This window comes from Nicotiana tomentosiformis, chromosome 7 (genome assembly GCF_000390325.3).
Source record: "Nicotiana tomentosiformis chromosome 7, ASM39032v3, whole genome shotgun sequence".
NCBI classification, from domain to species: domain Eukaryota; kingdom Viridiplantae; phylum Streptophyta; class Magnoliopsida; order Solanales; family Solanaceae; genus Nicotiana; species Nicotiana tomentosiformis.
This window is the reverse complement of record NC_090818.1, coordinates 20,809,076-20,953,254: the sequence shown is the minus strand read 5'-3', so window position 1 is coordinate 20,953,254 and position 144,179 is coordinate 20,809,076. Positions and strand designations below refer to the sequence as shown.

Sequence of the window (144,179 nt, the reverse complement as noted above, 5' to 3'; positions counted from 1 at the left end):
CGGAATCCGGCGAAAGTTACGAAATATGAACGTCCATTCAACCACGAGTTTAACCATACCAAAATGACTAAATTCCAATAAGAGTTCGACCCTCAAATCCTCAAATCTATCCAAGAGGGTTTTCAAATATTTCCAACTTAAATCATCAATTAAAGGTTAAAAACAGTGATAGATCCAGGTAATCTAACAAAGATTGAGTTAAAAACACTTACCCCAACGTTTCTCTGAAAATCTCTCAAAAATCTCCTCAATCCGAGCTCCAATTCGTTAAAAATGGAAAATGGGACAAAGTCCCATTTTCAGAACTTAAACATTCTGCCCATGCTTTTACTCATGGCGAACATCCACAGGCGATCGGGAAGAAAAAATTACCACTGCCCTAAGTAACTCTACGCGATCGCATATATCCTCACGCGGTCACAGAGCACAGAATTCCCAACTCTACGCAATCGCAGTCCTCTTCACCTGTTCGCGAGTCACAAGGTCTCAAAGCTACGCGATCGCATCCCGCTTCACGCGATCGCGAAGCACAAAACATAGCAGTCCTCAATTAACCTTACGCAATCGCAAACAATGCCACGCGATCGTGATGCACAGCTTGCCAAACCTATGCGATCGCGGTTGACCTCACGCGATCGCAAAGAACAAAATTAACACTGCCTCAACTAAGCCTACGCGATCGCGTCCCAATCTTCGCGATCGCGAAGAAGGTTTAAAATACCAGAAATCAGCAGCTACCAGCAATGCCAAAATGAAGGAAAATACTCTGAATACCATCCGAAACACGCCCGAGTCTCTCGGGACCTCAACCAAATATACCAACAAGTCCTAAAATACCATACGGACTTAGTCGAGTCTTCAAATCTCATACAACAACACTTAAAACACGAATCACTCATAGATTCAAGCCTAATGAACTTTGAAATTTCTAATTTTTATAAATGACTCCAGAACCTATCAAATCACCTCCGATTTACCTCGAATTTTGTGCACAAGTCATAAATGACATAACAGAGGTACTCAAATTTTCAGAATCGCATTTTGACCCCGATATCAAAAAGTCAACCCCTCGGTCAAACTTCCCAAAAAATTCAACTTTCGGCATTTCAAGCCTAATTCCACTACGAACTTCCAAATAAAATTCCGATCACCCTCCTAAGTCCAAAATCACCATATGGAGCTATTGGAATCATCGAAATTCTATTTCGGGGTTGTTTGCACATAATTTGACATCCGGTCACTATTTGAACTTAAAGTTTTATGTTTGCATCAAAATTCCATATCTCAGGCTAGGGACCTCAGAATTTGATTCTGGGCATATGCCCAAGTCCCAATTCACGATACGGACCTACCGGAACTTTCAAAACACTGATCCGAGTCCGTTTGCTCAAAATATTGACCAAAGTCAACTCAGTTGAGTTTTAAAGCTCTAATTCATATTTTAATCCATTTTTCACATAAATACTTTCTAGAAAATTTTACGGATTGCGCACGCAAGTAGAGGAATGATAAATAGTGCTTTTCGAGTTCTTACAACACAGAATTAATTATTAAACTTAAAGATGATATTTTAGGTCATCACATTCTCCACCTCTAAAACAAACGTTTGTCCTCGAACGGAGTTAGAAAAAGTAGCTGAGCTGGTGAATAAGTGTGGATAACAGCTGCGCATATCATGCTCGGCCTCCCAAGTCGCCTCCTCGACCGGATGACCCCTCCACTGAACCTTCACTGAAGCAATATTCTTTGACCTCAACTTTCGAACCTGCCTATCTAAAATAGCCACTGGTTTCTCAACATAAGATAGATCCTTGTCCAACTTAACCGAACTGAAGTCCAACACATGAGACGGATCGCCGTGATATTTCCGAAGCATAAAAACATGGAATACTGGATGAACTGCAGAGAGACTAGGTGGTAGCGCAAGTCTGTAAGCCACCTCTCCAACTCTTTCAGAATTTCAAAAGGCGCAATATACTTAGGGTTCAACTTGCCCTTCTTCCCGAACCTCATCACACCCTACATAGGCGAAACCCGAAGCAATACCCGCTCACCAACCATGAATGCAACATCACGAACCTTCTGATCTGCATAACTCTTCTGTCTAGATTGGGCTGTACAAAGTCGATCCTGAATCAACTTAACCTTTTCCAAGGCATCCTGAACCAAGTCTGTACCCAATAGTCTAGCCACGCCTGGTTCGAACCAACCCACTGGAGACCGGCACCGTCTACCATACAAAGCCTCATACGGAACCATCTGAATGCTTGACTGGTAATTGTTGTTGTAAACAAACTCCGCAAGTGGTATGAACTGATCCCAAGCACCCCTAAAATCTATCACACACGCACGAAGCATATCCTCCAGTATCTGAATAGTGAGTTCGGACTGCCCGTTCGTCTGAGGGTGAAATGTTATATACAACTCTACCCGAGTACCCAACTCACGCTGTACTGCCCTCAAAAGCTGTGAGGTAAACTCTGTACCCCGGTCAGAGATGATAGATACCGGTACACCGTGAAGTCTGACAATCTCGCGAATATATACTTGAGCCAGCTGCTCTAAAGAGTAAGTAGTAATCACATGAATGAAATGAGCCGATTTGGTCAGCCTATCCATAATCACCCAAACTACATCAAACTTCCGCTGAGTCCGTGGGAGCCCAACAACGAAATCTATAGTGATCCGCTCTCATTTCCATTCTTGAATCTCTAACTTCTGAAGTAATCCACCCGGTCACTGATGCTCATATTTCACCTGTTGACAATTTAGACACCGAGATACATACCCCGCTATGCCTTTCTTCATCTGCCTCCACCAATAATGCTGTCTCAAGTCCTGATACATCTTTGCAGCACCCAGATGAATGGAGTATCGCGAACTGTGAGCTTCCTGGAGAATCAACTCACGCAAACCGTCCACATTAGGCACACATGGCCTGCCCTACATCCATAATACATCGTCATCTCCAATAGTGACTTCCTTGGCATCACCGTGCTGAACTATATCCTTAAGGTCAAGCAGATGTGGGTCATCATACTGACGTTCCCTGATACGATCATAAAGAGAAGACTAAGAAACCACGCAAGCCAAAACTCGACTTGGCTCGGAAACATCCAGTCTAACAAACTGGTTGGCCAAGGCCTGAACATCCAAGGCTAAAGTCCTCTCTGCTACCGGTAAATATGTTAAGCTGCCCAAACTCTCTACCTTACGACTCAAGGTATCAGCCACCACATTGGCCTTCCCAGGATGATAGAGAATGGTGATATCATAATCCTTAAGCAACTCCAACCATCTCCGCTGCCGCAAATTAAGATCCTTCTATTTAAACAGATGTTGTAGACTCCGATGATCAGTGTAGATCTCACAATGGACACCGTACAAGTAATGCCGCCAAATTTTTAAGGCATGAACAATAGCTGCTAACTCCAGGTCATGTACAGGATAATTCTTCTCATGCACCTTTAACTGTCTGGGCGCATAGGCAATCACCCTACCGTCTTGCATCAACACTACGCCGAGACCAATACGCGATGCGTCACAATACACAGTATAAGATCCTGTACCTGTAGGTAATACCAATACTGGGGCTGTAGTCAAAGTTGTCTTGAGCTTTTGGAAGCTCTCCTCACATTCCTCGTTCCACCTGAACTGAGCACCCTTCTGGGTCAATTTGGTCATAGATGCAGCAATAGAAGAGAAACCCTTTACAAATTGGCGATAATACCCAGCCAAACGAAGGAAACTCCAGATTTTCGTAACTGAGGATGGTCTGGAACAACTCTGCACTGCTTCAATATTCTTTGGATCTACCTTGATCCCTTTGCACGAAACTATATGACCCAAAAATCCCACTGAATCAAGTCAGAATTCACACTTTGAAAATTTTGCATATAACTTCCTTTCTCTCAAAATCTGAAGCATAGTCCTCAGGTGTTGTTCATGATCTTCCCGACTCCGGTAATACACCAGAATGTCGTCAATAAACACAATGACAAAGGAATCAAGATAGGGCTGAAATACACTATTCATTAAGTGCATAAATGTGGCTGGGGTGTTGGTCAACCCAAAAGATATCACAAGGAACTCGTAATGACCGTACCGAGTCCTGAAAGCAGTCTTCGGGATATCTGGCTCCCGAATCTTCAATTGATGATAGCCTGAACGTAAGTCGATCTTAGAGAATACTCCGGCACCCTAAAGCTAATCAAATAGGTCATCAATACATAGTAATGGATACTTGTTCAACATAGTAACCTTGTTCAGCTGGCAGTAATCATAACACATCCGCATAGAACCATCCTCCTTCTTTACAAATAAGACAGGAGCACCCCAAGGCGATACACTGGGCCGAATGAAACCCTTATCAAGAAACTCCAGTAACTAATGTTTTAATTCTTTCAACTTTGTTGGGGCCATACGGTATGGTGGAATAGAAATGGGCTGAGTGCCTGGTAACAAATCAATGCCAAAGTCAACATCCCTGTCGGGTGGCATACCCGAAAGATCCGCTGGAAATACATCAGGAAAATCCCTTACTACAGGAACTGACTCTATAGTAGGAGTATCAATACTAACATCTCTCACATAGGCCAGATACGCATCCCACCCCTTCTCAACCATTCATTGAGCTTAAGAAATGAAACAACCCTGCTAGGAACATGATCTAAGGTACCTTTGCTCTTTAGCCACGGTAGACCTAGCATAGCTAACGTCACCTTCTTGGAGTAACAATCAAGAATAGCGTGATAGGGCGACAACCGGTCCATGCCTAAAATAATATCGAAATCCACCATACTGAGCAATAATAAATCTGCTCTGGTCTCAAAACCACTGATAACAATTAAACATGACTGATACACACGGTCCACAATAATAGATTCACCCACGACTGTAGATACATAAACAGAAGAACTCAAGGAATCACGTGATACGCCCAAATACGGGGCAAAATAAGATGACACATAAGAATAAGTGAAGCCTTATCACGACCCAAAATCCCACCACAGGCGTCGTGATGGCACCTAGTCTCTAAGACTAGGTAAGTCGATTTCAACTACATTTTGAAGCCATTTTTTTGAATTAAATAAATATTCAAAACTGACAACGGAACTAATATGGATAAACATCCTCCCAAGACTAGTAGTACTAAGTCACGAACACTAACTGAATACATAGAATGATCACGAGGACCGAATATACAATACTGTTTGATTACAAGTTAAAAATACAATGAAATGAAAAGACTCCAAGGGACTGCGACGACCACGCAGCTCTACCTTGAATCCTTACGATCCCGCTTTAACTCTGCTCAAGTCCATTATCTTAAATACCTGGCTCTGCACAAAATATGCAGAAGTGTAGAGTGAGCACACCACAACAGTGCCCAATAAGTATCAAGACTAACCTCAATGGAGTAGAGACGAGGTAAAGTCAAGACACTCACTAGTCTAATAACCTATGCAATATGATATACAAAATAATAGGATACAAATAATAATAAAGGCATGATTTAAAAAACCAGTGATATGCACAACAAACAACAAGAATACCATTAATATCATGCAACAATTAATAAACATAATTAAACCCAATTAAATCAAGCCCTTCAAATAAATGTCTTTCACAAAGTTCTTCCAGGTAACTCTCTTTCAAATATAATTTTCTCAAATAATTATTTTTCAAATATAATTCTTTTAATAAATCTTTTCAAATACAATTTCCTCAAATAAATATCTTTAATATAATTCTTTCAATTAAAAAGTCACCATGTGACACCTCATTTCATAATCATCAAAATACGGGTCTATGCCCATTTTATATTTTTCGTAAACACGGGTCTCAGCCCATTTTCATATTTCCACGGCACCTCGTGCCCATAATTAAATCATCATATTTCCCCGGCACCTCGTGCCCTCATTTCATATCATAACTGCACGGACAATTTACGTGCCAAATATCATTATCATTTGATCACAACACCTCGTGCCCACATTTTATATCACAACTGCACGGACAATTCACGTGCCAATATCCCCATTTCATATCACAATTCATGGTACCTCGTGCCCACATTTCATTTTATAAACTGCCTGGAAATAGCCACAGGCTCCCAATTTCAACATAAATCAGATTATTATCAATTTACTAATAACACGACAAGTTGCACAAGGTATAAAAATAACACAAGAAAATCACAACATCACATAAAAATAGTCAACACCACAACCCCACATCATCACATATCGTCCCTGACAATAGCCACCCTTATCGCTCATATTGCCACCCTTATCGTTCCTATAACCACCCTTATCGATCCACCCAGACAATATCAATAGCCACCCTTATCGCTCCTATTGCCACCCTTATCGCTCCTTTAGCCACCCTTATCGCTCCGCCCAGACAATATCAATAGCCAACAAATACAACAGTGAAATGCCACCCTTATAACCACATAATATCAATGGTGAAATGCCACCCTTATTTCCCCAAAATAATAACTCACACAACACAACATTTTACACGGGAAATTATCACAACAACATAACAAAAATCAATTCATATCACAATTTGCCCAATGGCCCCAACCAAATTTCAAAGCTACAACCAAGTCAATTAATTTCACAACAAATAGCCAAAAACTCCACACAATGTGTACAACACCCAAAAACAATCAATAGAGATAGAAATTGCTCAACATAAAGCAAATACTTCATTTAAATTCAATTTTTCAATAATTATATAAACACTTCTTCTTAAGCTCATTTAATTAATTATTTGCAGAAGAAAAATCCAAAATGAAATTAAATTACAATAATTATCAAACCAGCAAATTCACAAAATTTCATAAATAATTAAACAACAGTCACATCACATTGTCACATAACAACAAAGTCGACAACAGGGATTTAGGCACGACAAGTAGATGATTAAATATATGCCAACAATTATCCAATTTACTACACAATATGCTCAAGACTTTAACTCAATAAAATTTGCACATATAAACTAAGTACGTACTCGTCACCTTGCGTACATGGTTTTCAATTACACAAATGGCATATAAGACTCGATGCCTAAGGAAAAATTCCCCCACTCGAGGTTAAGCAAGACACTTACCTCTTTGAAGTTATGCCGATATTCCAAAATCGCCTTCTTGCTTGAATTGACCTATTGACAGCTCAAATCTATCCAAATTAATTGTATAACTTCATTAAAATTCATCGAAAACAATTCCGGATAATAATATGTCGACTTAAAAATTTATTCCAAAAAGTCAACGCGGGACCCGCCCCTCGGAACCCGACATAATTTTTATGAAATCCGAACACCCATTCCGATACGAGTTCTACCATACCAATTTTATCGAATTCCAATAACAACTCGACTCCAAATCTTATATTTTCGTTTTTGGAAGATTTTACAAAAATCTTGATTTTTCCTCCATTAAATCCGAATTAAATGATGGATTCAAAGACATAATAATGGAAATTAATCAAAACTGGATAAGAATCACTTACCCCAAATACCCACGTAAGAATCTCTCCAAAATTGCCTTCTACCGAGCTCCAAATTAGATTTTGAGTTATGAACTCAAACCACCATTTTTGGGACTTTTAATTCTGCCCAGATAAGCCTTCTTCGTGTTCGCGACCTCTACTTCACATTCGCGAAGTCCAAAACCCGACTGCCTCAAATCCTTCATCGCGTTCGCGACCTTGTCGTCGTGTTCGCGAAGGCCAACTGTTTCTGCCCCATCATTTCCTCTTCGCATTCGCGAACTCCTTGTCGCATTCGCGATGACCAGCTGATCAACTCCTTCGCGTTCGCGAAGGCTAAACGACCCCAGGCCCCAATCTTCCTTTCTTCTTCGCGTTCGCATTGCCTGGGCCGCGTTCGCGTAGGCTTGCCCTGCTCCTTCTTCGTGTTTGCGTCCACAGCTTTGCGTTCGTGAAGGCCAAACCATCAGTCCCTCAAATTCTTCTTCGCGAATGCGGGACTCCCTTTGCGTTCGCGAAGAAGGAAACCAGACTTCAGCAACAACAGTCCAAACAGCTCCAATTTGGTCTGAAATCACCCCGAAACACACCCGAGCCCCTCGGGACTTTAACCAAATATACCATCAAGTCCCAAAACATCATACGAACTTAGTCGAATTCTCAAATCACCTCAAACAACATCAAAATGATGAATCGCACCCCAAATCAAAATCTATGAACTTTGAACTTTTAATTTCTATAACTTGTGCCAAAACACATCAAATCAATCTGGAATGACTTCAAATTTTGAACACAAGTCATAATTGACATTATGGACGTACTCCAACTTGCGGAATTAGATTCCGACCCCGATATCAAAAAGTCCACTTCCGGTCCAATTCTCCAAAAATTCGACTTTCGCCATTTTCAAGCTTAAATTGGCTACATACCTCAGATTCACAGTCCGGACACGCTCCTAAGTCCAAAATCACTCAACGGAGCTAACGGAACTGATGGAACTCTATTCCGGAGTCGTCTTCACATAGTTTTGACTACGGTCAAAATCCTAAGACTTAAGCTTCCGTCTTAGGGACTAAGTGTCCCAAATCTCTCCGAATCATCCGTAAATCAAACTCGACCACACACGCGGGTCATAATACATATTTCGAGGCTTTTAGAGACCTTAAGTCACTGAACGGGGTGTTAATTCTTAAAATGACAAGTCGAGTCGTTACAAGCCTGAATCAAATAAGACTGACGCATCTCTATGACAGACCGGAATAATACCTATGATAACAGAATCAGATGTAACAGCATCTGTCCTAGCTGGAAGGGCATAATATCTGGCCTGGCCTCCCCCTCTAGGGTGACCTCTACCTGCCCGACCTCCACCTCTAGCTGGATGTGCAGGTGGAGTGGCAACTGGTGCAGTAAACATGGCCTGAGAAGCCTGAGGACCCTGTGGAATAGGTGGGGCCTGATAAATCCGTAGAGGTGCACCCCTCCTAAGTATGGGGCAATCCCCCATGATATAAAGAGTGTCACCACACTCAAAACAAGCCCTCGGAGGATGTGTCTGTTGGGACTGGCTCGGGCATGATCGACTAGACAGTCCGCTAAAAGCACCCCGTATAGGAGGTACAGAAGACACTGGTGGTGCATAATATGGAACCTGAGGTCTGGGAGTAGTCAGAATACCATTGGAAGCTAGAAGTGCTAAATGAATAGGACGGCTCACATAACCTCTACCATGAAGGGATGCAACTGGGGCACGAGAATTATTATATGTGCCAGAATCTCGGGGTCTCTTAGCTTCCCTATCTTCCCTCTCCCAAGTCTGCATACCTTCCAATCTCCTAGTAATTGACATCACATGTTGGTATGTGATGTCCATCTCTAGCCCTCGATCCATACTGTATCTGATACTAGGATGAAGACCCTCCATAAATCTGCGAACCCGCTCGCGAACAGTAGCAACTAAGGCTGGTGCATGCCTAGCCAAATCACTAAATCATACTGCATACTCTGACACGGTCATAGAACACTGGTGCAACTGCTCAAACTCTGCACGCCATGCATCCCTAAGACTCTAAGGAACATACTCCCTTAAGAACATATTCAAAAATTGAGTCCAAGTGAGTGAAGATGCCTCAGCGGGACTATCCAACTCATATGCCTGCCACCACTAGTAGGCTGCCCCTCTAAACTGGAATGTCATGAAAGAAACCCCACTGGAATCCACAATACCCATAGTACAAAGGATACGGTGACATTTCTCCAAAAAACCTTGAGCATCCTCTGAAGCTAAACCGTTGAAAGGTGGAGGGTGGTAATTCTTATACCTCTCGAGCCTGAGCTGCTCCCCCTCTGAAACTATTGTCCTAATCTCAGGCCGAACTGGGACAACTGGCTGCACTGGTATAACTACTGGGGCATGGTTAACTTGGGCCCGTGGCTCTGGAGTATGGGCGGCGGGAGTCTGTGCTCCTTCCCCAACCTGAGATGTGGCAGAAGCAAGTGGAATTAACCCTGCCTAAGATAGAGTGCCAAACATGCTCAAAACTGGGCAAGAGTCTCCTGAAGTGCAGGAGTAGTAACAGGCATCTCAGGTGCCTGCTCTCTAACTGGAGCTACTTGTGGCTCTGGTGCAGTAGCTCGTACAGGTGCTTTGGCTGCACCACGTGGTCTTCCTCGGCCTCTGCCCCGACCCCGGCCTCTTGCGGCTCCAACAGGGGGTGCGGGTGTCTGATCATCGGATCCAGTTGTGCGTGTCCTCACTATTTGTGAGAGAATAGAAATACAATGGTTTTAAATTTTGAAGTCTATAAATGCGCACGATAAGGAATCAAAGAAATAAATATTTTCCTAACAGTTTCATAGCCTCCCGAAGATAAGTACAGACGTCTATGTACCGATCTGCAAGACTCTACTAAACCTACTTGTGACTCATAGCACCTATGAACCTAGAGCTCTGATACCAACTTGTCACGACCCCAAATTCACTCCATAGGAGGTCGTGATGGTACCTAGTCTCTAAGACTAGGTAAGCCTATCAATACGAAATAATAATAAATATCTGAAATAAATATACCACAATTCAAATAATTACAACTCACAAAACCCGATAGAAATAAGTCACAAACTTCTAAAAAATTTATTCTCAATGTCTCTATGTATCAAGGTCTAAAGAAAAATAAGGAAACAACATAAAAATAATAGAAGGGGACTCCGGAGACTGCGGACACTGGCAGATATAACTCGAAGTCTCCGTGTGTAACGACCCGGCCGGTTGTTTTGAGAATTTAAGTCCCGTCCGGTGGCATAAGGCCCTGAGCAGCTTCATATTATGTGTACTGACTTGCGTGCATGGTTAAATTCAGTTACCAGATGTTTTAGAGTGATTTCGGACACTTAGTCCCAAAAATAAAAGCTTAAGCCTTAGGATTTAGACCGTAGTCGGAACTATGTGAAGACGACTCCAGAATGGAGTTCCATCGGTTCCATTAGCTCCGTTGGATGATTTTGGACTTAGGAGCGTGTCCGGACTGTAAATCCGAGGCCTGTTGCTGATTTAGGCTTGAAATGGCGAAAGTCGAATTTTTGGAGATTTGAACCGAAAGTAGACTTTTTGATATCGGGGTCGGAATGCGATTTTGAGAGTTGGAACAGCTCCGTTATGTTATTTGGGACTTGCCTGCAAAATTTGACGTCATTCCGGGTTGATTTGATAGGTTTCGGCATGGGTTTTAGAAGTTGAAAGATTTGAAAATTTATAAGTTCGATTCATGGTGCGATTCGTAGTTTCAACGTTGTTTGATGTGATTAGAGACCTCGAGCGAGTCCGTGTTAGGGTATAGAACTTGTTGGTATGTTTGGACGGGGTCCCGAGGGCCCCGGGTGTTTTTTGAACGAGTTGCGGATGTTTTCTATGGTTTTGGGGAGGTCTGAGTTCTAGTTTAATCACACATGTGGACCTTGGGCGCAAGTGCAATGGTCGCAGGTGCGAAGGTGAAGGCGCAGGTGCGAGAAGAGATGGACTTGGCAGCCTCCGCAGATGCGAAGAATTTGTGCGCATCAGCGGCTCCACAGAAGCGGATTTTGGCGCGCAGAAGCGAGAGGAAGCGCAGGTGTGGTTTGGACGTGTGCACCTACGGTCGCGCAGATGCGACTAATTATGTCGCAAGTGCGGTCACGCCTGGGCAGAAAAGAGAAATTCGAGGGTTTGATTTCATTCTTCGTTTTTGGACTTGAGAGCTCGGAATTTGGCGATTTTTCGAGGGATTTTTAGAGGAAGCTTTGGGGTAATGATTTCTAACTCGTTTTTGGTTGTATTCCATTAATCTATAGTTGTTTTCTCTATTTAGTTTTGGAATTTTTTGGGTTGAAATTGGGAAAAATTGGAAGAACTTCTTCAATAAAGATTTCGAGTTTTGAAAGGGGATTTGTGGTCGGATTTGAGTAATTCTTATATGGTTGGACTCTTGAGTGAATGGGTGTTCATATTTTGTGATTTTACTCAATTCCGAGACGTGGGCCCGGGTCGACCTTTTAGGGCAAATTTCTGAATTTTTGTTAAAATATTGATTTCATTGATTAGATGAGTCTATTATTGTTGTATTCATGTTATGCAATTTTGTTTGGCTAGATTTGGGCCATTCGGAGCCGGATATTCATGGAAAAGGCATTGTGACCGATTGTTTGAGCTTGATTCGAGGTAAGTATCTTGCCTAACCTTGTGTGGGAAACTTTCCCTTAGGATTTGAGTCTTCTCTGTGGATTGTAGTCCGCGTACACGAGGTGACGAGTGCGTGCATGGACTTATTTGTGGGAAGTTGGCCTTTTAGGGTTCTTAGGTCCTTATATTCATTGAAAATGCAGTTGTTCTTATTATGATTATATATCTTAATTACTAGATTCACATATACCTGCTTAATTAGAATCAATTGCTTCATGATCCACTGTTATTGTTACTTGATTCATATGTGCCTTAACTGAAATTATTAACTCTTTTATAGCCATGCTATCTTTTCATAACTGCTTATCCTTATTTGGAATTTATATTATTTCATCCTATAATTGTTCAGTCTTAATTTTGGTTATGATTATTTTTCCGCTGCTTATCCTTAATTGAATTGTTGAATATCCTTCGTAATTTCCTCAACCTTAAAAGAAGTTTAGATATCATATATCTTAGTCGACTTGTTTTAATTGGCATTATTTGATTCGTGTTAGCTTCCCTGTTGTTGAAGTGTATATTGTGGGATCGTTGCTACAATTTAGTTTTCCCTTTGTTGAGTTGTTCTCTTTACGCCTAGCATTCTTTATTGTGGTTATTCCTTGTTAATTGGTTCTACCTTTTCTTTGTGAATTAAAGTTCTTGAGTTGATTTACTTGTCGTACTTTGTATTATTGTCATTGTTGTTGTTGTACTTGTTGTGGTGATGTACGAGGTTTCTACCGTGAGGTTATTATTATTGTGATGCACGTGGTTTCTGTCGTGTGGTTGTTATTATGGGGTTACATGAGGTTTCTGTCGTGCTATTGTTACCATTGATATTTGCACATGCGGCGTGACAAGGCGGGATATGTGTGTGTGTGTGTGTGTGTGTGTGTATATATATATATATATATATATATATATATATATATATATATATATATATATATATATATATATATGGGGGGGTTGCGCATGTGGCGAGACAAGGCGGGCATTTATGTTACTATTGCACATGCGGCGAGACAAGGTGGGCTGTGTCAGGGATTGATTTGTGATGATTTATGGCCTGGGGGCATTTTGTTGTTGATATTTGTGAAGTGGTATACATACCTGTGTGAGCTTTATCTTGTGAAAGCTGTGAGAAAATATTCTACGTGTTGTCTGTTCTTTTTCCTTATGCTTATTTGCTGATATGAACTATGGTAGGACACTTGCACAACCATACACGTAGTTAAGCACTCTCATCGGATAAGAGGTGTTCTTGATATTGTTGAGTATAGATGATCACCCTTGTTTACTTGCCTTCTATGTGAGAATGGCTCTATAGGCACGTAAGTCGTTAGTGCGGTTATGAGGTGTTCTGAGGGCACATGATGCCAAGTGTTAGGGTTCAGGTATTGAGACCCGTGAGTTGTGAATTGTACGGGGTTTGGTACCTCGTGGAGTTATTGTCTAAAACCTGATGTAAAAGCGGTTGTAGTTGCTGAGTTATTACTTGTCCTTGGTATATTTGTGATTCCAAATTTAGGTTGGGTTCCATTCACCTTTCTGTGTCATTTTTATGATATTCCGCTGATACTTGTTGTTTCCTTCCTTATTACCATTACTGTACCGTGAGCCATATTGCATAGTCTTTATGTAGACATCATACTTCTGTTATTCATGTACTTATATATGTTCAGCTTATTAGACCAGTGGGTGTCTTGACTGTTCCTCGTCACTACTCCACTGAGCTTAGTCTTGATACTTACTGGGCACCGCTGTGGTGTGCTCATGCTACTCTTCTGCACATTTTTGTGCAGATCTAGATACTTGTTCATTAGCTATCTGTGTGGACTGTTGCTGTGGAGACTAAAGATAAACCTGTTGCTGCGTTCGCAGGCTTCGGAGTCACCTTCCAGTTTTCGTTTTGCACTATTTATTCTTATTTCTGGACAGTTGTATTTAGAAGTTTTCTAGCAAACACTCTGTAGAGCTTATGACTTGTACTACCGGTTTTGGGAATTGTAAGAGATTCTATTTAAATAATGTTTTTGTTTTAATTATTGTTAGGCTTACCTAGTCCCTAAGACTATGTGCCATCACGATACACAAACGGAGGGAAAATTGGGTCGTGACAAGTTGGTATCAAAGCCAGGTTCATAGGTGCTACGAGTCATAAGCGAGTTTAGTAGAGTCTTGCGGATCGGTATGGAATCGTCTGTACTTATCTTCGAGAGGCTACGGAAATATTAGGATAATCTCACTTCTTTCATTTCTATCGTGCGAGTTCATTGATCTCAAAGTTTGAACTTTTATCATTCCATTCTCTCACAAATGGTGAGGACACGAGCTGCAGTTGCTGATAACGTTACCCCCGTAGTAGATGTCGTTAGGGGCAGAGGCAGAGGCCGACGAGGAGTTCGTGTCGCAGCTAGAGCACCAACCAAAGCAGCAGTTGAGGAGCCGCCAGTAGTTCCAGTTGGGGGGCAGGTACCGGAGGTGCCTGCTGCTACCCCCAGACTTCAGGAGACCTTAGCACAGTTCTTGAGCATGTTTGGTACATTGGCTCAGGCGGGGTTGATTCCGGTTGCACCAACTACTTCACAGACCGGGGGAGGAACCTAGACTCTTGCCGCCCACACCCCAAAGCAGCGAGTTCATGTTGGTCGGGTTCCAGGTGTCATGGCGACACAGTCTGTGGTTCCAGTTCAGCCCGTGGTCAGGGCAGCAGCATCTGAAGAAGAGCAGCTTAGACTTGCAAGGTTTAAGAAATATGACCCTCCTACATTCAGTGGTTTGGCTTCAGAGAGTGCACAGGGTTTTCTGGAGGAGTGTCACCGCATTCTCCATACTATGGGTATTGTGGAGATGAGCGGGGTTGCTTTTACGATGTCCCAGCTTAAGGGAGCGGCTTACCAGTGGTGGCGGGCATATGAGTTGGGTAGCCCAGCCGAGTTAGCTTCACTTACGTGGGTTTAGTTTTCAGAGATATTCCTGGGAGAGTTTGTATCTCAGTCCCTTCGAGATGCATGGCACGCGGAGTTTGAGCAGCTGTGCCAAGGCACTATGTCAGTGTCAGAGTATGCCGTGAGATTCAGTGATTTGGCCATGCATGCGCCTACTTTGGTCGCCACAGTTAGAGAGTGTGTCCGCAGATTCATTGAGGGACTGAGGCATGATATTCGGTTCAGCATGGCTCGGGAGTTAGAGTCAGATGTTTCATTTCAGCAGGTGGTAGGGATCTCTCGCCGTGTAGAGGGCATGTGAGATCAGGAAGAAGAGGACAGGCGGGGCTATGAGAGAGAATACAAGTGAGATCAGGAGAGAGAGGACAGGGAGATGAGGAGGCCTTGTAGACCGGAGAGATCTACTGGTCCTTATATTGGAGGCAGGGTATGACATGGTAGAGGTTTTCTGGGTTAGCCAGTTCAGTTTGCACTTCAGGCTTCGCACAGTGTTTCAGGTGCTCCTCGGTCTCAAAAGTACCCGTACCGCACAGTTCCCACAACCACGTCAGCAGAGAGGTTGCTTCGAGTGTGGAGATACCAGCCACAGGGTGAGAGATTGTCCTAGACTCCTGATAGGTGTGTCACAGCGGAGTATTCAGGCGAGTAGAGGGCGCCCAAGAGGGGAAGGCCCGACCCGTTGATGTGTTTCATATAGTAGGCTTGAGGCCACTGAGCCAGATGATGTCATACAGGTATGCTTTTTATTTGTTACAGAGGGGCACCATTCGTATTTTGATTCGGTCCTGCTTATCGGGGCGAGTTCCCCTACTTGTTATCCCACCTATGGGTGAGTTTATGACTTAGTATTATGTTTAGATGTTTACCCCGTCGGGAGATTATATGAGCGGTAGCCGTGTCTATCATTTGTTTTTATTAATTATTGAAAGTTACGAGACTATAAGTGAATTCATGTTGTCCATTATGGTAGGTTTGATGTGATTCCTGAGTAAATTGGTTATAATTTATGATTTGATACTCTACCGGGGTGAGAGTTTAGCAAGTGTTGAGATTTTATTGGAAGAATTGAGTTAGTGGAATATTTCCATTGGTATGATGTGTATTCGACTTGTGATTCATAGTTGAGGGCGAGACCCTCGCGACTCCATGTGATTTGATATGTTTGAGTCGGGCTGAGTGCCACGATGGAGGGTGATACCAGGATGAGATCCTTATGATTTTCTCATGTACTTTGATTTTTCATTTTGAATTGATTCGTAGTAGGGTATTGTTAGAAAGTTGTGCATATCGGGCTTGTTTGATATTTATCTTATGTATTTCTCTTTACATATTTAGTCAATTTCGTTATGTGCTTCTTGAGTTTTGGCTTGCGGTGTGTGTGCCTGGTGGTGTTAGTTGTGACTTGTTGATTCGGGTGTATAGTTAAGAGGTCTTCGTGATTCTTGCATCATTGTCAGTGTTGTGGAGGTTTGAACAAGGTTCTAACGGATATGAGGCTAATTCCCGGTGATGGTTTTGATTTCGGGCAGCTATTGTGATCAAAAATGTTATTATGGGCCGATGTGTGGTGTGTCTTTTTGTGTGGTCGTACCTTATGGGTATAGGCATGAGTTGTTACAGCTAGTTGAGACTGATACCGGTTATGGATTTAGAATTGAGTCTTTTGAAGATAAATGGAAGGTGAAAATTTTGACTCTAAGGCTTATCAGTGTTGGCAGAAAGGATGAATTATAGTTGGGATGGTGTCGTCAGGATTATGTGGATTGGGGTGACATGGAGTCGCCCGCGGGTGTATGTTGGATATGTACTTCAGTGAATCGAAGACTTCGAGATGATTCTTAGCACATTCGAGGACGAACGTTTATTTAAGAGGGGAAGGATGTAACGACCCGGCCGGTCGTTTTGAGAATTTAAGTCTCGTCCGACGGCATAAGGCCCTAAGCAGCTTCATATTATGTGTATTGACTTGCGTGCGTGGTTGAATTCAGTTACCGGATATTTCAGAGTGATTTGGTACACTTAGTCCCTAAAACGGAAGCTTAAGTCTTAGGATTTAGATCGTAGTTGAAACTATGTGAAGACGACTCCGGAATGGAGTTTCGTCGGTTCCATTAGCTCCGTTGGGTGATTTTGGACTTAGGAGCATGTCCGGACTGTAAATCCGAGGTCTGTAGCTGATTTAGGCTTGAAATGGCAAAAGTCAGATTTTTGGAGATTTGGACCGGAAGTGGACTTTTTGATATCGGGGTCAGAATGCGATTTTGAGAGTTAGAATAGCTCCGTTATATTATTTGGGACTTGCCTGCAAAATTTGACGTCATTCCGAGTTGATTTGATAGGTTTCGGCACGGGTTTTAGAAGTTGAAAGATTTAAAAATTTATAAGTTCGATTCATGGTGAGATTCGTAGTTTCAACGTTGTTTGATGTAATTTGAGACCTCGAGCGGGTCCGTGTTAGGGTATATAACTTGTTGGTATGTTTGGGCGGGGTCCCGAGGGCGCCGGGTGTTTTTCGAACGAATTGTGGATATTTTCCATGGTTTTGGGGAGGTCTGAGTTCTGGTGTAATCGCACCTGTGGACCTTGGGCGCAGGTGCGAAGGTGAAGGTGCAAGTGCGAGAAGAGCTGGACTTGGCAGCCTCCGCAGATGCGGAGAATTTGTGCGCATCAGCGGCTCCGCAGAACCGAATTTTGGCGCGCAGGTGCGGTTTGGACGTGCGCAGATGCGGCTAATTATGTCGCAAGTGCGGTCACGCCTGGGAAGAAAAGAGAAATTTGAGGGTTTGATTTCATTCTTCATTTTTTGACTTGAGAGCTCGGAATTTGGCAATTTTTTGAGGGATTTTTAGAGGAAGCTTTGGGGTAATGATTCCTAACTCGTTTTTGGTTGTATTCCATTAATCTATAGTTGTTTTCTCTATTTAGTTTCGGATTTTTGGGGTTGAAATTGGGAAAAATTGGAAGAACTTCTTCAATAAATATTTCAAGTTTTGAAAGGGGATTTGTGGTCGAATTTGTGTAATTCTTATATGGTTGGACTCTTGAGTGAATTGGTGTTCATATTTTGTGATTTTTACTCGATTCCGAGATGTGGGCCTGGGTCGACTTTTTAGGGCAAATTTTGGAATGTTTTTTAAAATATTGAATTCATTGATTAGATAAGTCTATTATTGGTTGTATTCATGTTATGCAATTGTGTTTGGCTAGATTTGGGCCATTCGGAGCCGGATATTCGTGGAAAAGATATTGTGACCGATTGTTTGAGCTTGATTCGAGGTAAGTATCTTGCCTAACCTTCTGTAGGGAACTTCCCCTTAGGATTTGAGTCATCTATGTTGATTTTAGTCCGTGTACACGAGGTGATGAGTGCGTGCACGTTCTTATTAGTGGGAAGTTGGCCTTTTAGTGTTCTTAGGTCCTTGTATTCATTGAATATGCAGTTGTTCTTGTTATAATTATATAACTTAATTAGTAGATTCACATATACCTGCTCAATTAGAATCAATTGCTTCATGATCCACTGTTATTGTTACTTGATTCATACGTACCTTAACTGAAATTGGTAAATCTTTTATAGCCATGCTATCTTTTCATAACTGCTTATCCTTATTTGGAATTTATATTATTTCATCCTATAATTGTTCAGTATTAATTGAGGTTATGATTATTTTTCCGCTGCTTATCCTTAATTGAATTGTTGAATATCCTTCGTAATTTCCTCAACCTTAAAAGAAGTTTAGATATCCTATATCTTAGTCGACTTATTTTTTTTTGGCATTATTTGATTCGTGTTAGCTTCCCTGTTGTTGAAGTGTATATTGTGGGATCGTTGCTACACATTAGTTTTCCCTTTGTTGAGCTGTTCTCTTTACGCCTAGCATTCTTTACTATGGTTATTTCTTGTGAATTGGTTCTACCATTTCTTTGTGAATTAAAGTTCTTGAGTTGATTTACTTGTCGTACTTTGTATTATTGTCATTGTTGGTGTTGTACTTGTTGTGGTGATGCACGAGGTTTCTACCATGCGGTTGTTATTATTGTAATGCACGAGGTTTCTGCCGTGCGCTTGTTATTATGGAGTTGCATGGCGTTTCTGCCGTGCTATTGTTACCATTGATATTTGCACATGCGGCGTGACAAGGCGGGATATGTATGTATATATATATATATATATATATATATATATATATATATATATATATATATATATATATATATATGTGTGTGTGTGTGTGAGAGTGTGTATGTGGGTTGCGCATGTGGTGAGACAAGGTGGGAACAATATTATGCACGTGTGGCGAGACAAGGCGGGCATTTATGTTACTATTGCACACGTGGCGAGACAAGGTGGGCTGTGTCAGGTGATTTGTGGCCTGGGGGGGTATTTTGTTGTTGATATTTGTGAAGTGGTATACATACCTATGTGAGCTTTATCTTGTGAAAGTTGTGAGAAAATATTCTACGTGTTGTCCGTTCTTTTTTCTTATGCTTATTTGCTGATATGGACTATGGTAGGACACTTGCACAAGCATACACGTAGCTTAGCACTCTCATCGGATAAGAGGTGTTCTTGATATTGTTGAGCATAGATGCTCACCCTTGTTTACTTGCCTTCTATGTGAGAATGGCTCTATAGGCACGTGAGTCGTTAGTGCATTTATGAGGTGTTCTGAGGGTACAGGATGCCAAGTGTTAGGGTTCAGGTATTGAGACTCGTGAGTTGTGAATTGTACGAGGTTTGGTACCTCGTGGAGTTATTGGCTAAAACCTGATATAAAAGCGGTTGTAGTTGCTGAGTTATTACTTGTCCTTGATGTATTTGTGATTCCAAATTTAGGTTGGGTTCCATTCACCTTTTTGTGTCATTTTTATGACATTCCGCTGATACTTGTTGCTTCCTTCCTTATTACCATTACTGTATCGTGAGCCATATTGCATAGTCTTTATGTAGACATCATACTTCTGTTATTCATGTACTTATATTTGTTCAGCTTATTAGACCAGTGGGTGTCTTGACTGTTCCTCATCACTACTCCACCGAGCTTAGTCTTGATACTTACTGGGCACCGCTGTGGTGTGCTCATGCTACTCTTCTGCACATTTTTGTGCAGATCTAGGTACTCGTTCGTTAGCTATCTGTGTGGACTGTTGCTGTGGAGACTAAAGGTAAACCTGCTGCTGCGTTTGCAGGCTTCGGAGTCACCTTCCAGTTTTCGTTTTGCACTATTTATTCTTATTTCTGGACAGTTGTATTTAGAAGTTTTCTAGCAAACACTCTGTAGAGCTTATTACTTGTACTACCGGTTTTGGGAATTGTAAGAGATTCTATTTAAATAATGTTGTTATTTTAATTATTGTTAGGCTTACCTAGTCCCTAAGACTAGGTGCCATCACGATACCCAACGGAAGAAAAATTGGGTCGTGACAACTCCCATTAAATTTTGTTGATCTTACACTTACTGAAGGTTTCTAGAAATTTTAAAATTACTAGAAATTTCCCCAACGTTATGATAAATTACATAAGAGGTTATCGTGTGGCATTGAAAGAATTATTACCTTTGATTGAACAAACAATGCATGAGAGAGAGAGAGAGAGAATTTACATGTAGCAAATTTAAATGTTGAGAATAATCCAAATACCATTTTCTACCTATGTGGATCATATAAGATAAGATAGTTACGTCTAGTTAATTGATATATTTGATTCAACACATGACAGGAAAACATTTTTCTTGAGAACTCCTTATTCTGTACATTCACATAAGGTAATTCTAGCTTTTGAAGATCTTGAGCTACTCCACGCTAAAGTTTCAAGTAAATGTTATTTAAAGCATTGTGCATCCTCACTTCAGAGGGCTTGTGGTGGAGAATTTAACCATTACTCACTTCGTGTACCCATCTTTCTGACACGCTCCTAGGGTATCGTAGCATAATCCCTCTTTTCATCGAAGAACTTATATACATACAAGAGGGATGATTATATTGATTGTGTTAGTTCAAATCTATCTTTCCTTTGGAACCTTGGCAAAGGTTGTTTGCCTTGCCAAGAATGATACATTCTCTAGCACTATCACTCAAGTCTTGGACTTGATTCTGGTAATCTAACAAAGATTGAGTTAAGAACACTTATCCCAACGTTTTCTCTGAAAATCTCTCAAAAATCGCCTTAATCCGAGCTCCAATTCATTAAAAATGGTTTTCAGAACTTAAACATTCTTCTCAAGCTTTTACTCATTGCAATCGGGAACATCCACACGCGATCGCGAAGCAAAACTTACCACGGCCCAAATTAACTCTACGCGATCGCGTATATCCTCATGCGGTCGCAGAGCACAGAATTCCCAGCTCTACGCGATCACAATCCTCTTCACGCGTTTGCGAGTCACAAGGTCTCAAAGCTACGCGATCGCATCCCGCTTCACGCGATCGCGAAGCACAAAACTTAGCAGCCCTCAATTAACCTTACACGATCGCAAACAATCCCACGCGATCGTGATGCACAGCTTGCCAAACCTATGCGAATGCGGTTGACCTCACGCGATCGCGAAGAACAAAATTAACACTGTCTCAACTAAGCCTACGCGATCGCGTCCCAATCTTCATGATCGCGAAGAAGGTTTAAAATACCAGAAATCAGCAGCTACCAGCAGTGCCAAAATGAAGGAAAATACTCTAAATACCAGCCGAAATACGCCCGAGCCCCTCGGGACCTCAACCAAATATACAAACAAGTCCTAAAACACCATACGGACTTAGTCGAGTCTTCAAATCACATCCAACAACACTAAAAACACGAATCACTCATAGATTCAAGCCTAATGAACTGTGAAATTTCTAATTTCTACAAATGTCTCCGGAACCTATCAAATCACGTCCGATTTACCTCGAATTTTGCGCACAAGTCATAAATGACATAACGGAGGTACTCAAATTTTCAGAATCAGATTTCGACCCCGATATCAAAAAGTCAACCCCTCGGTCAAACATTCCAAAAAATTAACTTTCGGCATTTCAAGCCTAATTCCACTACGGACTTCCAAATAAAATTTCGATCACGCTCCTAAGTCTAAAATCACCATATGGAGCTGTTGGAATCATCAAAATTCTATTCCGGGGTCATTTGCACATAATTCGACATCCGGTCACTATTTGAACTTAAACTTTTAATTTTTAATCAAAATTCCATATCTCGGGCTAGGGACCTCGGAATTTGATTCCGGGCATACGCCCAAGTCCCAATTCATAATATGGACCTACCGGAACTGTCAAAACACTGATCTGAGTCCGTTTGCTAAAAATATTGACCAAAGCCAACTCAATCGAGTTTTAAAGCTCTAATTCATATTTTAATCCATTTTTCACATAAAAACTTTTCAAAAAATTTTATGGATTATGCACGCAAGTCGAGGAATGATAAATAGTTCTTTTCAAGGTTTTAGAATACAGAATTAATTATTAAATTTAAAGATGACATTTTGGGTCATCACAATATAAGCTATATTCGATATAATATTAGCTATATTAAGATATATATATATATATATATATATATATATATATATATATATATATATATATATATATATATATATATCAAATAATATTAAATACATTTTATTTAAAACTATTTTATTATTTACACATATAAATATTATTAAATTTATATTTTAATTTGTATAAAAGCGTTTTTCCGACCGAACTCGGTCGGAAATATTGAATTATAAGCTATTTCGGTTGGTTAATTAAATATATATAATTTTTGTCTTGGGCGGGAAATTAAAATTTCAAACTTTCCGACCAAAATCGATCGAAAATTTGGCAACATTTTAATAAAAAATTATTTTTTACATTATATACAAGTATGACCAGGTGTTTGTCAAATATTGACCTATTTCCGACCGAAATCGGTCGGAATTTTTATTTGAAAAATTTTTGTTGACTTTTGCGACCAAATACACTTATTTCCGACCGATTTCAGTCGGTTTTTGTTTCCGACCGATTTCGGTCGGTATGGCTTGGACAAAAAAAGCTTGTTTTCTAGATTGAAAGAGAAAAGCAAATAAAATAAGAATAATTGAAGAAAAAACAAGCATGAACTTCAGATTCTACACACCGGGTTCAAGAATAATTGAAAATTCTCGATAACACTAGTATAAAGCTTGAGAAAAGAATGTTAGTCTTTTGCTATCAGTATTTCTTGATGTCTCACAATATAATGAAAGCCTCTATTTATGCTAGAACTATAAGGTATATGGTTACAACTTATCCCCCCTTAATTACCACAATTAATGTTATAATAAAAGGTCATAAAGCATAATAAAAGCTAATAAAGGCCGGTTGAATCTCGGGGTCTTCTGTAACGTTTCTATAACGGCCTTATCTTGAATTGCTTCTTATTCGGCCACAGGTTTGCATTTGGTTTCACCATGGTTGACTAGTCATTATTGACATGTGTCGCTTCATCATTCATCCAACTCTTGAGACCGGTTTTTTACCGTATGCAAATAGTCCCCACCACTTTCCGGTTACTCATTGTGCCCTCGCCACTGCCTCATTAAAAGTCTTATATGAAAAACCCAATCGGGATAAAAGCCGGGGGAAGGAATAAAGAGGGCAGAACTTAGGAATTCAGATAACAATTCCGCCACGTATTATTCTTTCTTCAATGACCAGTTGGAGCTGAAGAAATGTCGTTATCACAGAAAACTTGATCTCGGGTTTTTAGTGTCCACCCGCAACTTTTCTTTGAGTTTTAACTCTTCGATTTTTAGTTATACCTCTTTGATTGTTGACTCTTGGGTTTTTATTTGTACCCAAAAAAATTTCTTTGAGTTTTGACTCTTCGATTTTTAGTTGTACCCGAAAACTTTTGTAATCTCTCAGCCTTCGAGACCGGGAATGTTAATGACCAGAAATTTTATACTTCTGATTTTGATAAAGTCCGGGAATATGATGCATCGGGTTAACATTACGATGGGGAAACAAGGCATCCGACCTTTAGCCATTTAATTTGATACCTTTATAAGAGAGGGCCCTTATGTTTACGGTGCTTATGAATAGGGCGTCTCATGTTCATCCGGGAACAATTGTTCGATTTGTAATCCTTTTTTACTTCTAAGTGTGAGAAAATATTAAGAATGATTTTATTCATTCAAAGATATACAAGAATATTTTTAGAAAATATAAGTTTTTCTTCATTCCATTCCTTGAACATACACAAGTGTTTATAACTTTGCATATACTACAGTTTACATGAGATGAAAAACAATACCTTTCAAGAGATTGGTGATGGGGCTAACATTTATTGGGTCTAGTAGTTCTTGATTGTAATTCCTTATATTTCTTTTCATGCTGTAATGATAGTTTTAGGAATACCAAAACAATAAATAATGCTGGAATGCACGAAGTCCACCACTGCTTTCTTGGTGACGGCTTTGAAAGTGACTGCTTCGTCCCACTTTGTGAAATAATCAATGGCAACCAAAATGAATATGTGCCCATTTGAAGCTTTCGGCTTGATTGGACCAATAACATCCATGCCCCAAGCAACGAACGGCCAAGGCGCTGACATAGGATGTAGCTCTGAAGGTGGTAAATGAATCAGGTCACCGTGTATTTGGCATTGATGTCATTTCCAGACAAAACTGAAACATTCTCTTTCCATGGTCATCCAGTAATAACCCGCCCGGAGGATTTTCTTTGCAAGGACATACCCGTTTATGTGAGGCCTACATACTTCCGAATGCACTTCATTCATGATCTTTTCAGCTTCTCAGGAATCTACACACCTCAGAAGATTCAGATCTGGAGTTCTTTTGTATAGGACCTCTCCACTCATAAAGAAACTGCTTGCAAGCCTTCTGATAGTTCTTTTTTTATCTCCACTGGCCTGCCCGGGATATTCTTTTGTTTTCAAAAACCTTTTGATATTATAATACCATGGCTGAACATCTGGCTCCATTTCAATTGTGTTACAATAACCATGCCTTTCTCTAACTTGGATTTCTAGCGGGTCAATATGAACATTACCCGGGTACGGCAGCATTGAGGCCAAAGTAGCTAGTGCATCAGCTAGCTCATTGTGGAATCGAGGAATACGGACTTGAACCGTTTGCTAATATCTTCCACATGTTGCTTGTACGAGATTAGTTTGATGTCTCGAGTTTCCCACTCACCTTGGGCTTGACGAATGATCAAATTAGAATCCCCCATGATTAATAATTCCTCTACATCCAGATCAACTGCCATATTCATGCCCATGATGCATGATTCATACTCGACGGTGTTGTTTGTCCAGAAGAACCGAAACCGGGCTGTGGCCGGATAGTGTTAACCTGTGGGCATAATAAAAATTGCTCAGATCCCGATGCCTTTTGCATTTACAGCCCCATCAAAGAACATTTTCCAGGCACTGGTGTTCTCTGGAATTACTTCAATCGAGCTTACTTCCGCGTCAGGAAAATAAGTGCCTAATGGTTGGTATTCATCATCGACCGAATTCTCAGCTAGATGATCCGCCAAAGCTTGGGCTTTCATCGTCGTGCGAGTGATATAGACAATGTCAAACTCGGTGAGCAGGATCTGCCATTTTGCTAACCTTCCTGTAGGCATCGGCTGTTGGAATATATATTTAAAAGGATCTATCCTGGTTATGAGATATGTGGTGTAAGCCAGTAGATAATGTCTGAGCTTCTGGACGACCCAAGTTAGGGCGCAACAAGTTCTTTCCAACAAAATGTATTTGGCTTCATAACTGGTGAACTTCTTGCTCATATAATATATGGTTGTCTCTCTCTTCCCAGTGACATTGTGTTGCCCCAGGACACAACCAAAAGAATTCTCCAGGACTGTCAGATATAAGAACAAAGGTCTTCCCGGCTCGGGTGGCACCAACTGTCACGACCCATTTTCACCTATAGGTCGTGATGGCGCCCAACACTACGGCTAGGCAAGCCAACTTAATAAATTAAGCATTCATTGACAAATTTTAAAACCAAGAGAAATAATAAAACCCAAACTTAACCAACGTGTGTGCCAAGACCTAGTGTCACAAGTGTACGAGCATCTAGTAGATTATACAAAACCTCAGATATTGTCTGAAATAAAAATAGGCAGAATGAAAATATAAGGAGAGACACTAGTAGCTGCAGAACGGATCAGAAAAGCAGCTCACCACTATGCCCCTGGATAACTTGGGTGTAAGACGATGGGTCCCCCACTAGTACTTGCCTCAGTTCCTGCACAAAAAGTGCAGCAAGTGTAGTATGAGTACGTAAACAACGTGTACCCAGTAAGTATCAAGCCTAATCTCGAAGTGGTAGAGACGAGATGGCTGACTTCGACACTCACTATGGGTCAATAATAATTAAAATACAACTAGGATATTTAAATCAGCATGATTTACAGAATTTAAAATAATTTATTTAATCAACGGAAATAATCAAATTCCTTCAAATGCAACAATTCTCGATATAATAATTAAATTCCTTCAATTCAAATAATTTCTAATTTATCAATTAAATATCATTTACAGGAATAACAATTAATTCTTTAACTAGCAAGAATAATAATTCATTAAATTTCAAGAATTTTCTAATTTATCAATTAGCTTCGCAAGCTGAAATAAGCTATTAAAATATCGTGTAATTATTATTATTATTAAGCATGATTTCTGCCGAGGACGTACGGCCCGATCCAGAGTGTCGTGTACACTGCCGAGGGACGTGCGGCGCGTTCCATAGATGCATCTATCCTACCGAGGCGTTCGGCCCGCTCCACAAGAAAGGAGGATATTTTCTTATGTACCTCCGGAAGGAGAGTTATTTATTATAAGATAAATTCGGGAGGAAGAATAATTTTTTTTAACAATTAATTAATTTAAAAAGAAAATCAAGCATATGAGATTTCCATTCTTTAATATCTTTATCTAATAATTCACAATATATTCATATATATCAATTAATATTAATTAAACAAAGAATATAATTTACACAAGTAATTCATGCTTTGAGTCCTAAACTACCCGGACTTTAGTATTAATAGTAGCTACGCACGGATTCTCGTCACCTTGTACGTACGTAGCCCCCGCAATTAGCAATAATTATTTAATTTTTAATCACCTATGAGGTAATTTCCCCCTCACAAGATTAGACAAGAGACTTACCTCGTCTTGCTCCAATTTAATCCACTAGAAGGCCTTTTCCACGATTATCCAACTTTGTCTGGCTCGAATCTAGCCAAAAATAATTCGATAAAATCACTAAAAATTATAGGAATCAATTCTATAAGAAAATACTACATTTTCAATAAAAATTTTGAAATTAATTAAAATTTTGTTCGTGGGACCCATGTCTCGGATTCCGGCAAAAGTTACTAAATATGAACACCCACTCAACCACGAGTCTACCCATACCAAAATCACTAAATTCCGATAACAATTCGGCCCTCAAATCCTCAAATCTATCCAAGAGGGTTTTCAAACTTTTCCAACTCAATTCACCAATTAAATGATAAAAATAGTGATGGATTTGGGTAATTTAACCAATAATGAGTTAAGAACACTTACCCCGTTAGTTTCTCTGAAAATCTCCCAAATACCGCCTAAATCCGAGCTACAAATCGTTAAAAATGGAAAATCGGACGAAGTCCCATTTTCAGAACTTAAACTCTCTGCCCAGTGATTTCTTCTACGTGATCGCGAAATTCCTCACGTGATCGCGTAGCACAAATTTTACTGCCCAAACATTAACCCTACGCGATCGCGAAAAGTCCCACGCGATCGCGAAGCACAGTCTCCGCAAGCCTACGTGATTGCGAGCCTCCTCACGCGATCGCGAAGCATTAGGCGCGTGGCCCAGCTCCTCCCCAGTTTCCCCTACGCGATCGCATAGAACGAATTTCCAGCTGCCCAAAATAAGCCTACGCGATCGCAACCCCATTCACGCGATCGCGTAGAACAAATCCACCTCTGTCCAAATTACTCTATGCGATCGCAGACCAACTTACGCGATCGCGTATAAGGAAGGCAAAAGAAAATACCAGCAGTTATCAGCAGTGTTCCAAAGGCCAAAAGTGATCTGTTAGTCGTCCGAAACTCACCCGAGCCCCTCGGGACCTCAACCAATTATACCAACAAGTCCTAAAACATCATACGAACTTAGTCGAACCCTAAAATCACACCAAACAACCCTAAAACCACGAATCATCCCCCAATTCAAACTTAACGAAACTTAAGATTTCCAACTTCTACATTAGGTATCGAAACCTATCAAATCAAGTCCGATTGACCTCAAATTTTGCACACAAGTCATAAATGACATAACGGAGCTATGAAAAGTTTTAGAACTGGATTCTGACTCCGATATCAAAAAGTCAACTCCCCGGTCAAACTTCCAAACTTAAATTCCTATTTTAGCCATTTCAAGCCTAATTTAACTACGGACTTCCAAATAAAATTCCAAATACGATCCTAAGTCCACAATCACCATACGGAGCTATTGGAATCGTCAAAATTCTATTCCGGGGTCATTTTCTTAAAATGTTGACCGAAGTCAAACTTATCACTTTAAGGCCAACTTAAGGAACCAAGTGTTCCGGTTTCAACCCAAACACTTCCAAATCCCGAACCAACTATCCTCACAAGTCATAAATCATTAAAAGCACATACGGGAAGTTTTATTTTAGGGAACGGGATTTTAAAAGTTAAAATGATCGGTTGGGTCATTACACCAACACTAGCGGATTTGATAGGTACTCTTTGATTTTATATCAAAAGCTTCTTGGCACTCCCCTGTCCATTTGATTGCCACATCTTTCTTCAATAACTTGAATATGGGTTCACAAGTGATAGTAAGTTGAGCGATGAATCTGCTGATGTAATTCAGCCTCCCTAGCAGACTCATGACCTCTTTCTTGCTCTTTGGAGGTGGCAAATCCCGAATAGACTTTATCTTTGTTGGATCTAATTCAATACCCCTCCGGCTGACTATAAACCCCAGGAGCTTCACAGACGGAACTCCAAATGCACATTTAGTTGGGTTCAATTTCAAGTCATACATGTGCAGACGCTAAAAGAATTTACTCAGATCTCGCACATGGTCTTCTTGCGTTCTGGATTTAATGATCACATCATCAACATATACCTCAATTTCCTTGTGCATCAAGACATGGAAAATAGCGGTTATAGCTCTCATGTAGGTTGCCCCGGCATTTTGTAGACCAAATGGCATGACCTTGTAACAGTAAGTGCCCCAAGGTGTGGTGAAAGCAGTCTTTTCTGCATCCTCTTCATCTATCAGAACTTGATGATACCCAGCATAACAATCCACGGAAGACTGTATCTCATGTTTAGCAAAGTTGTCAACAAGAATGTGGATGTTTGGCAATGGAAAGTTATCCTTAGGACTCGCTTTGTTCAAATCCCGGTAATCAACACACACTCGGGTTTTTCCATCCTACTCCAACACTGGAACCACATTAGCCAGCCACGTGGTGTATCGGACCACTAGGATCATACCATCATTCAGTTGTTTGGTGACTTCTTCCTTGATCATATCACTAATGTCGGTTTTGAACTTTCTTTGTTTCTGTTGGACGGGTAGATAACCGGGATATGTAGTCAATTTATGTACCACCAAATCAATGCTCAACCCTGGCATATCATCATAGGACCATGCAAACACGTCTTTGAATTCAACAAACAGTTGGATCAAGGCATCGCTAGTTCTTTTGTCAGCGTGAATGCTTATCATTATCACACCTTTTTTTCCGAGGGAATAGGGGATAAGGGAGTTTTTCCAATTAAAGTGACTTTAATCGAAATGAGATTATTTATTTAATTCAGAGTCACCACTTGGAATAATTTATGGTGTCCCAAGTCACCGGTTTATTTTAGAATCCCAAATCGAGGAAATTTGACTCTTATTTTTGGTCTGCGAACACAGAAGACCGGGTAAGAAATTCTGTTAACCTGGGAGAAGGTGTGAGGCACTCCCGAGTTCCGTGGTTTTAGCATGGTTGCTTAATAATTAATACTTGGCGTAATTATCTAATTTATTACATGTTTTAAACCTATTGTGCATTTTTGTCTTTTATCGCCTTTTAAGATTTATGGAATTTATTTGAACAAGTCGCGATGTCGCACACTTGTCGTTTTGGTACACATTGCAAGCCGCGCCACGTGAAACGCACCCGCGATTTACAACATGTTTATTTTTATTATTATTTGAAGTTATGGTCAAGTCGCGTGAAACGCGCACTTGAATTGGGGTTTACGCATCATGACTATGCCACAGGAACCGTACCCATAGTCACGATGATTTATTATTAATCGCGCCTAAATCAAGCTACGGTGTTCGAATATTATTCAATTACTAATTTTGACATTATTGTAAGGTCATGAGGTATGTACATTGTTATGGAGGAAATGAAGTAAATTAATTATGGAAAAAGTTGGCTAGCTTGTGAATGTTTATTTGTTTTTGGTCATGTGCAACAATTAGCTCATAAATACGGTAGGGAAGTCCAATTAAAGTCTTACACCAATCATGGCCCAACCTAATCGCTTATAATTTTACTGCTAACTAATATTTGAAACTAGACTAAATTTATGGCAGGAATAGATAGATACAGGCAGGACCAATTTAATAACTAAGATAGGAGATCAAAATGAAACTAAAGCATGCTAAAATGGAAAGTCATTACTTCATTGAATAAACAAGAAAAGTAACGAATTAATACATATTCATCAATAAAATTAACCATATGAACTACTAAAAAGGACAATAAATTAATCTTAACAAATACTCAACATGAAAATAAATTAATCTTAGCACACACAGATGCGAACTCGATCATATCATACTCAAAGTTAAATTAAAACTGAGTAATCCAAAACATTAATGAGAAACAAAAAATAGAAAGAGAAGTGAACCTTTGTATTGATGATTGTGGATTTAAATTACAACCACTCAATGATCGGATAGCTCTCAACTGGATCCTTCGGACCACGAAAAACTCGAGCGGCAAATATCAACTTGCAACCTCAATCGACCTTGCAAAACTGACGATTTTGTGGCTATTTTTTTTTTTGGGTTAATGATGGCTCAAAAGTGGTCAAGGGCTGGTGGTTTTGGGGTGGTGAAGCTACTGAATTTTTCGAAATAAAGCGGAAGAAAGAATGATACGAGTAGAAATTTCCTTATCCTAGAAGAAGAAAATAATTTTTTCTCAATTCCTTCCTCCCTATTTTTTCCTTTATCTCTCCCTCTTTTTTCCATCACATTTCTCTTCTATTTATAGAAAAAAATTTCGAAATTTTCAGATTTTTATTTTTTATTGTTTATTTATATTTTTATTTTTAATTAAAAAGAATTTTTACTTCCCATTTTTCTTATTATTTTTTAAAAAAAAATAATTCCCCACTTTCCTTTACTTTTATTTTTGAATTTCTCACTTTTTTACTTTTAATATATTTAAAATCCCACTTTTTTTACTTTTTTTTTTATTTTCCACTTACTTTTACTTTTTTTAAAAAAAAAAATCAGAAACCCTTACTTTTATTTTTTAATTCCAACTTTATTTTACTTTTAGTTTTTTTAATTTCCACATTCTTTTACTTTTATTTTTTAAATTTTTCACTTTCTTTTACTTTTTTTATTAAACAATTTCTACCTACTTTTACTTTTACTTTTTAATTTTATATTTCTACTTTTTCTATTTTTTAATTCCCATCCGAAATTTGTTATAAAAAAATTAATAATAATAATAATTAATTTTTATTTATTTTCGATTTTTAATTCATTTTATTTAAAAATAAAGATAAAAATAATAATAAAAATAATACTAATAGTAATAATTGACATTTTAAATTTTTAAGTGTAACAAAGCTAAAAAATATATATTAAATTCTGAAAATATTTACATAGTAGAAGGTGATAAAAATTCAAATATAGTCAAAAATTAGGTGCTCACAGCTGCCCCTCTTAACTTAGAAACATGAAGAGTTTTCAGGCAATGACTAGGTGAGCCACGTGACTAATTTTTGACCAAACCATTATTCAAAAGGAAAAGAAATAAAAGATAGGGTGCAACCGAGTCCTGGTTTTGGACAGCCTACATATCCCAGGTTATAGGAGAATCAGGTCGCGTGTAGTTCAAGGAGAATGGTGAAATGATGAGTTGAGGAGTTGAGTGAGGTTCCGTCGAGGCTCCGGTCCGCGGCCCTGCTATTATATCAAAATAAAAAAGAAACTAAACAAGCCTATCAATTATGAGTTACAAGATTCCTATCTATGAGTCTTCAGAAACTTGATCTTGAGTCTTGACTGATTCTTCATGCAAACTCTGATCTAAGCCTTGATGCTCGCTAGTTGTAGGTTCTAGTTCATTGTTCTATAGCTTCTTCTAATCAAAACGGGACTCCAATGCTCGTGGCTTCAGTCATGTCTTAGTATTCCACATCTTTTCAATTGCTTTTGCATTTTGGAATCACTTATATTTTTTTTTCTTTTATTCTGAATTGAGACTTCTTCTTTTGGTCATCTCGAACCCTGTGCCTCGAGGTAAAACCTACTCAGATACCAAAACAAACAATCAAACGAAATTTTTCTGCCCTAGTTTGCACTAGGAAAATTTCGTGAGTTATTGTAAGAAAATTCTAAACTACTTATTTATTGAAAGCAATAAAAGGCCGGGAGTGGTGTACCCTGAAAATGTCATTTTTTTTTTTGGATTGTATTCTTTTATTGTCAAAAGGATGTCTCAACTAAGGATTGGTGTACCTTATGTTGGGAAAATGTGGCCAGGGAATGGGATACCCTAAATTGGCAAAGATATCGGGGAATGGTGTACCTTGCATTTAAGATCAAATCAACTAGGGAGTGGAGACCCTATGTTGGAAAAAGCGACTAGGTAGTGGAGACCCTATGTCGAAAATAAAATCAACTAGGGAGTGGAGACCCTATGTTGGAAAAGACGACTAGGGAGTGGAGACCCTATGTCTACAATAACATCAACTAGGGAGTGGAGACCCTATGTTGCAAAAGCGACTAGGGAGTGGAGTCCCTATGTCTAAAAACATCAACTAGGGAGTGGAGACACTATGTTGGAAAAGAAATTAGGGAGTGGAGACCCTATGTCTAAAAATCATCAACTAGGGAGTGGGGACCCTATGTTGGAAAATCATCAACTAGTGAGTGGAGACCCTATGTTTGAAAAGAGACTAGGGAGTGGAGACCCTATGTCTAAAATATCATCAACTAGGGAGTGGATACCCTATGTTGGAAAATCATCAACTAGGGAGTGGAGACCCTATGTTGGAAAAGAGAGACCCTATGTCTAAAATATCAATCAACTAGGGAGTGGATACCCTATGTTGGAAAAGAAACTAGGGAGTGGAGACCCTATGTCTAAAATAAAATCAACTAGGGAGTGGAGACTCTATGTCTAAAAATAAAATCAACTAGGGAGTGGAGACCCCTATGTTGGAAAAGCGACTAGGGAGTGGAGACCCTATGTCTAAAAATCATCAACTAGGGAGTAGAGACCCTATGTTGGAAAAGCATCAACTAGGGAGTGGAGACCCTATGTTGGAAAAGAGACTAGGGAATGGAGACCCTATGTCTAAAATATCAATCAACTAGGGAGTGGATACCCTATGTTGGAAAAGCGACTAGAGAGTAGAGACCCTATGTCTAAAATAAAATCAACTAGGGAGTGGAGACCCTATGTCTAAAAATAAAATCAACTAGGGAGTGGAGACCCTATGTTGGAAAAGCGACTAGGGAGTGGAGACCCTATGTCTAAAAATCATCAACTAAGGAGTGGAGACCCTATGTTGGAAAATCGACTAGGGAGTGGAGACCCTATGTCCAAAATAACTTCAACTAGGGAGTGGAGACCCTATGTTAGAAAAGTGACTAGGAAGTGAAGACCCTATGTCTAAAAACATCAACTAGGGAGTGGACACCCTATGTTGGAAAAGCAGACTAGGGAATGGAGACCCTATGTCTGAAAATAACAACTAGGGAGTGGAGACCCTATGTTGGAAAAGAGACTAGGGAGTGGAGACCCTATGTCTAAAAATCATCAACTAGGGAGTGGAGACCCTATGTTGGAAAATCATCAACTAGGGAGTGGAGACCATATGTTGGAAAAGAGACTAAGGAGTGGAGACCCTATATCTAAAAATATCAATTAGGGAGTGGAGACCCTATGTTAGAAAAGAGACTAGGGAGTGGAGACCCTATGTCTAAAATAAAATCAACTAGGGAGTGGAGACCCTATGTTGGAAAAGAGACTAGGGAGTGGAGACCCTATGTCTAAAAATCATCAACCAGGGAGTGGAGACCCTATGTTGGAAAACGCAGCTAGGGATTAGAGACCCTATACTACCATGTTTTTTTTTTCTTTCTTTTTAATTTCATATATTTTTTTTAAGATAATGAGTAAAATGCGGGAAAGAGTTTGGAGAAGACTTCCCTTTTGTAGTAGTTGCTGCAAAACTGTTTCTAGCCTTTGCGTAATTTCGTTTTGGTTGCACCTGCTTCTTGCAAGGTTGCTTTTGGATTGCACCTGTTTTCCTTTTTTTTTTCCAAACAAAGAACAATTTGTCAGTTTGAAACGGTGGTTGGTTTTGTGGCCTTGATTGTTTCAGTCACTTGATCTCGGTCCTTTCAGTTGCAACTGGTTGTTTCCTGAATATCGATTGCATTTCTAACCTCGGAGAACCTCTGGCTTTTCCGGACTTTTCCATGATGGTTAGTCACGTGGGACTTAACCTTTTCAACTATTATTTTGCCCTTGTGGGCATTTGACTTTGAATTTCCTCTTTCAACAGTTTTTGATTTCGAAAACATCGGCCAACATGGCCAGTTGGAGTCAATTTGATGCCCTTGCCGAGATTAGGTGCCTTTTCTTTTACATATTGGCTTGTATCAAGTGAGAACCCTGTAAATCAGTCCTGCCTTCCCTTCTTTGTCTTAGTTTTAGAACAGAGTTAAACCGAAAAGGATTCAAAGAAAAGCAAACAATGGAATGGACAAATGAATTTAGACAAGAGGCATCCCTTTCGGGGAAAAGAAAGAAGGACTTATCTGGAGTGTATACAGACTTCAATGAACATGACATGCCTCTTGGACTAGATGTCTGATCTTTGTAAACCGTCCAACTCTCAGAAATTCATCACAACTCTTGCTTTGAGACTGAGAAACTTTGCCCAGGACTGTGTCGATGCCAGTGACTGTGAGAATCCTCTTTTCGATCAGTGGCGCCCTTTGCGGGTTTTCACCAGCTGGCCTCTCTCATTTCTCTTCTCACCATCGCCTTATAGTTCTCTTTATGAGTTTTTACTAACAAGACACTCTCATTTTCGAATTTCTCTGCTTACCATCGTCTTATGGTGCCCGTGAGGTTTTCACCAATAAGACTCTCTTATTTTATTTCTCTCATTTTGTTGTATCAGATCCGAGTAACTGTATCCTCCCATTTTGAATCTCTTTGCTAATTGATCGGAAGGACTTGAAAAGGATTTGGGTAAAAAGGATTTGGATTGAATTACAACTTTGGAACCTTTCAAACAAAACCATCGTCAAACCATTATAACATCTGCCCCAGTTTCACTTTTGAGGGAATTTGGGTTTTTGTTTTGGTGTGACTGAACCACAGAGAGAGGCTGCCTACGTATCCTTTCGGAATCAAGTCAAACATAGTTCAAGGAACATGAAATTGTTTGGATTTTTGTTTTGTTTTCTTTTTCTTCTTCTTTCTCTTTTTTTTTTCTCTTTTTTTTTTCTTTTTTTTTTAATCTTTGTTTTGTTTTTCTTCTCTTTTTTCTTTCTTGTTTTTTTAAATAACATTTTCTGGTTCCAAAGAGGGTAATCAAAGAAAGGTAACCAGCTCAAAATGGTTAGCAAAAGGGTTAATGATGTTTGGATAGCGAAAATGAAAGCCTTCGTCATCCCAGTCAGAGAACATTAATGCCACATAGAGGGTCAAACATAGTACCTTTTGACTACATCCGCATTGACAGTTGTTTTAGGGACATTTCCTTTGTTGCTTCCCAGGTACAACACTCTCTTTTGTAGTACTCGCATTACAATGTATGAACATTTCCAATTTGGAGCCAATTTTCCTTTAGCTTCTTCATGAGGTGGGAGGATACGTCTTACAATGAGTTATTCTATTTCAAATTTCATGGGCCGCACTTTCTTGTTATAGACACGGGCTATTCTTTGTTGGTACAACTGCCTGTGGCAAATTGTGGCCAATCATTTTTTATCAATTAGTGTCAATTTTTCCAATCGGTTTGTGACCCAATCATTATCCTCAATCTCGGCTTCGACAATGACCTGGAGAGAGGGAATTTCAACTTCTGCAGGTTTCAATCGGGCTTGGTATAGGCTTATTCTCATACTGTTCCGATTTTTTATTTTATTTCCTTAACCTCATTTTCATTGCATTCTGCTTCTTGATTCATTATTTTGAAGTCTGACAGAGTTTTAGGATCTAGTCATGAAGTCCGCAAGCATGTCATGTTATTAAAATCTGCAAGAATCATAACTGAAAAGAGAATAAGGAAAGTGACAAGATTAAAAAAAATAGACATTCCTAGACAATGAAATATTAATTTCATTTGACTTTTTTATTCTTTTTTTTTTTTGCTTTTTTTTTTTTGAATTTTGAAGTTAGAAGGGTTTACATCGAACAGTAAGACAATAAAGTAAAACATCCGGATCACACCTAAGATAATCCAGACGCAGAAGGATAGCAAGACTGGCTATCGAGACTCCCGTCTGATGGGGAACTTTCAGGCTTGGCGACCGTTTTTTTAGCTTTTCTTCTGTCTCGGCAATGGATGCAATGGCCTTCCGTGCAAGATCAAATTCTTCATCTTCACAAATCATTTCGACTAATGGCACATTGGTGTGAGCAGGCAGATGATTGTTCATCATATTAGGGTCATTTTCTTCCACTGCTCTTTTGAGGGTCCAACAATCTTCAGTATCCTATCCCACTGCTCCGGAGTGGTATTTACATCTAGCATCAGCTCGGTGCAAGGGGGACTCGGGGTTTGGCCTGTTCGGGGATAATGGATGTATTAGACCAAGCCTGACAAGCTTTTAGAATAAGCTCGAGAATGATTCACCAACAGGGGTGACCTGTTTCCATCTCGTGAGACTCTTTTTTTTTTGAATTTTTTTTTCATATCTTGATTTCTTTTTCTTTCTCTTTTTTTTTTGTTATTTTTTTGTCACTCTATTTTTTTTTCTCTCAATTTTTTTTTCGGTTTATTTCTTCACTCAATTTGTTTATGGCTATGATCGAATCCGATGGGGATTGCCTACGTATCATGACGCCGCATGAATCAGATTTATTGTAGTTTGGGAAGATTAGGAATAAAGTAAATAAACTAACTTTTTTTTCTGGATTTTGAATTATTTTTTTAAGACTTATAAAGAAGAAAGAATTTTTTTTTTTATTTCAATTTCTTTGTTTTTGTTTTTTGAGAATTTTTGAAAAGAAAGAAAATATTATTTTGGATTTTTTTTAAAAATATATTTCGGGAGAAAGACTTCTATAAAAAAGGTAGAGAATATTTTTGGATTTTGAATTGATTTGTTTCTTTTTTCAAATGAAAGACTTATATAAAGATTTTTTTTTTGGTTTTAAATTTTTATTTATTTGGGATTTTCTAAGAAAAAACTTCTAAAGAATGAATTAAAGAAAAATATTTTTGGATTTTGACTTCTTTTTTAAAAAAAATTCCAAAAGAAAAACTTCTATAAAAGAAGGAATTTTTTTGTATTTTATGTGTCAAAGAAAAACTTATAAAGAAAGAATTAAAGGAAAATATTTTTTAATTTTTAAAAATTGGGGCCGGAACCGATGAGGTTTGCCTACGTATCTCACATCCGGTGAGAATCAGACCCGCGTAGTTCGATAAGTTTTGACGGAACATGGGAAGAAGCATGACTTTTGAAAACATTGGCTTATTTTCTTTCTTTTTTTTTTCAAACTTTCGAAAGAGTTTTGGGATTTTCAAATACCTGAATTTTCAGAAATCGGGTAAATTTCTCTCTCTTGCCTCACTCTTAGTTTTTCTTGATTTTCTTTTCCTATTATAGAAGTCGGTCAACATGCAAGCCGAAACAAATAAATGTACAAGTAGCACGTAACAATACATCATGATGGTCTTTTGATTTGGGTACACCTATCCTAGACGGACCCAACACGTGTGTTGAGTCCCAAAAGTCAAATGCACATGATGCAAACAAACGTACCTACAAGGGATACGGCATGAGGTTATGTCATTCTAAGTTTAAATCCTAGATGTATTGTTCTAGACCTGGCTTACCCGAGCGAACAACTCGAGCCGAGAGGGACAGCGTACCGGGAATACAGAAGCTTCACCGGCTTTGCAACTTGTCCGTACCTCGTTCTAAAATTAGGATATGACACTAACAGAAAAGAAGCCACGTGAAGCGCACGCTTCCCAGAAGATTCAGAAGACTCAGAGAGAAGAGGGTTTCGTAACAGTTTATATACAGTTCAATCAATATCAAAGCGGTAAAAACGGCATTTAGCACATTAGGCCCAAAAATGTAATATCAGACAATCACAAGAAAGCTAAGCATAACAGTTATTCTAAGCTCGAATTATGAACCCTGAACCAGAGATTCTTGGTTCGTTCCCCAGCAGAGTCGCTAGAGCAGTCACACCTCCTTTTTCCCGGGGGGATAGAGGATATGGGAGTTTTTTCAATTTAAGTGACTTTAATCGAAATGAGATTATTTATTTATTCATAGTCGCCACTTGGAATAATTTGTGGTGTCCCAAGTCACCGGTTTATTTTAGAATCCCAAATCGAGGAAATTTGACTCTTATTTTTGGTCGGCGAACACAGAAGACCGGGTAAGGAATTCTGTTAACCTGGGAGAAGGTGTGAGGCACTCCCGAATTCCGTGATTTTAGCACGGTCGCTTAACAATGAATACTTGGCGTAATTATCTAATTTATTACATGTTTTAAACCTATTGTGCATTTTTGTCTTTTACCGCCTTTTAATATTTATGGAATTTATTTGAACAAGTCGCGATGTCGCACACTTGTCGTTTTGGTACATATTGCAAGCCGCGCCACGTGAAACGCACCCGCGATTTACAACATGTTTATTTTTATTATTATTTGAAGTTATGGTCAAGTCGCGTGAAACACGCACTTGAATTGGGGTTTACGTATCATGACTATGCCACAGGAACCGTACCCATAGTCACGATGATTTATTATTAATCGCGCCTAAATCAAGCTACGGTGTTCGAATATTATTCAATTACTAATTTTGACATTATTGTAAGGTCATGAGGTATGTATATTGTTATGGAGGAAATAAAGTAAATTAATTATGAAAAAAGTTGGCTAGCTTGTGAATGTTTATTTGTTTTTGGTCATGTGCAACAATTAGCCCATAAATACGCTAGGGAAGTCCAATTAAAGTCTTACACCAATCATGGTCCAACCTAATCTCTTATAATTTTATTGCTAACTAATATTTGAAACTAGACTAAATTTATGACAGGAATAGATAGATACAGGCAGGACCAATTTAATAACTAAGATAGGAGATTAAAATGAAACTAAAGCATGCTAAAATGGAAAGCCATTACTTCATTGAATAAACAAGAAAAGTAACGAATTAATACATATTCATCAATAAAATTAACCATATGAACTACTAAAAAGGACAATAAATTAATCTTAACAAATACTCAACATGAGAACAAATTAATCTTAGCACACTCAGATGCGAACTCGATCATATCATACTCAAAGTTAAATTAAAACTGAGTGACCCAAAACATTAATGAGGAAAAAAAATAGAAAGAGAAGTGAACCTTTGTATTGATGATTGTGGATTTAAATTACAACCACTCAATGATCGGATAGCTCTCAACTGGACCCTTCGGACCACAGAAAACTCGACCGGCAAATCTCAACTTGCAACCTCAATCGACCTTGCAAAACTGATGATTTAGTGGCTAATTTTTTTTTGGGGTTAATGATGGCTCAAAAGTGGTCAAGGGCTGGAGGTTTTGGGGTGGTGAAGCTACTGAATTTTTCGAAATAAAGCGGAAGAAAGAATGACACGAGTAGAAATTTCCTTATCCTAGAAGAAGAAAATATTTTTTTCTCAATTCCTTCCTCCCTATTTTTTCCTTTATCTCTCCCTCTTTTTTCCATCACATTTCTCTTCTATTTATAGAAAAAAATTTCGAAATTTTCAGATTTTTATTTTTTATTGTTTATTTATTTTTTTATTTTTAATTAAAAAGAATTTCCACTTCCCATTTTTCTTATTATTTTTTTAAAAAAAATAATTCCCCACTTTCCTTTACTTTTATTTTTTAATTTCTCACTTTTTTACTTTTAATATATTTAAAATCCCACTTTTTTTACTTTTTTTTTTATTTTCCACTTACTTTTACTTTTTTTTAAAAACAATCAGATACCCTTACTTTTATTTTATAATTCCAACTTTATTTTACTTTTTATTTTTTAAATTTCCACATTCTTTTACTTTTATTTTTTAAATTTTTCACTTTCTTTTACTTTTTTTATTAAACAATTTCTACCTACTTTTACTTTTAATTTTTAATTTTATATTTCTACTTTTCCTATTTTTTAATTCCCATCCGAAATTTGTTATAAAAAAAATAAAAATAATAATTAATTTTTATTTATTTTTGGTTTTTAATTCATTTTATTTAAAAATAAAGATAAAAATAATAATAAATATATATTATTTAAAAATAAAGATATATATTAAATTCTGAAAATATTTACATAGTAGAAAGTGATAAAAATTCAAATATAGTCAAAAATTAGGTGCTCACAATCATAGTTTCTCGATTCTCTTCTGGACTGCCCAAATTAACTGGCTTGGTTTTATTTAAGTTTGGCTTAGGCTTATTCTCAAATTGTTCCAATTCTTGATTTATTTACCTAAAAGCCTCATCTTCATCACATTCTAGTTCTTGATTCATTATTTCAAGGTTAGACAACATTTTAGGATCTAGGCATGAACTCTGCAAGCATGTCATGTTATTTAAGTCCGCATTATTAGAAATGAAAAGAAAAAGATAAGAAAAATAGCAAAATCAGAATAAAGAAAAGAGACATCTATAGACAATGAAATATTGATTCCATTTCATTGAATTGAAGATATGAGGGTTTACATCAAAATATAAAGACAATAAAGTAAAAACATTCGAGTTACACCCTGAAATAATTCGTAATGTAGAAGAGATGGCAATATTAGACTACCGGGACTCCCGTCTGACAGGGAATGGGGTAGATTTCCAATTTTGAAGCTTGAAATCCGAACCAATATACTGCACTTCGGCATTGCTCGTGCTTTCGTCTGGCTGGACCATGTGGGACTCATATTGCATTTGTTTCAAGGCTTCACAAGTATCATCGATTTCTTCGGCTGTGAAGGTCTCTTCTTCTTCCACATATTTTGGTTTGACAAATGATTGGGCGAGATGTGGAATGGGCTGGGACAGGACCCACCCTTTTTCTTTGTGCTTATCATCCTATTTTCTGTCTGCCTCTGTAGCTCGGAACCCACACTGAATAACTTCTCACTGGCGGAAGTAATAGGCTCTGTGATGCCCTGCAGAGATACCCCAAGCCCCTTGCCGGGCTTGTACCCATGTCTAATCATTTGAGTGGCGACCATGACCGAAGCATTAGACAAGCAAGGTTGAGGTAGTGGGGGCCCTTCTTCACATTGAATGGCTACCACAATTTTGAAGGCTTGGTATACAATATGCTTGTTGCCTTCCCTAGCTTCAAGACACGGGACTGAAGGGTCCCGGTAGATAGATTGCTCGTCCTCTCTATGGACAACAATTTCTTGATTTTTCATATTCAAACTTAACCATTTGGTGAAGAGTGGAGGTAATAGCTCTAGCAGCATGAATCCATGGCCTACCCAGGAGGAAATTGTATGAGGTTTCCATGTCCAAAACCTGAAAGGTCACCTCAAAATCCATAGGGCCAATAGTTATAATCAGATCAATTTCCCCTATTGTGTCTCGCTTGACCCCATCAAAAGCTATCACGTAGATGTTGTTAGCCCGAATTCTTTCTGTTCCAATCTCCATTCTCCGGAGTGTTAGAAAGGGCAAATATCGACCCCGGAACCACCATCTAACATCACTCTCTTCACATAATAGCCCTCGTATTTGACAGTCAAATGGACGGCTTTGTTGTGGGTGGCTCCCTCTAGGGACAAATCATCGCGGTTGAAGGACATCCTATTGATCTCAAAGAATCTTTCTACCATTCTATCCAATTGTTCAACAGAAGTATCAACGGGGACATATGCTTCATTCAGTATTTTCAGGAGCACTTTCTGATGTTCATCCAAACTCAATATCATAGATAAGAGTGATACCTGGGAAGGGGTCTTCCGGAGTTGGTCAACTATTGCACATTCTGAAGTTTTCATCTTTCTGAAGAAATCTTCTGTTTCTTCATTGCTTACAGGCTTCTTGGATGGCAACCGTTTATCCCTGTTCAGTTTGGACTTCTTGAGATCTTCTGGGCTATGGTACTTCCCAGACTGATTCATTTGATTCACTTCTCCCATGACCTTTTTCCCCTTGTATATAACCACGGCTCAATTGCAGTTCCAAGGGACTGCGGTGGGATATTTCATAAGACTCGGTGGTGCGCGGCTAATAACCACGGGCACAATCAGCCTTGGTGAAATTATCGGCCCCCGCACTACATAGGTCCCTTTTGGCACATACAATCTTGGCATATTCAACGTAGCCTTCCTTTCCTCGAATTTCTTGGGAGTATTGAGGATGAGCTGTTCTTTTCTCGGGACCTTAGGAACATAGAGAACCACGTTCTTAGCAGGTGTTACCCCAGTCTTTGTTTCAACAGCTTGAGGAAATGGAGTGACTTTCTTCTCAGTTTTGGCCTGTTTCACCGCTGCTTTGGGTCTTGCCTCTGAATCTACGATAGCAATGATGGCCTTCAATGCTGGATCAAACTCCTCATCAACACAAATCATTCCAATGACCGGCCCATTATTTTGAGCTGGTAATGGATTGTTAGTCACATTAGGGATCTCTTCGTCCCTTAGCACAATTCGTTTTTCTTCTATCAAGCTTTCATCCGCCCTTTTGAGGGTCCAACAGTCTTCTGTATCATGGCCTTCTACTCCTGAATGGTAAGCACATCTGGTTCTGGCCCTGTATGATGGGGACTCATGATTCTGGCGGTTGGGAGGCACATGTTGCAATAGACCCAGTTGGATTAACTTTTGAAGCAAACTCGAATAAGATTCACCAATATGGGTAAAATTAGTTCTCCTGGGAGGCTCATGGGGGCGTGGATTATGTTGATGTGTGTTGTGTGGTAGACGGGGGTTATACGAGGCTTGGTAGGGATGGTTATTTCTGGGAAGTGGAGCTCGGGCTTGGTTGTAATGTTGTTGTGGTTGTGCATAACTTTGGGCATTCATTACCGCATAGTGAGGCGGTGCCACGACATCGGCTGCAACTTGGTATGGATAATAGTGTTGTGGGATTCTTGGCGACATATAAGAGTGATCAAATGATCGGCGGGGCCCTCTTAAACCTGAATCCATCATGGCACCCTCCTCCCTCTTTTTACGATTAGCCAAACCCCCTGAACCATTCTGGATGGCATGGGAGGTAGCTTTCAAGGCAGCTTGACTCAATATCTGTCTAGTTTTCAGACTGTTCTCTACCATTTCCCCGATTTTGTTTGCCTCAGGAAACGGTTTGTCCATAGCGGACATCATATTCTGAAAATAATCAGCCTCTTGGGCCTGCAAGAAGACTGTAACCATTTCGGTCTCGTCCATAGACGGTTTTACTCAGGCGGCCTGCTCGCGCCATTTGATAGCATACTCGCGGAAACTTTCGGCTGTGTGGAGCTATATCGACGTTGTACTGGAATTGTCTGACAAAATCTCGGGCTAAATCATCTCATATGTGCCAATGGGAGATTTCCTGATCCATATACCATTCCGAGACAATTCCTGTCAGGCTTTCTCTGAAATAGGTCATCAGCAACTCTTCTTCCCCACCAGCCCCACGTAGCTGATTGCAATATCTTTTTAGATGAGCAATTGGATCTCCGTGCCCATTATACTTCTCGAACTTTGGCATTTTGAAGCCGACGGGTAGATGAACATTTGGGAACATGCACAAATCTGAATAGGAAATACTTTTTTGGCCACTCAGGCCTTGCATGTTCTTCAAGCTTTGTTCTAAGCATCACATCTTCCGAGCCATTGCTTCCTGCTCGGAGTTCCTAACTGCTCTTTCTTGTTCAATTGGGGACTCATATTGTGCCTGTTGAGCATATGAGTCTAAAGTAACATGAGTTATGTCCGGTTGAAATTGCGGGCCTTGGAAGGTGAATGTTGAAGGCTCAAAGTATGGCCTGGGCACGCTTGGTTGTGCCATGACAATATAGTAAGATAGAAGGGGACTTCGGAGTCTGCGGACGCTGGCAGATATACCTCGAAGTCTCCTCGTACAGCTAGTTTACTGATGCGTGGCCTGATAAGATGTACTTAGATCTGCACAAAAAGATGTGCATAAGCGTAGTATGAGTACACCACAGCGGTACCCAGTAAGTGCCAAGCCTAACCTCGGTAGAGTAGTGACGAGGTTAGGTCAGGCCCTACTGGAGAATAAATAATGGCATGGTAAAATGTTTAAACAATATTATAAGATAAAATGACAATGGAAATAAATCAAGTAGTATGTCACATTTAATTACATCAAATAATGGCAAATAAATACCTCGTGGAAACAAAACAGAATTCTTTCCAACTTTAAGAAAATCACAACAATAATCAAAGGCAAATACGGCCATAAAATCAATATCAACAAGGGCACTCCCGAGGTACCGCCTCATCGTCCCAAATCATAAACAAATTCACAATATCTCATTTCCTTATCTCACCGCAGGAGCCTTCACAATTTATTTTAAAGAAAATATTTTTTTTCCGAAATAGCATCCCGCGTTTTAGCCATCCTTATCACATCGCATGACTTCTAGTAGTTTCCCCTACTAGCCACGCATATCAAGCCACCCTTATCTCACCGCATGCGTTTCAATACCCAGACCTTATACCACCGCATGCGTATCAATATCACTATATATCACAATTTGTACCTTAAGTGCTCAAATAAATTAACTTGCCAAAATAATTCACCAACAATATTTTTCCACAATAAAAAGCTCACTGCTCCATCACAATGAGTACGAAAACCTTACAAAAATATTCAGGAGTAAATAATTCAGGAAAATAATATTTCAAAATCTTTAATACGTTGCTTCAATATCAAGTTTACAAATGTCAAATACTTTAATTTAAAGAAAATCAACTTTCAAATAATGCACAGAATAAAAGAAACCAAGTTCCAACTAAACAGATAAAACAATTAGCAGAAAAAGGTCAAACAAATTTAAAATATAAACATTAAATCAATAATGAAGAATATAACAAAATGAAATAATTTAATTAATGCGCAATAATTATCTACACAATTTAAAACATAATCTTTCACATTTAGCCCGTGTACACACTTGTCACCTCGTGTACACGACTTTTAACACATTACAATTATCAATCCTATGGGGAATTTCCCCCACACAAGGTTAGACAAGTCACTTACCTCGACTTGCTCTAATTTAACCAAATATTATGCTTTTTCCTCGATTTTTCAACTCCGATCGACTCGTATCTAGTCATAATTAATTCGATACAGTCAACAAAAATTATAGTAATCAATTTCATAAGAAAATATTATATTTTTCAATAAAATCCGAAATTAGCTCAAAATATGCCTATGGGGCCCACATCTCGGAATCCGACGAAACTTACAAAATACGATAACCCATTCAATTACGAGTTCACCCATACCAATTTTACCAAATTCCGATAACAACTCGACCTCCAAATCTTAAATTTTTGTTTTTGGAAGATTTTGAAAAATCTTGATTTTTCTTCCATAAATTCACGGATTCATGATGTAAATGAGTATGGAATCATGAAATATAATCAATATAGAATAGGGAACACTTACCCCAATATTTTCCCCTGAAAATCGCCCAAAAATCGCCCAAGAACCGCGCTCCAAAAATCCAAAACGAAATGAAGGAAATGACCATTTTTGGTCCTTAAGTTTCTGCTCATCCGTCACTAAAAGTCCATTTTCCGTCATTAAAAGTCCACCAGAACTTGCTTGTACCAGTCTTCCTTTAATCGATCATAACTTTATGTATAAATGTCCAAATGATGAATGGTTTAACTTTCTCGAAACTAGAATCAAACAACTACAACTTTCATGTTTTGAAAGTTTTCTGATTCCTTATGAATTGCGAGATATAAACTTCCAAACTCGACTCCACGTATCAGAAATTTCTGGCGAAAATGCTCTACTAGCCTTCATCCAATCCATCATAACGTTTTGTATAAATGTCCAAATAATGAATGGTTTAACTTTCTGGTAACTTTTACGAACTGTGCATGCAAGTCGATGAATGATAAATAGTGCTTTTCGAGGTCTTAGAACACAAAATTAATTATTAAATTTAAAGATGACATTTTGGGTCATCACATTTTCTTTCTTTTTCTTTCTTTTCTCTTTTCTCGCTCAGTTTATTTAATGGCAATGATCGAATCCGATGGGGATTGCCTACTTATCATGATGCCGCACGAATCAGACTATTACGTAGTTCAGGGAAATAAATGCAATAATGAAAGAAAAGAAAATTTTTGGGGTTTATTAATAAAACTCTTTCTGGTTTTTTCTATTACATAGACTCAAAGACACTGATAACTGAAAAGGAAAATATATAGACTCAAAACAAAATAACAAACAAACTTGACATGGATGACAGGACAAACAGACTCGATAAGGGTAAAATACAAACTCAAAAACTGAAAAATCAAGAACAAAGATGAGGCTTAAATGTTATTCCGGGAGCCCGAGTGGCTTTAGCTGGTCTCGGCGCAGGCTTTCTTGTAAGCTCTTCCTGAAGAAGCTCGAGGTTGGCCATGATCTAGCGAGCGAAAGATAGTACCGAGTGGAAGAACATAGTTCGAGTCATATTTTCACATTCATGGCATTTCATTGCCACATAGTCGGCTATTTCCTTGATTCTAAGCTTGATGGCGCCTTTCTCCTGGAGCAATCGCCCAATCTGTTGCTCCTGAACTTCTACTATTTGCATGGCCTCGTTGTTTTGGTTTTGAAATTGCACCGTGCTTTCTTCCAATTGGTTAATCAGTGGATATCAATATTCTCTCTCAGCCCTGAAGTCTTTTATTTGTTGACCCATCTAGTTTTCAACAACGACCAACTCTTTCCTTAAGATCGTGACTTCTCTATCATAGCTTTGCTTCACCTGGTGGGCTAGCCTTATTTGTTCTTCTGCATCTTTTGCCAACTTTGCTCGAGCTTTTGCCAAATCTTTCTCGGCCTTTGTCAGATCGACCACATAATCATGCACCTTTTGCCTCAAGTTGCTTATGATTTTTTCGTCCCTCTCACTTCTTACCGGCGTCTCAGCGCCTATCTTCATTTCCTGAAGCTGAGCTCGGATGAATTTATTTATGACAAAATGATAATATTTCATATTTTTGGTTATTTTTACAAAAACGGGGCTGAACGTGAGGTTCACAACAAGAAAGAACTAATTTACAATTAATGATGCTATTACTTGAGAATATTTTGGTTCGGGCAGTTGTGACAAACTTGTATGTAATATCAATTTTTGGTACTATGTACATGTCTATAGGTAAGGAGATTGCCTCCATTCTCTGTCCAAATTATTTTTTTGCAGTTGTACAATAGATTGGCCTTAGTCAACCTACACTATGTAATAGAGGCTGAGGTTTATGTCCTCCTCCGTATAATTATTATTTTTGGAATACACAGGTTGGAGTCATGCCTAGCTCCTCCGTCTTAATTATGGACTTTTGAAGAAAAATAAAATATTTTGGAAGTACTAAGTACACAACTAAAAAAAAAAAAAGAAAACACATATATGTTGGAGTGACGTGCTTTCCAATGTCACACGGTTGAACATAATGTAATTGTACTCCCCTTCTATCATTTTATTTATCTGTTAGAATTTAAATACGTTTATGTAAAAAATTACTCTATCTTGTTCACTTTAATTTTTTGGTTGTTTTCATATATATTAAGAAATCCACTTTTAAGTAATTGTTTAATATTTTTTTCTAGTCCACAATATTTGATTTTCTTTTCCAAAATTGCCCTTGGAGTAAAAAAAAAGTTAGGAGTATTTTGTTGTATTTTCAATGAACAAATTAAGGTTAATATGGTCAATTATATTATTAATTAATATTAAAAGGTGAATTATTTAATTTGTGTGAAAACAGCAAAAAAGAGTCACTTAAAGTGGAGCGAAAGGAGTATTAATTAATAATAAAATTGACGATATTAACCTTAATTTGTTCATTAAAAATATAAAAAATACTCCTAGGTTCTTTACTCCAAGAACAACTTTGAAAAAGAGAAGTTCATTCCTTCTTGATATCTGAAAAAATCAAACAGTATGGACCACAAAAAAAGAGACCAAAAAATTAAATAAAGCCAACCAGGGGGAAAATTTAATTACATTGTTATATTAATTATAGAAGTTATTTGACTAAATTATTATTTAAGTTTTCCTCGTATTTTAAAAAAAGAATGTGTATAGATCTATTGAAACAAGCATGGATTTTGATAAAAATTAAAGTCTTCTTCATTTTCTAATGCGACACTTGCTTTGAATTAAATTGATTTGTTACCCATTTGGACAAGGAAGTATATACAGATCTTATCTTATTTCTATAACTCTTAAAATGAAAGTTTTTATATTAGCACATGGCATGTTTATTGGAGAAGAACGAAGCTCATTGTGCCATTACTCATTAGTGGGAAACTAAGAGGCATTTACATAATTGAAACAGTAAATATTTATACAAGGTAAGTAATTTTCTTCATAAGAAGGCAAGGTGATATTGCATTACACAATGATTGAAGTTTAAAAACAATACTTTTGGACTATTGTAATCAAACTTAGCTGTATTTGTCAATTTCTCTATTTGATTTACTAGATCTTTTACTATGTTCTGCAGTATTTGTAATGACCCGGCCGGTCTTTTAGAGTATTATAATCCCGTTTCTCTATTTACTGCTCAAATTTTGAATTTCAGTTGTTATTTGGCTTGCCGAATTAATTGGTTTGGGTCCGGTGAGGGTTTGAAATAATTTGGAGCACTTAGTTCCAAGGTTTAGAATTTAAGTTGAAAAGGTTGACCGGATGTTGACTTATGTGTAACGACCCCGGAGAAATTTTGCTAAGGAAATTAAGGTTTGGTGGTGCCGAGGTAGATCAATTAGTACAAAGATTATAGAAATTTCTCGCGGCGAGCTTGCGAGCCACGGCTCGAACCTTTTAGGTTAAACAATGCATCTATGTGTAAAGAAAAATTTTATCGGAAAAAGGTCATTTATGCGGCCACTATGCGGTCGCAGAATCACTCTGCGGACCGCATAATGGTCGCAAAGTGGATCAGGAAAGGGGCAAGATTTGAGAAAAATCGGCGGTGCACTATGCGACCGCAGACCTGTTTTGCGGTGCATTATGCGACCGCAGAACAAGTATGCGAACCGCATAATGACCGCAAACCGGGTCAGTAACGCCTAGCTTTGGAGGCCAAATTATGCGGCCGGTATGCGAACCGCATATCTGTTATGCGATCGCATAACTGCGTTGGAGCTTCCATTCTTTCTAATTTTTTACCCGACCCAACTTCGATTTATAGCCCTTGAAGTTCATTTTTGAGCCAAAATATGATATTTTAGAGAGAGGTGAGAGCATTTTAGAGAGAGAAAGTGAAGACTTAGTCATTTATCTATAAATTCTTGTTCAAGGTTTGAAGATTTTACAAGGATCTTGCTAGGGCTTCAAAGAGGTAAGAATTTCTTTCGTCAATCCTTCAATTTCGGGTTTGGAGTAAAAATGGGTGATTTATAGTATAATTTTTGGGTGTAAGAGTATTATGTATACATACCAATAAGGTTCTGGAAAGATTGTTAAGTTCAAATGGGTAAGGATTGGGTTGAAAATGGTAGAAATCTTCATAGACTTTAATTGATGATTTGAGGGTTGAGTTGATGTCGGATTTTGGTGAAATTTATATGGTTGGACTCGTGGTTGGATGGGCATTCATATTCTATAATTTTTGTCGGGTTCCGAGACGTGGGCCCTACAGGCGATTTTTGAGTTAATTTCGGATTTTATTGGAAACAATTAGTATCTCCTTATGGAATTAATTACAATAATTGGTATTGACTGAATTGAATTAATTGTGGCTAGATACGAGGCTTTTGGAGATCAATTCTCGTGGAAAGGGCATAGCGGAATAAAGAATTACAAGGGTTGAGGTAATTAACGATTACAAATCTGGTCCTGAGGGTATGAAACCCCGAATTTTGGTATTATGTGACTATTGTGGAGGTGGTACACATTCTAGGTGACGGGCATGTGGGAGTGCACCGAGGGGATTGTGACTTGGTCTATCCCGGAAAACTGTAAAGTTGAATAATTTATTGTTAGCTATATGATCTCTATGTATTGAAGAAATTTGACTATAAATCATGTTAGAAATCATGTTTAGGCTATGTTATAGTACTGTTGAGACCCGTAGATGTCGCGTACTTGTTGAATTATTTTCTAATTGATGCCTTGTACTCAGTAATGATTTTTCTTGCGTATTATATCTTAGTCTTTCTGGATATTTGTTGATATACTATGTTATCTTTGTTTGGGCTGATCTTTGTGATTCATGAGAGCCCGGGAGACTTGAGAGGTTGAGGACTGAGTAAGGCCGAGGGCCTGTCGGTGAGGTAAAGATATTATGGCATGTGAGTTGTCCGTGCAGGATATTATAGCACGTGAGTTGTTCATGCATCACGTGAGTTGTCCGTGCAGATTATGGCGCTTGGGCTGTAGGAGCCCCTCCGGAGTCTGTACATACCCCCCAGTGAGCGCGGGTACCCATTGAGTGTGAGTGCTGAGGGCTGAGTGTCGAGTGGTTGAGTTGTTGTGATGAGCTGAGCGACTGTTGCCTGAGAGGCTTTACTTGCTTTGCATTTGTTGTTGCACTTGGTTGCTATCTGTCATTGTTGTGAAATCTCTAAAAGAATTTATATCCGGATTACTTGAAATTGAACTGTATAAAATTGATTTGACTTAAACTGCCGGATTTGAAAGCATGTCTATTCTTTATTGGAACTACTGAAAGTGAACTATGACTGTGTAGCCCGTCATTATCTTCAGTTCCTTAGTTATTATTGTTACTTGCTGAGTTGGTTGTACTCATACTACACCCTGCACTTCGTGTGCAGATCCAGGTGTTCCTGAACATAGCGGGTGTTATCATTTCGCGCAGTTAATTTTCAGGAGATTTTGAGCTAGTTGCCGTGTTTCGTAGACCTTGTCTCTCCTTCTCTATCTCCTTATTTACTGTATTTGGTCTCAGACTATTATAGACCGTATTTTCTAGACTTGTACTCATATTAGATGCTCATGTACTCAGTGACACCAGGTTTTGGGAGTGTTGTATTGGAAATTGCTAAATTTTTAGTATTGTATTAAACGTTATGTTTTTAAATTTAAAGGAAATCGTGGGTTATTGATGTTGTCGGCTTGCTTAGTACTGAGATAGGCGCCATCACGACATGTTAGAATTTTGGGTCGTGACAGTATTGATCTCACATCAAGAACATATACTATCATCAGAGACGACTTCTCCATTTCAGAATTCAGATCATAAAAATAACATTCAATATTATTTGCAAGCATGTTTAAGTGAAGCAATATACTAAGTAAATGATTTGTCAAACCATCAGTTTATCAACATATCAACAGCATTCCATAGTTTTACTTATAATTCCTCCAAAGATTTCGAAATACACGCTTCTCTTGAGGTCGAATGCCATAAAATTATATTCTATCTACAATCATAGCCCTACATTCTTTTCTCTTTCTAATAACAACTATATATATGTTTCTTGGAAAAAATGATCAGTTGGGACCCCAACAGCTCAAGTACATAACTTTCCTCAAAGATTCTTCAGATTGTTTTGCCTTGTCGCTCCTTGCAATCAGTGAGGAAGAAGAAGTAGAAAGCTTCTTAGCTTGAGAGTAAGATCTCATGTTATTCTTTGCGTGCTGAGCAAAGGACCTCAAAGGGTAATTCCATCTACAGAAACCTTGATCTTTTAAAGCTTCCACTGCTCCAACACTGGCTGCTACTATCCATGCTTTCCTGTTTGAACTCATGATTTCTAAATATATCGTACCTTTCTTAATTTTCTGTTTTGTTTTTGATAGATGAATATTGCTTTTGTTTCTCTGGTATTCTGATACAAGTTGATTTGATGATTTTGAAGATGATGCTAAGAGTTTGAAGCTAAGGCTGAATTTATAGGCACTGAAAAGAAGTGGTGGTATTAATAGAAAAGGACATTTTGGAGTTTCCAAAGACGATAAACCAGTGGCTGTTTGACGAACTGTGTGCTCTTTACAGCTGCAGCAAGTGGTTTTCTAGTTATTTTATGGGAAATCATTTACGTACTGATTTTTTCTTTGTTTATCAGAGGAAGTAGTTAGACGGTTGGACTCTAACGTACAGGGGTGGTTATGCTGAGAAAACGGTAATTAGTAATGCAGTGATTGTAAAAATTTAGTAATGTAAGGATGACACAATATAGAAATTATTTTTGTTAAATAATTAGTGATATATTTTATATTAGCATACTATCTATAAGTTTACAGAAGTTTAGGAGCTTGGAACCTCTATGGTTTACAAATTCATTTTACTTGTACGGAGACCCTACAACATTCAAATAAATTATACACCAGCCTTCCAATTTGACATATTTTAGCTCAAAGTGAGTACTCATATTTGATGCTTATGTTAACTTACATTAATTATTATATATGATTAAATAATAAACTGAGTTAGGAGTATGTATTATGTGTAATAAATAAGTAATAGTAAACGGTATTCCAAGGAGGAAATTGGACACGTTTTGTTGTTTACCAGAAAAACGGTACAATTCAATTTATATCGTGGTTTATAGACACGTGGGTTAGATTAATCCGATAAAATAAAGTAATAAAGAGCAAAGCAAATAAAATAAGAATAATTGAAGAAAAGACAAGCATGAACTTCAGATTGTACACACCGGGTTCAAGAATAATTGAAAAACCTCGATAACACTAGTATAAAGCTTGAGAAAAGAATGTTAGTCTTTTGCTATCAATATTTCTTGATGTCTCACAATTGAATGAAAGCCTCTATTTATGCTAGAACTATAAGGTATATGGTTACAACTTATGCCCCCTTAATTACCACAATTAATGTTATAATAAGAGGTAATTAAAGGTAATAAAGCATAATAAAAGCTAATAAAGGCCGGTGGAATCTCGGGGTCTTCTGTAATATTTCTATAACGGTCATATCTTGAATTGCTTCTTATTCGGCCACAGGTTTGCATCTGGTTTCACCATGGTTGACTAGTCATTATTGACATGTGTCGCTTCATCATTCATCCAACTCATGAGACCGATTTTTATCGTATACAGATAGTCCCCACCACTTTTCGGTTACTCATTGTGCCCTCGTCATTGCCTCATTAAAAGTCTTATCGGAAAAATCCAATCGGGATAAAAGCCGGAGGAAGGAATAAAGAGTGCAGAACTTAGGGATTCAGATGATAATTTTGCCACTTATTATTCTTTCTTCAATGACCGGTTGGAGCTGAAGAAGTGTCGTTATCACAGACAACTTGATCTCGGATTTTTAGTGTCCACCCACAAGTTTTCTTTGAGTTTTATCTCTTCGATTTTTAGTTGTACCTCTTTGATTGTTGACTCTTGGGTTTTTATTTGTACCCAAAAACTTTTCTTTGAGTTTTTGACTCTGCGATATTTAGTAGTACCCGAAAACTTTTGTAATCTCTCAGCCATCGAGACCGGTGATGTTAATGACCAGGAATTTTATACTTTTGATTTTGATAAAGTCCGGGAATTGAATGCATCGGGTTAACTTTACGATGGGGAAACAAGGCATCCGACCTTTTGCCATTTAATTTGATACCGTTATAAGAGAGGGCCCTTATATTTACGGTGCTTATGAAGAGGACGTCTCATGTTCATCAGGGAACAATTGTTCGGATTGGTAATCCTTTTTTACTTCTAAGTATGAGAAAATATTAAGAATGATTTTGTTCATTCAAAGATATACAAGAATGTTTTTAGAAAGTGTAAGTTTTGCTTCATTCCATTCCTTGAACGTACACAGATGTTTATAACTTTGCATATAGGATAGTTTACAGGATATAAAAAAAAATACCTTTCAAGAGAATGGTGACGAGGCTAACATTTATTGGGTCTAGTAGTTCTTGATTCTAATTCCTTCTATTTCTTTCCAGACTAATCTAGCAGTGCTCAGTCCTTTATCTGGCAGTCCCCAGTCCTTTTCTTTATTCCGGAGCCAGTTCGGGCTATCTCCGGCATCTTGTACAGATTTTTCTGGAGCCATCTTCAGATGCTTCCGGTACTTATTATTGCGGTTTGTGCTGTTCTAATGCAACAGTCCCAAGCATTCATAGAAATTATTGTCTTTCATCGAAGTTATTTTTCGGCGACTCGCCTAGGGTACGCCCCTGCCTCATGTCAGTCATTAAAATCCTGATGGGTATGGTTCAAACTGGTATCTGGAATGCCTCCAATCAAAGTTCAATTGACTTTGATTCCGGGCTGTAGAAGATGTTGATTTACTTATTTGATTGTCTTCTTCACGAATCTTTGACTCGTATCAGTTATGAACATCTTCCCATGTGCTTGAAATTCCAACAAACTCCCATTCAGCTTCCTTGAGGCATCGGAACTTTTGGGATTAAGACCATTGGTAAATGTTTCCGCTGCCTATTCATCCGGTACAGCCGTTAACAACATTCTCTCTTTTTGGAATTGGATCACGAACTCTCGTAGAATCCCCGAGTATCATTGAGCGATTCTAGAGCATTTTAGGATCTAGGCATGAAGTCTGCAAGCATGTCATGTTATTTAAGTCCGCATTATTAGAATTGAAAAGAAAAAAGATAACAAAAATAGCAAAATTAGAATAAAGAAAAGAGACATCTAGAGACGATGAAATATTGATTTCATTTCATTGAATTGAATATATGAGGGTTTACATCAAAATCAAAAGACAATAAAGTAAAAACATTCGAGTTACACCTTAAAATAACTCGTAATGTAGAACAAATGGCAAGACTGAACTACCGGGACTCCTGTCTGACAGGGAATGGGGTAGCTTTCCAACTCTGAAACTTGAAATCCAGCCCCATATAATGCACTTCGGCGTTGCTCGTGCCTTTGCCTGGCTGGACCATGTGGGACTCATATAGCATTTGTTTCAAGGCTTCACAAGTATCATCGATTTCTTCAGCCGTGAAGACCTCTTCTTCTTCCACATATTTTGGTTTGACAAACAATTGGGCGAGATGTGGAATGGGCTGGGACAGGACCCACCCTTTTCCTTTGCGCTTATCATCCCATTTTCTATCGGCCTCTGTAGCTCAGAAAGCCATACCGAAAAACTTCTCGCTGGCGATTAAAGTAATAGGCTCTGTGATGCCCTGCATAGATATCCCAAGCCCCTTTCTGGGCTTGTACCCATGTCTAATCATTTGAGTGGCGACCATGACCGAAGCATTAGACAAGCAAGGTTGAGTTAGTGGGGCCCCTTTTTCACATTGATTGGCGACCATAATTTCGAAGGCTTGGTATATAATATGCCCGCTGCCTTCCCTACCTTCAAGACACGGGACTGAAAGGTCCCGGTAGATGGATTTCTCATCCTCTCCATAGACAATAATTTCTTGATTTTCATATTCAAACTTAACCATTTGGTGAAGAGTGGAGGGAACAGCTCCAGCAGCATGAATCCATGGTCTACCCAGAAAGAAATTGTATGAGGTTTTCATGTCCAAAACCTGGAAAGTCACCTCAAAATCCACAGGGCCAATAGTCAGAATCATATCAATTTCCTCTATTTTGTCTCGCTTGACCCCATTTAAAGCTCTCACACAGACGTTGTTAGCCCGGACTCTTTCTGTTCTAATCTCTATTCGCTAGAGTGTTGAGAGAGGGCAAATATCAACCCCGAAACCACCATCTAACATCACTCTCTTCACATAATAGCCCTCGCATTTGACAGTCAAATGGAGGGCTTTGTTGTGGGCGGCTCTCTCTGGGGCAAATCATCGCGGCTGAAGGAAATCCTATTGACCTCAAAGAATCTTTCTACCATTCTCTCCAATTGTTCAACAGAAGTATCAATCGGGACATATGCTTCATTCAGTGTTTTCAGGAGCATTTTCTGGTGTTCATCCGAACTCAACAATAGAGACAAGAGTGAGACCTGGGAAGGAGTCTTCCGGAGTGGTCAACTATTGCACATTATGAAGTTTTCATCTTTCTAAAGAAATCTTCTACTTCCCTATTGCTTACAGGCTTCTTGGATGGCAACCGTTTATCCCTATTCAGTTTGGACTTCTTTAGCCTTTCTGGGTTATGGTACTTCCCAGACTGATTCATTTCATTCACTTCTCCCATGACCTTTTTCCCTTTGTATGTAATCACAGCTCTGTTGTAGTCCAGGGGACTGCGGTGGGATCTTTCATAGGACTCTGTGGTGCGCGACTGATAACCACGGGCTTAGTCAGTCTTGGTTAAATTATCGGCCCCCGCGCTACATAGGTCCCTTTTTTCACATACAATCTTGGTACATTCAGCGTAGTCTTCCTTTCCTCGAATTTCTTGGGAGTGTTGAGGATGAGCTGTTCTTTTCTCGGAACCTTGGGAACATAGAGAACCACGTTCTTAGCAGGTTCTTCCCCGGTCTTTGTTTCAATAGCTTGAGGAACCGGGATGACTTTCTTCTCGGTTTTGGCCTGTTTCACCGCTATTTTGGGTCTTGCCTCTGAATCGGCGATAGCAATGATCGCCTTCAATGCTGGATCAAACTCTTCATCATCACAAATCATTCCAATGAATGGACCATTATTGTGAGCTGGTAATGGATTGTTAGTCACATTAGGGATCTCTTCGTCCCTTAGCATAATTTGTTTTTCTTCTATCAAGCTTTCAACCGCCCTTTTGAGGGTCCAACAGTCTTATGTATTATGGCCTTCTACTCCCGAATGGTAAGCACATCTGGTTCTGGCCCTGTATGATGGGGACTCGTGATTCTGGCGGTTGGGAGGCACATGTTGCAATAGACCCAGTTGGATTAACTTTTGAAGCAAACTGGAATAAAATTTACCAATATGGGTGAAATTGGTTCTCCTGGGAGGCTCACGAGGGCGTGGATAATGTTGATGTATGTTGTGTGGTAGACGGGGGTTATACGGGGCTTGGTAGGGATGGTTATTTCTAGGAAGTAGAGCTCGGACTTTGTTGTTATGGTCGTACGTAAGGTTGGGCATTTATCACCGCATAGTGAGGCGGTGCCACAGCATAGGCTACATCTTGGTGTGGATAATAGTGTTGTGGGGCTCTTGGCGGAATGTAAGAGTGATCACATGATCGGCGGGGCCCTCTTGAATCTGAAGCCATCATGGCTCCCTCTTCCCTCTTTTTACGATCAACCAAACCCCCTGAACCGTTCTGGATGGCTTGGTAGGTAGTTTCAAGGCAGCTTGACTCAATATCAGGCTAGTTTTCAGGCGTTCTCTATCATTTCCCCGATTTTGATTGCCTCAGAAAATGGTTTTCCCATAGCGGACATCATATTCTAAAAATAATCAGCCTCTTGGGCCTGCAAGAAGACTGTAACCATTTTCGTCTCGTCCATAGGCGGTTTTACTCGGGCGGCCTGCTTGCGCCATTTGATAGCATACTCGCGAAACCTTTCCGCGGTTTTCTTCTTCAAGTTAGACATGGAGTTTCTGTCTTGAGCTATGTTGACGTTGTACTGGAATTGTCTGACAAAATCTCGGGCTAAATCATCCCATATGTGCCAGTGGGAGATTTCCTTATCCATATACCATTTCGAGATGATTTCTGTCAGGCTTTCTCCGAAATAGGCCATCAACAACTCTTCTTTCCCACCAGCCCCACGTAGCTGATTGCAGTATATTTTTAGATGAGCAATTGGATCTCCGTGCCCATCATACTTCTCGAACTTTGGCATTTTGAAGCCGGCAGGTAGATGAACATTTGGGAACATGCACAAATATGAATAGGAAATACTTTTTTGGCCACTCAAGCCTTGCATGTTCTTCAAGCTTTGTTCTAAGCATCACATCTTCCGAGCCATTGCTTCCTGCTCGTAGCTCCTAACTGCTCTTTCTTGTTCAATTGGGGACTCATATTGTGCTTGTTGAGCGTATGAGTCTGGAGTAACATGAATTATGTCCGGCTGAAATTGCGGGCCTTGGAAGGTGAATGTTGAAGGCTCAAAGTATGGCCTGGGCACGCTTGGTTGTGCCATGATAAAGACCGGTGGTGCAGAGAATAATGTTGACAGTGCTCCATAGAACGGTTCTTGGGGGCGGACCACAGAAGGCATACCTGTAGCTCTTTTCTTTCATTCATTTTTCATATCTTAATTTTTCTTTTCTTTCTCTTTTGTTGTTTTTCGCTCTTTGTTTTTCTTGGTTGTTTTTGTCACTCTTTTCTTTCTTTTTCTTTCTTATTTATTTTTCTTTCTTCTCTTTTTTTCGCTCAGTTTATTTAATGGCAATGATCGAATCCGATGGGGATTGCCTACTTATCATGACGCCACACGAATCAAGTCATTACGTAGTTCAGGTAAATAAATGCAATAATGAAAGAAAAGAAAAATTTTGGGGTTTTTCAATATGAATAAAAATCTTTCTGGTTTTTTCTATTACATAAACTCGAAGACACTGATAACTGAAAAGGAAAATATACAGACTCAAAACAAAATAACAAACAGACTTGACATGGATGACATGACAAACAGAATCGATAAGGGTAAAATATAGACTCAAAATTGAAAAATCAAGAACAAAGATGAGGCTTAAATGTTATTCCGAGAGCCCGAGTGGCTTCAGCTGGTCTTGGCGCAGGCTTTCTTGTAAGCTCTTCCTGAAAGAGCTCGAGGTCGGCCATGATTTGGCGAGCGAAAGATAGTACCGAGTGGAAGAACATAGCTCGAGTCATATTTTTACATTCATGGCATTTTATTGCCACGTAGTCGGCTATTTCCTTGATTCTAATCTTGATAGTGCCTTTCTCCTGGAGTAATCACATAATCTGTTGCTCCCGAACTTCTACTATTTACATGGCCTCGTTGTTTTGGTTTTGCAATTGCACAGCGCTTTCTTCTAATTGGTTAATCAGTGCATAACAATGTTCTCTCTCGGCCCTAAAGTCTTTCATTTGTTGACCCATCTTGTTTTCAACAACGGCCAACTCTTTCCTTAAGATCGCCACTTCTCTGTCATAGCTTTGCTTCACCTGGTGGACTAGCCTTGTTTGTTCTTCTACATCTTTTGCCAACTTTGCTCGAGCTTTGCCAAATCTTTCTCGGCCTTTGTCAGATCAGCTGCATAATCATGCAATTTTTGCCTCAAGTTGCTTATGATTTTTTCGTCCCTCTCACTTCTTACCGGCGTCTCGGCGCCTATCTTCATTTCCCGAAGCTGAGCTCGGAGGGCTTCATTTTCCTGGGCCAACCTTTTATTTACCCCCTCATCTTCAACGGTTTGCAACCCACTTTCGAATTTGATGGTTCTGACTTGATGTTCTAGCTTGCTGATGGTGGTCCGGTACTCCTTCTCTTTGGCCAACCAAGCCCACTGTTCTTGTGCTGTATCAATAAATTCCTAGACATGGGGCCTTTTAGTCGGCCTTTCAGATTCGTCATTTGTTGTGATTCTCTTTCCGTACCAAGAGATGTACCCAGGTAGAACCTCGCTTTGGACAAATCTTATACTCGGGTATTTTCCCCCAAATACTGGCACTCGCTCCAATTTTGACAGACCACGTCTTCGGGGAATTGAGCATCAAAGCGAATTTCAACCACATAAGTACTGAGGTCCACATCCTTGGGAACTTTCTGACATCTTCTAAGTTGTCTCAAAACCCGGTATGGGGAATATGGCTGGATGTTACGGAGACCCATCAGAAGGAAGTAAGGACATGTGGCAGGCATATGAATAATCTCATTGACAAGGAGCCAACCTAATGTCCATTCTATCTTATCTGCGGTCAAACCCTGAAGGCGAGTGATCCAATTTCTGACTCCCTCCGGCATTACGAATCATATCACCCGCGTACCAAATTCTTCAATGCAGTTTTTCCAGGTAGAACCATAATTCATATATCGGGGATGGTGACAAAGGTGTTCGATCATCCATATTTGTAATAACATATTGCACCCCTCGAAAAACCTGACTCCGGCCTTACAGGATGTGAGGGCTCGGAATATATCTGATACGATCATGGGTGCGAGGGTACTCTTCGCCTAAGTAGTCAAAACATGGAAAATTCCGGCTACACGCAAGTCAATGTGTCCGTCCTCCCTCGGAAACACCAAAAGGCCTAAAATGCCACCATGAAGGCGAAGAATTTATGCATCTCCCACTTTGACCTGTTGCCTTTACTACAGAGCCCATTTTTTGGGTTTTCGAATCCTCCTAAATGCCCGTACCACTGGTATATGAAGTGAAACGTGGAAGCTCCACGTGCCAAACTTTTCTGTTTTGATCTGTCTACTTATTTACACTAAGTCTAGAAACTTGTGGGGAATGACGGTCCTTGGAGACACCAGGTACTTGTGTCTCAATCCTTCCATACTCCCGGCATAGCCTGACATTTCTTCCAGAGTGGGTGTAAGCTCGAAGTCTGAGAAGTGAAAAACATTGTGGGCTGGGTCCCAAAATGACACTAGTGCCTCTATCAGATCACTTCTGGGTTGAATCTTTAATAGTCCGGTGAGCGCCCCATGTATTGATTGACCCTGTCTCGTCCTTGTTTTCCCAAATCTTCCCACCACATGTGGACAGTAGAATCTGATCCATAGGGCTCATTCTGCACATTTTTAAATTAGGGTGACTGGGTTAAAACATGTGAATTTTGTTTAAGAACTGACCATGAAGAGATTAATTTTGCAAAATCCAACTTAAAACAATTCACGGCTACTTTTGCAAATACGGCCCTTCAGCACTTCGGAAGGGAAGATTTTAGGGCTGTGCTTGCTAAGTGGCCTAAAAATTGGAAAAAAGAACATAGGCGGCTATTCTTCCAAATACGGCATTTCGGCGCCCCGTCGGGACATTTATGGCTATTTGGACAAAAACGACATCACCTGATTTTATTTATTACAAAATGACAATATTTTATATTTTTGGTTATTTTTGCAAAAACGGGGCTGAACCTGAGGTTCACAACAAGAAAGAACTAATTTACAATTAATGATGCTATTACTTGAGAATATTTTGGTTTGGGCAGGCAGATGTGATAAACTTGTATGTAATATCAGTTTTTGGTGTTATGTTCATGTCTATGGGTAAGGAGATTGCCTCCATTCTCTGTCCAAATTATTTTTTGCAGTTGTACAATAGATTGGCCTTAGTCAAGCTACACTATGTAATCGAGGCTGAGGTTTATGTCCTCCTCCGTATAATTATTATTTTTGGAATACACACGTTGGAGTCATGCCTAACTCCTCCATCTTAATGATGAACTTTTGAAGGGAAAAAAAATATTTTGGAAGTACTAAGTACACAACTAAAAACAAAAAAAGAAAAAGAAACCACATATATGTTGGAGTGACGTGCTTTCCAACGTCACACGGTTGAACATAATGTAATTGTACTCTCTTTCTATCATTTTATTTATCGGTTAGAATTTTAGTACGTTTATTTAAAAAATTACTCTAACTTGTTCACTTTAATTTTTTTGATTGTATTCATATATATATTAAGAAATTCACTTTAAGTAATTTTTTAATATTTTTTTTGGTCCACAATATTTGATTATTTTTTCTAAAGTTACCCTTGGAATAAAGAACTAGGAGTATTTATTGTAATTCCAATGAACAAATTAAGGTTAATATGGTCAATTATATTGTTTATTAATGTTAAAAGGTGAATTCCTTAATTTGTGTGAAAACAGCAATAAAAAGAGTCACTTAAAGTGGACTGAAGAGAGTATTAATTAATAATAAAATTGACTATATTAACCTTAATTTGTTCATTAAAAATATAACAAATACCCCTAGGTTATTTACTCCAATAGTAACTTTGAAAAAGAGAAGTTCATTCCTTCTTGATATTTAAAAAAATCAAATAGTATGGATCACAAAAAAAGAGACCAAAAAATCAAATAAAGTCAATCCGGGGGAATATTTAATAACATTGTTATATTAATTATAGAAGTTATTTGACTAAATTATTATTTAAATTTTCCTCGTATTTTTTTAAAAAATGTATATAGATCTATTGAAACAAGCATGGATTTTGATAAAAATTGAAGTCTTCTTCATTTTCTAATGCGACGCTTTGAATTAAATTGATTTGTTGCCCATTTCGAAATACACGCTACTCTTGAGGTCGAATGCCAAAAAATTCTATTTACAATCATAGCCCTACATTCTTTTCTCTTTCTAATAACAACTATATATGTTTCTTGGAAAAAATGATCAGTTGGGACCCCAACAGCTCAAGTACATAACTTTCCTCAAAGATTCTTCAGATTGTTTTGCCTTGTCGCTCCTTGCAATCAGTGAGGAAGAAGAAGTAGAAAGCTTCTTAGCTTGAGAGTAAGATCTCATGTTATTCTTTGTGTGCTGAACAACGGACTCAAAGGGTAATTCCACCTACAGAAACCTTGATCTTTTAAAGCTTCCACTGCTCCAACACTGGCTGCTACTATCCACGCTTTCCTGTTTGAACTCATGATTTCTAAATATATCGTACCTTTCTTAATTTTCTGTTTTGTTTTTGATAGATGAATATTGCTTTTGTTTCTCTGGTATTCTGATACAAGTTGATTTGATGATTTTGAAGATGATGCTAAGAGTTTGAAGCTAAGGCTGAATTTATAGGCACTGAAAAGAAGTGGTGGTATTGATAGAAAAGGACTTTTTGGAGTTTTAAAAGCGATAAACCAGTGGCTGTTTGACGAACTGTGTACTCGATCTTTACAGTTGCAGCAAGTGGTTTCCTAGTTATTTTATGGGAAATCATTTATGTACTGATTTTTTCTTTGTTTATCAGAGGGTACGTAGTTGGACGGTTGGACTCTAACGTACAGGGGTGGTTTGGTTGAGAAAACGGTAATTAGTAATGTAGTGATTGTAAAAATTTAGTAATGTAAGGATTACACAATATAGATATTATTTTTGTTAAATAATTAGTGTGATATATTTTATATTTGCATACTATCTATAATTTAAAATATTTGTTTCCTTTTAAATAAAATAAAATAAATTCTTACTATATGGGATAGTTTTATTATTTTAGTATTTCTGACCCATATATCACTAATATTTACATTCTTATTTTACATTTTAGCCAAAATCAAATTATTATTTATGAAGAAAATAAGGAGCAATCAAACATTATATTAATTAATGCTGGATTTTTATGTGAAGAAAACCGAACGACACCTAAGTTTATAGAAGTTTAGGAGCTTGGAACCTCTATGGTTTTACAAATTCATTTTACTTGTACGGAGACCCTACAACATTCAAATAAATTATACACCAGCATCCCAATTTTAAATATATTTTAGCTCAAAGTGAGTACTCATATTTGATGCTTATGTTAACTTACATTAATTATTATATATGATTAAATAATAAACTGAGTTAGGAGTATGTATTATGTGTAATAAATAAGTAATAGTAAACAGTTTAAAGGAGGAAATTGGACACATTTTGTTGTTTACCGAAAAAACGATACAGTTGAATTTATATCGTGATTTATAGACACGTGAGTTAGATTGATCCGATAAAATAAAGTAATAAAGAGCAAAGCAAATAAAATAAGAATAATTGAAGAAAAGACAAGCCGGAACTTCAGATTGTACACACCGGAATCAAGAATAAGTGAAAAATCACGATAACACTAGTATAAAGCTTGAGAAAAAGAATGTTAGCCTTTTGCTATCAGTATTTCTTGATGTCTCATAATTGAATGAAAGCCTCTATTTATGCTAGAGCTATAAGGTATATGGTTACAACTTATGCCCCCCTTAATTACCATAATTAATACTATAATAAAAGGTAATTAAAGGTAATAAAGCATAATAATAGCTAATAAAGGCCGGTGGAATCTTGGGGTCTTTTGTAATGTTTCTATAACGGTCATATCTTGAATTGCTTCTTATTCGGTCACAAGTTTGCATCTGGTTTCACCATGGTTGACTAGTCATTATTGACATGTGTCGCTTCCTCATTCATCCAACTCACGAGAGCGATTTTTACCGTATACAGATAGTTCCCACCACTTTCCGGTTACTCACTGTGCCCTCGTCACTGCCTCATTAAAAGTCTTATCGGAAAAATCCAATCGGGATAAAAACCGGGGGAAGAAAAAAAGAGTGCAGAACTTAAGAATTCAGATGACAATTCTGCCACTTATTATTCTTTCTTCAATGACTGGTTGGAGCTGAAGAAGTGTCGTTATCACAGAAAACTTGATCTTAGATTTTTAGTGTCCACCCGCAACTTTTCTTTGAGTTTTAACTCTTCGATTTTTAGTTGTAACTCTTTGATTGTTGACTCTTGGGTTTTTATTTGTACCCAAAAACTTTTTTTTGAGTTTTGACTCTTCGGTTTTTAGTTGTACCCGAAAATTTTTGTAATCTCACAGCCTTCGAGAGCGGAGATGGTAATGACCAGGAATTATATACTTCTGATTTTGATAAAGTCCAGGAATTTGACGCATCCGGTTAACTTTACGATCGAGAAACAAGGCATCCGACCTTTAGTCATTTAATTTGATACCTTTATAAGAGAGGGCCCTTATGTTTAAGGTGCTTATAAAGAGGACGTCTTATGTTCATCCGGGCACAATTGTTCGGAGTTGTAATCCTTTTTTACTTCTAAGTGTGAGCAAATATTAAGAATGATTTTCTTAATTCAAAGATATGCAAGAATATTTTTAGAAAATATAAGTTTTACTTCATTCCATTCCTTGAACGTACACAAGTGTTTATAACTTTGTATATAGGACGGTTTACAGGAGATGAACAAAATTACTTTGCAAGAGAATGGTGACCGAGCTAACATTTATTGGGTCTAGTAGTTCTGGATTCTAATTCCTTCTATTTCTTTTTTTTTCAGGCTGATCTAGCAGTCCTCAGTAATTTATCTGGCAGTCCCCAGTCCTTTTTTTTATTTCGGAGCAAATTCGGGCTATCTCCGATATCTTGTACAAATTGTTCCGGAGCCATAGATGCTTCCGGTACTTATTGTTGCATATTCTGCTATACTGATGCAATAGTCCCCAACATTCATAGACACTATTGTTTTTCATCAAAGTTATTTTCTGGCAACTCGCTTCGGGTACGCCCCTGCCTCATGTCAGTCTATGATCCTGATGGATATGGTTCAAACTGGTATCTAGAATGCCTCCAATAAAAGTTCAATTGACTTTGATTCCGGGCCATAGAAGATGCTGATTTACTTATCTGATCATCTTCTACATGAATCATTGACTCGTATCAGTTATGAACATCTTTCCACGTGCTTGAAATTCCAACAAACTCTCATTTAACTTCCTTGACGCATCAAAACTTTTGGGATTAAGACCCTTGGTAAATGCTTCCGCTGCCATTCATTCGGTACTGCCGGTAACAATATTTTTTCTTTTTGGAATTGGATCACGAACCCTCGTAGAAACTCCGAGTTTCATTGAGCGATTCTGAATATATCGGCTTTCTAGCTTGTACTTTTCTTGATCCAGTGTGAGCTTTAATGAAAGAATCTGCAAGCATTTCAAAAGAATCAATTGAATATTCAAGTAAAATATAATACCATGTTAAAGCCCCTTTTGTTAGAGTTTTGCCAAATTTCTTTAGTAAAACAAATTCGATTTGATGCGGAGCCAAATCATTTCCCTTCACAACTGTGGTGTAAGTTGTGATGTGTTCCAGTGGATCCGATGTTCCATTATATTTTGAAATATCCGGAATTTTGAATCTCTTTGGAATCATCTCCAGAGCCACCCTGGGTTTTAAACGGCAATTGTATTATGTATATACTTTTTCGAATCCTAGCCCTTTTGGATCAGAGGTGCTCCCGGGATTCGATTTATTCGAGAGAAATTCTTTAGCATTTTGATCCATTCGAGCATTTATTTCCCTCGTAAACCTCATGAGTTCGGCTTTGAAAGAATCGTTTACATTATTTTTATTTTCAAATCCACTACCGACACCACCTGCTTGATTGCTGTTTCTTCCAAACTTTCCCCCGGTAATAGTGTCACCGGTTCTTTGTGTTGTTTGATTTATAGGGACGTCGGGAGGGACTCGAACTCTACTATTTGAATTATTTGAAGTCCCCAATATTTTTTGTTGAAGCTCTATCATTATCCGGTCTTGTCTTGAGAGATGGTCCATAATTTTTCGCTGTTGTGCTCCCAACATTTTAGCGGTAACAGCCACCGACTCACCATCCATATCATCAGGGGTAGGACTCCTCTCATATCAAATTTTTCTTTCTACCCAGTTAGGAGTTGACTCATTCCCAACGAGACGGGTTTCGCTAGTTGAACCATCTTGTTAATTTTTATTATGGAGATTTTCCACAGGCTCATCGTTGTAGTTTGTTCCAACATTGAATGAGTTGTTGATATCATTGTATGCCATAACTGTAGTATGCTTAAAATAGAAACCCCTTTAAAGCACGTTAGTATAAGATGTACAAATCAAAATAACACCACAATTATCTATGCCCCACGGTAGCGCCAAACTGTTTATTGGAAAAATGGTATAATTATATTTTATCATAATTTATAGACACGTGAATTAAATTGATCCGATAAAATAAAGTTATGAAGAGCAAATCAAGTAAAAAGTGTATTAAAAGTGAGTAGTATTTTAAGTAATTTGAGGTGTATAGTTACAAATAATGCCCCTTTAATTACCACAAATAATGTTATAATAAAAGGTAATTAAAGGTAATAAAGCTTAATAAAAGCTAATAGAGGTCGGTGGAATCTTGGGGTCTTCTGTAACATTTCTATAACAGTCATATCTTGAATTGCTTCTTATCTGGCCACAAGTTTGCATTTGGTTTCACCATGGTTGACTGATCATTATTGACATGTGTCGCTTCCTCATTTACCTAATTTTACCGTATATAGATAGTCCCCTGACAAATGGCCAAAAGTGTATGATTTTGAGTGTATTTTCATCTCATTTCTCATGTGAGTTGTGGGAGATTACATTATATTTGAAGTGAATTATACTCATTACGTATTTCTTATTTGTAGGAGTGATCTTGAATGATAATGGAGCAAAAGATATCAAATTATTGCAAAAAGGAGAAAAATGGAAGGATTGGGAGCTCGTCTATTCTCGTGCATGGCACGAAAACGCACGCAAAAAAGGTGAAAAGTGAAGGCACAAAACAGTGAAGCGAAGAAAAGGCACGGATCACTTCGCGAAATGGAAGAATTTCAAAAGCTGAATCCGCATAAATGGGAGCGCGACGCGCGAAGGCAGACGCGAATTCCAACTTTTCCCATCCGAAGTGGAATTGAAAAGTTCCGCCCCTTAGCAACCCTAAGTGATATAAATACATCAAAGAACGACTTTTTAAGGGTTACACAATATCTTTGAAGGCAAGAACAAGCAAGGAGCAAGACAGAAGATTCAAAAATGAGTTTTTATCTTCCTTCTTCCCTTTTCTATTATTGGTGATGAATTCTTATATTGTAATTATGAAAACATTTATGTATAGCTAAACTCTTTATTCTAGGGTTTGATGGAACCTCTTGGAGGATGAATTTTTGTGGCGTTTAATATAAGTTTGCCATTGGATTTTCTCTACTTGTTTCTACGTGATTATTGTGGTTGATTGAAGGGCCCTCAATTGACTATGCCTATTTAGTGTGTATTATTTGGAAAAGGGTACATATTTAGGTAGTTGTTGAACAACATCACTCATAACGTATATTAGGGATAAATACTGAGGGTTTAAAGGTAGGATTAGGAATAACAAAACCTTGGTGCGACCTTAGTGAGTGGTAAACTAGTGTCAGCAACACCCATGTTTTCGTACGTGAAAGTACGCCATAAGTAAATTGAGATAAGCTCATAAATGAAATGTTATATCCCGCATTTTCGTATGTTAAAGTTTCATCGTAAGTTAATCGACGTAAGTTCGGAAATGAGATTTATTTTGAGATTATAAGCATTAGGCTATTTCAAACAAGTTATAAGTAAATTCGTGAAGGTGAGAGGGTAAGAAAATCGAAGAAAATAAATTTCGTTGAAGTTTGACATTTTGAGATAAAATACAGTCCAAACTACAATACCCCATATTTATGAACTAGTGACATACAAGATATCACATGACCATGATAGTAAGGTGTATAAAGTGTGTTAAAAATGAGTAGTATTTTAAGTAATATGAGATTATTGGTTAATTATTAATTTAAGTGGATAAGTGTAAGAAGTGTCTTATCCACGTGGGACCATGACAACTAAAGTGATGTATGACTAATATGTATGCTAAGTTGGTATCACACTTTGGGATAAGAAAGCTTGCTAAGCATTAAAGTTATAAGTGGGGCCTACCAACCAACACTTTTAAAGAATTCATTTGAAACTCTAAGTCTTTGAATAAAGTTTAAGGAACTTTAACGTGGCAACAATATATGTTCTATTTGATGACTCTTAAGTCACTTTGAAAGGTGTCACATTTATATATATTAAGTGACAAAAGTCTTGAAAGGTGGGGCCTACACCACCAAGACATTAAAATCTATTCTCTAATTCACTTAAAGAGACGTGGATATCTCTTTAACCTCTCTAATTCACTTCAGCAAATTCAAAACAAGAATTTGCATATTAGCATCCTCAGTAACGTGACATTTAGCTTAAGCAAGAATTCAAGAATTCAAGCCAAATAAGGATACGGCTATATTCATTTTCCATTCTTGTAGAGAACATCATCCCATTCTTTATTAGTAACATTGTTCATAAATTTTAAAGAGGGATGCCAAGATTTGCAAAGTGACGATGGAGCTTAATAAATTCACTTAAAACTTCGAAACGTGAGATTTGCGATTCTAAGGGAGTACAGTGCAATCTTTCTCAAAGAATATCATACGAATTTTTCCTTACTTCGATCCGCCGTTACTGTTGTCGCAATTGACGTGTGTTAGAGGAATTGTCAAGAGAATCGGCTCAGGTATGTTAACGATATCCCTTATTTCTTTTGGCATGGTCCAAATGATACAAACGAAACAAGCAAAATACGCAACTTTCATAAATGACTCTATTCATAGAAATACTAGGGGTGTCTATATTCTTGATTCCCCATGTGAATTATTATTATATCCTATGTTTATGGGTCTCAGAAAAATACGTATTTGATAAAGTTTATCCGAAAGACATATTGATTTTATGATATTTTGAGAAATCTTATTAATGTATTTCTTATGCATTTCATGCATTTATACATGTATATTAACCCATGACCAGATGGCATTATATACGCGTATATTATATGTATATGGGATATGGGAAAAGGTTATGGCGTTATATACCCACCACCACCTGATCAGCTGGTATACGTTGATGATATGCCCACAGTGGCTGAGATGATATGATGGGATGCCCTCAGAGGCTTGATGATATTATGAATGCATATACCTAAACATGGTATGATATTTATACACATATGCATGACATTATAAATATTAATGATTCATAAAGTTATTCAGACATACATATCAAGTCTTTTACTCCATATTTTTCTCATGTCTACAGTTTACTGATTTTCATTCCTTACATACTCGGTACATTATTTGTACTGACATCTCTTTTGCCTGGGGACGCTGCGTTTCATGCCCGCAGGTCCCGATAGACAGGTCGAGAGTCCTCCAAGTAGGCTATCAGCTTAGCGAAAGGTGTTGGTGCTTTCCATTTGCTCCGGAGTTGCTTGTTTGGTCAGTATGATTTAGGCATGTATTGTTTGGTATGGCAGGGCCTTGTCTCGACCTTTATGACAATTATATATTCTAAGAGGCTTGTAGATAGACGTCATGTACGTAAAATATTGTATGGCATTGTCGGCCTATGTTTAGTGTATGAGTGGTTATTTTGTTCTTATAAGCCGTATGTCTTATGTATAAGTTGGTATTTCATGTTGTATTCTACTTATCTCACGTCTGCCTCTTCGGCTTAGTTATCTATGAAAGTATGATACGAAAAGATACGTTATGTTGGTACTCGATTGAGTAAGGTACCGGGTGCCCGTCGTGGCCCATCGGTTTGGGTCGTGACAAAAGTGGTATCAGAGCAGTTCTGTCCTAGGGAGTCTATAAGTCGTGTCTAGTAGAGTTTTGTTTATGTGTATATTGTGCACCACACTTATAAGCAGAAGGCTACAGGGTATTTAGGACTGTCACTCTTTCTTCTGTCTCTAGATCGTGTAGTAGAACTCAGCTGTAAGAACTTAATTTCCTAAACTCTATCTTATTTATAATATGACGATGCCTACATCCACGAAGACGGTTGGTAAGAGATAGTTGTGGAAGAGTTGAGTCAGAGGAACTCAATTTTTGCATCATGCTTATGGTGGATAAATATGAGGTATTCAACAGATCATGTGTTTACTAAGACGTGTAAGCTTCTTGATAAGGATCCCTAAGGCAAGAATGTCTATCCACTCTTATGGTAAAAAGGAATAAGAGAATCGGAAGGTAGACGCAAGTTTTAGCAAGTAAAAGAAGCAAGGTGAAGAAGGGTATGAGGTACCCAGTTAATGAAAATTAACAGTAATTACAATTCAAGAAGAGAAATATAAGCATTTTTGAGTTACCTTCAATTGTAACCGAGGTATATATAATAGGCCACACCCATCTCAGTTATACCCTATGGAAACTAACAGATATCAGGATCCGGCTGGGGTTAGAGTAACCCAAAAGGATGGATGGATTGTTTGCGTCAGTTGACATTTCAGAAGAATATTGCAAATGTGCTAATAGATCTCCTTGTGAGACACCCAAATGGTGCACTCTAAAATAGTACAGCTAGATATAAGTAGTACAAAGATAGACACTGGAATTCTGGAAGGGATAAATATTACATTAGTATGGTCCCGTCCCTAGTAAAGCGAGGATGTTAGGCAACCCGAAGAGCTAGGGGATGGATAAAGGAGAGCTAAAAGCAAAATAATGTCTTGTTGAAGTTTCAGAATAAAGTGATAAACAGAAATGTTACCAGGAAAATAAGAAGAGAATTAATGAAGCATTATGAGTAAGATGTGATACACGGATGACAATGGTAGATTAAAAAGATGACAGTATTACATAGTCTATAGTCAAGTGAAGGAAAATACGAGAGGTGACAGGCCTGGAGACAACAAAAGAGTATAGGCCATAAAGTCATATCCTTATTTCGAGAAATAACTTTGTGACTCCAACGTGACTACCAGAAGGAAAAGTTAGACCCCGGAGTAATATGAATAAGTATGGGTTGGTGAACAAGATAAACTAAACATGAATTAGGGACTGAGTGATTTGATAATAGTAGGCATCATGAGAATTTCAAAGATTGTGTTCCGGAGATAATAGAATGGACAATAGAAGAAGATTCATGAGAAATTCAGAGAATGGTCATTCAGGAAGACGCTTCCCTAAAGCAAGCAATGTGAGCAAAGTTCATCTTAAGGGACTGTATGTACCAGTTATACTAAGTGTCACCCTCGCGAGTAAGGAAATTTATTATCCTTGGTACCGAAGGATTACCGCGAGGCGAGTAAGGGTCATCGATGATGTGAAAAGACGCCAAAGATGAAAAGGTAAAACATCTATATGTAGATCATCGTAGCACTAAATCTTAGTACTCCCCTAAAGGGGGGAGTATGAAGTGATATGGAGTTAAGTCAGAATTAAGTGGTTTTAGTAACTACGGAATGGTAAAGGGAGAATGCGATAAAAATGAGAAAGGGATGAGATTGCACTCATTCAAATCCTACAGACATGCAACGATTCCAGGACATTATGCAAACACGACGTCAAGGAGAGGAAGTAAGGGTTTCTACCCGAGATGTTATTAATAGATAAGGAGTCAGTGCGATACGTAAGTTAAGACAAAAGAAATAACCCAAGAAAGATTACGTGAAATATTGATATGAGAATGGGCTAACGAATAGTTAGCAGTTGATTCAGGAAGAGCCTAGTTATGGCTAGACAAGAGGATATAGACAAATCAATAGATCGTGCAAAATAAATATAGTGAACCCCAACATGGGGAATTCAATCTCGCAGGTATGATATTGTGATCCTTGAGAAATATTTAGATAGGAGTTGGGATAGTAAAGGTACCGTATGAGTGTTACGAAAATAAAAGAGAGTGCCACTGGGAAGACATACAAAATATTAGTTCAGAAGCAACCCTACAAGTATAAGGGCTTGAAGGTAAGTAACTACGGATAATTATAGCCAAGAAAGGACATCACAAAAAAAAAAAAAAATCGTCGAGTATACTATGTAATAAGCTCGCAGCTTTACAAGAGTCAGAGGGTCCTCCCTAAGTACTACAATGAAAGACTAGCTGAGAAAATAAGGAAGAAGGCTTCAACCTAAGCACAGTGACCTAAAGAGAAAATGGTCATGTAAAAAAACATGTCTCACTACAACATTATATGAACTCTATGAGGAAGTGACACCTACCGTGGCTAAGGAACGGGAAGAAAAATTAAAAGTAATATTCGAGACCATATGAGTTGTACAAACATTTCGGCATGCGTGGGAACTAAGATAAGCTAAGTATGTATGCAACAAGTGGAAAAAACAACCAGGAAAAGTAATTGCTTACATTTAAAAAAAGTTGAGAAGGAATGAAAGGAATTATTTGATTAGTGATCCATAGTGAGTTACGTTATGAATGCACTTTAGATTTTGGAGTATTATCCATCCAGCATATATGTTGACAATCATACAGCTGTAGAAGACTCTGGTATAAGTTAAAAGAAAGAATTAAGTCCAGGTCATAGACGAGGGATTGAATTGTTAGATGATGGTATCACGGATATTTCATAGCAGCTATGAAAGACTAAAGTAATAACTAATACCAGGAGCCACATATCGGAAGATAGCTTAAGCCTACAGAAAGGTTGATCAGAAGGAAGAGGAAACTAAAGAGTTACATCAACGAAGCAAATCAGGAGTCTGATTATTGGACCCAGAAAATTTTAGACATCATGATTGAGAATATTGCAGAATCACTCTTAATATCAGAGGTACAAGAGAGATAGTACAACAACCATATTCTATAACGACTCTACGACAAAGCCAGTTATAAGAGTATCAGCCTCATAAGAAGTCAGTATGAAGCTCTCACCAGATTGTATATGCACCAGAGGTGCAAGTATTATAATAGAGCTTCAAGCTGTAGATGTGAATTATACCTGTATGGAAGGGAGGTCATGAAAGAGATAGAAGATGTGATGCGATATTTTAAGGTAAGTAAGGTAAAGGTGAACAACATACGAGATACTCAAATGCAGAAGGTTGTGAATAGTCCATACTTCAGATAGAAGGCTAGAAACACTGAGACTTAGTATCCAGGAATGATAACGACATCGTCAGTCCCATATTTTCCGGCCTATGGTTTCTATGTATCAAGAGGTCTAGTTAAAAGAATAAAGAAGAGTTAGAAACGATGTGATGTCTCGCTTGATGTTCCAGAATGACATAAGGAAATCTATGATGCAAGCAAGTTGAAAGAAGGTTGGGAGTAGTATAAATAGATATGTGTAAGTCGCAAGCTAAAGTATGGTAAAGCGGCAAGGTTTTTGGAAGACATGAGTAAGGATAAGAAAGGGCGAGTGAGAAGGTGACGACAATGGATAAGTCCTCGGGGATTAAGCCCGTGAAAACAAGAGAGCTAATGATTTCTCTAAGTTATAAAAAACTCAGTATAGATAGAATGCTACCCTGGTAGTAGAATAAGGGTATAATTTTGATAGATAAAGGATGATGTTTGGGCCTTCGATTGAGTAATGATTTGAAAAAAAGGATTTCATGGATGACACGAGATTAGAGTACCCCCCATAAGATGAATAATGTTGGAATATTATTAAAACAATGGTTATTGAAGTATAGTATCGCCCCTAGGTGGAATAGGCAAGTTACTTCAGATATCCCTCGATGAGACGTAATCCCTAGTGGCAATGTATTACGTAAGAAGTTTCAAGTTATTAGTGGTAAATTGTAGATCAACATTGAGGCGAATCAACAATGGATCGATAAAAGTTACAAAATATGAAATGGAATTAGGTCATCATTCTTAAGATGAACAGTAATGAGAAAGCATTAAAGGACTTAGATTTATACATATAGGATAAGCAACGAGAGTAACCTGGAGTTTGGTAGCAAACCTCAGTAACGGTAAATCGAAGTAAGAGTTATGGTATAGTATGATCTACATAGATGTAGTAAAGCCATAGACACCCATAGGGACAGCTTGTCAAAATTCTATATATATTCACAAAGTGAGGCCTAGAGATTGGCTAAAAGCTGGAGGAAGAATCGAATAGGCGCACATACAAGGAAGAAGTCATACATGCTACATGACAAAAATTAGCAAGAGTTACGAGATTGGAAGAATACCGACCACAAGCCATGGTGTGAGAAAGAGGCCTAAAGGTGGGAATGCCCTGGACTTTAAATTTATTAACAGAACAGTTTCCTAAATGGCAAGGACAATATTAAAACTATTCGTATAAGCTATCCGGTTATGAGACCGATAAGTGCATTACTCAACATTCGAGGACGAATGTTCCAAAGGGAGAATGATATTACACCCCATATTTTCGTACGTGAAAGTACCCCATAAGTAAATTTAGATAAGCTCAAAAATGAGATGTTATATCCCGCATTTTCGTATGTTAAAGTTTCTTCGTAAGTTAATCGACGTAAGTTTGAAAATGAGATTTATTTTGAGATTATAAGCATTATGCTATTTCAAACAAGTGATAAGTAAATTCGTGAAAGTGAGAGGGTAAACAAATCGAAGAAAATGAATTTCGTCGGAGTTTGACATTTTGAGATAAAATACGGTCCAAGCTACAATATCCCATATTTATGGACTAGTGCCATACAAGATACCACTTGACCATGATAGTAGGGTGTATAAAGTATGTTAAAGTTGAGTAGTATTTTAAGTAATTTGAGATTATTGGTTAATTATTAATTTAAGTGGATAAGTATAAGAATTGTCTTATCCACGTGGGACCATGACAACTAAAGTGATGTATGACTAATATGTATGCTAAGTTGGTATCACACTTTGGGATAAGAAAGCTTGCTAAGCATTAAAGTGATAAGTGGGGCCTACCAACCAACACTTTTAAAGAATTCATTTGAAACTCTAAGTCTTTGAATAAAGTTTAAGGAACTTTAACGTGGCAACAATTATATTCATTTTCCATTCTTGTAGAGAACAACATCCCATTCTTTATTAGTAACATTGTTCATAAATTTTAAAGAGGGATGCCAAGATTTGCAAAGTGACGATGGAGCTTAATCAATTCACTTAAAACTTCGAAACGTGAGATTTACGATTCTAAGGGAGTACGTTGTAATCTTTCTCAAAGAATATCATACGGATTTTTCCCTACTTCGATCTGCCATTACTGTTGTTGCAATTGACGTCTGTTAGAGGAATTGTCAAGAGAATCAGCTCAGGTATATTAACGATATCCCTTATTTCTTTTGGCATGATACAAATGATACAAACGAAACGAGCAAAAAATGCAACTTTCATAAATTACTCTATTCATAGAAATACTAGGGGTGTCTATATTCTTGATTCCCATGTGAATTATTATTATATCCTATGTTTATGGGTCTCAGAAAAATACATATTTGATAAAGTTTATCCGAAAGACATATTGATTTTATGATATTCCGAGAAATCTTATTAATGTATTTCTTATGCATTTCATGCATTTATACATATATATTGACCCATGACCAGATGGCATTATATACGCGTATATTATATGTATATGGGATATGTAAAAAGGTTATGGCATTATATACGCACCACCACCTGATCAGCTGGTATACATTGATGATTTGCCCACAGTGGCCGAGATGATATAATGGGATGCCCTCAGAGATTTGATGATGTTATGAACACATATACCTAAACATGGTATGATATTTATACGCATATGCATGACATTGTAAATATTAATGATTCACATAGTTATTAAGACATACATGTCGAGTCTTTTACTCCATGTTTTTCTCATATCTATTGTTTACTGATTTCATTCCTTACATACTTGGTACGTTATTTGTACTGACGTCCCTTTTTCCTTGGATCGCTGCGTTTCATGCCCGCAGGTCCTGATAGATAGGTCGAGAGTCCTCCAAGTAGGCTATCAGCTTAGCGGAAGGTGTTGTGCGCTCCATTTGCTCCGTAGTTTCTTGTTTGGTCAGTATGATTTAGGCATGTATTGTTTGGTATGGTGGGGGCTCTGTCTGAACCTTTATGACAATTATGTATTCTTAGAGGCTTGTAGACAGACGTCATGTACGTAAAAGATTGTATGGCCTTGTCGGCCTATGTTCAGTGTACGAGTGGTTATTTTGGTCTTATATGTCGTATGTCTTATGTATAAGTTGGTATTTCATGTTGTATTCTACTTATCTCACATCTGCCTCTTCGGCTCAGTTATCTATGATAGTATGATACGAAAAGATACGTTATGTTGGTACTCGGTTAAGTAAGGTACCGGGTGCCCGTTGTGGCCCATCGATTTGGGTCGTGACATAGCTAGCGTAGTTCGGAAGAATACGACTAGTAAATTATTGTATTTGCTCGGAAGAGAATTACGACACCTAAAGTGCTCATGATCGGTAGAGTGTATCTAGGCGAATTTATAGGAGACGTAGCAGGGAGGATTCCGATAAGAGGGAAAAACGTAACCCTAGACCTTTCCAATCTTGTCTACAATATTTGCTTTGTTAATAATAAAATTACAGATTTTAATTACCTTGCTTTTAGTTAGTAAACACTCAACGCATTATTCAATATTTCTGAAAGTTAATTACTTGAATTCTTGCGAAACTGGCAGTTGTGATTAGTAGGTTAATTCCCTGTGGGATTCGATTTCGGACTTGTAAACCGGATTATATTTGCAATGACCACTTAGTCCTTTTTATAAGGCATAGTTGGGCGTGATCATCCCCCCCCCCACTTTCCGATACTCACTGTGATGTGACCGGAAAGTGGAAGATTTTCTCCTTTTTACCCTCGTCACTGCCTCTTTAAAAATCTTACAGGAAAAATCCAATCTGGACAAAAATCGGGGGTTAGGAAAAAGAGTGCATAACTTAGGGATTCAGATGACAACTCCACCACTTATTATTCTTTCTTCGATGACCGGTTGAAGCTGCAAAAGTATCGTTATCATAGACAACTTGATCTCAGGGTTTTTAGCGTCCACCCGCAACTTTTCTTTGAGTTTTAACTCTTCAATTTTTAGTTGTACCTCTTTGACTATTAACTCTCGGGTTTTTAGTTGTACCCGATAACTTTTCTTTGAGTTTTGACTCTTCGATTTTTAGTTGTAACCGAAAACTTTTATAATCTCACAACCTTCAAGACCGGGTATGTTAATGACCATGAATTTTATACTTAAGGTTTTGATAATGCCTAGGAATTTGATACATCTGGTTAACTTTACGATTGGGAAACAAGGCATCCGACCTTTAGCCACTTAATTCGATAGCTTTATAAGAGAGGGCCCTTATATTTATAGTGCTTATGAAGAGGACGTCCCATGTTCATCCGGGCGCAATTGTTCGGATTTGTAATCCTTTTTTGCTTCTAAGTATGAGTAAATATTAAGAATGATTATGTTCATTCAAACATATACAAGAATGTTTCTAGAAAGTGCAAGTTTTGCTTCATTCCATTCGTTGAACGTTCATATGTGTTCATAACTTTGCATATACGATAATTTACAGGAGATGAACAAAAATACCTTGCAAGAGAATTGCGACTGGGCTGGCAATTATTGAGTCTAGACAGTTCTTGATTCTGATTCCTTCTAATTTTTTTCCAGGTTGATCTAGTAGTCCCCAGTCCTTTTCTTTATTCCAGAGCCAGTTCGGGCTATCTCCGGCATCTTGTACAGATTGTTCCAGGGCCATCTTCAGATGCTTTCGGTACTTACTATTGCAGTTTCATCTGCTCCGATGCAACAGTCCCCGACATTCGTAGACATTATTGTATTTTGTCGAAGTTATTTTCTGGTGACTCGCTTCGGGTACGCCCCTGCCTCATATCAGTCCATAATCCTGATAGGTATGGTTTAAATCGGTGTCTGAAATGCCTCCGTTCAAAGTTCAATTAACTTTGATTCCGGGCTGTTGAATATGTCAATTTACTTATCTTATCATCTTCTACACGAATCTTTGACTCGTATATGTTATGAACATCTTCCCACGTTATTGCTTGAAATTCCAACACTCTCCTTCAACTTCCTTGAGGCATCAAAACTTGTGGGATTAAGACCCTTGGTAAATACTTCCAACACTCTCCTTCAACTCTCGTAGCAACTCAGAGTTTCCTTGAGTGATTCTGAATATATTGACTTTTCTAGCTAGCACTTTCCTTCCTCCGGCGTGAGCTTTGATGATAGAATCTTCAATTATTTCAAAAGAATCAATTGAGTGTTCAAGTAAAAGAGAATACCATGTTAAATCCCATTTTGTTAGAGTTTCGCCAAATTTCTTTAGTAAAACTGATTCGATCAGATGCGGAGCCAAATTATTTCCCTTGACAGTTGTGGTGTAGGTTGTGATGTGTTCATACGGATCCGATGCTCCATCATATTTTGAAATATCCTGCATTTTGATCTCTTTGGAATCAACTTCGGAGCCGCACTAGGTTTTAAACGGCAATGGTATATACTTTTTTGAATTCGGGCCCTCTAGAACTGGAGGTGCTCCAGGGATCTGATCTATTCGAGAATGAAATTCTTTAGCACTTTGATCTATTCGAGCATTTATTTCCCTCATAAACCTCATGAGTTCAGCTTTGAAAGAATCGTCTGCGTTATTTTCATTTTCGGATCCACTTCCGGCACCACCTGCTTGATTGTTGTTTCTTCTGAACCTTCCCCCGGTAATGATTCACCAGTTCTTGGTGCCGTTTGATTTATAGGGACGCCGGGAGGGGGTTCAAACACCAACTGTCACGACCCAATTTCCCCTCCGTCTGGGTATCGTGATGGTACCTAGTCTTAAGGACTAGGTAAGCCTAACAATAATTAAAATAACAACATTATTTAAATAGAATCTCTTATAGTTCCTAAAACCGGTAGTACAAGTCATAAGCTCTATAGAGTGTTTGCTAGAAAACTTCTAAATACAACTGTCCAGAAATAAGAATAAACAGTGCAAAACGAAAAGTTAAAGGTGACTCCGAAGCCTGCGAAAGCAGCGACAGGTTTACCTTGAGTCTCCGCAACAACAGTCCACACAGTAGATAACGAACAATTAGCTGGATCTGCACAAAATAATGTGCAGAAGAATAGCATGAGCACACCACAACGGTGCCCAGTAAGTATCAAGACTAACCTCGGTGAAGTAGTGACGAGGACTAGTCAAGACACCCACTGGTCTAATAAACTGAACAAGCATAAGTATAGGGATGACAGAACATGACATCTATCTAAGGACCCCGCGATATGGCTAACGACATAGCAACTTCAACAAGGAAGGAAAAACAGGAAGTAACAACGGAACACCAGAATAAGACGCAGAAGAATGAACGAAACACAACCCAAATCCAGAAATCACAATACAGTAAAGGCAAGTAGTAACTCAACAGCTGCAATAGTTTTCACATAAGGTCTCAGCCAACAACCCCAATAAATTAGTAAAATTCTTCAAGTGTAAACATTCACCCGTAAGTTTTTAAATTGAGGTCTTTAGAATATAATTCTTTCCAATAAGAAATTATTTTTGAAATATACTTCCTTCAAATAAATATCTTTCAAATATAGTTCTTTCAAGATAAAACCTTTCAAATAAAAACTTTTCAAATAATTAGCCTTCAAACATAGTTCTTTCAAGATAAATACTTTTCAAGTATAACCCTTTCAAATAAATATCTTCAAACATAGTTCCTTCGAGATAAATACTTTTCAAATATAAACTCTTCAAGTAATATCCTTTGAGTATAAGTCACCTTGTGACACCTAAGCATGGAATATTAGCAGCTCCGAATACAGATATAACCACAGGGAAAATCTACCGGGATACCGTCTCGTAGTCCCGAATTAATTATGCAGGACAGGGAGATCTCTCGGAATACGTCCGTAGTTTCAATTTAAATATGCAGTGCTGGGAGATCTCCCGAAATACGTCTGTAGTCCCAAAATAAATATGCAGTGCTGGGGGATGTCCCGAAATACGTCTGTAGTCCCAAAGTAAATATGCAAGACAGGGGGATCTCCCGGAATACATCCGTAGTCCCAATTTAAATATGCAGTGCTGGGGGATCTCTCGGAATACGTCCGTAGTCCCAATTTAAATATGCAGTGCTGACAACAGAGATAACAACTATAACACGACAGAAACCTCGTACATCACCACAACGAGTAAAAAAGCAACAATGACAGAAATGCAAGGTACGGCGAGCAAATCAACTCAAGAATTTAAATCACAAGAACGGTAGAACACATTCACAAAGAAGAACCACAGTAAAGAATGCTAGGCACAAGGAGAACAGTTAACAAGGGAAAACAAAACAAAAATGTAGCAACAATTCCACAATATTCAAGTCAACAATAAGAAGCTAACACGAGTCAAATAGTTCCAAATAATGGCAAGTCAACTAAGATATAGGTTATCTAAACTCCTTTTGAGGTTGAGCAATTACAAGGAAAATTCAACAATTCAAGTAAGGATAAGCAGCGGAAGATAATCATAACTCCAATTAAGACTAAACAATTATCGGATGAGAAAATAATGATTTCAATTAAAGATAAGCAGTTATGAAAAATATAGCACAACGATAGAAGAGGTAAAATCTTTGGTTAAGTCGAATAAGGGTCAAATAGACAGTAAGGGTGAATCCTAAAGCAATTATATCTTATCAAAGCATGTAGAAGTGAAACTAGCAAATAGAAATTCAAACGTATCAAAAACAACATCATACACAGTGAATATAAGGACATAAGAAACATAAAAGGCCAACTTTCCACAAATACGTCCGAGCACGCACTCGTCACCTCGCGTAACACAGACTACAATCAACATAGATGACTCAAATCCTAAGGGGTAGTTCTCCCACACAAGGTTAGGCAAGATACTTACCTCGAGTCAAGCTCAATCAATCTGTAAGAATGCCCTTTCCATGAATATCCGGCTCTAAATGGCAAAAAATCTAGCCAAAAGCAATTACATATCATATTTACAAACATAATAGACTCATCTAATTAAATAAATTAATGCTTTAACAAATATTCCAAAATTCACCCTTAAAAGTCGACACGGGTCCACGTCTCGGAATCAGGTAAAAGTCATAAAATACGAAAGCTCAATTCACTCACGAGTCTAACCATATCGAATTTACTAAAATCCGACACCAAAATCTCGATCAAAACCCCAAAATTCGGCCTAAGAACTTTTCTCAATTTTCACCCAAATCCGAATTTAAAAGATGAATTCTAGCATATATTAGTGGAATATAACCATAAGGGAGTTAAGAATCATTATCCAAAAGCTTCCTCCGAAAATCTCTCCAAATTTCGCCTTCTACCGAGCTCTCAATCAAATTTGTGAAGTGAACTTCAAACCCTCGAATCTGCCCCTTTTCTGCCCAGTTATTCCGCATCTGCAGACCTTGAGTCGCACCTGCGGGCTATTGTCCAATTCTGCGATCTCCTCCGCGCCTGCGTAACCCTAACGCATTTGCGGGCATTGCAGATGCGAAATTCACCTCGCACATGCGACCCCTAGCACTCTTCCATCTTTTCGCTTCTGCGCTTGCCTCCCCGCATGTGCGATCATGCACCTGCGGTCTCTCCACCGCAGGTGCGAAAATGACAGATGACTGAAGACTTCAGCAGCAACACAAATCCAACTTTTGATCCGTTAAGCACTCGAAACTCACCCGAGCCCCCTCAGGACATCAACCAAACATACCAACCAATCCTAAAGCACCATACGAACTTAGTCGAGCCCTCAAATCATATCAACTAATGCTAAAATCACGAATCACCTTCCAATTCAAACTTAAAGAACTTGAAACATTAAATTCCTACAACCGATGCTGAAACCTATCAAACCACGTCCGAATGACCTTAAATTTTGAACACATATCACAAATGACACTACGAACCCACAACCACTTTCGGAAATCCATTCCGAGTTCGTTATCAAAATTTCCACTATCGGCCGAAATCGTCGAAAATCTAACTTTCGCCAATTCAAGCCTAAATCTACTACAGACCTCCAAAACACATTCTGGACGCTCTCCTAAGCTCAAAATCACTCAACAGAGCTAACAGAGTCGACATAATTCCATTCCGGATCCGTCTTCTCACAGTTGTGACTACGGTCTAAATTCTAAGACTTATGCTCTCATTTAGGGACTAAGTATCCCAAATCACTTCGAATCACCCGATAATTGAATTCAACTACGCACACAAGTCAAGGCACATAATACAAAGCTGCTCAGGGCTTTATGCCGTCGGACGGGACTTAAATTCTTAGAACGATTGGCCGGGTCGTTACATCCTTCCCCTCTTAAACAAACGTTCGTCCTCGAACATGCTAAGAATTGCCTCGAAGTCTTCAATCACTGAAAGCACATATTCAACATACACCCGCGAGGGACCCCACGTCATCCCAATCCAAATAAGCCTAACGATACCATCCCAACTGTAATTTATCCTTTCTATCAACACCGATAAGCCTTAGAGTCAAAAATCTCACCTTCCATTTGTCTTCAAAAGACCCGATTCTAAATCCATAACCGATATCAGTCTCAACCAGCTGTAACAACTCATGCCTACACCCACAAGGTACGACCGCACAACAAGACACACCATACATAGGCCCATAATAACATTTATGATCACAATAGCTGCACGAAATCAAAACCATCACCGGAACTTAGACTCACATCCGTCAGAACCCTATTTCAACCTCCACAACACTGACAACGATGCATAAAACACGAAGACCTCTTAACTATACACCCGAATCAACAAGTCACAACTAACACCACCGGGCACACACCCCACAAGCTAAAACTCAAGAAACATATAACGAGAATGACTGAATACGTAAAGAGAAATATATAAGAGAAATATCAAACAAGACCGACAGGCACAACTCTCTAATAGTACCATACTTCGAATCAATTTTAAATAGGAAAAATCAAAGTATATGAACAAATCACAAGAATCTCATCCTGATGTAACTTCCACCGCGACACGCAGCCCGGCTCAAACATATCAAATCACCTGGAATTGCGAGGGTCTCACCCTCAACTCTGAATCACAAGTCGAATACACATTATACTAATGGAAATATTTCACTAATTCAATTCTTCCAATAAAATCACAACACTTACTAAACCCTCACCCCGGCAGAGTATCAAATTATAAATCGTAACCAATTTACTGAGGAATCACATCAAACCTACCATAATGGACAACATGAATTCACTTCTAGTCTCGAAACTTTCGATAATGAATAGAAACAAACGATAGACACGGGCTACCACTCATAGAGTCTCCCAACAGGGGTAAACACCTAAACATAATACTAAGTCATGAACTCACCCATAGGTGGAACAACAAATAGGGGAACTCGCCCCGATAAGCAGAACCGAATCAAAATACGAATGGTGCCCCTCTGTAACAAATCAAAAGCATACTTGTACAACATCATCTGGCACAGTGTCCTCAAGACTATTATATGAAACACATCAATGGGCCGGGCCTTCCCCTCTTGGGCGCACTCTACTCGCCTGAATACTCCGCTATAACACACCTGTCCGGAGTCTAGGACAATCTCTCACCCTATGGCTGGTATCTCTACACTCGAAGTAACTTTATGCTGATGTGGCTATGGGAACTGTGCGGTACGGGTACTCTGAGACCCATGAGCACCCGACACACTGTGCAAAGCCTGAAGTGCAAACCAAACTGGCTGACCTATAAAACCTCTACCATGTTGTACCCTGCCTCCAAAATAAGGACCTGTAGATCTCTCTGGTCTACGAGGCCTCCTCACCTACCTGTCCTCTCTCTCCTGATCTCGCTTGTACTCTCTCTCATAGCCCCGCATGTCCTCTATATGGCGAGTGATCCCTACCACCTGCTGAAACGAAACATCTTACTCTAACTCTCGAGCCATACTGAACCGAATATCATGCTTGAGTTCCTCAATGAATCTAAGGACACACTCTCTAACTGTGGTGACCAAAACAGGTGCATGCTTGGCCAAATCACTGATTCTCACAGCATACGCTGACACTGACATAGTGCCCTAGCGCAGCTGCTCAAACTCCGTATGCCATGCATCTCGACGGGACTGAGGTACAAACTCTCTCAGGTTCATCTATGAAAACTGAACCCATGTAAGTGAAGCTAACTCGGCTGGGCTACCCATCTCATATGCCTGCCACCACTGATAAGTCGCTCCCCTAAGCTAGAACGTAGTAAAAGCAACCCCCACTCGTCTCAACAATATCAATAGTGCGGAGGATGTTGTGGCACTCCTCCAGAAAACCATGTGCACTCTTTGAAGACAAACGGCCGAATGTAGGAGGGTTATACCTCTTGAACCTTGCAAATCTAAGCTTCCCTTCCTCGGATGATGCTGCTCTGACCATAAGCTAAACTGGAACCACGGCCTGTGTTACCATGACACCTGAAACCTGACCAACGTGAACTCGCTGCTCTGGAGTATGGGCGGCAGGAGTCTAGGCTCCTCCCCCAGTCTGTGAAGTAACTTGTGCAACTGAAATATCCCCGCCTGAGCCAATATACCAAACATGCTCAGGAACTGTGCTAAAGCCTCCTGAAGTCCGGGGGATATAGCAGGCACCTCCGGTTCTTGCCCCCAACTGGAACTACTGGCGGCTCCCCAACTGCTTCTCTGGTAGGTGCCCTAGCTGCGGCATGTGCTCCTCGGCGGCCTCCGCCTCTGACCATAGTGGCATCTACTCCGGGGGTAACATTATCAAGAACCGCAGCTCGTGTCCTCACCATTTGTGAGAGAATGGAATGGTAAATTTCAAACTTCAAGATCAATGAACTCGCACGATAGGAATGAAGGAAGTGAAATTGTCCTAATAGTTGTAGCCTCTCGAATATAAGTACAGACGTCTCCATACTGATCCGCAAGACTCTACTAAACTCGCTTATGACTCGTGGCACCTATGAACCTAGGGCTCTGATACCAACTTGTCACGACCCAATTTCCCCTCCGTTTGGGTATCGTGATGACACCTAGTCTTAAAGACTAAGTAAGCCTAACAATAATTAAAACAACAACATTATTTAAATAGAATCTCTTATAGTTCCCAAAACCAGTAGTACAAGTCATAATCTCTATAGAGTGTTTGCTAGAAAACTTCTAAATACAACTGTCCAAAAATAAGAATAAACAGTGCAAAATGAAAAGTTGAAGGTGACTCTGAAGCCTGCGAATGAAGCAACAGGTTTACCTTGAGTCTTCGCAACAACAGTCCATACAGCTAGCTAACAAATAATTTCCTGGATCTGCACAAAACAATGTGTAGAAGAGCAGCATGAGCACACCACAGCGGTGCCTAGTAAGTATCAAGACTAACCTCGGTGAAGTAGTGACGAGAACTAGTCAAGACACCCATTGGTCTAATAAACTGAACAAGCATAAGTATAGGGATGACAGAACATGACATCTATCTAAGGACCCCGCGATATGGCTAACGATGTAGCAACTGCAATAAGGAAGGAAAAACAAGAAGTAACAGCGGAACACCATAATAAGACACAGAAGAATGAACGAAAACACAACCCAAATCCAGAAATCACAATACAGTAAAGGCAAGTAGTAACTCAGCAGCTGCAATAGTTTTCACATCAGGTCTTAGCCAACAACCCCAATAAATTAGTCAAATCCTTCAAGTGTAAACTTTCACCCGTAAGTTTTTAAATTGAGGTCTTTAGAATATAATCCTTTCCAATAAGAAATTATTTTTGAAATATACTTCCTTCAAATAAATATCTTTCAAACATAGTTCTTTCAAGATAAAACCTTTCAAATATAAACTTTTCAAATAATTAGCCTTCAAACATAGTTCTTTCAAGATAAATACTTTTCAAGTATAACCCTTTCAAATAAATATCTTTAAACATAGTTCCTTCAAGATAAATACTTTTCAAATATAAACTCTTCAAGTAATATCCTTTGAGTATAAGTCACCCTGTCACACCTAAGCATGAAAGATTAGCAGCTCTGAATACAGTTATAACCACAGGGGAAATCTACCGGGATACCGTCTCGAATTATTTATGCAAGACAGGAGAATCTTCTGAAATACGTCTGTAGTCCCAATTTAAATATGCAGCGTTGGGGGATCTCCCGGAATACGTCTGTGGTCCCAATTTAAATATGCAGAGCTGGGGGATCTCCCGAAAAACGTCTGTAGTCCCAAAATTAATATGCAGTGCTGGGGGATCTCCCGAAATACGTCTGTAGTCCCAAAGTAAATATGCAAGACAGAGGGATCTCCCGGAATATATCCGTAGTCCCAATTTAAATATACAGTGCTGGGGGATCTCCCGGAATACGCCCGTAGTCCCAATTTAAATATGCAGTGCTGACAACAGAGATAACAACTATAACACGACAGAAACCTCGTACATCACCACAACGAGTACAAAAGCAACAATGACAGAAATGCAAGGTACGACGAGCAAATCAACTCAAGAATTTAAATCACAAGAACAGTAGAACTCATTCACAAGAAATAACCACAGTAAAGAATGCTAGGCACAAGGAGAACAACTTAACAAGGGAAAACAAAATAAAAATATAGCAACAATTCCACAATATTCAAGTCAACAATAAGAAGCTAACACAAGTCAAATAGTTCCAAATAATGGCAAGTCAACTAAGATATAGGTTATCTAAACTCCTTTTGAGGTTGAGCAATTACGAGAAAAATTCAACAATTCAAGTAAGGAAAAGCAACGGAAGATAATCATAACTCCAATAAAGACTAAACAATTATAGGGTGAGAAAATAATGATTTCAATTAAAGACAAGCAGTTATGAAAAATATAGCATGACGATAGAAGAGGTAAAATCTTTGGTTAAGTTAAATAAGGGTCAAATAGACAGTAAGAGTGAATCCTAAAGCAATTATCTCTAATCAAAGCATGTAGAGGTACAACTAGTAAATAGGAATTCAAACGTATCAAAAATAACATCATATACAGTGAATATAAGGACATAAGAACCCTAAGAGGCCAACTTTCCACAAATACGTCCGAGCACGCACTCGTCACCTCGCGTACACAGACTACAATCAACATAGATGACTCAAATTCTAAGGGGTAGTTCCCCCACACAAGGTTAGGCAAAATACTTACCTCGAGTCAAGCTCAATCAATCCGTAAGAATGCCCTTTCCATGAATATCCGACTCTGAATAGCTCAAATCTAGCCAAAAGCAATTACATATCATATTTACAATCATAATAGACTCATCTAATTAATTAAATCAATACTTTAACAAATATTCCGAAATTCTCCCTAAAAAGGTGACACGAGCCCACTTCTCAGAATCGGGTAAAAGTCATAAAATACGAAAGCTCAATTCACTCACGAGTCTAACCATATCGAATTTACTAAAATCCGACACCAAAATCTCGATCAAAACCACAAATTTTGGCCTAAGAACTTTTCTCAATTTTTCACCCCAAATCCGAATTTAAACGATCAATTCTAGCATAGATTAGTGGAATATAACCATAAGGGAGTTAAGAATCATTACCCAAAAACTTCCTCCGAAAATCTCTCCAAATTACGCCTTCTACCGAGCTCTCAATCAAATTTGTGAAGTGAACTTCAAACCCTCGAATCTGCCCCTTTTCTGCCCAGTTATTCCGCATCTGCGGACCTTGGGTAGCACCTGCGAGTGCGCGCCTACGGACTATTGTCCACTTCTGCGATCTTCTCCGCACCTACGTAACCATAATGCATTTGCGAGCATCGCATATGCGGAATTCACTTCGCACATGCGACCCCTAGCACTCTTCCATTTTTCCGCTTCTGCGCTTGCATCCCCGCATGTGCGATCACGCACCTGCAGTCTCTCCACCGCAGGTGCGAAAATGACAGATGCCTGAAGACTTCAACAGCAACACAAATCCAACTTTTGATCCGTTAAGCACTCAAAACTCACCCGAGCCCACTCGGGACCTCAACCAAACATACCAACTAATCCTAAAATACCATACGAACTTAGTCGAGCTTTCAAATCACATCAACTAATGCTAAAATCACGAATCACCTTCCAATTCAAACTTAAAGAACTTGAAACTTTAAATTCCTACAACCGATGCCAAAACCTATCAAATCACGTCCGAATGACCTCAAGTTTTTCACACAGGTCACAAATGACACTATGAACCCACAGCCACTTTCAGAATCCATTCGGAGCTCGATATCAAAATTTCCACTATCGGCCAAAATCGCCGAAAATCAAACTTTCGCCAATTTAAGCCTAAATCTACTACAGACCTCCAAAACACATTCCGAACGTGCTCCTAAGCTCAAAATCACTCAACGGAGCTAACAGAGTCGATGTAATTCCATTCCGGATCCGTCTTTACATAGTTGCAACTACGATCCAAATTCCAAGACTTAAGCTCTCATTTAGGGACCAAGTGTCCCAAATCACTTCGAATCATCCGATAATTGAATTCAACCACGCACGCAAGTCAAGGCACATAATACGAAGCTGCTTAGGGCCTTATGCCGCCAGACAGGACTTAAATTCTCAAAACAACCGGCCGGGTCGTTACACCAACATTTGAATTATTTGAAGTCTCAGGTATTGCTTGTTAAAGCTTAGTCATTATCTGGTTCTATCTTGAGAGATGGTCCATAATTTTTCGTTGTTGAGCTCTCCACATTTTCATGGTAACAGCCACCGGCTCACCATCCATATCATTAGGGGTAGGACTCCTCTCGTGTCGAATTTTTCTTTCTACCCTATTAGGAGTTGTCTCATTCCCATCGAGACAGGTTTCACTAGTTGAACCATCGTGTTTATTTTCATTATGGAGATTGTTCACAGGCTCATCGTTGTAGTTTGTTGCAACATTGAGCGAGTTGTTGATATCATTGTGTGCCATAACTGTAGTATGCTTAAAACAGAAAAAAAATTTAAAGCACGTTAGTATAAGATGTACATATCAAAATAACACCATAATTTTCTATGCCCCACGGTGGGCGCCAAACTGTTTACCGAAAAATAGTACAATTGAATTTGTATCGTGATTTGTAGATACGTGAATTAAATTAATCGGATAAAATAAAGTAATGAAGAGCAAAGCAAGTAAAATAAAAATAATAGAAGAAAAGACAAGCCTGTACTTCAGAATGTTCACACCAGAATTAAGAACAGTTAGAAAATATCGATAACACTTGTATAAAGCTTGAGAAAAAAGAATGTTAGTCTTTTGCTGTAAGTATTTCTTGATGTCTCATAAATAGAATGAAAGCCTTTATTTATACTAGAGCTATGGGGTGTATGGTTACAATTCATGCCCTCTTAATTATCACAATTAATGCTATAATAAAAGGTAATTAAATAAAGCATATAAAAGCCGTCTGTAATTTTTTATAACGGTTACAATTCATACGCTCTTAATTATCACAATTAAAGCATACATATATCGCTTCCTCATTCACCCAACTCTTAATACTGATTTTTTCGTATACATTTGTCAAGCGAGGAATTCACATAATTACATGAGAAGATGAATGAATTTAAATAAAGTACCAGATGTGACTATTGCGTATTAGCTATAGGAGAAGATGTAATGTAAATCCATTATATTTTAAAGATGGCGAGGCATCTAGGCTTTGCCAAAGAGAAAATTGAAAAACTAAACAACCAAACAACAAATAACAACAACAACAACAACAACAACACCCAATAAAATCCCACTAATGGGGTCTGGGGAGGGTAGTGTGTACGCAGACCTTACCCCTACCCTGAAGGAGTAGAGAGGCTATTTTCGAAAGACCCTCGGCTCAAAAAAAAGACAAAATGACAAAAATGAGACAATATTACTATCACAACAACAATCATAGGATAAATAGGAACACCATAAAATCCAGAAGAAAGATGTAAAGCAAAGGGAGACAATATTAGTAAATATTAGTATTATCACAACAATCATAAGAAAAATAGGAACATCATGAAATCTAGAAGAAAGATGCAAAGCAAAAGCGATAGCTAGTAAATAGGACATGCACTGAAAAGCGAAATAGTAAGCCACAACATTGCCACTAGCTATCTTAGACAAAAACCCTACATGGCTAGTCCCACAATGGTATGAAGTAAGGCACGACTCAACTACCTCCTAACCTACAACTCTAATACTCGACCTCCATATCTTCCTATCAAGTGTCATGTCCTCGGAAATCTGGAGCCTCGCCATATCCTGTCTGATCACCTCTCCCCAATACTTCTTAGGCCGCCCTCTACCTCTTCTCGTGCCATCCACAACCAGCTGCTCACACCTCCGTACCGAAGTATCTGGGCTTCTCCTCTGAACATGTCCGAACCATCTAAGCCTCGCTTCCCGCATCTTGTCATTAATGGGAGCCACACGCACCTTCTCCCGGATATCATCATTCCTAATCTTATCTATCCTAGTGTGCTCGCACATCTACCGCAACATCCTCATTTCTGCTACTTTCATCTTCTGGATATGTGAGTTCTTAACGGGCCAACACTCAGCCCCATACATCATGGCCGGTCTAACCACCGCTTTATAAAACTTACCTTTGAGTATCGGTGACACTCTCTTGTCACACAGGACTCCAGATGCTAACCTCCACTTCATCCATCCTACCCCAATACGGTGTATGACATCCTCGTCGATCTCTCCTCCCCCCTGGATAACCGAACCAAGGTACTTGAAGCTGCCTCTACTCGGGATGACCTGCGAATTAAGCCTCACATCTACGCCCTTTTCCCCCTGGCTCAGCGCTGAACTTACACTCCAGGTATTCCGTCTTTGTCCTGCTTAGCTTGAAACCCTTAGACTCAAGAGCCTGTCTTCAAACCTCCATCCTCTCGTTAACACCGGCTCGCAACTCATCAATCAGAACTATGTCATCGGCGAATAGCATGCACCATGGCACATCTCCTTGAATATGGTGTGTTAACGCGTCTATCACCAGGGCGAATAAGAACGGACTGAGCGCAGAACCTTGGTGTAACCCCATTACAACCGAAAAATGCTCAGAGTCGCCTCCTACTGTCCTAACCCAAGTCTTAGCCCCATCATACATGTCCTTAATCGCAATAATATAGGGAACCGACACACCTTTTCCCTCCAGGCATCTCCAGAGAAGTTCTCTAGGAACCTTGTCATACGCTTTCTCTAGGTCAATAAACACCATGTGCAGATCCTTCTTCCTCTCTCTGTATAGTTCCACCAACCTTCTAACAAGATGTATAGCTTTTGTAGTTGAACGACCCGGTATGAACCCGAACTGGTTGTCGGATACAAACACTGTCATCCTCACCCTCGCTTCAACCACCCTCTCCCACACTTTCATGGTATGACTCAGTAATTTGATACCCCTATAATTGTTACAACTCTAGATATCACCTTTGTTCTTATACAATGGAACCACCATACTCCACCTCCACTCATCCGGCATCCTCTTCCCCTTAAAAATAATATTAAACAACCTAGTCAACCACTCCAAACCTGCTCTCCCCACACACTTCCAAAATTCCACCGGAATCTCGTCTGGCCCGGTCGCTCTGCCCCTACTCATCTTATGCATAGCTCCCACGACCTCCTCAACCTCGATACGCCTGCAGTACCCAAAGTCACGGTGACTCTCGGAATGCTCCAATTCGCCTAGCATAATATCCCGATCCCCTTCTTCATTCAGAAGTTTATGAAAGTAAGTCTGTCATCTCCTCTTAATCTGGGCATCTTCCATCAATACTATACCATCTTCGTCCTTGATGCATCTCACTTGGTCCAAATCCCGAGCCTTCCTCTCTCTCAACTTGGCCAGCCGGAATAACTTCTTCTCCCCACCTTTTTTCCCCAATTCCTCGTACATACGACCATAAGCCGCAGTCTTAGCCTCTGTGACCGCCAACTTAGCCTCCTTCCTAGCTGACTTATACCTCTCCATGCACACTCGCCTCTCCTCCTCACCTATGCTCCCCACTAACTTCAGGTACGCCGCCTTTTTTGCTTCCACTTTACCTTAGACCACGTCATTCTACCACCAGTCTCCTTTATGCCCACCAGATATGCCCGTCGAGACCCCTAACACTTCTCTCGCAGCCTCCCTAATATAGTCTGTTGTCGCTGACCACATAGTGCTCGCGTCACCACTGCTCTTCCAAGCTCACATAGCCGACAACCGCCCCTCCAACGCTTGGGTTTTATCCTTAGTTAAGGCTCCCCACCTGATTCTCGGTCTTTCTCGAGTAGACCTTTTCCTCCTCTTTAACATAATACCAACGTCCATCACCAAGAGCCTATGCTATGTCGCGAGTATCTCACATGGAATCGCCTTGCAATCCTTGCACAACCCTCTGTCACACCTCCTGAGGAGGAGATAGTCAATCTGGGTCTTCGCCACCGCATTTTGAAAAGTAACCAAATGCCCATCCCTCTTCCGAAATCTAGAGTTCGCAATCACCAACCCAAAAGCCTTAGCGAAGTCCAACAACGATGTACCTCCTCCGTTCTCTCCCCAAAACCGAAGCCTCCATGCACCTCGCCATAACCACCTGCGGTCGACCCAATATGCCCATTGAAATCCCCTCCTATGAGGTACACCGTATCCGAATTGAAATTAAAAAAATTAAAAATAACTGAATGTATTTTGGCCCCTAGTGTGTATCAACATAAATTCGAATTAAACGACCAAACCAAACAACGAACGATATCACTACAATTGAGCATAGTTTCAGGATACTTGGATTAATTTGCAAAAGTACTACTGTTATTTCCGTAAATGTTGACTAGGCAATTTAGCCCAAGCTCTGAGAATTACTAGGTTAACCTTTCATCCTTTGACCTATCATGTTTTACAATATTGTCAAAGATTATGTACAGAAAGATAACACTAAATCTAGCTGTTTATTAGGATTCAATTGGGACCCCAACAACTCAAATACATGACTTTCCTAAGAGACTCCTCAGATTGCTTAACCTTCTCCTTCAATGGATCTTTGTTTGCAGAAACCAAAGAAGAAGAGTGAGAAGAGAGCTTCTCGGCCTGTGAATATGACCTTACATTGTTCTTTGCATGTTGATGTATGACTCTGATTGTGTAATTCCATCTACAGATTCCTTGATCTTTTAGTGCCTCTACTACTCCCAAGCTCACTGCTGTAACCCATGCCTTGCTTGTTGAACTCATTTTCTAATCTTGAATCTTGAATCTTGAATCTTGAACTTTGGCTAAGTTTGTGAAGGTTTATTTTGTTGTCTAAAATATTGGTTGAACTCTCTCCATATATATGATGCACATTTACACATATGGATAAGAGCTGGAAAACAAAAATAAGAGGTTTTTGGTTGTGGTTCCTATGGTTTTGGAGCACGGTATTCCAGTTTTGGAGTTTGGTGTGCGGCTATGAATGTACATTTCCGCCCTTGCTATAATTTTTTATGATCACAGTTATGGGGGTTTAGTTGGTATTTCAATTATTAATGCTCGAGGGGAGGGTCGGTTAGTTGAAAGAGCACATAGAATTTTGAGATGTTGTTTGGATACTTACTATATTGGAGACACGTAGAGTGACAAGTGCTTATGTGCCTAATGCCTAGTTGAATAAGTATACGATAAATAAGTGGAAATCTAGGACTCGGGGACATGAATTGGCTATGATTAAAGAAAATCCACTTGCGCCCAAACCATGGGAAAAGAATTTGAACATGAAACCACATTAATGTTTGGAGTTACGTACTTTACAACATGACGCGAAAACACTGTAGAAAATCGCACGTAGTTACAGTTCTTGTTTCTACAGTAGGGTAACTTATTTAAAAAACGGAAAAGGGTCAAAATTGTCCTCGAACTATTGAAAATAGTTCAAATATATCCTCCGTTTATTTTTGGTATCAAATTTGTCCTCGCCGTCTAAAAATTAGACCATTATTACCATAAAACTAACGGCTGCCACATCAGCTTTTGGACATACTTAAATATTACGGGAAAAGGGTCAAAATTGCCCTCAAACTATCAAAAATAGCTCAATTATATCCTCCGTTTTGTGTTTGGTACCAAATATGTCCTTGACATCTAAAAATTGGACCATTACTGCCCTAAAAACTAATGGCCGTCACATAAGCTCATGTAAACAACAAAAGTCTATCTCCAACTGACGGTCCTCCATCTTTGACAAAAGCCCCCACGAATAAAATTTCTTTCTCCAGTTTCATTCCTTGACTCATCGAAGTGTTGCTCCTTCCAAATAATTAAAGCTACACCAATCTTATTATGAGAAATTTAGTTGGGCTATTATTAAGATTCACAAATCTATAAAATAAAAAAAAAATTAATATACTATACAAGAAATAAAATACCAACTTTTATCACTTAAAATCATAAATCTTATCACAAAAATGGTGGAGAACAACAAAAGCTGTATATTGCAGTACTCCTATGGCTAGCTATCAAAGCTCATATCTCAAAAAGGTCACAAATTAGTTGTAGAGCTATATCCTTTTAAAAATAACTCTCATAAAAAAAACTCGAAAACCATTAGAATGAAACCATCCTCTAAAATACTATACCCTTCCACTTCCAGCCTTCATCAACATAAAAGAAAAGAAGATGGACCGCAAATAAGACCTAGACCCAAAACCTCATAAAAAGATATATTTTTTAGACACCACCTAATCCTTCCCCTTCTCACTAGCCTAGCTAGCAGGCCACCTGAAATGCTTCACTGCGCCTTCACGAGAAATACAGCAACCCCTCGCAGAAAATGGAGAAAGAAATTTTATTCGTAGGGGCTTTTGTCAAGATGGAGGACCGTCTATTGGAGATAGGCTTTTGTTGTTCACATGAGCTTATGTGATGGCCGTTAGTTTTTAGGACAGAAATGGTCCAATTGTTAGACGTCAAGGACATATTTGGTACCAAACACAAAACGGAGGATATATTGAGCTATTTTCGATAGTTTGAGGGTAACTTTGACCCTTTTTTCATAATATTTAAGTATGTCCAAAAGCTAATGTGGCAGCTGTTAGTTTTTAAGGCAATAATGGTCTAATTTTTAGACGGCGAGGACACATTTGGTACCAAAAACAAACGGAGGGTATATTTGAGCTATTTTCGATAGTTCGAGGACAATTTTGACCCTTTTCCGTTTAAAAAATGACGTGAAACACTGTAGAAAATTTGACGTAATGACTAGTGTCATACCTCCTTTTTTCCGAGGGATAGGAAAATTTTTCCAATTTAAGTGACATTATTCGAAATGGCATTATTTATTTAATTCAGATTCGCCACTTAGAAAAATTATGATGGTATCCAAGTCACCGGTTTATTTTAAAATTCCAAATCGAGGAAATTGACTCTATTTATGGTCCGCGAACACAGAAGACCGGGTAAGGAATTCTGTTAACCCGGAAAAAGGTATGAGCTACTTCCGAGTTCCGTGATTTTAGCACGGTCGCTTAACAATTAATATCTATCTTAAATATCTGAATTATTACAGGTTTAAAACCTATTGTGCATTTTTACTTCTAACCGCTTTTAATTAATTTTAATTACTGTTTAGGAATTATGGGATTTATTTGAACAAGTCGCGCACTCGTTTGTTTTTGTACATATTGTAAATCACGCCACGTGAAACGTACCAGTGATTCACAATACGTTTATTTTAAATATTATTTGAAGTTGTGGTCAAGTCGCGTGAAACACGCACTTGAGTTGAGATTTACATATTGTGACCATATCACGGGAACTGTACCCATAGTCACTATGATTTATTAATCGCACCTAAAGTAAACTAGGAATGTTTATGAGCTGTTTAATTCCTAATACTGCTTTGAGGTATATTGCAAGGTCAAAAGAATTATGGAGAAACGTTGTTGACAGAATGTGTACAGATTGAGATAATTTTAAGGTAAATTGACATAAGCATCATTGAATTCGAACGTCAGTTAATTATTCTATCATTTGAGACCCATAAGTTTGGAAAACGACTATTTGAAGAATCACGAATAATTAAGCTCAGAACTTCTGAAAATCCCTACATGCCTTGTATTTACAAAATCACTCAACCACTGAATGGCAGTATTATAGATTAACAAAATAAATAAATGGTTTGAACAAATGAACTTCTATCAATTTAAACATTTGTAATTTACATGAACAGTCACCTAAGCAAATACACTGTCAATTATGGAATACATCATCTTATGCTTAAAATTACAACATCCATCCTCCATTAAAGAATACAGGTTTGGTTAACCTTCACTATGATCACAATTCTAACTCATGCTTAATGAATAACAAACCCAAACAACAAAGAGCCGACAGAGATGAAACTTCACTCAAGCCTTAAATGGCAAATCAAACCAACTTGTGGCCAGATCCACCATTATTGACCTGCAAATACAGCATTATACTTTAATTTATCAGAATACAAAAGCAAGTTCAGATTTCAGTAGTTAACACTCAAATATAGGCAAGCATGTATTTGATAATGAGATATGTGGGTTGAGATCCAACTAAACATGTGAAATTAGCTACAATTCTTGTCAGGAAATTGTAATGGAGACCATTTGTCCTTAACATGCAAATCCATAATAGATTTTAAGTCTTAAACATATCAAAACTAACATCTATTCATGTTCAAAACAGAACAAACAGTCAGTTTATATAATCACAACAAATAACTTTAAAGAATAACCAACATTTCATTGCAAATCAAAACAGAGGTACATGTGTGAGATGTGTACCTGAACTCATAAACAAGCTGAACCTTTTCCAAATAAAGGCTAAGAAAACCAACACGAGATGAATTCAACAAGATCAACAGCAGGAAACAAAAGAACATCCTCAAGTCTTAGCTAAACAGCAGAGTGACAACAACAGATTTTTTCAACAACTCTATGCAATTTTGAAGAAAACAGAAGTTGAATAGCAAATCAAAACAGAGAAAACAGCTTGTGAAAACCTTGATCGAATTTTCAGAGTGTTATCTTTTAGAAATCAGTGTAAAAAATAAAGAAAAAGAGTCTGAAATTTTTGGAGAGAGTGAATGTCCAAAATGAATATGCAGGGGTGATTTATATAGGGAATATGTGTGCCATATGAGAGAATGAGAGAGAGTGTGAGAGTATTCTGCCAGCTCCCTAAAAATCAGGAATTGTCATCTTTTTCAACTAAATTGGACAGCTGTACTTTTCAGATATTTTTTCTTATTTTCAGCATCTTTTCTTAACCAATTTGGACAGCTGTCCATCATCTATTCCTTTCCTATTTTTATCAGCCCCTTACTTCTGAAATTAACCCCTTTTGACCTTTGATTTACTGCATTTTAACCCCTTCCCAAACTCTTCTAGAACTTTCCATCAACTAAAAGAAAGATTCCCTAATTTTCTATCCCATTCACCCCACTAAAATTCCAATTAATACCAACTACTGCCTTTACCTCAACCTACTGTCCTCTTTTATCCCACATAATCAATATTTACTAAACAACAACTAATTAATCTAAATTGAAATTAAGCTATCAAGTACAAATTAATCACAATCAGCAAACTAGTTGACCTATCAATTAAGCACATGCGTAATTAAAACCATAACCTAATTAATCGATTGAACTTCAAGTAGAACTAAATCAAATAATTATTCGGAAAGCTAAAATATTTTCAATTATTAACCTAAGAATGCTGACATTCAAACAGGTGATTACTAACTAAATGCAAGCCTACGGTTATTTAGCTAATCTATGAGCGAAACTGATTCAATTAAACTAGGTCAAACAAACCACACAATTAAAAAAAATCTTCTGCTTTCAACAAACAAAATCAACAAAAGAATAAGATAAAAAGGGTGAGGGAGTACCTATGGAAGGAAAGACGATTCAATTGAAGCGATTTCAATGAGGTTCGACCGGATTCCGATGGTTCCGAAATGAGCTAAAACTTACATTAATCAATTGCCCTTGACTAGAGCAATTGATCAATGTCAGTTTCAAGTCAAAACAGTTGAGAATCAATGAAGAAATCAAAAGGGAATGAAGCTAGGTTTTCTGACCGTTTTTTAGATCTGAAATTCGTGAAGTTTGGGTGGTTTTTTTGGGGAAAATGATGGGATATTCGGGATTAGGAGGATGTGAGGACTGTGGGGTGTGACTTTGAGGGAGATTGGAGTTGTTTGAAGCGGCGCCGCTAGCAAAGGGTCTTGGGACGGCTAGGATTTGAGTGAGAGAGATGAGAGGGAATGAAAATGGGGGTCTCTAAGGGTTTGGGGGGTCGGTTCGGACAGATATAAGGGAATTGGGTGGTGAGTTTATGGCCGTTGGATTAAGGGAGATCAACGGTTGAAATTGGGCGTGAAAAAAATGGATCATTTTGTTATTTGGGGGGGGGGGGGTGTGGACCGGGTATAGGAATTGCGTTGGGGTGGTTCTGGGGCTATTTTGGGCCATTTGAGGCCGGTCCATCCTCATTAAAACTAGGCAGCCTTCCCTTCTTTTTCCTACTTAACATTAAAGTAAATTATTTCCAAATGTAGCCACTTAAAATTCCCAAATCAATCCTAATTTTTAGCAAGATTGACCTGCTTACTATTTTCTAATATTTAATTAATTAATTAATTAATTAACTTAACACTAATGAAAGAAAATTATTAATTTAAAACTAAAAATCTAAAAATAAAAACATGACCATTGTATTTTTTGTGATTTTCGTTTGATATGCCTTTAATTAATATAATTAAATCCTACATGCAATTAAGATCTAAAATGCTATGAGACGGAGAATTGAACATTTTTAAGATGTTTTCTATGATTTTAAGTTATTAAATATGCAAAACAAAAATGCAACTAAATGCAAACAAACAATTAAAAAGAAATTCCTAGAAATTCTATAAAAATCAAAAACAATTAGAAAATTTTATTTTTTGTTGATTTTGTGGGAGTATTTTTGTAGGGCAAAAATTACGTACTCACATCTGCCCCTCTTTGCTCGAAAACATGAAGAGTTTTCTGGAAAAGATAAAGTGAGCAATTACGAGTAATATTTGCCCGTTTGATGCTCCATGAGAAGCATTTTGAAAACGTTTGACCAAACCTTGCTTCTGAGGTTGCCTGCATATCCTTGGCTATAAAAGAATCATGTCAGTGTAGTTCTGAAAGTTTTGGTAGCTGGGACTACCGGGAAGCTGTAATTTCACTATTGTTGTTGTTGTTGCTACTGCTTGCTGAACTCCTTATTACACCAAAATCAAAAATGAAAAAGAAACTAAACAAGCCTATCAGCTATGAGTTACAAAATTCCTATATATGAGTTTTCTGAAACTTGGTCTTAAGTCTTAGATAGTTCCTCACGCAGACTCTGACCTGAACCTTGATGCTTGGTAGCTGCAGGTGCTAGTTTATTCTTCTATCACTTCTTCTGATCGAAACGGGACATGCAATGCTCGTGACTTCAATCATGTCTTGAGCAATCCACATCCTTTCTTCCGCTTCTGCATTTTGGATTTACTTTTCTTTTCTTTAGTTTGGGTTGAGATTTCTTCTTTTGATCATCCCGAACCCCGTGCCTTCGAGGTAAAACCTTCTCAGACAGCAAAATAAAACAAACTAATGAATATTTCTGCCGCAGTTTTCACTAGAAAAATTTCGTATGTTATTCGTAACAAAAACTCTATACTACTTCATTATTGAAAGTAATAGAAAGATCAGGATTGGTACACCCTAGGAAAATATGATTTCTTTGGGATGGCATATCCTTCATTTAAGATCAACTCGACTAGGGAGTGGAGACCCTATGTCTAAAATAAAATCAACTAGGGATTGAAGACCCTATGTCTAAAATAAAATCAACTAGGGAGCGAAGACCCTATGTTGGAAAACGAGACTAGAGAGTGGAGACCCTATGTCTAAAATAAAATTAACTAGGGAATGGAGACCCTATGTTGGAAAAATGACTAGGGAGTGGAGACCCTATGTCTAAAATAAAATCAACTAGGGAATAGAAACCCAATGTTGGAAAACAGACTAGAGAGTGGAGACCCTCTATCTAAAATAAAATTAACTAGGGAGTGGAGACCCTATGTTGGAAAAGAGACTAGGGAGTGGAGACCCTATGTCTAAAATAACATCAACTAGGGAGTGGAGACCCTATGTTGGAAAAGGGACTAGGGAATGAAGACCCTATTTCCAAAATAATTTCAACTAGGGAGTGGAGACTCTATGTTGGAAAAAAGACTAGGGAGTGGAGACCCTATGTCTAAATTAACTTCAACTAGGGAGTGGAGACCCTATGTTGGAAAAGCGGCTATGGAGTGGAGACCCAATGTCTAAAATAAAATCAACTAGGGAGTGGAGACCCTATATTAGAAAAGCAACTAGGGGGTGGAGACCCTATGTCTAAAATAAAATCAACTAGGGAATGGAGACCCTATGTTGGAAAAGAGACTAGGGAGTGAAGACCCTATGTCTAAAATAAAATCAACTAGGGAGTGGAGACCCTATGTTGGAAAAAAGACTAGGGAGTGGAGACCCTATGTCTAAAATAACATCAACTAGGGAGTGTATACCATATGTTGGAAAAAAATGACTAGGGAGTGGAGACCTTTTGTCTAAAATAAAATCAACTAGGTAGTGGAGACTCTATGTTGGAAAAGAAGACTAGGTAGTGGAGACCCTATGTTGGAAAAGAAGACTAGGTAGTGGAGACCCTATGTATAAAATAAAATCAACTAGGGAGTGGAAACCCTATGTCTAAAAATAAAAATCAACTAGGGAGTGGAGACCCTATGTCTAAAAATAAAAATCAACTAGGGAGTGGAGACACCATATTGGAAATGCAGCTAGGGATTGGTGTACCCTATACTACCATGATTCTGAACTTTCTTTCTTTTCTTGCTTTTTCATCATTTTCATTATATATATATATATATATTTATTTTCATTTTTTTTAATTATTATATTTTAGAGAATGAGTAAATGTGGGAAAGAATTTGAAGAAGACTTCCCTTTTGGAGTTGTTGCTGCTGCAGAGCCGTTTCTATCCCCCGCGCAGTTTCTTTTTGGTTGCACCTGCTTCTTGCTAGGTTGCTTTTAGATTGCACCTGTTTCCTGTTTTTCAAACAAAGAACAATTTGTCAGTTTAAAACGGTGGTTGATTTTGTAGCCTTGAGTGTTTCAATCACTTGATCTCGGCCGACTTCTTTGATGATAATTTCACCTGCAACTAATTTTTTTCTGAATACCAATTGCATTTCTGGCCCCGGATAACCTTTGTCTTTTCCAAAACTTTATCATGACGGTTGATCGCGTGGGACCTAACCTTTTTTAATTTTATTTTGCCTTTTAGGCCTTTCACTTCTTTCTTTCAATTTAGCTTTGGAGCATTGGGGAATCTTTGGCTTTTCGGACTTTTCCAAAATAGTTAGCCACGTGGGACTCAACCTTTCCAACTTCATTTTGCCCTTGTAGGCACTTCAATTTGATTTCCTTCTTTAGAGAGTTTCTAATTTCGAAACCTCAGCCACCATGGCCAGTCGGGGTCGACTTGATGCCCCTACCGAGGTTGGGTGCCTCTTGAATATCAGCTTGTGGCAAAGGAAAGTCCTATAAATCAATCTTGCCGTCCCTTCTTTGCCTTAGTTTTGGAACAGAGTTAGACCGAAAGGGATTTAAGGTAAAACAAATAATGGAATGGATAATGAATTTAGACAAGAAGTATCTCTTTCGGGGAAAGGAAAGAAGGAATTATCTGGAGTACCTGCGGACTTCAATGAACATGATATGCCTTTTGGACTGGATGCCTGATCTGTGTAAACCATCTGACTCTAAAAAATTCATCACAACTTTTGCCTTGAAACTGAGAAACCTTGCCCAGGACTGTCAATACCAATGGCTGTGAAGATCCTCTTTTCAGTTAGTAGTGCCCTTTGCGGGTTTTCACCAGCTGACCTCTCTCATTTCTCTTCCCACCATCGCCTTATAGTGCCCTTTGTAGGTTTTCACTAACAAGACTCGCTCATACTCATTTTCTCTGCTCGTCATCGCCCTATGGTACTCGTGAGGATTTTCACCAATAAGACTCTCTCGTTTTATTTCTCTCATTTTGGTTGCATCAGATCCAAGTGATTGTATCCTCCAATTCTTTGAACATTCTCGTTGATTGACCGGAAGGACTTGAAAAGGATTTGGGTAAAAAGGATTTGGATTGAATTACAACTTTGGAACCTTTCAGGTGAAACCATCGCCGAACCATTGTAACATCTGCCCCAATTTTAACTTTTTGGAGAAATGTGGATTTTTATTTTGGTGTGACTGAACCCCAGAGAGAGGCTGCCTACATATCCTTTCGGAATCAAATCGAACGTAGTTCAAATGAACTTTGTTTTTATTTTCTTTGGTTTTTTCTTTTCTTTTGATTCTTTTTCTTTTCATTTTTATCTTTTGTTTCTTTTTAAATAATAACTTATAGGTTCCAAAGAGGGTAATCAAAAAAAGGGGAACCGGCTCGAAGGGTTTGCAAAGGGTTGGTAGTGTTTGGATAGCGAGAATAAAAGCCTTCGTCATCCCAATCGGAGCATGTTAAAATTGTGACAACGGTCAAACGTAATTCCTTTTGACCGCATCTGCATTGACGTCTGTCTCGAGGTTATTTCCCTTGATATCTCCCAAATATAACGCTCCCTTTGGCAACACTCTTCTTATAATATACAGACCTTTCCAATTGGAGCAAAGTTTCCTTTTGGCTTATTCATGATGTGTTCCCCCACTTCAAATTTCCTGGGCCGCACTTTCTTGTTATAGGCACATGCCATTCTTTATTGATACAACTACCCGTGGCAGACTGTGGCCATCCATTTTTCGTCAATCATAGTCAACTTTTCCAATCGAGCCTTGGCCCATTCCTCATCCTCGATCTCGGCTTCAGCAATAATCCGAAGAGAGGGAATCTCAACTTCTGCGGGTATTACAGCTTTAGTTCCATAAACCAATAAGTAGGGGGTGGCCCCAACTGACATGCCCACGGTTGTGCGATATCCCAATAGCGCAAAAGGCGACTTTTCATGCCATTATCTGGAACCGTGAATCATTTTCCTGAGGATTTTCTTGATATTCTTGTTTGCAGCTTCAACGGCGCCATTAGCTTTGGGCCGATAAGGGGTAGAATTACGATGCATAATTTTAAATTGTTCGCATACCTCCCTCATCAAGTGGATGTTCAGATTTGCAGTATTATCTGTAATGATAGTTTTAGGAATACCAAAATGACAAATAATGTTGGAATGCACGAAGTCCACCACTGCTTTCTTGGTGACGACTTTGAAAGTGACTGCTTCGACCCACTTTGTGAAATAATCAATGGCAACCAAAATGAATATGTGCCCATTTGAAGCTTTCGGCTCGATTGGCCCAATAATATCCATGCCCCAAGCAACGAACGGCCAAGGCGCTGACATAGGATGTAGCTCTGAAGGTGGTGCATGAATCAGGTCACCGTGTATCTAGCACTAATGGCATTTCCGGACAAAACTGAAACAATATTTTTCCATGGCCATCCAAAAATAACCCGCCCGGGGGATTTTCTTTGCAAGGACATACCCATTCATGTGAGGCCTACATACTACCAAATGCACTTCATTCATGATCTTTTCAGCTTCTCGGGAATCTACACACCTCAAAAGATTTAGATCTGGAGTTCTTTTGTATAGGACCTCTCCACTCAGAAAGAAACTTCTTGCAATCCTTCTGATAGTTCTCTTTTGATCTCTCCTGGCCTGCTCGGGATATTCTTTTGTTTTCAAAAACCTTTTGATATCATGATACCATGGCTGAACATCTGGCTCCATTTCAATTGCGTTACAATAACCATGCCTTTCTCGAACTTGGATTTCTAGCGGGTCAATATGAACATTACCCGGGTACGGCAGCATTAAGGCCAAAGTAGCTAGTGTATCAGCTAGCTCATTGTGTAATTGAGGAATATACCTAAACTCTACGGACTTGAACTATTTGCTATGATCTTCCACATGTTTTCTGTACGGGATGAGTTTGATGTCTCGAGTTTCCCACTTACCTTGGGCTTATTGAATGATCAAATCAGAATCCCCCATGATTAATAATTCCTCCACATCTATAACAACTGCCATATTCATGCCCATGATGCATGCTTCATACTCGGCGGTGTTTTTTGTACATAAGAACCAAAGCTGGGCTGTGGCCGGATAGTGTTAACTTGTGGGCGAAATCAAAATTTCTCCGATCCCGACGCCTTATGCATTTACAGCCCCATCAAAGATCATTTTCCAGGCAATGGTGTTCTATGGAATTACTTCAGCCGAGCTTACTTCCTCGTTTGGAAAATAAGTGCTTAATGGTTGGTATTCATCTTCGACTGGATTCTCAGCTAGATAATCCGCCAAGGCTTGGGCTTTCATCGTCATGCGAGTGACATAGACAATGTCAAACTCGGTGAGCAGGATCTGCCATTTTGCTAACCTTCCTGTAGGCATCGGCTTCTGGAATATATATTTCAAAGGATCCATCCTGGTTATAAGATATGTGGTGTAAGCTAACAGATAATGTCTGAGCTTCTGGGCGACCCAAGTTAGGGCGCAACAAGTTCTTTCCAACAAAGTGTATTTGGCTTCATAATTGGTGAACTTCTTGCTCAGATAATATATGTCTTGGTCTCTCTTTCCGGTGACATCGTGTTGCCCCAGGACACAACCAAAAGAATTCTCCAAGGCTGTTAGATATAAGAACAAAGGTCTTCCCGGCTCGGGTGGCACCAACACTGGCGGATTTGACAGGTACTCTTTGATTTTATCAAAAGTTTCTTGGCACTCCTCTGTCCATTTGATTGCCACATCTTTATTCAATAACTTGTTATAGGTTCACAAGTGGTAATAAGCTGAGCGATGAATCTACTGATGTAATTCAGCCTCCCTAGCAGACTCATGATCTCTTTCTTGATCTTTGGAGGTGAAAAATCCCGAAAAGACTTTATCTTTGTTGGATCTAATTCAATACCCCTCTGGCTGACTATAAACCCCAGGAGCTTCCTAGACAGAACTCCAAATGCACTTTTAAACTGGGTTCAATTTCAAGTCATACATGCGCAGACGCTCAAAAAAGTTTCTCAGATCTCGCACATGGCCTTCTTGTGTTCTAGATTTAATGATCACATCATCAACATATACCTCAATTTCCTTGTGCATCATGTCATGGAAAATGGCGGTCAGAGCTCTCATGTAGGTTGCCCCGGCGTTTTTCAGACCAAATGGCATGACCCTGTAACAGTAAGTGCCCCAAGGTATGGTGAAAGCTGTCTTTTCTGCATCCTCTTCATCCATACCTAGCATAACAATCCACGAAAGACTGTATTTTATGCTTAGCACAATTGTCAACAAGAATGTAGATGTTTGGCAATGGAAAGTTATCCTTGGGACTCGCTTTGTTAAAATCCCGGTAATCAACACACACTCAGGTTTTACCATCCTACAGTGGCACTGGAACCACATTAGCCAGCCACGTGGTGTATCGGACCACTCGGATCACACCAGTTTTCAGCTGTTTGGTAACTTCTTCCTTGATCTTATCACTAATGTCGGTTTTGAACTTTCTTTGCTTCTATTGGACGGGTGGATAACATGGATAGGTAGGTAATTTATGTACCACCAAATCAACGCTCAGCCCTGGCATATCATCATAGGACCATGCAAACACGTCTTTGAATTCAAACAACAGTTGGATCAAGGCATCGCTAGTTCTTTCGTCAGCGTGAATGCTTATCATGGTTTATCAGATCTCTTCTGGAGTGCCCAAATTAATTGTCTTGGTTTCATTTAAGTTTGGCTTAGGCTTATTCTCAAATTGTTCCAATTCTCGATTTATTTCCCTAAAATCCTCTTCATCACATTATGGTTCTTGATTCATTATTTCAAAGTTAGACAGCATTTTAAGATTTAGGCATGAAGTCTGCAAGCATGTTATGTTATTTAAGTCCGCATTATTAGAACTGAAATGAAAAAGATAAGAAAAATAGCAAAATCAGAATAAAGAAAAGAGACATCTATAGAAGATGAAATATTGATTCCATTTCATTGAATTGAAAATATGAGGGTTTACATCAAAATCAAAAGACAATAAAGTAAAACCATTCATGTTACACCCTGAAATAACTCGTAATGTAGAAGAGATGGCAAGACTGGACTACCGGGACTCCCGTCTCATAGGGAATGGGGTAGCTTTTCAATTCTAAAGCTTGAAATCCGGCCCCATATACTGCACTTCGGTGTTGCTCGTGCCTTTGCCTGGCTAGACCGTGTGGGACTCATATAGCATTTGTTTCAAGGCTTCACAAATATCATCGATTTCTTCAGCCGTGAAGACCTCTTCTTCTTCTTCCACATATTTTGGTTTGACAAATGATTGGGCGAGATATAGAATTGGCTGGGGGAAAATCATCGCTGCTGAAGGAAATCCTATTGACCTCAAAGAATCTTTCTACCATTCTCTCCAATTGTTCAAAATAAGTATCAACAGGGACATATGCTTCATTCAGTGTTTTCAGGAGCATTTTCTGGTGTTCATCCGAACTCAACAGAAGAGATAAGAGTGAGACCTGTGTCTTCCGGAGTTAGTCGACTATTGCATATTCTGAAGTTTTCATCTTTCTAAAGAAATATTCAGCTTCCTCATTGCTTACAGGCTTCTTGGATGGAAACCGTTTATCTCTGTTCAGTTTGGACTTCTTTAGCTCTTCTAGGCTATGGTACTTCCCAGACTGATCCATTTCATTCACTTCTCCCATGACCTCTTTTCCCTTGTATGTAACCACGACTCTGTTGTAGTTCCAGGGGACTGCGGTGGGATCTTTCATAGGACTCTATGGTGCACGGCTGATAACCACAGGCTCAGTGAGCCTTGGTGAAATTACCGTCCCCCGCGCTTCATAGGTCCCTTTCAGCACAAACAATCTTGGCACATTCAACGAAACTTTCCTTTCCTATAATTTCTTGGGAGTGTTGAGGATGAGCTGTTCTTTTCTCGGGACCTTAGGAACGTAGAGAACCACGTTCTTAGAAGGTGCTGCCCCAGTCTTTGTTTCAACAGCTTGAGGAACCTGAGTGAATTTCTTCTTGGTTTTGGCATGTTTCTTCGATGCTTTGGGTCCCTCTGAATCGGCGATGGCCATGATGGCCTTCAATGCCGGATTAAACTCCTCGTCATTACAAATCATTCCAATGACCGACCCATTATTGTGAGCTGGTAATGGATTGTTAGTCACATTAGGGATCTCTTCGTTCCTTAGCGCACTTCTTCTTTCTTCTATCAAGCTTTCAACTGCCCTTTTGAGGGTCCAACAATCTTCTGTATCATGGACTTCTACTCCTGAATGGTAAGCACATCTGGTTCTAGCCCTATATGATGGGGACTCATGATTCTAGCGGTTGGGAGGCACAGGTTGCAATAGACCTAGTTGGTTTAAATTTTGAAGAAAACTGGAATAAGATTCACCAATAGGGGTGAAATCGGTTCTCCGGGGAGGCTCACGAGGGCATGGATTATGTTGATATGTGTTTTGTGGTGGACGGGGATTATGCGGGGCTTGATAGGGATGGTTATTTCTGGGAAGTGGAGCTCAGGCTTGGCTGTAATGCTATTGTGGTCGTGCGTAAGGTTGGGCATTCATCACCGCTTAGTGAAGTGGTGCCATGGCATAGGCTGCATCTTGGTGTGGATAATAGTGTTGTGGGGTTCTTGGCTGCATGTAAGAGTGATCAAATGATCAGCAGGGCCCTCTTGAACCAGAAGCTATCATGCTCTCTCCTCCCTCTTTTTATGATTAGCCAAACCCCCAGAACCGTTTTGGATGGCTTGGGAGGTAGCTTTCAAGGCATCTTGACTCAATATCCGGCCAGTTTTCAGACCGTTCTCTACCATTTCCCCGATTTTGATTGCCTCAGCAAACGGTTTATCCATAGCGGATGTCATATTCTGAAAATAATCAGCCTCTTGGGCCTGCAAGAAGACTGTAACCATTTCCGTCTCGTCCATAGGCAGTTTTACTCTGGCGGCCTGCTCGCGCCATTTGATAGAATACTCGCGGAAATTGTTCGCGGTTTTCTTCTTCAAGTTAGACAGGGAGTTTCTGTCTTGAGCTATGTCGACATTGTACTGGAATTGTCTGACAAAATCTCGGGCTAAATCATCCTATATGTGCCAGTGGGAGATTTCCAGATCCATATACCATTCCAAGACGATTCCTGTCAAGCTTTCTCCGAAATAGGCCATCAACAACTCTTCTTTCCCACCAGCCCCACGTAGATGATTGCAATATCTTTTTAGATGAACAATTGGATCTCCGTGCCCATCATACTTCTCGAACTTTTGCATTTTGAAGCCAGCAGGTAAATGAACATTTGGGAACATGCACAAATCTAAATAGGAAACACTTTTTTGGCCACTCAGGCCTTGCATGTTCTTAAAGCTTTGTTCTAAGCTTCTCATCTTTCGATCCATTTCTTCCTGTTCGAGGTTCCTAACTGCTCTTTCTGGTTCAATTGGGGACTCATATTGTTGCTGTTGAGCATATGAGTTTGGAGTAACATGAGTTATGTTCGGCTGAAATTGTGGGCCCTGGAAGGTGAATGTTGAAGGCTCAAAGCATGGCCTGGGCATGGTTGGCTGTGCCATGGTGAAGACCGGTGGTGCAGAGAACAACATTGATGGTGCTCCGGAGAACGGTGCCTGGGGGCGGACCACAGAAGGCATACCTGTAGCTCTTTTCTTTCATTCATTTTTCATATCTTGATTTCTCTTTTCTTTCTCTTTTGTTGTTTTTCGCTCTTTGTTTTTCTACATTGTTTTTGTCACTCTTTTCTTTCCTTTTCTTTATTCTCTCTGTTTTCGCTTAGTTTATTTAATGGAAATGATTGAATCCGATGGGAATTATCTACGTATCATGACGCCGCACGAATTAGACCATTACGTAGTTCAGGGAAATAAATGCAATAATGAAAGAAAAGAAAATGTTTGGGGTTTTTCAATATTAATAAAAATCTTTCAGGTTTTTTCGATTACATAAACTCGAAGACACTGATAACTGAAAAGGAAAACATACAGATTCAAAACAAAATTACAAACAGACTTGACATGTATGACAGGACAAACAGACTCGATAAGGGTAAAATACAGACTCAAAAACAGAAAAATCAAGAACAAAGATGAGGCTTAAATGTTATTCCGGGAGCCCGAGTGGCTTTAGCTGGTCTCGGCGCAGGATTTCTTGTAAGCTCTTCCTGAAGGAGTTCGAGGTCGGCCATGATCTGGCGAGCGAAAGATAGTACCGAGTGGAAGAACATAGCTCAAGTCATATTTTCACATTCATGGTATTTCATTGCCACGTAGTCGGCTATTTCCTTGATTCTAAGCTTAATGGTGCCTTTCTCGTGGTGCAATCGCCCAATCTGTTGCTCCTGAACTTCTACTATTTGCATGGCCTCGTTGTTTTGGTTTTGCAATTTCACCTCGCTTTCTTCCAATTGGTTAATCAGTGCATAGCAATGTTCTCTCTCAGCCCTGAAGTCTTTCATTTGTTGGCCCATATTTTGTTTTCAATAATGACCAACTCTTTCTTTAAGATCGCGACTTCTCTGTCATAGCTTTGCTTCACCTGGTGTGCTAGCCTTGTTTTTTCTTCTGCATCTTTTGCCAACTTTGCTCGAGCTTTTGCCAAATCTTTCTTGGCTTTTGTCAGATCGGCCGCATAATTATGTACTTTTTGCCTCAAGTTGCTTATGATTTTTTCGTCCCTCTCACTTCTTACCGGCGTCTCGGCACCTATCTTCATTTCCCGAAGCTGAGCTCGGAGAGCTTCATTTTTTCGGGCCAACCTTTTCTTTTCCCCCTCATCTTTAGCGGCTTGCAAACCACTTTTAAATTTGATGGTTCTGACTTGATGTTCTAGTTTGCCTATAGTGGTCCGGTACTCCTTCTCTTTGACCAACCAAGCCCACTGTTCTTGTGCTGTATCAATAAATTCCTGGACATGGGGCCTTTTAGTCAGCCTTTCAGATTCGTCATTTGTTGTGACTCTCTTTCCTAACCAAGAGATGTACCCAAGTAGAACCTCACTTTGGACAAATTTTTTACTCGGGTATTTGCCCCCAAATACTGGCACTCGCTCCAATTTTGATGGACCACGTCTTCGGGGAATTGAGCATCAGAGCGAATGTCAACCACTTAAGTACTGAGGTCCATATCCTTGGGAACTGTCTGACATCTTCCAAGTTGTCTCAAAACCCGGTATGGGGCATATAGTTGGATGCTACAGAGACCCATCAGAAGGAAGTAAGGACCCGTGGCAGGCATATGAACAATCTCATCGTCAAGGAGCAAACCTAATGTCCATTCTATCTTATCTGCGGTCAAAGCCTGAAGGCGGGTTATCTAATTTCTGACTCCCTCTGGCATTACGAATCCTGTCACCCGCATACCAAATTCTTCGATGCAGTTTTTTCGGGTAGAATCGTAATTCATGCGGGGACGGTGACAAAGGTGTTCGATCATCCACATTTGTAATAACAGATTGCACCCTCGAAAAACCTGACTTCGGCCTTACAGGATGTGAGGGCTCAGAATATATCTGATACGATCATGGGTGCGAGGGTATTCTTGGCCTGAGTAGTCAAAACATGAAAACCTACGGCTACGCGCAAATCAATGTGCCCGTCCTCCCTCGAAAATACCAAAAGACCTAAAAATGCCACCATGAAGGCGAAGCATCTATGCATCTCCCACTTTGACCTATTGCCTTTACTACAAAGTCCATTTTCTGGGTTTTCGAATCCTCCTAAATGCCCGTACCACTGGTATAGGAAGTGAAAAGTGGAAGCTCCACGTGCCAAACTTACTGTTTTGATCGGTCTACTTATTTTCAGTAAGTCTAGAAACTTGTGGGGAGCGATGGTCCTTGGAGACACCAGGTACTTATGTCTCAATCCTTCCAAACTCCCGGCATAACCTAACATTTCTTCCAGAGTGGGTGTAAGCTCGATGTTTGAGAAGCGACAAACATTGTAGGTTGTGTCCCAAAATGACACTAGTGCCTCTATCAGATCACTTCTAGGCTGAATCTTTAATAGTCTGGTGAGCGCCCCAAGTATTGATTAACCCTGTCTCGTCCTTGTTTTCCCAAATCTTCCCACCACATGTGGAGTGATAGTGGAATCTGATCCATAACCCTCACATGTAAATTCTGAACAGTGCTCATTCTGCACATTTTTAAATTAGGGTGACTCGGTTAAAACATGTAAAAAAAAATTTAAGAACTGACCATAAAGAGATTAATTTTGCAAAATCCAACTTAAAACAAATCACGACTACTTTTGCAAATATGGCCCTTCAGCACTTCGGAAGGGAAGATTTTAGGGTTGTGCTTGCTAAGTGGCCTAAAAATTGGGGAAAAAAAAAAACCACAGGCGACTATTCTTGCAAAAATGACCTTTCGGCGTCCCGTTGGGACATTTATGGCTATTTGGACAAAAACGACATCACCTGACTTTATTTATGACAAAATGACAACATTTCATATTTTTGGTTATTTTTGCAAAAACGGGGATGAACGTGAGGTTCACAACAAGAAATAACTAATTTATAATTAATGATGCTATTACTTGAGAATATTTTGGTTCGGGCAGATGTGACAAACTTGTATGTAATATCAGTTTTTTGTGTTATGTACATGTCTATAGGTAAGGAGATTGCCTCCATTCTCTGTTCAAATTTTTTTTTGTAGTTGTACAATAGATTGGCCTTAGTCAACCTACACTATATAATCGAGGCTGAGGTTTATGTCCTTCTCCGTGTAATTATTATTTTTGGAATACACAGGTTGTAGTCATGCCTGACTCCTCCATCTTAATGATGGACTTTTGAAGAAAAATAAATATTTTGGAAGTACCAAGTACACAACTAAAAAAAAGAAAGAAAACGAAACCACATATATGCTGGAATGACGTGCTTTCCAATGTCACACGGTTGAACATAATGTAATTGTACTCCCCTTTTATCATTTTATTTATCGGTTAGAATTTTAATACGCTTATTTAAAAAATTACTCTATCTTGTTCACTTTAATTTTTTTTTTGTTTTCGTATATATTAAGAAATTCACTTTAAGTAATTTTTTAATATTTTTCTATGGTCCATAATATTTGATTTTTTTTTCAAAGTTGTCATTGGAGTAAAGAAACTAGGAGTATTTATTGTATTTTCAATGAACAAATTAAGGTTAATATGGTCAATTATATTATTAATTAATGTTAAAAAGTGAATTTCTTAATTTGTGTGAAAACAGCAAAAAAGCGTTACTTAAAGTGGACCGAAGGGAATATTAATTAATAATAAAATTGACTATATTAATCTTAATTTGTTCATTAAAAATATAACAAATACTCCTAGGTTCTTTACTTCAAGAGCAACTTTGAAAAAGAGAAGTTCATTCCTTCTTGATATCTGAAAAAATCAAATAGTATTGACCACAAAAAAAGAGACCAAAAATTCAAATAAAGTCAACCCGGGGAATATTTAATAACATTGTTATATTAATTATAGAATTATTTGACTAAATTATTATTTAAGTTTTCCTCGTATTTTAAAAACAATGTATATAGATCTATTGAAACAAGCATGGATCTTGACAAAAATTAAAGTCTTCTTCATTTTCTAATGCGACACTTGCTTTGAATTGAATTGATTTGTTGCCCATTTGGACCAAGGAAGTATATACAGATCTTATCTTATTTCTATAACTCTTAAAATGAAAGTTTATATATTAGCACATGGCATGTTTATTGGAGAAGAACAAAGCTCATTGTGTCATTACTCATTAGTGGGAAACTAAGAGGCATTTACATAATTGAAACAGTAAATTTTTGTATAAGGTAAGTAATTTTCTTCATAAGAAGGCAAGGTGATATTGCATTATACAATTATTGAAGTTTAAAAACTATACTTTTTGACTATTGTAATCAAACTTAGCCGTATTTATCAATTTCTCTATTTAATTTACTAAATCTTTTACTATGTTCTGCAGTATTGATCTCACATCAAGAACAGATACGACCATCAGAGACTCCATGTCAGAATTCAGAACATAAAAATAACATTCAATATTATTTGCAAGCATGTTGAAGTGAAGCAATATACTAAGTAATTGATTTGACAAACCATCAGTTTATCAACATATCAACAGCATTCCATAGTTTTACTTATAATTCCTCCAAAGATTTCGAAATACACGCTTCTCTTGAGGTCGAATGCCATAAAATTCTATCTACAATCATAGCCCTACATTCTTTTCTCTTTCTAATAACAACTATATATGTTTCTTGGAAAAAATGATCAGTTGGGACCCCAACAGCTCAAGTACATAACTTTCCTCAAAGATTCTTCAGATTGTTTTGCCTTGTCGCTCCTTGCAATCAGTGAGGAAGAAGAAGTAGAAAGCTTCTTAGCTTGAGAGTAAGATCTCATGTTATTCTTTGTGTGCTGAACAACGGACCTCAAAAGGGTAATTCCACCTACAGAAACCTTGATCTTTTAAAGCTTCCACTGCTCCAACACTGGCTGCTACTATCCACGCTTTCCTGTTTGAACTCATGATTTCTATATATTGTTTACCCGGAAAACGGATAGAGTTAAATTTGTATGTAGTTCTAAGGATATGTGGTATAGCTTAATACAATGCGTAAGGATAAATAGAAATATCAAATATGGATTGCAAAAAATGCAAAATAAACAAGGTTGGAAAGAAGATGATTTCTAAAAATAAGCAAGATGAATCAATTAATGAAGTTTTAAAGAATAACTCTTGAATATAGGTATCACGACCCGAAATTTTCCACCGACGGGACCGTGATGGCGCCTAACATTTCACTTACTAGGCAAGCCAACGTTAGAGAATCATTAAACCAATTCCCTATTTCCATTCAGTAATTAACAATAATTAACTAAGATGAAATATAATAAGCGCGGAATATCATAAAACTGTATTAATTACTACCCCCGGATCTGGAGTCACAATTCACAAGCATTCTAGAATTTGCTACAAGTAATAGTCAGAAAGAAATACAACTGTCTAAATGGAAGAAACAGTAGAACAAAAAAGATAGGCAGGACTTCAAGGTCTGTGAACGCCGACAAAAATTTTTCTTGAGTCTCCGGACAGCGGACCAATAGCAAAATCTCGATCAACCCGAACCGGTATCAAAATATGCACAAAAAGTGCAGAGTGCAGTATCAGTACAACCGAACCTATGTACTGGTAAGTGTCGAGCCTAACCTCGACGAAGTAGTGACGAGGCTTAGGCAAGGCACCTACAAATCAACCTGTACAATTTCACAGTGTATATATAAATAACAGAAATGAGGAAATAGACAGGAATTGTCGGGAAGGAAACATACTGAGGGGAATACAAGATAAAGAACTACAACATGATGATCACCGGAGCAGTCAATATACCATGAATCAATAGGAATAGTGAATACAGTAAGAAAAAATGCACGGCATCACCCTTCGTACTTTTACTCTCAATCTCACCATAAAATTAATAGAAACGGCACGGCATCTCCGTGCATTAACTCTCATATCATGGCACAGCATCACCCTCCGTGCATTAACACTCACAATATGGTACGGCATCGCCCTTCGTGCATTAATACTCATAATATGGCACGACACTACCCTTCATGCATTAATACTCACAATATGGCACGGCATCACCCTTCGTGCATTAATATTCACAATATGGCACGGCATCACCCTTCGTGCATTAACACTCACAATTAAGCATGGCATCACCCTTCGTGCATTAACACTCTCCCTTACCATAATGCAATGCATAAATAACAACAAGGAGATAGAATAGCAAGTACACACCTTACTTCCACATTTGGTTCCATAACATCAATCTCAACTTTGAAATAAAAACTCAATTATCACCAAAAAAATCCGTAAACATGATAATGACGATCAATTGAACAACACTTGTATAACACATCGCAATTAGACATAGGAATGAGACAATATAAGAAAAACTGAGAAACATGGAAAACAGGTAAATTGGCGGCGCATAAGTACTCGTCACCTCACATATACGTCGCTCACATGAATTTCACTTAGCAAGTAATCTAAGGTTCCTAATTCCCTCAAGTCAGGGTTAGACACAACACTTACCTCGCTCTGAAGGCCACTTAATTCTCAATCACAGCTTTTCATTTGGAATTCACCTCCAAACCACTCGTATCTATTCAAAAATGACTCAATAATATCAAATATTTCTAAAGGAATCAATTATATTGCATAAATTAAATTTTCCTCCAAAAACTCGAAAATCGACCATCGGGCCCGCTTGATCAAAACCCGAGGTTCGGACCAAAATCCATTTACCCATTCACCCCCGATCCCGAATATATAATTGGTTTTGGAATCCGACCTCAAATTGAGGTCTAAATCCCCAAATTTCCGAAATCCCTAGTTTCTCCCCAAAACCCCTAATTCTACCATGAAAACCTTAGATTTTAGGTTGAAATCTTGTAAAATATAGTGAAAGATTGAAAGAAACCAGTTTTGAATCACTTACCTATAATTTGGGGAAGAGATGGTCTTTGGAAAATCGCCTCTTGTATTTTAGGTCTTGAAAATTTGGGAAATGAATGAAAATTCCCGTCCAAAAGTCATTTTGTTCAGCTGCAGGCGTCGCATTTGCGACCTAAGCTTCGCAAATGCGAAGCTCGCAATTGCGAAGGGGCTATCGCAATTGCGAAGCCTTCACAATCCTGCTGCCCTTCGCAAATGCGAGGAAAGTGTCGCAATTGCGATCACTGACCTCGCAAATGCGGACAAAAGATAGCATTTGCAATCCGTACCCCTCCTAGAACCCTCGGGGATCCAAACCAAACATGCACACAAGTCTAAAAACATCATACGAACTTGCTCGCGCGATCAAATCGCCAAAATAACACCTAGAACTACGAATTTAGTACCAAATCAAATGAAATTCTCAAGAATACTTTAAAATTTCTATTTTCTCAACTGGACGTCCGAATCACGTTAAATCAACTCCGTTTCTCACCAAATTTCACAAACAAGTCTTAAATATCATAATGAACCTGTACCGGGCTCCGGAACTAAAATACAGACCCGATACTAACAAAGCCAAATATCAATAAATTCTTAAAAATAAATAATTTCCTGACTTTTAATTTTCATCAAAAATTCATAACTTAAGCTAGGGACCTCCGAATTCAATGCTAAGCATATGCCCAGGTCCCATAATTCGATACGGACCTACCGGGACCGTCAAAACACGGATCCAAGCTCGTTTACCATAAATGTTGACCGAAGTCAACTAAAATCAACTTTTAAGGCAAAAATTCTTATTTTCATTAGTTTTCAACATAAAAGCTTCTCGGAAACCTACCCGGACTGTGCACGCAAATCGAGGAGGGTAAAAATGAAATTTTTAAGGCTTAAGAGCGCAGATTCGAGTTCTAAAACATAAGATGACCTTTTGGGTCATCACAATCTCCGCCTCTAAAACAACCGTCCGTCCTCGAACGGACATAGAAAAGTACCTGGGCTGGTGAAAAGGTGGGGATATCTACTCCGCATATCGGATTCGGACTCCCAAGTAGCTACCTCAATAGGTTGACCTCTCTACTGTACTCGAACTGAAGGGTAACTCTTTGATCTCAACTAGCGAACCTGCCGGGCTAGAATAGCCAGCAGCTCCTCCTCGTAAGTCAAATCCTTGTCCAATTGGACAGAGCTGAAATCTAACACGTGGGTCAGGTCACCATGATATTTCCATAGCATAGACACATGGAACACCGGATGAACCGCTGATAAACTAGGTGGTAATGCAAGCTTGTAGGCTACTTTACCCACCCTTTCAAGAATTTCAAAGGGTCCGATATACCTAGGGTTCAACTTGCCCTTCTTTCCGAACCTCATTACACCTTTCATAGGTGAAACCCGGAGCAATATTCTTTTTCCAACCATGAATGCAATATCATGAACTTTACGGTCGACATAACTCTTTTTCCTAGATTGAGCTGTGCGAAGTCGATCCTGAATAATCTTGACCTTATCCAAGGCATCCTGTACCAAATCGGTACCCAACAACCGAGCCTCTCCCGGTTCAAACTAACCAACTGGCGATCGGCATCGCCTTCCGTATAATGCCTCATATGGAGCCATCTGAATGCTCGACTGGTAGCTATTATTATAAGCAAATTCGCAAGTGGCAAGAAATGATCCCAATAACCTCCAAAGTCTATAACACAAACACGGAGCATATCTTCCAATATTTGAATAGTGCGCTCTGACTGTCCGTCTGTCTGTTGATGAAATGTTGTACTCAACTCCACTCGCGTGCCTAACTCACGCTGTACGGCCCTCTAGAAATGTGAGGTAAACTGCATACCTCGGTCAGATATAATGGACACGGGCACACCGTGAAGATGGACGATCTCACGAATATAAATCTCTTCTAACCGCTCTGAGGAATAGGTAACTGCCACAGGAATGAAGTGCGCTGACTTAGTCAGCCTATCCATAATAACCCATACGGCGTCGAACTTCCTCTGAGTCTGTGGGAGTCCAACAACAAATTCCATAGTGATACGCTCCCACTTCCACTCAGGAAATCTCCATCTGCTGAAGCAAACCCCCGGGTCTTTGATGCTCATATTTTACCTGCTGACAATTTAGGCACCGGGCTACGTAAGGAACTATATCTTTCTTCATCCTCCACCACCAATAATGTTGCCGCAGGTCCTAGTACATCTTAGCAGCTCCCGGGTGAATAGAATACCGAGAACTGTGAGCCTCCTCAAGTATCAACTCACGAAGCCCATCCACATTAGGCACATAAATACGACCCCGCATCCTCAAAACTCCGTCATCTCCAACAGTAACCTGCTTGGCACCACCGTGTCACACTGTGTCTCTAAGGAAAAGTAAATGAGGATCGTCATCCTGCCGATCTTTGATGCGCTCAAACAAGGAAGAACGAGCAACTGTACAAGCTAGAACACGGCTGGGCTCAGAAATATCTAACCTCACGAACTGGTTGGCCAAGGCCTGAACATCCAATGCAAGTGGTATCTCACCAACTGGAATATATGCAAGGCTACCCATACTGACTGACTTTCTACTTAAAGTATCGGCCACCACATTGGCCTTCCCGGGATGATACAATATGGTGATATTTAATAGTCTTTCAATAGCTCCAGCCACCTCCTCTGCCTCAAATTGAGTTCCTTCTACTTGAACAAATACTGCAAGCTCTGATGATCAGTGAATACCTCACATGGCACGCCGTAAAGATAGTGCCTCCAAATCTTCTGCGCGTGAACAATGGTTGCCGGCTCTAGATCATGAACAGTGTAATTCTTCTCGTGAACCTTCAGCTTCCGCGAAGCATATGCAATAACCTTGTCACCCTGCATTAATACCGTACCCAGACCAATACGAGATGCGTCACAATATACTGTATAAGATCCTGAACCTGCGGGTAACACCAACACTGGTGCCGTGGTCAAAGCAGTCTTGAGCTTCTGAAAGCTCGCTTCACACTCGTCTGACCACCTAAATGGGGTACCCTTCTGGGTCAATATGGTCAGCAGGGCTGCTATGGATGAAAACCCCTCCACAAATCGATGGTAATAGCCCGCCAAACCCAGGAAACTACGGATCTCTGTAGCTTATGTGGGTCTAGGCCAGTTCTGAACTACCTCAATCTTCTTAGGATCCACCTGAATACCCTCTACTAATACAACGTGACCCAAGAAAGCAACTAAACGCAACCAAAACTCGCATTTTGAGAACTTAGCATATAACTGGCTGTCTTTCAGAGTCTAAAGAATGATCCGAAGGTGCTGCTCATGCTCCTCTCGACTGTGGGAGTAGATCAAGATATCATCAATAAACACAACCAATAAGGAATCCAAGTAGGGTTTGAACACCCGATTCATCAAATCCATGAATGATGCTGGGGCATTTGTCAACCCAAATGACATCACTAGAAATTCATAATGCACATACCGAGTCCGAAAAGCTGTCTTAGGAACATCGGATGCCCTAATCCTCAACTGATGGTAGCCAGATCTCAAATCAATCTTTGAAAACACCTTGTCACCCTGTAGCTGATCAAATAAATCATCAATCCTCGGCAATAGGTACTTGTTCTTGATGGTGAATTTGTTCAACTGCCGATAATCTATACACATCCTCAACGATCCATATTTCTTCTTCAAAAACAACACGGGTGCATCCCAGGACGAGACACTAGGTCTAATGAAGCCCGTATCAAGCAAATCTTGCAACTGCTCCTTCAATTCTTTCAACTCTGGCGGGGCCATGCAATATGGAGGAATGGAAATAGGCTGAGTGCCCGGAGCCAGATCAATGTAGAAATTAATATCCCTGTCGGGTGGCATCCCCGGCAGGTCTGCAGGAAACACCTCTGGAAACTTACGAACAACCAGCACCGAATCTATGAAAGGAACCTCCGCACTAGAATCGCGGACATAAGCCAAATAAGCTAGGCACCCCTTTTCGACCATATGTCGAGCTTTCACATAAGAGATAAGCTTGCTGGCAGAATGGCCAAGATTCCCTCTCCACTCTAATCGAGGCAACCCCTACAAGGCTAAGGTCACCGTCTTGGCGTGACAATCTAATATAACATGATAAGGTGACAGCCAATCCATACCCAGTATGACATCAAAATCAACCATGTCAAGATGTAGAAGATCTACACGAGTCTCAATTCTCCTAATGGCAATCACACACGAACGATAAACACGATCTACAACAATAGAATCTCCTACTGGTGTGGACACATACACAGGAGCACTCAAAGAATCACGGGGCACAACCAAATAGGAAGCAAAATCGGATGACACATAGGAGTAAGTAGATCCCGGATCAAATAGAACTGAAGCATCTCTACTGCAAACTGAAATAGTACCTGTGATAACAGCGTCAAATGACTCAGCCTCAGGCATGGCTATGAAAGCATAACATCGAGGCTGGGCCCCACCACCGTGAACTATGTCCCTGGGATAGCCTCTAACCGGCTGGTCTCCACCTCTAACGGCCTGACCTCTACCTCTAACTGTCTGGCCCCTACCTCTGGCTGCCTGACCCCTGCCTCTGACTGGCTGAGCAGGTGGTGTAGCAACTAGTTCCGGAACCATGGCACGAGAACTCTGATGCTGTGAGTTGCCCGTTGCTTGAGGGAAAAATCTAGCAATGTGTCTCAGATCACCACAAGTATAACATAGCTTCGGTTGCGGTGACTGCTGACCCTGAAAATGACCATGTCGACCCGAATAACCACCTTGATAACTCTGGAGTGGGGGTGCACTAATAGGAGCTAGCGGTGCACTATAGGCTAGCTGGTCGGAATAATGCTTCTAAGGGCCACGACCACCCGAGGCACCGTGGGATGCCTGGAGCGCTGAATGAAACGGCCTGGGAGGATGGCCTCTACCAAAAGTACTCTTGCCTCTAGGTGAGGCACCGCTGAATTCACCGAAATGACGAGGTCTCTTGTCAAACCCCTGACCTCCCTGAGTAAGAACCATTTTGACCCGTCTAGCGACATTAGCAGCCGCCTGAAAAGAAATCTCACTCCTAGTCTCCTTAGCCATCTGAAATCTGATAGGCTGAGCAAGTCTATCAATAAACCTCCTCACCCTCTCTCTCGGTGGGAAGCATAAGAATGGCAAGACGGGCCAAAACTATAAAACAGGTCTTATACTAAGTAACAGTCATACTGCCCTGTTGGAGACGCTCAAACTGACGGCGACTCTCCTCTCTCAATGTAATAGGCATAAACTTCTCTATGAAGAGCTGAGGGAACTGGTCCCAAGTAAGATCAGGTGACCCAGCTGGTCTGGTCAACAAGTAATCTCTCCACCATTTCTTGGCGGTACCAGTCATCTGAAATGTAGCAAAATCGACCCCATTAATCTCCACTATACCCATGTTTCGTAGAACCTCGTGATAGCTGTCAAGATACTCCTGGGATCCTCTGAAAAAGCACTACTGAAGTGAACAGGAAAGAGCTTGGTAAACTTGTCCAATCTCCATAAAGCCTCAGAAGACATAGCTGGCCCATCTCCGACCTGTGCCGCAATAACTGGCTGAACTAATCCGACTGGCTGAGCTGCTGGAGCCTGATACTGGGGAGCTATCTGCTCCGGAGAGGGAGTGGTAAAGAGTCTGGGCTCCTCCTCCAGCTTGAGAGACTGCTGGTGCCATGGTAAATGCGCCAGTCTGGGCCGCACTCTCCATAAGGCCCACCAAACGGACCAAAGCATCCCGAAGTACTGGGTAGCAATGAACCCCTCCGGAACTTGAGTTGGTCCGGCAGGAACAGTCTGGGCTGGAACCTCCTCGCCAAGCTCTATCTGAGACTCCACTATTGGGGCTGCTGCTCGGGCCCTAGGCTGAGCCCTGCCCCTGCCTCGGCCTCTGGCACGGCTTCGGCCTTGACCTCTGCCTCGCATAGGAGTTGCCACTAGAGGCTCTGGCTGCTGCTCAGCTGAGGAAGCGGTACGTGTTCTCGTCATCTGCGAGAGAATAAGAGTAGAAGAGTTCAATTAGCATTGAGAAAGCAAAATCGCACGACAGAGAAGAATAGAAGTGGAACTTGTTCCTAAACTTCATAGCCTCTGGAAGATAAGCACAAACGTCTCCGTACCAATCCTCCAAACTCTACTAAATTTGCTCGTGAATCGTGAGACCTAGGCAACCTAGTGCTCTGATACCAACTGTCACGACCCGAAATTTCCCACCGACGGGACCGTGATGGCACCTAACGTTTCACTTGCTAGGCAAGCCAACGTTAGAGAATCATTAAACCAATTCCCTATTTTCATTCATTAATTAACAATAATTAACTAAGATGAAATATAATAAGCGCGGAATATCATAAAACGATATTAATTACTACCACCCGGATCTGGAGTCACAATTCACGAGCATTCTAGAATTTTCTACAAGTAATAGTCAGAAAGAAATACAACTGTCTAAATGGAAGAAACAATAGAACAGAAAAGATAGACGAGGACTTCAAGGTTTGTGAACGCCGACAGATCTACCTTGAGTCTCCGGATAGCGAACCAATAGCAAAATCTCAATCAACCGAAGCCGGTATCAAAAATATGCACAGAAAGTACAGAGTGCAGTATCAGTACAACCGACCCCATGTACTGGTAAGTGTCGAGCCTAACCTCGACGAAGTAGTGACGAGGCTAAGGCAAGGCACCTACAAATCAACTTGTACAATTTAACAGTGTATATACAAATAACAGAAATGAGGAAATAAACAGGAATTGTCGGGAGGGAAACATAGTGAGGGGAATACAAGATAAAGAACTACAACAGGATGATCACCGGAGCAGTCAATATACCATGAATCAACAGGAATAGTGAATACAGTAAGGAAACATGCACGATATCACCCTTCGTGTTTTTACTCTCAATCTCACCATAAAATTAATAAAAAGCATGGCATCCCCCTTCGTGCATTAACTCTCATATCATGGCACGACATCACCCTCTGTGCATTAACACTCACAATATGGCACGGCATCACCCTTCGTGCATTAATACTCACAATATGGCACAGCATTACCTTTCATGCATTAATACTCACAATATGGCACGGCATCACCCTTCGTGCATTAATACTCACAATATGGCACGGCATTAACCTTCATGAATTAACACTCACAATTAGGCACGGCATCACCCTCCGTGCATTAACACTCTCCCTTACCATAATGCAATGCATAAATAACAATAGGGAGATAGAATAGCAAGTACAAAGTTTACTTCCACATTTGGTTCTATAACATCAATCTCAACTTAGAAATAAAAACTCAATTATCACCAGAAAATCCGTAAACAAATAATGGCGATCAATTGAACAACACTTGTATAACACATCGCAATTAGGCATAGGAATGAGACAATATAAGAAAACTGAGAAACATGGAAAACAGGTAAATTGGCGGCGCATAAATACTCGTCACCTCACATATACGCCGCTCACATGAATTTCACTTAGCAAGTAATCTAAGGTTCCTAATTCCCTCAAGTCAGGGTTAGACACAACACTTACCTCGCTCGGAAGGCCACTTAATTCTCAATCACAGCTTTTCCTTTGGAATTCACCTCCAAACCACTCGTATCTATTAAAAAATGGCTCAATAATATCAAATATTTCTAAAGGAATCAATTATATTGCATAAATTAAAACTTCCCTCCAAAAAGTCGAAAATCGACCACCGGGCCCGCTTGGTCAAAACCCGAGGTTCGGACCAAAATCCATTTACCCATTCACCCCGAGCCCGAATATATAATTGGTTTTGGATTCCGACCTCAAATTGAGGTCTAAATCCCCAAATTTCCGCAATCCCTAGTTTCCACCCAAAACCCCTAATTCTACCATGAAAACCTTAGATTTTGTTCTGCTGCAAACGTCGCATTTGCGACATGATCTTCGCAAATGCAAAGCTCGCAATTGCGAAGCCTTCACAATCCTTCTGCCCTTCGCAAATGCGAGGAAAGTGTCGCAATTGCGATCACTGACCTCGCAAATGCGGACAAAAGATCGCATTTGCGATCCATACCCCTCCCAGACTCCCTTCGCAAATGCGAAGAAACGTTCGCAATTGCGAACACAGGCTGGCCCAGCTTCTCTTCGCATTTGCGATGAGAAATTCGCAAATGCGACCTCATTTGTGATTGCATATTCCAACCCTGACCTCACATTGGCGAGGTCTGAGACCTGCAACACAGCTAAAGCACACCAACTATTTTTGTAAGTCCAAATTACTCCGTAGCCTATCCAAAACTCACCCGAGCCCTCGGGGCTCCAAACCAAACATGCACACAACTCTATAAACATCATACGAACTTGCTCGCGCGATCAAATCGCCAAAATAACACTAAGAACTACGAATTTAGTACCAAATCATATGAAATTCTCAAGACCACTTTAAAATTTCTATTTTCTCAACTGGACGTCCGAATCACGTCAAATCAACTTCGTTTCTCACCAAATTTTAGACAAGTCTTAAATATCATAATGAACCTGTACCGGGCTCCGAAATCAAAATACGGACCCGATACTAACAATACCAAATATCAATAAATTCTTAAAAATAAATAATTTTCAAACTTTTAATTTTCATCAAAAATTCATAACTCAAACTAGGGACCTCCGAATTCAATTTTGGGCTATGCCCAGGTCCTATAATTTGATACAGACCTACCGGGACTGTCAAAAATACGGATCCGGGCCCGTTTACTAAAAATGTTGACCAAAGTCAACTAAAATTAACTTTTAAGGCAAAAATTCTTATTTTCATTAGTTTTGAACATAAAAGCTTTCCGGAAAATTGCCCGGACTGCGTACACAAAACGAGGAGGGTAAAAATGAGATTTTTAATTCTTAAGAGCGCATATTCGAGTTCTAAAACATAAAATGACCTTTTAGGTCATCACAATAGGAGAGTATGGTGCTTGAATTACAATGTAAGCAAAAAGCTACCCTGTACGTAAATGTAGTCATGCTCTTTATAGTGGAGGATCCTACTTTAGATATAATTAAAAATACATAGTAGAGAGTCCATGATAAATCAGTTTTTTTCTTATTCCCGCCGAGATTCTCTCCCTTAGTGTGTTTGCAACGGCTCTTGTCTGTGGGCTCGAGCTCGATCGGCCTCGGTGCCGGTCAGTAGTGCTTCTAGAGCTCGATACGAACTTGGGGTCAGGTGATGATTCGGACTCGATCCCGGTAGGCCTCTGCCCCTTAAGCTCGAAATCATCTCATCATAGTTCGATCCGAACCCGAGCTCGATGATGACTTCGAACTCGGTGTTTGACCTATACCTGGAATCCAAAGCTTGTTTGTACCATATTCGGAACCCATCTCGATATTACGAAGTCTTTCTTCGATCTATTATGTTTTGACCTTGATCAATCGTACGAAGGCCTAAATCTATTTCGACCATATACAAATAGTCCTCTCGTTTCTCGGGAAGGATGTGGTGAGAAACGATATGATTTCTTAATGGCTCAATTAGATTATAAGCTGACGTTCACATTGGGCTCGATTATGACGCACGTGATAGCTGTCCGTCGATTTAGTTTTTTAAGGCATTTAATGTATGTCAGACGGTGGTCGGCCACCGCTGACATTGAAACGCCATTGCTTTAATCTATAAATAGCCCTTCCTTTTACCATTTACCATTTTTACATCTTCAATCTTCCAAATTTTCCAAGTTGTTTTTCGTACCCTCTGAGTTTATTCGCAAATCTGTGATTCCTCTTTGCAAAAGCCCTTCTTCAAAATTACCAAATCTTTGTCATTTTCTTCTATTCTTGACCTTTAAATTCGAAAATGGTGAAAACATCACAAACCATTCCTTAGAAAGAGAAAGCTTCATCTTCACAGTCTGTCGCCAACAAAACACCGGTAGAGCCACGACCTGAGGAGTGCGTTCTTGGGGCATGTGTTCTTACCTCTGATTTTAAGGTCGATAAAGGCTCGTCGGTTCCCGGCCGATGTGAGCCAGTATCGAGGTACATGTGTTCGATAACCGAGAGGCACCTCAAACAGCTGAAAAACGATTGCAATTGGGAGGGTGAAGAAATAATAATCCCTTCTTCTGACGAAGATATCACCACTTACGTGAAAGGGTTTTTAAGTGTGTATACTTACCCTTTCACGTTAGGTCCCCTCGATTCCGTTATTAGTGACTTCTGCCGTCAATACCAAATAACCCTAGGTCAGTTTCATCTTTCTTTTTGGCGGATCGTTATTTTGATTCGATACTTTGTGACACTACTACAAATAAGATCTTTAGCAGCAATACAAAATGGCTTTAGCGGCAATAATAATAGCCGCTAGATCTTTTACCGGCCATTAGTCTTTTGCAGTTGAAACCGGGGTCGGCAAAGCCTTTAGCGGCTTTTCTCGCAAAAGCTGGTAAACGGTATATTTTATTGCCACTAAAAATTATTATCTTTAACTGCAATTATTTGCGGCAATTATAATGGCTACTAAATCCAATCCAAAACGGCTAATTATACTTCTTTAGCGTTCATTATTATAGCCGCTACATTCAAAATAAATGCCGCTAAAAATTTGCATCTTTAAGGGCAATTATTTATGGCAATTATAATGGCTACTAAATCCAATCCAAACAGCTAATTATACTTCTTTAGCATCTATTTTTATAGCCGCTAAATTAAAAATAATTGTCACTAAAAGTTCACATCTTTAATGGCAATTATTTTGTGGCAATTAAAATGTCCATAGTATCCCTTTAGAAAACATCTTAGTTTGCCCTTTTAGCTTCCATTATAATGGCTAATATGTTTAACTAAATTGCCGCTAAAAGTCAATATCTTTAACAACAATTGTTTTACATCAATTATAAATAGTTTAGCCACAATTAATAATAATTACTACATTCGTACATAATATGACTCAAATAATAAAATATATTAATATTAATTCAAAAAAACATAATATATCTCATTAATCTTAACAAACAAAAGGAAGTACTAATCAAAAATATTAATATCACATTAACTTAAAACATAAAAATATATTATTTAGACTAAATAGATAATGTCATTATATACGAATAATGGTATTCAAATGATTTTCGCAACTTTTCATCATTTTGAAATCTTTCACCCGTTAAATTATCCAACATCGACGGTATGACCTAAAATTATAAAATAATTGTGTCACAAGAGAAAGTATAATGTGAAAAAAACATCTTGAAGATTCAATCACTGTTAGATTAACCAACTCCCTCACCTAACATCTATAAGCAAAAACAACTAAGCTAAAATATGAACATTTCAATCAAATTGATTAGAACAAGGAAAAAGGGAAAATAAAGTAAACTTAAAGCGACTGTCAGCAGGGTTATTTATCAGATGTCCTCCACTATGCAGTCTCTCATCAAATTAAGGTTATTTATCAGATGTCCTCCACTATGCAGTCTCTCATCAAATTAAGGAAGCCAGGTATTCAGAACATCCCTCATAGGTGGCCAGATTTATTTAACATGATGGAACAATATACACCTACACTGAAGTATACTAAGGTGTTGTGGGAAAAAAACATGGAAACAAGGTACTGGTTGGGGGCACTAGGGAGTCCTTCTACTATAAGGTCATTCAATCAAAGGCCTGGTATAAGACTGGTGCACAGCTGGTAGCCAAACCTAGTTCAAACACTTGGAGATTTCATTTTCCAACTCAAAACAGTCCACACTTTACTAAGATACTGCAGTGGTGCAAATTAAGAAATAAACTGCTGAAGAATTAAGAAGACTGAACTCAGCTGATCAAACTTTTGTTCTGAACCCAAACTTCAACAACTACCTACTGAAACTTAGTAAAACCAGTTTTATTCTTCAATCCAACAATCTTCTTAGCAGCAGATAGTCGAACCAACACTCAATTCAAACCAGAATTCAATCAAGAAGCTCGACTCAACTCACTGATTCAATTCAATGAATACATCGAGATCACCAGCACTCAAAGATGAATTAAGGGAGCAGGAAGTAATGCTCAATGAAGCTGAATAGATAGTAAGCTTGAGAGAATGTAATGCTCAACTAACAGGTTTAAATGCAGCGTTCAAAGAACTTGCACGTGCCAACCATCTAACATTTTGACACTGCAGTTACATCAGACAATTAAGATGACACTCGGTCCCTAACATTTGGCAGGAAAAATACAATTTTGTATGCACAAGCTAGAAGCATAAACCAAGACAATTCCAATTAAGAAAGCAATTTACAACAAAACATAGTCTAGTTGTGATTCACTTGAATTATTAGCCCAAGTACCTGATGCTAGGCGTAGCATCATCATTTGTCAGAGAAGGGGAGATGCAGAAATAGTTACTGACCAAATGAACTCAATGCATGGTTACAACCATATCTCAATGCAAACAGATTCATTAATGATGAAGAAGGTGATTGATGGTACATGGGATGCACCTTGGTCAGTAAATGCATAGGTGGAGGAGAACAAGGAGATCATGAGGTGTTGTCATAGCAATATAACACATATAATGCGAGAAGGCAACAAATTGGCGGACTATTTAGCTAACTATGCACTGGCTAATTGGAATTGTGAGGCTAATAGTTTTGCGCAACTGGAGGTACAAGGGAAAAGGATGGTCAATAGTGCTAAGTTACAATGCCCCTATTTACGGATAAGGGTGGAAGAAATAGTTTGGATGGGAATTATCAGAACTTGGAGAATGAAGAAAGGATGAGGAAGCTATTGTCTTCATATTCAAGTCCTACTGGAGGAGAATATGGAGACACTTGTTTTACTTAACGATGTTTTCATTTTTGTAGGAAAAGATATTGTTTTCAACCCCTATGTTTTAATAGAGATTCAATGTGTGCTACTAGATTGTGTGATCATTCCATTGAAAGGAATTTAAACATAGGCACAAGCATGGATCGTGTGGATTACATCAAGCAGTTATGGGTTATCACTGGTGGAAACAATGCTACAATGGTGTGGGATCATCAAGAGTCATGCAGCAGTAAAATTAAAATGCAGTGACATGGCAATTTATCGAATGCATTTTCAGAATATTCAGAATAACTTAACGATGCAGCACAACTGGAAGGAAGATATGAACAAATCAAGCTTGGAATCAAGGTTTGAAAGGGAGAAACTGAAACTGGACAGCCTTGCCTTGGCCCTCACACATAGGAATGAAATGCTGAAGATCCAATACTCTAATGTGTTGAATATCATGGTACAAACAACAGGCATTTCATCCACAACAGGTGCATCACAAGATTTGAAACGCAAGAGATGGCTGCCCAGAATTTTAAGCGTGGAAATCTCACGAGGTACTGGACTTTGGATCCAAAAGATGGGTATAATGGGTGGAGTGAGGAGCAAGAACGCAATGCATTTCATTAATTCAATATCCTGGGTTTGGCCTCATGTAAAAACTTCATCGATTTGCAACTGGAGGTCACACGAATTTTGGAGCAAACAGTGCAAGGCCAACTATGCGCAAAAGTGCAGGACATAGAACTAAAAACCTATCAAAAAAGAAAAACTTAAATGGCACATAACTAATATATTTAAATTTGTCTGCTACTTTCTTTCCTTGTTTACAAGAAGGAAACTCCTAGGCAGGCTATAATCGAAATATTCAATACATGCTAGTGTGTCTTGTACTTCTAAATATTCTCACAACCTTTGCGACATCAACAACAGTGGGAGAAATATAAAAAGCAAGAAGCATCCAAGGTAAGTCTAAATACAAAAACAAATTAATAAAAATCGAAGGAGGAAAACTCAAACAATAGCGACGAAGGACAAAGATGAGTAGTACCATGAGAAGGTTGAGCATTTTCAGCAACACTAGGTATATTTGATGTTTGTGGTACTCATTCATGTCCACTATTGACATCAGGGATCTAATAAATATTAACATATTAGATAACAATACTTTTACATAATTAGAATTTTATTTAAAATGTCTAAAGCTTATGAAATGGAGTTACTTGTTCACCTGAGGTGCCATTGCTACTTTAAGGCATAGATGCATCAGGAGCATATTTGCGCATGAGTTGTCTCATTTGGAGTAATTCTGATTGTATCATCTCCTGATTTTGTTTCATCATATTCATTTCTTCATTTTGTTTCTCCTTTAACTTGATTATCTTTTGTTCTAACCTTTGTATAACCTCATTAGAAGAATCACCTGCAATAATATTTCCTAAGGAAGACCTACTACTCCATAGAAGAGAAGGAGTTGGACCAAGTCCTAAACCACGAACATACCGACTTTTTTCATTTCCCAACACCTGAGAATACACATTGCCTTCCCAAGCAACACTACGAGGAGGCTGCTTAGTAGATCTCTCACTATTGCTCATCCTTTCATTTATCATTTTCTAACCATAGAATACACAATAAATCAATTTTGGAACTCATGAGCAGGAAAAAATGCACATTGTTTGATGGAGTCATCAAACCAACAAAATAAAAGAAAGAATAAATCTTACGATTGTCTTGACAAAATCATCATCCAGTGGCCAACCATCCTTACGTTTTTTATGAGTTAATAAGAAAATTTCTGCTCGTGTAGGCTCAATCCCATTTACAGCCTAATACAATAAAAATGATATCAGATATGCGTGACAAAAAAAGGTTTAAAATATTATAGTTTGTAATTTTCACAAGTTTACCTACACATTCATCAAGGTAACAATACTTTTGGATCCTCCTATGTGAGGCATCGTTTGCTTGGGTACGTCTCTGTCATTGAAATATTAAAACTTTATCTTATAAATCATAAATAAAATTGAGCATAACTAAAATAAAAACGCTATGAAAATGAGCAGACTAGGAGAATTTTGAAAGTTCATACCATAGCTTTATCAGAAAGCTAATAAGATACAAGACCACTCCATTGATCCCTTGGTATGCGACTTGGTCTATTTTTCAGTAATGCGTCTTTAGTCTTATATTTTGGCATATATTCACCCTTTAACTCGCACTTGTAATCTTTCCATTTCTTTCCTAGTGACTTTAAGACCCACACTTCTTCACGTTTTGGGATAGAGAACTTCTTCTGAAAAAATAAAAGCCAATATTTAGAAGATAACATCATGTATAAATAGCATGTTCACAAAATAATAATAATAATAATAATAATAATAATAACTTTCCATACCCTCACAAAATCCACTAATTTTTTCTTTTTCTCTTTGTCAAAATTTCTCCAATCATCTACATGTAGAGGTTAGCTCTTGAGTTCTGGCAATAATTCCTACAAAGCTAGCAAGCTTTCGACCCTCTTTCCCAATAGCTTGGTTACGATTATTAAACGGCACATCAATTATCTTCCCCGGCAGAAGTTTTCAAATATCTTTTAGTAAAGTAGGCCCAAGAACCTTTTTTGCTTCAGAATTACCTAGAATGAAAAAAATTCGAATAATGTGGTGACTTCAAGAATTCTAACTCCAGATACTTTAACATTACGTTGTTGAAAGAGACTACCAAAGCAGGAGTATTACTATAAATATCACAACAATATCAAGGAATTACAATAAAGTGCTCATATTGGAGCTGAAGTTAAGGCTGTAGGAAATCAAGAATCATCACATGAAAGAAAGCAGGCACATGATCCTAATAATGAAGTTGTGTTAGTTTCACAATTTGCAGCACAACCAGAAGATGCAGACACAACTAACAGAACGTTACTCCTTTACATGTAGTGTGTGAGCCTATCCTTTGCATGAGAGTTGGCCCTTTTACCCAACAAAGTAGTCCACAACTAACAAAGTTTTTAACTAACAAAGCTCGTAACTAACAGAAGGTTCACTAAGGCCAAAGTAGTACACTGAAGCATTAGCAACTGTTTTAGTTAAGAACAAACTCAGCCAAATTTACACATACTAGCAAATGAAAGCTATCATCTAATGTTATACATAATCAGATTGCAATACTATAGAAGCATTACCTAAATCTTCATCATGTTTAATCTCAGTGCCACCATCAGCACTATTCAACTCATTAGATTGACCATCACGTGCTTGGGCATCAGAGTGGTTCTGACTATCCATCAACTGCTCAATATATGGCTGGGCTCTAGAATAGTTTTGACCATCTATCAAGTGCTCAATATAAGGTCTCACATCTTCATCTTCATCTTGTTCAACTACTAGTCGGTTGCGACATCTAGTTTGCATACTTCTTTTTTCAAAATAAAGAAACTATCTAGCTGCATTAAGTTATACTAGTACCAGATTAACTCCAACCAATCAACAGGTCACACGCAATATAGGAGGAATCATCGTCCTCATCTCAAGCTATGAAAAATAAATGAATAGAAATTCGTGCATACAAACAAAGCCTTGCGACAAATATAGTTCAAGAGATAAAAGGAATTGATGCACCAGCAAAAACTATTGTCCAATTATAATAGCACCTTAGCATAATGCAGTACAAGGACTACAATTAGCAAAATATAACTAAAAGAAAGCACAAAAAATTCACTCAATTTAACCAAAAATCAACCAATACAAACATGGAAAATCCATAGCCGACTAACATGCATCTTCTATAAAATGGCTCAAATTGAAAGCAAAAAGTATATTTATTCAAATTTCTGCATTAAAAAAATACCTAGAAGTTCTCAAATAACATTTGCAATAAGAATACTCTATAAGTTCTACCTATCTTATTCAGAATCACATTCATTGTCAATGTCATTTACAAATGTCATTTACCTCTCTTAAGGATGAAATTCTGTACTACTACTCTAACTATAACCTTAAATGTTCTAGTAAGTATAGGTTCATAATCATTTACAAATTACTACATGCATGCTATTTCTTTTAACTCAATAGTACATTAATTTATAGATTATTCATAACTGCTGCTCTAGCAAACCTCACACCCATGACATTGACCTTTAACACGGAAAAGAATAAGTCTTGGCAGTAGAAAGATTTTGCAATCAGAAAGATATCTCAACGGTACTCTATATATTTATATTCTTTATCTAAGCACTTAAAAAAATTTAATCTAATATATGAATAGCCGAGGGCCTGTTTTACACCATTTGAAGGTCATTCTTAAAGTAACAAAGAGCGTTCATGCTTATTAAAGGATCTGAAAATATTTGTCCATGCTACATACATCGCTCCATACAGAACACGAATCCCATGTACACGAACATTAACCTCGGCAACTATATGAGTTTCTTTCCCAAAAATTGGTTTATAACATAGGAGAAATTTAGATATAAGAGATAAGCGGCCGAAACAAATTTCCTAAATCAGGATTTTCTACATCCAAATAAGAAAATCCATATAACATGACTTTTACCATATTAATGTATACAGAATCTACTGTAAATCAATCGACAAGCATCAATCCAAAATCTACTGTAAATCAATTGCAATCGACTGATTTAATTGGAAAAGAAGAGAAGTTAACATGGGAAGAAGAGAAGTTACATGGGAAGAAGATGGACGGGCACTACAGCAGGCTGTTGACGCAGTAGTGAGTTAGGTTTATGGCAGGCGACAGCGACAGATGCCTTTCGATTGTTGTCTAATTGTTTTCCTATTATTTTATAATTGGAGGGAATCGATAATTCTTGTCCAAAATAATTGGAGGAGTATTACCAGATTAATGTACACAGAATCTATTGTAAATCAATCGACCAGCATCAATCCAAAATCTACTGTAAATCGATTGCAAGGAACTGATTTACTGTAAATCGATTGGAAGAAGAGAAATTAACAAGGAAAGAATAGAATTTACCTGGGAAGAAGATGGGCACTGCCGTTGACGCACTGTAAATCGCGGTAAATCGCACTGTCGTTGATGCAGCAGCGAGTTAGGTTTTTGTGGCAGCGACAGTCGATTCAACTGATTCAATTATTTTCTAATTGTTTTCTATTTGGGAAGGGAAACGATAAAAGGTATCAAAAAGATTGGAGGGAAAGATGTTTCTCTTTTTGTGGAGGGAAAGTTATAATAATAAAAGATTAATTTCAATTAGTAATTTTTAGTGGCTATTAATTTTTATTGCCGGTAAAAGGATATCTTTTACTGGCTAATGGTCATATGCCGTTAATATTTAAGCTTAAAGAATTTATTAGCGACCATTGCCGTATTGCCGCTAATTAATTGCCGCCAAAGGCCATTTTTGTAGTAGTGTGAACAAAATCAAGGGGATGTCGTTCACCCTCGACCATCTCATCTGATTGTACCGTCCTCGCCTTTTTTAAGGAGGGTTAATAAAACTTTAGCGTCGGGTTGCCAAGACTCTATTCTCGAGCATTGACGAGGACAGGGATTGAGGCTGGATGGGCAGGTACGTTCGAGTAAGGACTTCGGACCTGATTCCGACTGAAAAGATGTCGTTTTCCGAGGAGTGGAATATGAAACGTAAGTGTGATTCTGTTGTTACTTCCTTCTATTTCGCCCTTTCATTTCTTTTCTCACCGATATTCCTCTTTCTGTGATGCAGTGGTTCCCTGGATACCCGGAGTAGTTCCCGATCTCAAGAACTCGGTACGAGCTTTGGCTTCGACCTCCACATACTCCGAGCGCTTATGGTGTGATTTGTCAAAGAGCCGATGGGAGGCAAAAACTCACGGTAAGCCCCTTTCTCGTACCTTTTGGTAGTTCGAACGAGACGTTTTCCATATACTTTAGTAAAAAATTTCATATGTAGATGTGGGCAAAGATGCGGTTTTGAGGCCCTCGTCCATCGAGAAAGAGGCTTCGGCCTCTGTCCCAAAGCCGTTGAGAGATAATAAGAGGAAAAGAGCCTTCGTTCCCGAAGATCCAAAACCGAAGAAGAGGACGGCTCGTAAGCCGAACAAGAATACCATTCCTTTGACCGTAGAATCAGTTATGCGTCTAAGGGATGAAGATGAGGAAGAAAAAGGAAATGATGGGTCCGCGCTGGCGGCCCGAACGAAGAAAACCACCGACGTTCCACAGGCAGCTGGATCGATGGTGGTTCATAAGGCCTCGCCTCGAACTGAGGATATTTCGGAGAGCGATTCGGGCGGAGTCCTTGAGTTGTTGGAGATTGAAGATGCTTCCCATCGAAGCCAAGGGATAGGGGATATGTCTGAAAGGGCTCTCCTCGAATCTCTTCGAACCGAAGAGAATGCGGTTCGAAGAGAATGCTCCAAGTGATTCACTTGGGCAGTAGCAATCGAAGACTCGCCCACCTTCCCTACTTTTTCCGCAGGGGCGATTCGGAAAGCCCAAACTTTGGGGGCCCTCGAACTAGATAGGCCTCATGATGGAGAGGATCCTTTTCATAACCTGTTTATCGGTGACGAGGACGTTGCAAGTACTAGTGATGCATTGGACCTTTTTCACGGGGTGCAGCAGGCTTTGAATCAAGTAAGCCTTAAATTATTTTGTTGGCATTACTTTAATGTTTGCTTTTCTTTTCTAACTTCATTTCTTCTTTCTTTGCAGGCCGTGGCAGTTCATCAACAAGCATGTTCTCGGTCCCGAACCGAGCTGCGTAGATACGAGGCCAAGCTTCAACGGGTTACGTAGGAGAGGAACTCCCTAAAACTCCTCTTAGGCCAAAGGGGAGAGGAAATAAAAGACCTCCAAGCTGAGTTGGCCAAGGCTCACCAAGATCAGATCGATCTATCCGAGCAAGTAATAATACTTTTAAAAGCCTATGGACTCGATACCGAAATGATGGCTAATTTTTCGGTCTCACAGCTGCAGTAGAAAATTAAGATGATCGGAAAACTCTGTGAAGAAGTCGATGTGATAAAAGCAGAGTCTTTAAAGTGGAATGAAGGAATGGACCGCTTTGATGCAGAGAAAGAAGCTACTCGACCCCAATTATCATCGGTCGAAAACCAGCTTCAAAAAATGAAGGAGAAATGTTCGGTCCATGCAAGAAGAATAAAGGAGCTCGAGGCTCAGTTGGCTTCTAAACTTGCCAAGGCCGAATCTGACGCCGAAAAGGCAAAGGCCGATACGGATGCACTCGTGGCTGTCTATCGGGCCGATGCTGAAGCTGCCCAGGTCCAAGCAAGAGAGACCGCCGATACTCGAGCATATTGGGCCGTTGAACTAGCTAAGTGACGATCTCGGAGGGAGACCCTCGAGGAGATCCATGCTCGAGGTTTTGACCTCGCTGAAGAGATTAAAAGAGCCAAATAACTCGAAGCCGATGCTGAAGCTTTGGCTTCCAATGACGACGATGATGATAATGATGATGATGATGGGAGTAAGAGCGGGTCCGAGAATGGGGGGAGCCCGGTGGAGAAGAGACCACTCCCGGAGATAGCCAAGAATCTTAGCCCTCAGTTTATATGTTGCAATCAATCATGTAAATAATCTTGTAGATATAAATATCATTTTATTTTACCGACTTGCTTCCGTTTTGTTTCCTGCCTTGTGAAGATCTTATTCATGCTTTATGAATATTTTTATAAGGATTTAGGCAATTTGATTGAATTTGGACTTTGTAGCCTTTATAACCGAGTGAGCGCTTACTCAAGCTTGAAATAAGGTAGCCCATAGGCTTATTAGTTGAGTGAGTGATTCGAACTCGAAGTAATATAGCCCGTAGGCGTAATAGTCGAGTGAGTGCTTGCTCGAACTCGGAATAAGAGTAGCCCGTAGGCTTATTAGTTGAGTGAATGTTTCGAACTCGAAGTAATATAGCCTGTAGGCGTAATGGTCGAGTGAGTGCTTGCTCAAACTCGGAATAAGAGTAGCCCGTAAGCTTATTAGTCAAGTGAATATTTCGAACTCGAAGTAATATAGCCCGTAGCCGTAATGGTCGAGTGAGTGCTTGCTCGAACTCGGAATAAGAGTAGCCCGTAAGTGTAATGGTCGAGGGAGTGCTTGCTCGAACTCGAAATATGAGTAGCCCGTAGGCTTATTAGTCGAGTTAATATTTTGAACTCGTAGTAATATAGCCAGTAGGAATAACGTTCGAGTGAGTGCTTGCTCGAACTCAGAATAAGAGTAGCCCGTAGGCATAATGGTGGAGTGAGTGCTTGCTCGAACTCAAAATAAGAGTAGCCCGTAGGCTTATTAATCGAGTGAATGTTTCGAACTTGAAGTAATATAGCCCGTAGGCGTAATAGTCAATTGAGTGCTTACTCGAACTCGAAATAAAAGTAGCTCGTAGGCTTATTAGTCGAGTGAATGTTTCGAACTCGAAGTAATACGGCCCGTAGGCATAATGATTGAGTGAGTGATTGCTCGAACTCGAAGTAATGTAGCCCGTAGGCGTAATGGTCGAGTGAGTGATGGCTCGAACTCGAAATAAGAGTACCCCGTATCCCTATTAGTCGAGTGAATGTTTCAAACTCGGAGTAATGTAGATCGTAGGCGTAATGGTCGAGTGAGTGCTTTCTCGAACTCTAAATAAGAGTAGCTCGTAGGCTTATTAGTCGAGTGAATGTTTCGAACTCGAAGTAATACAACTCGTACGCGTAATTATCGAGTGAGTGCTTTCTCGAACTCGAAGTCATGTAGCCCGTAGGCTTGATAGTGAGTGTTTCTTGAACTCGTTGATTTACCTTAAGCCTGTTTGCATAATAAAACTCGAAATAGGGGAATCTTTCTTGGATATAAGATATCGGTAGAGAAGAAATTTTTCTTTGCAAGTCATTATACATGTGTCCATGTTTTGTGTCAGGGCTCGGGCCAACTATATGAGCATGGTTCGTTTTGACCATTTGGCTTTTACAACCTTTCCTATTGGAACCTTGTTGTTACGAAATAACTTTCTTACATTAGAACTTGATATATTTGAGGGCTAATGCCCCCCCCCCCAGTATTCGAGGTCGATTGTAAAGAGGCCCCGGATGCTGTCAAATTGTTTCTAAGTTTAGCACGATCACTGGTTGCCTCATTAAAAACCTTTCCGAAAAAATCATTTGGGATAAAACCAGTCTAAGGGAAAAAGAGTGCAATGCGTACTTTCAGACCTAGGGCTTCGTATTGAAGGATCCATCCTAGCTCCTGATCGGACTTCTGCAGGGGTTAGTTTTGAAATATAAACAAATAAGGGAGGGGCGTTCCTTAACAGTAGTATCGTTTTAGGTGCGACACATTCCAATTGCTTGACAGTTGTTTACCGTTTATAATACCGAGCTTGTATGATCCTTTTTCGACGTTTTCGAGAACCTGATACAGTCCTTCCTAGTTTGGTCCTAGTTTTCCTTCATTTGGATTTCGGGTATTGAGGGTGACTTTCCTTAGCACTAAGTCCCCGAGTTTAAAATGGCGAAGCTTGGTTCTTCGATTATAGTATCTTTCGATTTGCTGCTTTTGGGCGGCCAATTGGACGAGAGCAGCTTCTCGTTTTCATCCGATAATTTGAGGCTAGTGTTCATAGCCTCGTTATTTGACTCTTCTATTGTATACCAAAAGCTGGCACTGGATTCCCCGACTTCGACTAGAATCAAGGCTTCGGAGCCATATACTAAGGAGAACAGGGTCGCCCTCGTACTAGATTTTGATGTTGTTCGATATGTCCAAAGAACTTCGGGTAGGATTTCTCTCTATTTTCCCTTAGCGTCGTTCAGCCTCTTCTTTAGGTTTTGAATGATAGTTTTGTTTGTTTATTCAGCCTGTCCGTTCCTACTGGGGTGATACGGTGTTGATAATATCCTCTTTATTTTGTGGTTTTCGAGGAATTTCGTCACTTTGCTGCCAACAAACCGTTTCCCATTATCACACACTATTTAAGCGGGTATCCCGAATCGATATACGATATGATCCCAGATAAAGTCTATAACCTATTTCTCTCTTACTTTCACGAACGCCTGTGCTTCAACCTATTTAGAGAAATAGTCAGTCATAAATAAAATGAACTTAGCTTTACCTGGGGCCGATGGCAGAGGGCCGACGATATCCATTCCCCATTTCATGAATGGCCATGGGGATAGGACTAAGTGAAGCTGCTCTCCAGGCTGATGGATCATTGGTGCAAACCTTTGACATTTGTCACGTTTTCGAACAAACTCCTTTGCATCTTTGCCCATATCGATCCAATAATACACTGCCCTTATTATTTTTTGGACTAATGAATCAGCATCGGAGTGGTTCCCACAAGTGCCCTCGTGCACCTCACGTAGGATGTAATCGGTGTCTCTTGGACCTAAGCATACTGCCAATGGTCCATAGAATGTCCTTCGATATAGCGTTCCATCTGTAGTTAATGTGAATCGAGCAGCTTTGGTTCGTAGGGCCCTCGAATATTTAGGGTCCGATGGGAGCTTTTCATTCTTTAAGTATTCAATATATTTATTCCTCCAATCCCAGGTTAAGCTCGTAGAATTTATCTCGGTATGACCGTCTTCGATCACGGATCTCGATAGTTGAATGACACCCGAGCTTATCTCGCCTTCCTCGATTGATGATCCCAAATTTGCAAGTGCATCAGCCTCACTGTTTTGCTCTCGTGGAACATTATGTAAAGCCCATTCTTTGAAATTGTGCAAAGTGACATGCAGTTTGTCCAAATACCTTTGCATTCTATCTCCTCGAACTTCAAAGGTTTTGTTTACTTGATTTACCACCATCAAAGAGTCACACTTGGCTTCGATGACTTCTTCTCCCAAGCTTTTAGCTAGCTCGAGACTTGCAATCATGGCCTCATACTCGGCCTCGTTATTAGTCAACCTAGTGGTTTTGATAGATTTCCTAATAGTGTTACCCGTGGGTGGCTTTAAAACGATGCCTAGCCCGGACCCCTTCACGTTCGAAGCTCCACCCGTAAAAAGGGTCCATACGCCCGATGACGTACCCGATTTCAATAAGAGTTCTTTTTCGACTTCGGGTAGGAGGGTCGGCGTGAAATCGGCCACGAAGTCCGCTAAAATTTGAGACTTGATGGCCGTACGGGGTTGATATTCGATATCGTACCCACTGAGTTCGACGACCCATTTGGCCAGTCGGCCTGATAGTTCGGGTTTGTGCAAAATATTACGAAGCGGGTAAGTGGTTAATACGCATATAGGGTGACATTGAAAGTATGGTCTTAACTTTCTAGAGGCGTTTATCAGTGCAAGTGTTAATTTTTCTAGGTGCGGATATCTAGTTTCTGCTTCTCCTAAGGTTCGACTTATATAATAAATGGGAAATTGCGTACCTTGCTCTTCTCGAACTAGGACACCGCTTACCGCGATTTTTGATACTGCCAAATACAAGCAAAGTTTTTTGTCTATTTTTGGAGTATAAAGTAGTGGTGGGATCGATAGATATCGTTTTAATTCCTCTAATGCTTGTTGGCATTCCGGGGTCCAAGCGAAATCGTTCTTCTTTTTAAGTAGAGAGAAAAATTTGTGACTTCGATCTGACGATCTCGAAATGAATCGGCCTAAGGCTGGAATCCGTCCTGTTAGCTTCTGTACCGTTTCACGCTGTCCACGATGGTGATGTCTTCAATGGCCTTGATTTTATCGGGGTTAATCTTGATCCCCCGATTTGACACCATGAAGCCGAGGAACTTGCCCAAACGACCCCGAAAGCACATTTCTCGGGGTTGAGCTTCAAGTTGTATTTCCTTAAAATCTCGAATGTTTCCTGCTAATGGGTCAAATGGTCCTCTGCGTGCAGGGACTTAACTAGCATGTTGCCAATATAAACTTCCATTGATTTACCTACTTGTTCCTCGAACATTTTATTTACTAGGCGTTGGTAAGTAGCTCCTGTATTTTTTAGCCCGAAGAGCATCACATTATAATAATATGTTCCATATTTGGTGACAAATGAAGTCTTTTTCTGGTCTTCCGGGTTCATCTAGATTTGATTATACCCGGAATAGGCATCGAGAAAAGTAAGGATCCCATGGCCGGCTGTGCCATCGATCATGCGATTGATATTGGGCAGCGAAAAGGAATCTTTGGGGCATGCTTTGTTCAAATCCTTATAATCTACACACATTCTAAGTTTGTTCCCTTTTTTAGGTACTACAACTACATTGGCTAACCATTCGGGATATTTCACCTCCCGAATGGACCCTATCTTGAGAAGTTTGGTTACCTCGTCCTTTATGAATGTATGCTTTACCTCAGACTGGGGTCTTTTCTTTTGCTTCACCGGTCTGAACCTAGGGTCCAAGCTTAGTCGATGTTTGTTATGTCCGGCGGGATCCCTGTTATATCTAAATGGGACCAGGAAAAATAATCAATGTTATCGATAAGAAATTGAATAAATGTTTTCCTGCGTTCGGGGGTCAACCCTGTTCCCAGGTATACCTTGCGTTCGGGCCAGTGCTCGATTAGTGTGACTTGCTCCAATTCCTCAATTGTTGATTTGGTAGCATCGAAATGATCGGGAATCACGAAGGATCGAGGGATCATTTGATCATCATCTTCGTCGATCTTTTGATTATATGGTCGGGTTAAAGCTGATGTTTATGATTGCTATTTGGTATCTCGTTCCCCTTTTGAGCCCAATCCCTTTACTGGCGAAGGCGAGGATATTGGATTCACTTCCTCGACGGCAAACATTTCTCTTGCGGCTGGCTATTCTCCGTACACTGTTTTGACCCCTCTCGATATTGGGAATTTAAGGACCTGAAGTAGGGTCGAAGGAACAGCTCTCATGTTGTGGATCCATGGCCTTCCAAAAAGGGCATTGTACCTAATGCCGCCTTCGATTACGTGGAACTTCATTTCCTGGATGGTCCCGTCCACGTTTGTCGTTAGAAATATCTCGCCTTTGGTGGTTTTACATGCCATAATGAATCCATTTAGAACCAGGGTTGCAGGTACGACCTGGTCCTTTAAACCGAGTTGTTCTACGACCTTCAATCTAATGATGTTGGCCAAGCTACCTAGATCAGTTAACACACGCTTAACTTTAGTTTTATTCATAAGTACGGATATTACCGGTGCATCGTTATGAGGTTGTATGACTCCTTCTGCATCTTCATCATTAAAGGACAAAGTTCATATGGGTGTGTAATCCTGAGTTCGAGACCGCTTTTCTCTCACAATCGATGTCTTAGTGCGTTTAAGCGCCGGTCCCTGAAGGGTATCGGTGCCGCCGATGATCATGTGAATGACGTGCTGTGGTTCTTCTTGTTCGTTTTGCTTGCCGAAATCACTGTTTTTAAAATGGTTCTTAGCCCTATCGCTTAAAAATTCTCGAAGGTGACCTTTGTTGAATAACCGAGCTACCTCCTCTCTTAGTTGCCTGCAATCTTCCGTTCTGTGGTCATGGGTGCCATGATATTCACACATTTGATTGGGATTCCTCTGGGCATGATTGGTCTACATGGGTCGGGGCCATTTAGTGTCTTTGATGTGTTCGATAGCCGACACGATGGCGGATGCATCGATGTTGAAGTTATACTCTGATAACCGAGACGCTTCCTTAGATCCAGCAGGCCTGTCGAACCTATCTCTGTTCGTCAGCCCCCGGGATCCTTAACCTCGATCACTTGTTTTGTTATTTTTCTTGGGGTTATGTCTCGGTTCACCCATTCTGTGGTTTCCATTATATGGTCGGTATCGATCCCTGATCGAACCTTGTTCTCGATTAATATCCCTTCGAGCAGCGGGTTCCGACCCCAACTGATCATCTTCGACCCTAATTTTTGATTGGTACCGATTGTGCACGTCGGCCCACGTGATGGCTGGGTATTCGATCAGGTTATGCTTCAACCTCCATGAAGCCGTCGAACTTCATTCGTTCAAACCTTGATTGAAAGCCTGAACAGCCCAATCGTCTGTGACTGGTGGCAGATCCATTCGTTCCATTTGAAAACGAGATACGAACTCCCTCAGCATCTCGTTATCCTTTTGTCTTACCTTGAAAAGGTCCGATTTTCTTGTTGTGACTTTTATGGCGTTGGCGTGTGCTTTTACAAAAGAATCTGCCAACATGGCAAATGAGTCGATGGAATTTGGTGGTAGGTTGTGATACCAAATCATTACTCCCTTCGAGAGGGTCTCTTCGAATTATTTTAACAACTCAGATTCGATTTCATCATCTTCTAAATCATTGCCCTTGATGGCATATGCGTAAGAAGTGACGTGCTCGTTGGGGTCGGTCGTTTCGTTATATTTGGGAATTTCGGGCATACGGATGTTTTTATGGATTGGTTTAGGGGATACACTCGAGGGAAAAGGTTTTTGCACGATTTTTTGGAATCCAACCCTTTTATCACTGGTGGAGCTCCGGAGATCTGATCGACTCTGGAGTTATATGTTTATACTTTTTTATCGTTGGCTTCGACTCGCTTTGTGAGCTCCTCGAGTAATTTAGCAATTTCGGGAGTAGTCCTTGATTCTTGCTCATTTGACCTCAATATGGTTGGCTCCGTTCTGTGGGCGATTTCTCGAGGTGGATTGGGCTCCGGCCTGCTCTGTAGCTGGGTTTGGCTCTGCAATTGAGCTATTGCTGCCTGTTGAGCTTGTAACATTTCAAAAATCATACGTAAGCTAACGCCGTTTTCCTCGACGTTATGGGTATCTCGAGCTGCAGACCGAGTGCCACCATGAATTCTATTTTCAGGTTCAGAATGTAGGTTTGCCTCAATGGCCACAT

The 144,179-nt window shown here is 39.2% G+C and overlaps 4 protein-coding genes, 1 long non-coding RNA gene and 2 pseudogenes across 14 annotated transcripts; all 7 read right to left on the bottom strand.

The window, feature by feature from the left end:
• Nucleotides 1-52,135: 52,135 nt before the first annotated feature.
• Nucleotides 52,136-52,693, bottom strand: LOC104095163 (uncharacterized). Its single transcript, XM_070181381.1, has one exon. It carries the CDS (start codon nucleotides 52,566-52,568, stop codon nucleotides 52,311-52,313), a length of 258 nt encoding a protein of 85 aa, XP_070037482.1. The 5' UTR covers nucleotides 52,569-52,693; the 3' UTR covers nucleotides 52,136-52,310.
• Nucleotides 52,694-58,095: 5,402 nt separating this feature from the next.
• Nucleotides 58,096-58,494, bottom strand: LOC117276509 (uncharacterized). The gene has a single exon (XM_033655830.1). The coding sequence runs from the start codon at nucleotides 58,492-58,494 to the stop codon at nucleotides 58,096-58,098; it is 399 nt and encodes a 132-aa protein (XP_033511721.1).
• Nucleotides 58,495-62,789: 4,295 nt separating this feature from the next.
• LOC104095165 (uncharacterized) lies at nucleotides 62,790-63,364 on the bottom strand (annotated as a pseudogene).
• A 30,269-nt stretch (nucleotides 63,365-93,633) lies between these two features.
• Nucleotides 93,634-94,346, bottom strand: LOC104120447 (uncharacterized). The gene has a single exon (XM_009632208.4). It carries the CDS (start codon nucleotides 94,192-94,194, stop codon nucleotides 93,922-93,924), a length of 273 nt encoding a protein of 90 aa, XP_009630503.1. The 5' UTR covers nucleotides 94,195-94,346; the 3' UTR covers nucleotides 93,634-93,921.
• A 2,764-nt stretch (nucleotides 94,347-97,110) lies between these two features.
• On the bottom strand, nucleotides 97,111-99,288 carry LOC104120448 (uncharacterized). Its single transcript, XR_691656.4, has 2 exons — nucleotides 98,863-99,288; nucleotides 97,111-97,398 (listed from the first exon to the last, which is right to left on the bottom strand). It is a non-coding gene; the product is annotated as an uncharacterized lncRNA (long non-coding RNA).
• Nucleotides 99,289-114,231: 14,943 nt separating this feature from the next.
• Nucleotides 114,232-114,663, bottom strand: LOC104120449 (uncharacterized; annotated as a pseudogene).
• Nucleotides 114,664-115,020: 357 nt separating this feature from the next.
• LOC104120452 (uncharacterized) lies at nucleotides 115,021-134,614 on the bottom strand. 10 transcript variants are annotated; one of them, XR_011409574.1, is made up of 9 exons: nucleotides 134,430-134,614; nucleotides 132,619-132,879; nucleotides 131,830-132,069; nucleotides 131,524-131,727; nucleotides 131,346-131,411; nucleotides 131,159-131,260; nucleotides 130,663-131,047; nucleotides 130,483-130,567; nucleotides 115,021-115,386 (listed from the first exon to the last, which is right to left on the bottom strand). XR_011409574.1 is itself a non-coding variant. In XM_070181380.1 (8 exons), exons 4-7 carry the CDS (start codon nucleotides 131,524-131,526, stop codon nucleotides 130,682-130,684), a joined length of 537 nt encoding a protein of 178 aa, XP_070037481.1. In that variant the 5' UTR covers nucleotides 131,527-131,727; nucleotides 131,830-132,069; nucleotides 132,619-132,879; nucleotides 134,430-134,614; the 3' UTR covers nucleotides 130,197-130,567; nucleotides 130,655-130,681. The 10 variants fall into 10 exon arrangements, 7 of the variants coding, with proteins under 7 accessions (XP_070037481.1, XP_070037475.1, XP_070037476.1 ...); XM_070181380.1 differs by lacking the exon at nucleotides 115,021-115,386 and having other exon boundaries at nucleotides 130,197-130,567; nucleotides 130,655-131,047; XM_070181374.1 differs by lacking the exon at nucleotides 115,021-115,386 and having other exon boundaries at nucleotides 130,197-130,567.
• Between the last annotated feature and the right edge of the window lie 9,565 nt (nucleotides 134,615-144,179).

What these genes read in the sequence shown, in the direction of transcription:
- LOC104095163 (XM_070181381.1), bottom strand. Translation starts at nt 52,568, where the DNA reads ATGAGTTCAAACAGGAAAGCATGGATAGTAGCAGCCAGTGTTGGAGCA.
- LOC117276509 (XM_033655830.1), bottom strand. Translation starts at nt 58,494, where the DNA reads ATGCCAAAGTTCGAGAAGTATGATGGGCACGGAGATCCAATTGCTCAT.
- LOC104120447 (XM_009632208.4), bottom strand. Translation starts at nt 94,194, where the DNA reads ATGAGTTCAACAAGCAAGGCATGGGTTACAGCAGTGAGCTTGGGAGTA.
- LOC104120452 (XM_070181380.1), bottom strand. An exon ending in ATTGTTACCTTGATGAATGT is followed by an intron (nt 131,261 to 131,345) that starts GTAGGTAAACTT and finishes TTATTGTATTAG; the next exon opens with GCTGTAAATGGGATTGAGCC. An exon ending in ATGATTTTGTCAAGACAATC is followed by an intron (nt 131,048 to 131,158) that starts GTAAGATTTATT and finishes TTCTATGGTTAG; the next exon opens with AAAATGATAAATGAAAGGAT.